The sequence below is a fragment of the Aulostomus chinensis genome, chromosome 12 (assembly GCF_037954235.1).
Source record: "Aulostomus chinensis isolate RoL2024-O1b breed Wild chromosome 12, RoL_Achi_v1.0, whole genome shotgun sequence".
NCBI lineage: Eukaryota > Metazoa > Chordata > Actinopteri > Syngnathiformes > Aulostomidae > Aulostomus > Aulostomus chinensis.
Window position 1 is genome coordinate 16,948,968 of NC_141331.1, and position 102,718 is coordinate 17,051,685.

At 42.0% G+C, this 102,718-nt stretch overlaps 8 protein-coding genes across 11 annotated transcripts in view; 2 read left to right on the forward strand and 6 right to left on the reverse strand.

Annotated features, from left to right (window-relative positions):
• The first annotated feature begins 15,231 nt into the window (after positions 1–15,231).
• Positions 15,232–51,481, forward strand: gpm6bb (glycoprotein M6Bb). 2 transcript variants are annotated; one of them, XM_086220552.1, is made up of 7 exons: positions 15,232–15,385; positions 43,073–43,259; positions 44,001–44,157; positions 44,264–44,432; positions 45,392–45,465; positions 45,548–45,613; positions 48,837–51,481. In XM_086220552.1, exons 1-7 carry the CDS (start codon positions 15,382–15,384, stop codon positions 48,984–48,986), a joined length of 807 nt encoding a protein of 268 aa, XP_086076678.1. In that variant the 5' UTR covers positions 15,232–15,381; the 3' UTR covers positions 48,987–51,481. The 2 variants fall into 2 exon arrangements, with proteins under 2 accessions (XP_086076678.1, XP_086076679.1); XM_086220553.1 differs by lacking the exon at positions 48,837–51,481 and adding an exon at positions 46,654–48,715 and having other exon boundaries at positions 15,233–15,385.
• Positions 51,482–51,699: 218 nt separating this feature from the next.
• ofd1 (OFD1 centriole and centriolar satellite protein) lies at positions 51,700–61,654 on the reverse strand. The gene is made up of 23 exons (XM_086220534.1): positions 61,456–61,654; positions 61,188–61,296; positions 60,906–61,100; positions 60,761–60,829; positions 60,656–60,680; positions 60,375–60,482; positions 60,156–60,292; positions 59,829–60,002; positions 59,632–59,738; positions 59,436–59,555; positions 58,879–58,952; positions 58,695–58,786; positions 57,928–58,117; positions 56,779–56,909; positions 56,492–56,603; positions 54,960–55,649; positions 54,584–54,731; positions 54,387–54,478; positions 53,009–53,146; positions 52,711–52,874; positions 52,404–52,631; positions 52,241–52,311; positions 51,700–51,940 (listed from the first exon to the last, which is right to left on the reverse strand). Exons 2-23 carry the CDS (start codon positions 61,281–61,283, stop codon positions 51,895–51,897), a joined length of 3,207 nt encoding a protein of 1,068 aa, XP_086076660.1. The 5' UTR covers positions 61,284–61,296; positions 61,456–61,654; the 3' UTR covers positions 51,700–51,894.
• A 37-nt stretch (positions 61,655–61,691) lies between these two features.
• Positions 61,692–63,078, forward strand: trappc2 (trafficking protein particle complex subunit 2). The gene is made up of 5 exons (XM_086220555.1): positions 61,692–61,767; positions 62,018–62,150; positions 62,325–62,468; positions 62,574–62,660; positions 62,748–63,078. The coding sequence occupies exons 2-5, from the start codon at positions 62,058–62,060 to the stop codon at positions 62,844–62,846; spliced, it is 423 nt and encodes a 140-aa protein (XP_086076681.1). The 5' UTR covers positions 61,692–61,767; positions 62,018–62,057; the 3' UTR covers positions 62,847–63,078.
• rab9a (RAB9A, member RAS oncogene family) lies at positions 62,347–64,939 on the reverse strand. Its single transcript, XM_086220554.1, has 2 exons — positions 64,825–64,939; positions 62,347–64,687 (listed from the first exon to the last, which is right to left on the reverse strand). Exon 2 carries the CDS (start codon positions 64,646–64,648, stop codon positions 64,040–64,042), a length of 609 nt encoding a protein of 202 aa, XP_086076680.1. The 5' UTR covers positions 64,649–64,687; positions 64,825–64,939; the 3' UTR covers positions 62,347–64,039.
• A 1,564-nt stretch (positions 64,940–66,503) lies between these two features.
• Positions 66,504–74,810, reverse strand: egfl6 (EGF-like-domain, multiple 6). The gene is made up of 13 exons (XM_086221138.1): positions 74,737–74,810; positions 73,299–73,405; positions 72,979–73,071; positions 72,746–72,865; positions 72,469–72,588; positions 71,017–71,151; positions 70,811–70,933; positions 70,350–70,412; positions 69,656–69,901; positions 67,612–67,686; positions 67,436–67,531; positions 67,081–67,343; positions 66,504–66,954 (listed from the first exon to the last, which is right to left on the reverse strand). The coding sequence occupies exons 1-13, from the start codon at positions 74,808–74,810 to the stop codon at positions 66,847–66,849; spliced, it is 1,623 nt and encodes a 540-aa protein (XP_086077264.1). The 3' UTR covers positions 66,504–66,846.
• A 19,013-nt stretch (positions 74,811–93,823) lies between these two features.
• tmsb4x (thymosin beta 4 X-linked) lies at positions 93,824–95,027 on the reverse strand. Its single transcript, XM_086220556.1, has 3 exons — positions 94,881–95,027; positions 94,247–94,359; positions 93,824–94,178 (listed from the first exon to the last, which is right to left on the reverse strand). The coding sequence occupies exons 2-3, from the start codon at positions 94,344–94,346 to the stop codon at positions 94,153–94,155; spliced, it is 126 nt and encodes a 41-aa protein (XP_086076682.1). The 5' UTR covers positions 94,347–94,359; positions 94,881–95,027; the 3' UTR covers positions 93,824–94,152.
• Positions 95,028–95,742: 715 nt separating this feature from the next.
• tlr8a (toll-like receptor 8a) lies at positions 95,743–100,524 on the reverse strand. 2 transcript variants are annotated; one of them, XM_086220538.1, is made up of 3 exons: positions 100,318–100,524; positions 97,454–99,084; positions 95,743–96,457 (listed from the first exon to the last, which is right to left on the reverse strand). In XM_086220538.1, the coding sequence occupies exons 1-3, from the start codon at positions 100,318–100,320 to the stop codon at positions 95,998–96,000; spliced, it is 2,094 nt and encodes a 697-aa protein (XP_086076664.1). In that variant the 5' UTR covers positions 100,321–100,524; the 3' UTR covers positions 95,743–95,997. The 2 variants fall into 2 exon arrangements, with proteins under 2 accessions (XP_086076664.1, XP_086076663.1); XM_086220537.1 differs by having other exon boundaries at positions 95,743–99,084.
• Positions 100,525–100,912: 388 nt separating this feature from the next.
• Positions 100,913–102,718, reverse strand: part of LOC147252296 (toll-like receptor 7) — a 3,518-nt gene continuing 1,712 nt past the window's right edge. The window contains exon 2 of one of the 2 annotated variants that reach the window (XM_086220536.1): positions 100,913–102,063. In XM_086220536.1, coding sequence (XP_086076662.1) covers positions 100,913–102,063 — 1,151 coding nt within the window. The other variant, XM_086220535.1, reaches the window with a different exon arrangement.

Here is a 102,718-nt window from a genome sequence, read left to right on the forward strand (position 1 = left end):
AAAAATACTGGCGACGTAAAAGCAAGAGTTTATTGAATATCCTGCATATCCACACGATTTGGAACTCGCGATGGAGCGCAAACAGAACTAGTGCAGTGGAATTCAGACGGAGGTTTACCAGCCGGTCAAATGGGAGATGAAACCACCTAGAGAGAGTGTAGACGCCTTGGTGGGTCTCCTGCTCTCGATGGAGCCTTTCCCTCTCAACCAAAATCATTTGAAACATCAACATGGATTTCCAACCCTCAATTGATTTTCACTTCATCCTCATTAAGTCCAGTTAAAACACATCCGTTTGGCGGTGAAGTTTCAGACATCCTGGGCATCAAGACCTGTGTGATATGAGAAGGATTTCAAACCAATCACTGAATGAAATGATAAATCCAGATATAAAAGCTCTGACAAAACCTATAAAATACAACTGTAATCACTGTGAAAATATTTCTAGCTTGGTAACACAAATGGTTTGCAGACGTTCTCCTGTCCTGTTGCTCCTGAAGCAATCAGAACAGTTCTAAAGTAATAACCCTAGAACTAAATGTAGACCCCGGTCCCTGCAAATGATGAAGTTCCCTCTCAGTTCTTGCAGAAAGGTCCTGTGGTTGAAAAGGGAATTTTGACTCTTTTCTAAAGAAATTTTATAGCGTGCATCCCCAGTGCAAGAGGGAAAAACCTCCTGAGATGATTTTTTTACGCCGCCCCCCCCCCACACACACGTACACACAATTTTCTCCTCCGTTGCCGTCCCGTTCGTAGCTCCACCCCCTTTGTCTGTGGTACACCATGATTCCCTCATCATGGGGAGTAAGGAGCCTCACCAGAAGGACCCAGCACATGGGAGAATCTCTTCACTTCCTGGGTGGCTTCGTATGGAATAATTGATGAGACTCAAAGGATAACACTGACATTTACATTGATACATTTTGTATTTTATTTTCTTTTTATGACGATCCAAACCTGATTGAAAATCACAAACACGCACTTAGTCTTCAAATGACAGCAGCTGGTGAAACAAACCTAATCACGCTCACAACGCGTCCTCGCCGGGGATTAAAAGGACATCAATCTACAAGTGTCCAGGATTGTGTGAAGTGCCAACAAAAACACACAATATTAGAAGATGAGAGCGATATAATGACATTAGTTAGCCTTTTTAATTCCATTGCCATTCACACTGAGCAAAGATTGCCACAAGGTCAACTTCAATTTCTCCTTCGCCTCTATCTAAAATTGTATTCATCAGCTAACATATTCAGCACTTCTCCAGAGCTGCTGGCAAGACTCATGAATCGTGGCTGGAGGAAGGAGAGACAGAGGGAGGGATGCCTGTTTTAATTCACCATCGCTCCCTTTTGCTTTAAATAATCCCTGCCATAAAAATGGCTGAACAAATTGGCATAGCAGAATCTGTTTTATGTATTTGTTTTGATTTCACATCATTTATGTCTTGCGGCTATAAAGACCATACATGAGCACATTTGAGCTTCACCTGTTAAAGTGTCAATCATTGTCACTGCTTGTCACATCATTGCGCTGCTTTCTGGCGCCGTTATCACTATGGAACCATTTTTAGCACACTGTGGGGCAGTAAACACAGTTTCCATGGAAACATCGCAGAGACACACATTGATAAGCGGATTGGAGCAGCTGTATTTCTCCGATGACGAATGAAACCTCAAAAGCTGTGAGGGTTTCAGCTGGCGAACACAATTAAACTCCGCCAATGTGGTGGAGAGACGAGGGTTCCACACGAGCAGAGGAATCTGTTTGATTTCTTAATGTGGAGCAGATAACAAATGACTGTTATCTTGTTTCACCAAAGCATCCTCCGGCTCTGCCTCCTGCCCACCCGGTGGCTCTGCCTTTGAGTCTGAGAGCAAACGGGCAACAATTTCCAATTAGATTGTACTTTATAAATGGATATATAGATCTGGTGCAGCTGCTCCTCATCAAGCTGGAGAGAAACAATCAGCCACAGTTTAATTTGGCATCAGTCAATAATCTTAAGCAGATAAAAAAAAAAAACTAACAGAGAGCGAAAAATAAATCTAAGTCGAGATTCTCTGTAAGTGTTACAGAAGACAATCCATAAAATGATCATTGACGGTGTGTCTAATTAATGCTCATCTGTGAATGTTTCAATCCTTGTCTTTTGACTGTGTCCGAGGTCTTCCAGGGTTACGAGCCGAGACTCAGCTGTTAGGAGGAAACGTCCCATTGCAACTGATGGTGTCGTGAGAAAAGCTTTGCCAGACAGCAGCACATCTCCCCTCTGTGGTGCCCAGGGTCCAGAAGGGGCTGCACAGAGGGCGCTGACCTAAAAAAAACCCTGAAGTTTCGCTTTGAAAGCACAGCTTCATCGACGGCTCGTATCCCGGTGGAGTGTAAAGAAGAAACACCACACCTACGATCACAGACGTCGGTTGATGTAAAGTTAAGTGGTGCTCATAGATATCGGCTTTACAGGGAGTGGATCAATGAAGGTGAGTCTCAGTGATGAACTGGTTTCTCGCTGCCAGTCTGATGGGTCTAATGAAGCAGAACCTCTAGAGACAATAATGACACACCACTGGACATCAGCCAGTAGAGCCACATCCCTCTTTATATGTATTAGGTGCAAAGAGTAGAAATGTAAAAAACGGAATATTTTATTTAAGGTCGTTTACAGAACCCATCCCTCAGGGAATTATTCAGACACATTAAAACCAAACACCATTATTGTACAACAGGAGTGTTTCTCCTTGCCCAGACTGGAGGTGGGCTTGAGGGATCACCTCCATGCCAATAAGTGAGCTCTAATTTTTATGGCTTTACATCCTCTGGCACTTTACCACAGACAAAGAACATGTCTTGAAGTAATACTAAACCCCAAAAATGATAATTTGCCATTCAGTGACTCAAAGCTAGGGGTCCTGAAAGCACGGATACACTTTTTACCTTCGTGCATGGCTTCTTGGCAACCCCAGACTGCAGAAAGTCACATATATTTAGCTTGAAGCTAACCGAGTCCAACAGCTAACAGCAAAATGGTCCAAAACATCCATTTACAAACTCTCAAAATGCATCATCCAATAAAATCCATGTCTTCTTAATCCAGCCGTACACACAGGTCCACAAAAAGCTTAAGAAAACAACAAAGAGAGCACTTGAGGTTCGGCAATTGTGTACGATTTCAGCTGAACGCACAAGCTGGTCACAAAGTGTTTTATTTGGTAGTTTTTTTTAATCCAAGTATATATTTTTTTAGTATTGAGCATCCAGTTGGATGACAAAGGCAAGGACTGTATTGGATGATGTGTTTGAGAGATTGTTAAAGGATATTTTTTGTAGAGTTTTGCTGCTGTTGTTCGTCGTCGGTCTCCATCAGCTTCATGCCAATTATACTGTATGTGTCTGTGGTGTTTTCTGCATTCTGGATTCTCCAAAAAGTCATGCATGATGGGAAAAACATCTTTGAGAGTTCACGACACTGTGAGTCACTGAAAAATAAATTAATACTTTTATGGAGAAATACCGCTTTAACTGTGGACCAAGTGATTTCTGACTCTTTCTCCCATTTGCAGGCTTTTCTCAGTTTTGTTTTTTGATGGATTTCTTCCGCCCATAATTGAGCACATTTACTCCAGAGTCCACATTCACAGTTTGAAAAATATTATGGCTCGCTTCCACAATTATCTAACAACCAATTCTTTCACACACACCCATTTTTATTACGCTATTTAATGATGCGCAGGTAAGAACGTCCTGAATCCTCTTGTTGCATTACGAAACAATCAAAGAAAGTTGGTCCGATGAGGCAGATTCTAAAATCAGCGCAGCATATTAGAAGCTCCACTGAGCCAGTAGTAAAATGATGGAAAGTAGTGATGAATGCCTGCTATTACCAGGTCAGCAGAAGACAATCTACCATTATGTTCACAATATAAAAGCTCAATTTCCCCTGAGACTGAGGAGCTGCAGGCAAGAATGCATAAATAGTAACACAAACAGCATAATAGAGTGAAATTGCAGCGCGCGTAGATCATGTTAAGGTATGTGCTGGCAAATTGATTTGATGTGATCATAAAGAAGAAAAAGAGAGGCGCTCTCTAATATAATGGACTCCTCTACATTATGCTTACATAACTGTGGCGACCCCAGCGGGTCCCCCCTTTGGCATTCACATCATTTGCCAAGAAAAGAACCAGGGCGACCGTGTAGAAAAAAAAAATCCATCTTGCAAATAAGTAATCAGTTGACACAATTCAAGGAGCTCCCAATCTGCAGTGAATTAACGCGTGACGGGACTAATGGCTTCTCTGTGATTCTGCTGCTGGATGTTAGATAGAAGTGGAATGAAACACCCCCAGTTGGAGGTCACCAAACCTGTAAATGAATAAAATATGAGAGGATGCGTTTGTCTCTAATTAGTATTGACATTGTATTGGTGAAAGAAGAAGAAGGGAAATTATGTTGAGGGCAGGGAACGAGAGAGAGAGAGAGAGAGAGAGAGAGAGAGAGAGAGAGGGAGAGAGAGAGAGAGTAATCAGCCTGAAACGCACGCTATGATGCATCGCTTCAATGTAAAAACCTGAATGATTGAATTTGATTTAATTGCCTTGATATATTAAAGAACCGGGAACCATTCATGACTATAATTGGAGCACTTGCTAATAAAGGTAACACAGAGATGAAACCAGTGCTGGATGACACAACGGTCCTGACACACACGTTTCATGAATGTGTTTGAGGGAGGTGATTCTTTTATTGGAATGGTCATTTCGGAGGCTGTGGTGCTGTTGAACTGCACCGAGAGGGGAGGTGACTGCACTGTGTACAAATATGAATGTAACGCTGAAGAGCTGTAGTTTTATGGACTGATGGTACAAAAAAAAAAATGTAATGCAGGAACCTGAAACAGACCATAAACAACACGCAGATACTTTATAGTAGCAACAGTAAATAAGAGACAGAGGGGGTCAGTGTTTCCCTCTGAATATCATCAGCGCGTCTCCATCACCTTCAGTAAATGAGGTTGTTGACTGAGACTTGCGTGACGTGTCACTGATCCACGAGAGCTGAGCGGAGAAATTCCACAGAACTGTGTGCACGACCTCGCGATACGTGTCACATGATGTTGACAGACGGAGGACTAAACAGTGACACGCGTGTCCAACAGGCTGGGGCCCTGACCTCTTCAAATTACTCATTAATACTCTGATTAACTGAATGTTATCTGTCTTTAGGTGTCTCAGAGGTGATAAGAGCACATGCTGACAAAGAAATCAACGTACGAACTATAGTTTGTTGATCTACCCTCTGAAAAATGAAACACACCCAGAAATCTTTTTCAGTGAAAAGTAATTATTTCTTACTTTTATTCCAGATGGGGAAGAAAAAGACAGTAAAAATGTTGAATGCCCTTTTTCTTCAAAAACTACGTCGTGACTTTCCCCTTTTTCCTGAATGCAAATGAAATAAATCGCTTGCATGCATTTGCAAAATAACAAAAATGAAAAATGGTAGCAGGCCTGATCTGGTGCTTGTGATTGTCTTGGACCCAAAGCTTAGTGTTCGCTTCACTACTCACTGACTGCCTTGACTGAGCTGCAAAACTAACAATTACATAGTAATAACAACAAAAAAGTCATTTGAATACTCTAACACTGCCAGTGATTGGCCGGTTAGCCGAGCTAGAAACTTGAGCTCTCAGTAGCACGGTAACGACACCAAATTTAGTTGTGTTCATCTTTCTTTTCTTCTTGGAACATGTGGCAAAATTTCACAGAGCGTCTCTGTCGCCATGATTGCTCCTCCTCTGAGGAATGTATATTTACGGCTGCAGCAGTTTGCAGAATTGACTTGTAACTTTGCATCGCGTCAGTTTCCCGGTTGACTTGTGACATCTGTGGCATCTGAAGTGACAAATACAGAAGATTTGTGACCTTTTATCAACCCCCCCTCATAAGAGAACCCGTGTAGTGATGATGAATTTAAATTAGCATCTTGATATTCCACACCTGTTCAAGCGATGAAGTGTCTTGGCAATGAAGAAGTACTCGCAAACGGTGTTATTCAAACAGATCGGAGAGAAAAATTCTCCTTAAAACTCAAAGTTATTTCTACGATGCAATTTAAATGAATTGCATTAATTGAATTTGATGTCTGTCATCGTGCTAATTTGTAACAACAACAAAAAGTCAACATTTTGGAAACTTTTGGAAACTTTGTCATTTGTTTCTTAACGATTTTCGTGTCCGCATTTTTCTTTGAATTTATTCTCCTAACGAGCATCATTCCATTCACGCTTTTCTTCCGGTGCAACATCACGATGCAGCACAAATGTGTTTGTGCGTGTCTGGGAAAATACACTTGGTTAATTCAGCTGATTGTGTAACACCTCTGCAACAGAAGGATATCTCTCTCATTTGTGACTTTGCTGTGTGGAGCGTGTGTCTCGAAATTCACACCATAAGCAATTGTGTTAATATTTCAAATACTCAATATGCTCACCTGCCAGTGTTTCATTTGTTTGTAAAACACACAAGATCAATTATTTTTTCCTTTCCACTGGAAACAACCCAAATATCCATCCGAGAATTATGTTGAAATTATTAATCGAGCCCTTGTAGAGTGGACTTATTTATCTTTAAAAAAGGGCAGAGATGTAGAGCATGCACGCACGCACACACACACACGCACGCACGCACGCACACACACACGCACGCACGCACACACACGCACGCACGCACACGCACACACACACAAACATATTCCAGAGAGTCAACAGGAGCACAGCTGCATGGAGGTGATACCATTCAAATAACTTAAGTCGCCTGTCATCCAATGAGCTGTTAATTTCCCTCAGGTAAACTCAAGAACACCACTTTCTTAATCTATCAAGTACCACAACAGGGCTCATCAGGAGACATGTAATTTCAATGACTGTGATATGTGTGTGTGTGTGTGGGGGGGGGGCATATCAGCGCCACATTTTTATTGAAAACTCTGATTTATCTGCTATCAAATGGACAGCAGATGTTCACACATGCACCTGTCTCCTTATAATGTGACAAAAGATCGAGCGGCTCTGTGAATGTTAAAGGCGGTACTAAAAGGACACAACATTGCGTTCATTTTACTGTCCGAGGAGATATTTTTACTTTTGAATTGACGCTTGAATTGATGCTTTTTGCTCTTTCCAGCGGATTCAAATGTTATCAGTGATTTCCCTCTGCTGCGTCGCATTATTGGAGAGAAAACAATGAAGTGAGAGGGAACTATTTGTCGTGCAGCGTCATGCGAAAATGATACAGAAGTCATGTGACACAGCAGCTTTTATTTGTCCAGTGGAGAGCCACATAGCCCAAGTAAAGCAATGAATAATGGTCCACATGTGGCTCAGATCTGGTAGCTAGAGGCTTCGTAGGGCCAAAACACATTTCAGTAACACTATCAGTAGAGTAGAGTTAGCGAGTTAAATGGTTTTGGCTACTCGGGCATGAGAGTTACTAGGTGGTTATTAACCCTCTGGCTGCCGGGCCTGGACCTCAACCATTCATTCATCACCGGTCCGTTCACATTTGATGTCAAAATCCATCTTGGGATTGGACCACAAGTGGACAGAAGAGAATCATCTCCGCTGTGTCTATGATGCCTCTGCAGCAACTGATTGACTGTGCTCACATTTCATAATCTCATCGGTTTGTTGCCAGTCGAGCATCAGATTAGCTCATAACCAGATGTAGGAAGAACTCATTTCCATGTATGCACCGCCGCCAGAACTACAGTATTATCTTCACTTGATGACACACTTTCGTGCTTCTGGTCACCTCGAAAACCTCAGTGTTCTTGGTTCATAATGAATCTTGGTGGTGGTTTACACGATTCAGCGCAGTGATGTGATTGCACAAGATGCATCTTACAACCAAGTGTAAACAGTTGTAATCTGATTATCCCGTACAGGAAGCAGAAGCCAAACAGATTCAGATTCATGTAAGTATTAATTTGTTCGTTTCTACAGTTACTCTAAATAGAATAAATAAAACAATATCCACATGCTTGTGACTGCATGTGCACAGATGAATGGGTCTCATATCCAAAACCAGGAAGCCACTCTACTTAAAGAAAAACATTCATCTGATGTAGAGGGGTGGCTTAGGTATCTGCAGGTTGGCTACTATTAGCATTTAGCCGCCCGATCTAGCAGACTGGCCGGGGACATCCTGTCAATCACATATCAGCTATAATTCATTTCTGTTTTTGCACCAATGTTGCTTTCTGGCCATGTATATGACTGTTACATCAGGTTGGTTTTTGTTTTTGTTTTTTAAACGGTCTTTAAAACAACTTCATTGTGGTCATCATCAAGCCAGGGATCTTAATGAGTGTGACACCAAAAACCGGAAATGAAATCCCTTCCTCCTGATACAGAGCACCTCTTGATGCAGCTGTGCTGTAAAATAGTTGGCTGAGATTCTCACAGCTGCATTTCTGTCTATGTTTGCTTCCATTTCAATAACTGGTATCCGTCTACGTGCGATTCATTCTGGAGTCAAGTTTAAAAAGGGTTAGCAGGTTGGATTTCTCTTCTTCTAGAGGAATACTGCGAGCAGTAAAGAATATTCCCTTAGTATCTGCATGAGTTTTATGTGACAGTTGTGAAGGATTGGCTGGAAATAAGGAAAAGTCAGTACATGTGGACGATTGAGGGAAAAGTCCATGTCTAATGTTGTTCTTTGCATATCAGGGCAATAACTAAATGAGCCACAAGATGGCAGCAGAGTACAGTCTGCTGTCAGCATGGCTGTTGTTAAACGTTGCCATCATCCATCCTGTTTAAAGTAATTTATCAAGGACCTTATCCTATCAACACATGCCCTGTGAAACAACGTAAATCAACATATTTATCATCCAGGTCAAAATTACTGAAGGGATGATGCATGGTCCCACCAGTCAACTTCGTGCTGGAGGAATGCAACACTAGTCCGAGTGATATTCTCCTGAGCGAGAGTTTTCTGTCACATTCTCATGTTTGACGGGAATCTAATGTTTTACATTCAGCACACAGCTGATGATGCATCCTTTCTACTGCGGTGAGTAACAGAGCTGCAGTGACCCAATTATCTGTGGAGTCACGAGGGCGTGCATAGTTGCTCTTTGTTTTTCCATTCCCAGAGTTCAGTCTGTCTGATGAGTCCTACGAATTTTTGGTCACTCCCAGCGTTTTTCACTCTTCACACCAGCACAGAAATGAAGGGCAGCAGATGCAGTATGGTTTACAGTGCAGCTGGAATGTGTTTCCTGACTCTGACAATACACACACACACACACACACACACACACACACACACACACACACACACACACACACACAAGGATCCTATGGATAACACGCTTCTTTATGGAGGGGTTCGAGAAGATAACTAGTCTGGATGTTACTTCCTGTCAGGCCCCCCAGCTGCGCCCTCTGCCCAGGGCCTTGGAGATAGTAAATTCTAGAATATGTTACATGCCCGCCACCACTGTGTTGTGTTGTGGCTCCAAGTGCTTCTTTGTAGAAAATTAAACTCCGAGGAGAACTGTGCTATTTTAGGCCGGTGTGAACTTCGATAAAACTCACTCACAGTCAGTAGAGTCAATTATGGAAGCTGTTTTTTTAAATGCTGGATTTAGTTTTATGGTCAAGTTCAACAGATTTAAGCGATATATTTTATGTTGGAAGTAATAAACAATATGTTTCTTCTTTATTTTCCGTCAGATGCCAGTGAAACATACTTTTCCATTTCATCTCAAATACGAAACCAGATGTTGATCCAGCATGAAGCCTCGCGTGTTGTTCCGTATTTCATTTTACGTGTAAACACATTCAGCTCTCAATTTTCTGCTCACTTGTTATGAAATGAAAAAATGCATCAACACGTTTTTGACATCGCCCACTGTGACTGTTTCAAATGAGGTTCACGCGTCGTGACTCCGCGTCTTGATTTGATTTTGAATTCAACAATCAGTATTTCAAACTCTCTTTTTTTTAATAAAAAAAGTATAACATTTTAAAGGTGAAAGAAAGAGAACAAACAAAACCCCCCAAAAAAACAACCAGTCTGCGTGGAGGGGGCGGGGCCTCTTCAATTCCTGGCACCTGGTTCATCTCTTCACCTGCTGCCAATCAGCTCATCCACTCCAGAAGTTCCTATACTCTGGTTGCTTCAGATTGCTTTCACTTCCTTCCAGCTGCTCTGTTCAAGTGTTTTGTCTGATACTTTTCATGTGTTGTTTACGTGCTTCGAGACTAATCAAGTGTTTCCTTGCGTGCTTCACCGCTCACGCCTCTGGACTCAATCAGCCACCTCTACACACTTTTACAATGAAACAAAGCGCTTGCTGCTCATTCTGATGCTGCTTTTCCAGGTAATAAAGCTTTGGAGCTTTTTTCTTGCATTGTGTACCTTTTACAAGTTGTATGTGCCACAACACTACGTAATAAGACACAATAAGACTCAGTATACTCAGCTTCATTTAGCGTGATGTTCCTTCATTTACGTAACATCACTAAGATCAGGGACGTCCTGTCTCAAAAAGATGCAGAAAAACTCGTCCATGCCTTTGTCACTTCCAGCCTGGATTACTGCAATTCCCTCCTATCAGGCTGTACTACTAAGTCCCTAAAGACTCTCCAGCTGGTCCAGAACGCTGCTGCCCGCGTGTTGACAAGAACTGGTAGAAGAGACCCTGTCTCTCCTGTACTGTCCTCTCTGCATTGGCTCCCTATCAAATTCAGAATAGAATTCAAAATTCTCCTTCTAACAAACAAACCCCTCAACAATCAGGCACCTTCATATTTGACAGAGCTCATAGTCCTCTATTATCCTGCTAGAACCCTTGACTCCCAGGATGCAGGGTTACTGGTGGTTCCTAGAGTCTCTAAAGTTACATTTACTTAAACGATCTCAACAGAAAATGCAAAAGTGGCGTTGCGTTAGACAAGCGTTCTCAGGAGGAAGTCTGCATGCATAAAGAGACACGTGTGTGGTTTTGTATGCACACCAGGCGGCTAGGTGGTGGTGTGATGCACTGCCACACAACCTTTCTTCTACTTTTCCTCTCTCCCTAATAGCGCGAAATGCAAAACCAAAACATGGCTGATCCATCATCAGTCACCTCATGTGATGCTCATGAGGTTCTCTGTTGCTGTTAGAACGTGTTGTGATATGTCATCAGCAGGTTCTAGGCTGGAGGCGGACCCAGAGGAACCCAACATTTAAAACAGGATGAGTTGTGTGTGACGTAAACGTGTGCACGACGTGAGCAGGTCTGAGCAGACTTCTGCGTCTTTGGCAGTCCAGACGGGAACACGACGTGGATCGTTGGTAAGTTTTCCCACTCTGTTGGGTGGTTCCAGTTTAGCGTTTTCAAGCCCCCCAAATGCCGTTGCTGTCTATAACGCAAGGCACATCTGATAAAATATACTGTCGTTCTCAGCCATGGGCGTTGTTGTGTAAACAAGGCCTAAAGGTAGAATAGGAGCCAGAGCCATCAGCTATCAGCCTCTCCTCCTTTGGAACCGTCTCCCAATTTCAGGGCGGGATCTAGACACCCTCTCCATTTAAGAGCAGACTTCAGACCTTCCTTTTTGATAAAGCTTTATGTTAGGTCTCTCTTAGGCTAGTCTTTAGGTATGCTGCTATAGGCTCAGACTGCTGGGGGATCTCCCATGGTGCACTGGGCTTCTCTCTCCTCCTCTCTGTCCTCCTGTGTGTTATACATATATAAATCATACTCATATGTGTTCCTAACCCCTCTTCTTCTCTGGAGCCTCTGTGCTTCTCCACATCCCAGATCCTGGGTGCTGCTGGAGGAGGCTACAGACCTGAAGAGGCTCAAGCTGCCACCCGTAGCTCCACCTGCTCACGTCCCCGTCTGTCCATCAGTCTCTTCCCTTTCCTTCTTTATCTCTCTTTGTCTCTGCCCTGCTCTTCAGCTCTCTTTTCCCCCAACCAGTCAAAGCAGATGTCCATCCCCATCGAGCCTGGGTCTGCTCGACGTTCCTGCCCGTTAAAGGAAGGTTTTCGCCGCCGCTGTTGCAGGATGGGCTTGCTGATGGAGAATTGTTGGGTGTAAATTCATTGAAGGAGTGTGGTACTGGACCTGCAAGTGTCATTCGACAATGTGTTATGATTTGGTGCTATACAAATAAAACTGACTTGACTAAACCTCCATTTTTGATAGCACTCACTCTAAACCAGTTGATGAACATCAAAGCTCGGGGTCCACGATACGCGTCCACCTCTATCATTAGAAACAAGGTAACAGTAACCTGATAACCTGTGTAATTGTGAAGGGTTAAATGTTGGAAGTTTGAAGTCGTTTTTCTGGTGACTAAACCCAGTCTACAGACCTGCTGCACCAGCAAGTCTAAGACCCTAGTTTAGGGCCACCTAGCTAAATTCGATGAGGCTCCAGCAGATTCAGGAAGGGTTAGGAAATTCTGGTTACGTTTAGCGATGAAAACTGGGATGAGCAAGGGTAAGAAATCAGGGTAGGCTGGAACCGTCTGGAGAGCTGAGAGTTGCAGTCCCAACCCTGGGGGTAAGGGTTAATGATGCTAAAGCTTGAATTTAAATGTGTTGAAATGTAAAACAAAAAAGTCACGAGGACATTCAGTAGCAACAACTGATGAAAGCCATAAATCAAAATCCATCAAGGTGGTTGTTTTTTTTAAATTTGGGTGAGTCAGATGTGACCAACCGTGGTTGCAGAAACACCCTCATTCTGATGCCAGCTTCGCTTTAACAACTTGGAGTCCATTTTTAAAAGGTGGTTTTGTAAAGACTGGCTGTATTTGGCTGAATGCTTCAACATATTTTCTTTATTTGCAATTAGTTGACAGTATTACCTCAGTTTGTCTCCATATATGGGCTGTCTCCATCTGTTGCACTGTTCTCATTCCTTATCAGAAACACATGAAAACCGTTTCAAAAGTCTTCAACCTGCTGCTGCCGCTAGCTCTTACATAAATTACAGGCTGGAAGACCCAAACAGAGTCATCAAGATCCGAAGAGAACATAAATTATTCTGTTTTTTTTTTTTTTTACAAGGTTTTTCCACAGTGTAATTTCAAATTGTTTTGACTGTACTTGACTCTATAATTCTGATGGACAAACAGCATCTGCTAGTCAGTAAAAGTCATGTATGGCTCTATATGTGACATGACCATCTGTAGTGTAAAAAGGCTTTGTCCGACGTTTTGTGTTTTGCCGTGGTCCGCCCCGTTAACAGTTGCATGCCTGCTGCCTGCCAGCTGCTACACTGGCTGTAACAGCCAACACAGTGCTGGAATGTTCCCATGCAGATCCTTTATTCACACCCAGCAGACAATCTCAGCCTGGTACACCACTCAAACGCTTTTATTTTGTACTTTCACCCATCCTATACTGCTTTTTAAAAAAAATGTCGGGGTCTCAATTTCAGTTTTGACATTGTGTTGGAAGAAAAAAATCAAAAGTTCACCTTTTCTACACTGACAGATTTAGATGTTTACAAGCCGCAAGTGTTCTGCCAACTTCCTGCATAAGGAGATTTATGGAAGGAAGCATCGTTGCAGTTTTGAAGTATTTTTTTTGTCGTCGTCGTTCACTATCACAACCAGAAACATGAAATCGTGAGGGGGAAAAAAAAGAAATGTGCAAGTTAAGTTTATAATTTCAGAAAGAAAAAAAAAAATACAGTGTAATGAAAAAAATAAAGATTTCCTTTGTGCCTCAAAAGTTGACCAATTAAATATTTGCCTTTCCAGAGCTTTTGTGCCTGCCATGTTGGGATGATGCCCTGTTTGACCATGAAACAACCCATTGAGAGTTGCCCACTTGGCCAACAGTGAAAAGACTGGATTGGATTAGGGGGGGGCGGGGCGGTGGGGGGGGGGGTGCTCAGACCTCCTTGGTTACCGGATACCAGCACACTGGATTGATGGTGATTGGCTTTGTTTCAGTAAAGGCCCCACGGAGGGATAGACTGCAGACTTTCACGGTCGGATATTAGATATAGATTTAAAATTGCAGACTCCTTTAGTGCGCATGTAGAAAATGTCTGTGGATATTGTAAAGTCCATATGTACACCTAACCTAGGATGTCATATGGTGATGTCAGTATTATTTCAGGACACATTAATACTGGATACGTCTGATGTCAAACATACGCTCAGCGCTGTCCTTTTGAAAACACCGTCTCAAGTCTTGCATGTTTCTGCCCTCTGAAACTAGTTTCAAGGAGGAAGCATGGCGCAACTTCCTGAGTGGGCTACCTCCACTAATTTAGAGCAGTGCAGAAGAATCGATATCCTGTTTGTAATATCAGAGACGATCGCCTTAACCGGAGTAATGCTGTCCAATTCCAGTTACGGTAGATGGTAAGGAATAGTACACAACCTCGCGTCTTCAGTCAGTCGCCACGTCAGCTGTAATACTGGTATCAGAATCTGCACAACTCTGAGGAACTTGTCTTTTTCAGTTTATTATTTCTTAAAGGGGGGGGGGGGGGGAGCTGAATCTGATCCAAGTCTAAATGAAGATGCATTACAGTCCCATTTAAAACTGATTTAGAGTTTTATCTGTCATTTAGAGCCAGTGCTGGAGATAACGTCGCAATCTGGAGGTGCAAACAGATCATGTGGTACAGAAATGTCAAAACCATTGAAGCCTTGGTTTGATAAGTAATGGAGACATTTCTGATCAGAGCAATCGTCATACGTGAGTTTGTTTACTGATAATCAGAACGATTAGAATTTTTTTTTTTAATTTCTTACAGTATTAGCAAATCAACTCCCTCAGTTTACTTGATGTGTGTCTGTGCTTCCAGCTGTGAATAAGTGAATATTTTTGGGGGGAAAGAAGACAACAGAAAGCTGCAAGTTTCTCCTCCTTTCTCATCTCGAGTAAAAGTGTAACATATCAAATACCTGACCCTGCTTATCTGCTGACCTCTGACCTGTGATATTTTCAGTCTCACAAACCTAAACACAGTTTATGTGATGATTAAAAGGCATCCCAAACAATCTCTTGCTTAATCTTCTGTCAGCTCACAGTACAGAGAGCACTTTCATGCAACAGATCAACAAGTCATCAACCGTATCTCATTTATCTCTTGGGGACTTTGGGATGGCTTCATGATAGTAGTAAGACTTCTTGATCAGGCGGTAAGAGGTTGGAGGGCGGGGAGGGGGGGGGGCACTCCTCTCAGTAATCCCCTCTGTGATGACGTCACCCAGGCTGCCTGCAAAGGGACGCAGCGCTTGAGTGTCGGAGCAGCCAGGCGGCCAGTGCGCATCCCGGGACGGAACATCAGTCTAGCTGCTGGGGCTCAACTTTCAGCTGATCGCTCAAATTCGCCGGGAAAACTACAAACATGGGTGAGTTGTTTATGTCGCGCTTCAGCCGAGCTGATATACATCTGACTCTGTGGAGATGACACGATGCTTTACACCTCTTTTTTGTCGCGCAAACTTCGGTGCGGGTTGTTTTGAAGTGAACTATGAAGAAGCGCTGGTACAGCGGGAGCAGCGGCTGCTTACTGACCGGGTTTCACGCGAATCGGCCGCCTGCTGCATTCAATTTGAGGAAAGCGATTAGAGAGATTACAGGGATTCCTGCGGGGCAGTGTAGGTGTTAAATCCAGATCAACTTGCTGTCTCTGTCTTACTACGACCTCCAATATGCATTTATTATTAGGGCCTGAGCCAGAAGGTGCTTCAGGCGAAGACACTATTATGCTTTTATTATTATTATTATTATTATTATTATTGTGCTCAAAACTTATTCTAGCTGGCCACGCCTTCTTTCTATCAGTCATTGATCAGCGTTGATCAGCAGAGTGAGTTCTTACCTTGAGGAATCACACCCAATTAGTCAGTTGTTCCATAGTTGCACGCTGTGTGTCGTGACGGAGCTGGTAATTGCTCGCTGATGGGCCGTCAACTTCAAATCAGCCCCAAGTGGTGGCCATCTGTGCTCCCAACCTGAGGGGATTCGAGAGGGTGGTGGTGGTGGTGGTGGGGGCTCATCATACCACAGAGGAACGTCTTTCCCTCTGTTACAAACTGTATGCCAGATGGGTTCTTTCCCTCCCATCCTGCATGGATTCAACAGTAAAACCCCACAGAATTGATCCCATGATCTTTCTTTTTTTGAAGCTCTGAGGTTTGTGGTGGTGTTGTTGCCGTGGTGCAGCTGAGGCCAGCGGGAGAAGAGTTTGTGTGTTAGAATATGTATCAATGCTCATTAATTCTCTGTGGAGCCCTCACAGTGGCGTCTTTGTGCTCCTAATTTGGAGCTTTGTGCAACTTCAGTCGAGAGAAGTTCACTCAGAGCCTGTGAACTGATTCCCCACAGACCCTGTTCCTTCATGATAGTCGACCTTTGTGTATTGTCCACTCAGATATTCTTGATCATTTTAAGATGTCGTGGTTTTGGAACTGTTCTATTGTGACATATGGATGTCCTTACAGCCCAAAATAAACAGGATGTCTTGAGGTTGACCGTGTTTGCAGCTGAAGAAGGACAAGTGAAGATGTCCCTCGGAGGTTATATAACTCATGTTGGATTTGATTTTACGGTGGCTTTCAGCTCACACAGGGGCCACATGTTTTTTTCAGAAGGACTCTCTTGTGTCCTGAACGGTTTACCAGTGTGTTGGCCTGCATGTCTAAGACTGCGGGGATAAGTTTGGCTCGCCTTCGCTGAGGCTCAATATGTTAGTCGATTCAGAGGGAGGCAGGAAGTCATTTTGAACAAATGCCTTGTTAGGTTGTTGGTGTCAGTCCTGTGACAATGAGCCATCCTCTGCTGCCTGGAGCCTCTATTGTGATGAGATTTAGTGGGTTAAATGTTTCACTTTGTTTGTCCAGTCCACAATCGGGGGAAATATTTGGAAAATGATCCGAATGTGAAGTTTTTTTTTTTCTTTCTATACAAAAATATATTTTTTTGAGTTTTCCCAAAACTTGGTGTCAGGGTTTGGATCCATTTTAGGTTGTCAAGTTAAACAACTCAATGATGCATGATGTTTAAAGCTCTCACTCAGCCCTTTTGTCTCCATCTTCTGGCAGGGATGGATATTACAACCGTCAACAAGCTTATGCCTTTGTGTTTCTGTAGAACGGTTTGGAGAGGTTGTTGTTACTTACACTTTTAGATTGTTCCTGTATCATTTCTTCCTGTTTCTTTAGACCATTCACAGACTCAACTATTTGTTGACATCGTAGCAGACATGAGGAGAAACTGCAATGCATTGTGGTTAATACAGGCCTCGGGATGACCGCTGTCGTTGACTAGTGGCAGTGGATATTTTCCCAAATGAATGAGGGCTTGTTGAAAGACTAATAAAGGGGTAGCTTGGGTGTGTGTGGTCAACAGGTTCTGAGCATGTGCAGTAAGCATCCTCCCAGCAGCACCACAATCAGAAACTTAGTGACGAAGAGAAAGATTTACTTGCTGGATTTGAGGGATCTTCATCTCCATGACTCGATATACACTGTACCTTTAAGGCTATCTTATTACAGAATGTCCAGATAATAAAACACAAACTATGGATGTGAAAACGTTTGTTCAGCCAGATCCTGATCATGCTGAACAAAGTTTTTCCTTTATGGAAACACTTGCGAAACTTCAAGTCAGAGGAACTCTTTTTGGTAACACTCATCTGGGCTGGATGTTAACCAGATCCAAATGTTACCTCATTGTTTTTGAGGAATTAAATTAAAAAGTGAGTTCATCACAGTTTGTTAAATCTCTTGCCTGACTGACTCATGGTTTGTTGGAGGAGGCCTGAACATGGGGTCGGCTGTTAGAGGCACCCTGGTTAAAGTGCCTGGTAAACTCCTACTTCCTCACAGCTGGGTGTGATAGCGTCCTTCACAATGACTTTTCCTTCAGTGTCTGGGATGTATCTCCGAGGTGTCCGCTGCCTTGTGCCTCTTGGAGCATTCCTGGTCCATCAGAACCAGGAAGTCTGGAATGTGTCAGCAAAGGTCACTGTCTCTCTCTCTCTCACACAAACAGACACACACACACACACACACACACACAATACACATGTGGTGGCCTGTATGTGATGTGATCCTACATCCTGAGTCTGAGGAAAGACCCACAAATGCTAAACTGGCAGAGATTTTTGTTGTTGTTGTTTTTTCCTTTCCATATCAACAATTTGTCAACTGATGCTGAGCAATAGCAGATTATGGGACTCAAATTGTAGGTCATGTGCACATGCTTCTGTTCCTCAGAGACTCGGGGCTAAACAGACTGAAAGAATGATTAACTGCAGAAACAGCCCGAAGATGCAGAGCGAAGCACCGCTGTTAACTCCTTCCTTGGATTTCTTGAGAATCCAACATAAATTATGCGCTAACCTTTTAAGGCTGATCCCACATTTTTTTATGTCGCCATCAATAACCCCTAAATTGCTTAGGATCTTCATTTCGCAATCATTAATTACACAGAATAATGAGGCAGTTGCCGTCATAGCTGGACCATTTCTGGGCTTCTTTCCATTTGGCATTGGCCCCAACATCTTTGGTAATTATGCAGTAGATGAGGTCCATACAGTTCATTTGCAGCCCCTCTACTTCAATCAAGACTGCGTTTATCTCCAGCTTCCCGACTCCTCATTCGTTGCTTCCCTCAGCCTCCAAAGTTTCATCCTTGCAGGTCTGTCGCGTTCATTGGCTGTGACTTAATAACTGCTTTGTCAACAAAGAGGCCCATTGTGATATGGAATGATAGAAATAGAAGTTCCTGGTTGTCTGCTCAAGCGTATGAACAAAACATCACTTTTACTAAAAGGCTATTCATAGTTGAAAGTGTGTGTGTGTGTGTGTGTGTGTGTGGGGGGGTTCACCTTGTTAAAGATGACATGCTGGTGGAAACAGGATGGGATTTAAATATCTCAAAAAGAAATGCAAATGATGGCAGCCTTTCAGATAGGCAGCTGCTGTTGGTTTAAAATATTCCAAAGATACAATCTGGTGTTCTAAAAACCCCTGTTATCAAGGTTAAACTGCTAAATAGATGCATAATAAGGTCATCTAATGAGTTTTTCTTTGGTCCAATAAAACCTTGCTTTTGAAATGTACACAAAATGAAATTTTTGAAATCAGACAGGGCGGCATGGTGGTGCAGTGGTCAGCGCAGTCGCCTCACAGCGAGAAGGTTCCGGGTTCGAGTCCTGGCTCCAGCACAGGATCTTTCTGTGTGAGTCTCCATGTTCTCCCTTTTCCTGTGTGAGTCTCCATGTTCTCCCTGTTCCTGTGTGGGTTCTCTCTGGTACTCCAGCTTCCTCCCACAGTCCAAAGACATCAAGAGGGGACGAGGCTGATTGATACTCTAAATTGACCGTAGCTGTGACTGTGAGTGTGAATGGTTGTCTGTCTCTATGTGTTGGTCCTGTGATGGACTGGTGACCTGTCCAGGGTGAACCCCGCTTCTCGCCTGAAAGCTGCTGGGATAGGATCCACCCCCCCCCCCCCTTGACCCTAAACATGATGAGCGGAAGAAAGTGGATGGATGGAATTAGACAAAGTCAGTCTTTTAGAAGTTGGACTAACATACAAAGCTCCTGAACAAATACCGTGGCTAAAATGCTGCACGCAACTGCTCACTGTAGGTGAGGGGTTAAATGTAGATGACAAATTTGGTTTTATCTTGGCACAGTGACAATAAAGAGGTTTTGGTTTCATGTATACTGGGGCAATGACAGTAGTCCAGTTAAATCAGTCCCTTCTGCAATTTGCTGAGAAGTTGTTTTTTTTTTTTTGGTGATTGTTGAAGTCAAAAATCCTTTTTTTGCAGCAACTTTTCTTAAAAATTGGGACACAATTCACAGGGTTTTTTTTGTTTGTGATTTGCTGTTGAAGATGCAAACTTCCTCCTTTGCATGAATGTCATGTCACAAAGCGTCGCACAATTCACACAGCGCTGAATGCACATTGCTTTTAGAAAACACCTTCTCCCACATCAATGAAAAGTGCAATACATTCCACCTTTTTCAACAAAATAGAGACTTTTTGCAACCAAGGTGTGAGAACTTTGAAAGACGCAAGCCCCCTCAAATGCGTGAAGTTCTGATATAACTAGAATCACGATTTTCTGGTGAGACTGTTAAACGGTTGAACTGAGCTTTAACGAACTGTAACTGTGCATTTAAACCCCATCCCACTGACTTGTACAATGTGTGCGTGTATGCGCGGGGGGGGGGGTGTTAGTGGTTCCTTTTTTTTTTGTTCAGTCAGATGATTGTTCTAGAAGGCCTGTGGAAAATAATGGGACCCTGCAGCTGATCAACGTTCATTCACACATTCGACAAGCATTCAGCAGCCAGCGGTGTTTTCTGCTATCAACAGTAAACCACACCGCATCACTCTGGGTGGGCACCAAAAACACTGATGCCTGAGCAGGGAATATAGATTTAATAGACAATAATGTTTTCCCAGAATGACCTATTTTCTCCTGTCATGCTAATGGATTCTAAATGTTGAGATGTGGAGTAGTGTTGCTTTACACAAACAGGATGCATCTGTAGCAGAGCGACCGCTGCACCTGATGCTTCTATGGAGCTGGTCGGGACCTGGACCGGGGGATTAGAGCCACGGGAAGATCACCACGGTTCAATCCTGAGTCTAGCACACTTCAACAGTTCTAGTAAAGAGGGCCACTCTCAAGATTTTACTAAATATCAGCCAATGAGAGAAACTCAACAGTTTGGCCGGTGTGTGGAGCTGATAAAGAATGTAGGAGTTGAGCTCAACTCCTCCTCCCAATACAAACTACAACTGTAACAAAATTCAACTTGAAACATTCGGATTTCTGACCTGCCAACGCCACGATTACTCATAGGTCAGATTACAACACTTGGTTAACAAAACAACGGGGTTTACAGCTCCTGGCTGATAAAGCATCTGGGCAGTTATATTCAGAGTTTCTGTAACTTAACTGTAGCATCCATAGGTGAACAGTGGCCCAGGACAACCACCCGTCACAGGGAACTTCATTTCAGCCGCTTTTGTCTGCAATCTAATACTGACCAAAGCTCATGACTGTCGGTGAGAATGAAAATCCACCTATCAATGAGCGTCACCCTCAGCTCATGCTAAGAAATGTAGTGCTTCCAGCCAAACTTTGTGGTTATATTCCCTCCTGATTTGGAATGAAGTGCTAGATGACTCTGAAACAAATTGTCCACATCTTTTCTGTTTGTACATAATGAACATTCAACCCTTCTGCACCTGGAGCTGAGGGGGATTTTTACCATACACCACCTGCTTTTTAACATGTGTTCATAGCACATCTCAATATGAATCAAATTTGGCATGTAAGAGGGAGAAGAGACAGGAACTGAATCGATGGAAAAGTGCTGAAATCTTTTCATTTTAATTTTTAAATTTGGTTAAAATCTGCGGCATATGTGGATGGAAACGTGACAGTATCATCTAAAATCCTGGGATACTTTGGACTCATTGCTACACATTCCAGAAGGATTGTTCCCAAGTTTAAGAAAACATCTGATTGATTTATTAAATAGTTATTTTTTTTAAACCAATTATTATTCTAGAGTTTAGTTTTAGATGTGAAACTTTGTGTGTGAAATGAAAAGAACTACTAGAGCCTCCGGCTAATTTCCCTGTAAGATCATGAGTGAGAGGCAAGAGCAGAATTCATTAGTCTGCTTTTCAACTGTGGGAGCCTGTAGGATTGAGCTGTTGGCTGTGTGCCCGCTAAGTGTATTCAACCCTCCACAGATAGGTCTTTGTCCTCGCCGCTTTAACGCAGCTGCTAAACAACCGTAAGACAAAAGCATCTGGGGTACCCCAGCACACACCAATGAGAAGTGTTCACCATATGAAGAGAGTTTCCAGACAGCCTGAGACCACTTAGATTCTGCCAAATGCTACGCTTGGGAGGAATGAAGCAGGAATTCTTTTGACCTTTGCTGTTCCTCCACATTCAGGATTATGAGTATAATCTTGGATCCAAAATATTGTATCATGTCGCAATACTGGCATCCACATAAAACAAATCTGTACAAGAGAAATGCTCATGATTCATCTTTGCTGGTGTCGTGGCTGCCGGACACACCCACTTTCTCACTCCAGGAATGATTTTTCTACCTCAGAAAAAGACTTCCAAGTGAGAATTTTATCGTCTGTTTATTATGCTCCAGAGAAAGACTCCACGGACAGGAAGAGGAACTTCTGCCAAGCAGTTGAATATCTGCAATAGCAGTGAGATGCAGGAATAGCAGAGTAGAGTGTGTGGAGACAAGAGGATGTTTAGATTTCAGTTCGATTAAACTGCTGAGCTGAAAAACTCCAAATGAATGCTCATGTTGCTCTTCGCGAGCCGTTTGCCATATCAACTTTAAAGGTAATTTGTCTGAGTTTGTTTCTGCTGCCTCGAGAGGCCAAAAAGAAATCAGCTAATTCAGGTTTCAGGCTTTCATGTGGAGGTTCACGACGGAAGAAAAATCCTAACGGCAGCTTCAGGGGAGAGGAAATCCCAGATGTTTCTGTCTGCAGAACAGCTTGACCCCGTAACCACACGCAGACCAGAGACGGGATCAGTTAGCGGTATGAATATTATAGCCGCACCGCCGAGACGTCTCGTAAGTCATTTTAGCTTTTGACCTCTTCTCGATGGGAAAACAATACTGCAGCAACTGAGCTGCCACAGCCGAAAACATGAAATGTTGTGAAGCATCTGCCATGAACAGAGCCAGCCAGTACAATATTTGCATGTGATGCATGTGTGGGATTACAGGTTATGCAGATTGTTAGTAGAAAAAAAATATAAATTTCAATTTAATTTTCCTTGACAAAAAAGGAATATAAAGTAATTTGGAGGATCTGTCTGCAGCTCTGCATTTCCTGTCACATTAAAAGTTCTTATATCTGCAAAAAAGAAAGTTAGAAATGTGTCAGCTATGTCATATTTATCACTGACTAGCAGGGAAATTGATATTTTTGAACAAAAAGGAGTGAAAATAGAAGCAATGGGACTATGTGCTATCTGACCCCTGGTGTTGTACGTGTGTGTTTGTGGTGACGGAATATTTCCGTTCAAATGTTGAGATAATGATGTGGAGAGTGCATCACATCAGTTGGGGCCATAAATGGGTTACACTTTGCACAGTAGATGGCTTTGGAGAGCTGCTGTTCAGTGCTTAAAGCAATAAAGTAATTGACTGACCCACTCTCACGGAGGTCACTCAGAGTGTACAGGAATCAGGGAAGGGATGAGCATCCTTCTGTCTCCCTTTCCTGAGTATGTTGGCCACCAGTGTCAGGTTCAGGTTAGTCATTCCAGGATCCAGCCCCAGCAGAATGAGGGACTTTGAGACACAGGCCGCACCCCCGTACGGAACAAATGCGTTAAAGAGGCCTGCGTGTCGTCTGTTGTCATAGAGCCGGCGATGAATCCCTGACGCTGAGGCTCTGAGTGGCTCGTCTGTTGGCTGCAGCTGAATGGATGAGGTGTCTCCTCCTTCTAATGAGGCTGGAGGAACCGTCCTGTAGGGTCTCGGGTCAGGGGTGAGAGGTTGGCAGCGTGAGGCTGAGGACAATAGTGCTGGCGGGAGCAATGCAGAGAAAGAGATCCCAGCAGCTGGGGGAGACAGAGGGGAGGGCTGTTCATGGGAACCCCACCCCCCCACCAACCCTGTCTCCATGGCTTTGTGCCTCATTATGTCTCTATTGTGTGTGTGTGTGTGTGTGTGTTTTATTTGCTATGAAGGCTGGAGTGGGAGAATCTTTGAGATCCTCATCAGTTTTAGATGGACGTGGAGTGTGCGATGTCAAATTAGAAATCACTTATTCTCCCACATTGAATGAAAAGCAGCATTTTCAATGGGAACACCACTTCTCTTAAATAACTACAATTCTTCTGAAATGCATTTGTTACGTTTTTTTTGGGTGTTTCCCTAAATGAAAACACAGTTTTGTTAGGACTTTTGTAACTTTTTGTTTTTGAAATTGGGAGATTAAAGCAGTGATGTTGCCATTTCCATTCACAACATTATAGAAATGTTTAAGGAGTTAAGATTCCAAGTGATTAAATGCCTTAGTTGTAATGTTGTACTTGTATTTCAGCAGTAAATTTGTACCGCAGAACACAAGTATCATTATTCTCATTGCACAGTCAGCACGCAAGCGCCTGCGCGAGAGGCAATAACTCTCAGTTACAGCAGGTGGCAGTAGATTGTGTTCGTCATACAAAAAGAGAAGCCGGACGAATTAATACCCAGTTTGTACGATAGCTACATTTATTCCAAGAATATGTCTGATAAAAAGAAGTGTCATCAAACCTCTGGAAAAATAAGGATGTCTTTGACCAAAAAATATCTTTCCACTGTTTCTAGAGAAGTCGACTGTGCTTCAGGACACGGTTAGCATAAGGTTTCCTTATAGCCCAGTAAAGTTGTAACTGGTGTTCGTGAATGTAAATTTAATGCGTATCAAAGGTTTTGCCCAAGTAAACCTGAGCCCATGTGGTTCTCTTGTGGTTCTCTCGGGTCTTCTGAGTGATCAGATCAAGTTGTGCGCGGATTCTTCCAGAATTCTTGGAACGTATTAATTATTTTTTTACATCGTTGAGGGTGGAAAGGACCTTTCAGTGATGATCTTGCACATTTGTGGGCAATATTGGCCATCCTCTGTCCTTGTTTGCTCTTAAATGACTAAGCCTTTCCTGGAAGCGGGTTTTGTTGTTTTTTCTGTTTTTTTTTTTTACCAAATCGTGATTCTCAGTTGCTGGCTCACATCAGATGTTTCGAATCACATCATTATCCATTTCTACCGTATTACTCTTCCTAAATTACCCTCTTTCCCTGGGATTGCAGGAATGGATATACTGTACATAATTGCTGCTCTCTGTTCATCCTGCGGTTTTGTATATTATTCACACATCTGTAATTATCAGCGACAGCAGCATCCTCATGTTGCTCCATTTGCCTGCAGGATATTCATGATTCATTTCACAATTACTTTTGTTATGCGAGTATAAGACAAATTTCCATGATGCTAACGGCAGCGTAAAAGGTCACTGACTGCAGATCCTTGTACCGAGCTAAATATAAAAATGTTTATGACGATAGGTGTTGTGTTTAAAGGATTAACAACACCGAGAGAAGCGCTGTGGGATTTAGTCTCAGTGCAGGTAACTGAAGTGTCATCAAGGCTTTGAGAGGTGTCAAAGTGACTGTAGGACAGGTGCAGCTTAGCAATGGTGTGTGTGTGTGTGTGTGTGTGTGTGTGTGTGTGTGTGTGTGTGTGAGAGAGAGAGAGAGAGAGAGAGAGTTACTCAGAGTCCTCAGATTATAACTCAAGGTTTGTTTTGGGTTTTCTCTGTGAGAAGTGTTGCAACTGGTGTCACATGAGGAAAAGTAGACTGTAGTCTTAGTGTCTAGGTTTTCATATGTTTTATGTGAGTGTTTTATGTGCCATTGATTCATAATCCATACAAGATTTGTTAATATGCACCAGGTTATGCAGTCCGAGGCCAACTAAATGTATGATACCAAACAACATAAAGTTTTAATTCTACCATTAAATCAAGGCGAGTCGGATTTATTGATGGATGCGGTTGCTGTAAATTCAATTTACTTCACAGCAACTTCAGAGAAAAAACTCACAACACATGGAAATGACACAATTACCAGGATGCTAATAGGTTAGACAAACCTAAATCTCCTGGTCTCCAACCGTCTCGTCATGCTGGAGTCATGAGGCCGTCGCAGACGTCTACGTGACGCAGTGTTTCCGTTCAGACCAGTCACACTATTGCCTCTAGTTAAACCACAAAAACCTGATTTAGTGAAATAAAAGAGCAACTAAGAGATTAAATTAATATTCCATTTGTGTCAATAAGTGACTCATGAATAGATACTTTACATAATGGTCTCATGGTCCCGCTCCAGAGAAACTGCTGAGTGGTGTGTGTTATCCTCTAATGTCGGCTTGGGTACTGTTCACATTTAGATGGTTATCAGAACCTGAAATTTTGGTTCTGATAACCAACGGCACTTAACTCTGACAAAACTGTAACATTAGCTGCAGCTGCTGCAGTGGACGTTTAGGTGAACAAATGCCATCTGACCGGCTGTTACCTCAGGTGAGATGTGTTGCTGTTTCCAACTTTGCATTCCACTCAACAGATACTGCAGAGTGATGTGTTAAGTTCAGACGAAACTTCAGGTCCCTAAATCAGCTTTCATTGGTTTAACCTGAATCCGTACTCTGCAGTACTGACATAATTCTCTTGCTACACTTAAAAATACAGCGATCAGAGCCTCAAAAACCTTCAAAACTACTCTGACATGAAGAAACCAGTGTTTTATACCCCCAAATGTTTCATATTTAACCCGATTCACAAACTGGTGGGCATTTGCTCTTCTCTTCTTCTTGGCAGTAGGCTTGCTCTAATAATTGGGAGGACAAAGGGTTATTATCATTATCCTAACTAGATAATGAGAGGTATTTTCTTACAGAAACGTCATAATTTAAGCCTGGCTGACCACCAGTGCAGCCAAGGGTCTTCCAGACCGGAGACATCATTGAAATATTTCTGATCTGCTCAAACAAATAATTACGCAAAGACCCTTTTACTTTTCTCTAAAACCCATGAAGTTCACTGCCTGAGGGTCACCACCAATATTTTACTCCCTATAAGGTTTATGTTTGTATTTCCTGGCAAAGAATAGCTCATTTGACTCCAGAATTAATTTATGAAATTCTTTTGGTTTCTGGTATTATTGGTTTTCTGTGCTATGGTGGCAGTTTCCAATGAACATCATGCCTAAGAAGGCTGGATAATACGAAGCATCTGTGTTCGCTCGCTCTTCCTGCAACACGCTTGAGCCAAAACCACAGTGGCTGTGGATCCGCCAGAAAGTCAGGGCTGTGAAGTCCTTTTTAGAGGAAAAACATGGCTGCCAGGCAACCCTGAGTGTTGCTCCATTTCCAGACCTAATACGATAGTAACACAAACATGCAATTAAAATAGTGCTGAGTCAGTTACCCTGGGCATCGTTTTGGTCAAACTCACATTACAGTGGGCTAGAAATTCAATTTGGATCTTGTAAAAGTATGTCTCTGCTAGTAATTGTTGGAATGGCAGCGTTGGTTTTTTTCTGCTATTGTTGCTACTGCGAGATGTCATGTGTTCTCGGCTTTCCTCTTGTGGTGAAATTAATCAGCAGAATGACGTGTCAGATGTTGGGATAATATTTAATGCCACAAACAGATGCAAGTTTTGTTTTTGAGGTTTTGTGTGCAGGCAGGTCACATGGTCCAGTATACATCAACCCTCTGTATCAACGATAGGGGAGCATGTCACTGAATGATCAACTCAAAGGAGATGCCATCTTAGCTTGGATTTTGATCAAAAAGATGGGCAGTATTACAGGGATCTTACAAGGCGATCTGGATCAAGCTGTAGATCCTCAAGACTACTAAAGGCCACTGGCAGGACATAGCTGTTTGTGGTATTTTCTTCCTAGGTGGAGGTATGTGTACTTGACTACTTTCTTATGGGATAGTGCACCGCAAATCTTTGGTAAGACAAGCTGGTAGAGTGGCTCGATTACTGCGATACTGTCTTAAAATGCAGGATTGGTGTCTGTGTGTATAATCGATAATCTATCAGCCCTGAAAGAGACTCTACTGTTTCCCACTTAGCTCAAGTTATTTCGGAGTAATTTTGCAGACAGGAAACCAATTCTTTGTCATTCTTAAATAGCAGCCTTATTTGTGCTTCACACGGTTTATGCCAAAAGACGAAACAAAACAAAAAGTAAATTGTACTACTACTACTACTACTACTTCTACTACTTGGACAGCTGTCCTCACAGGCCTTCTGCATACACTCCCAACTCTGAAATTTCTTTGAACCTTCTTGAACCTTTCTGTAGTCACAGACACTCAACCTACAGGAAGTTGTGCCACTTTTCCACCTCCCACCAATAAACTGCATCCTGTATCAGAGCTTCAGTTTAGTGGGTAAGTTTGTTAGAGTAGATGATAAAACTTAGAAACTTTGGATGTTTTACTTTCATGTGTACTAAGAATTTAACCTGAGCCAGGTCATCATATCACATCCATACAGAATTAATACAAATATGTTTATACGATTAATATATTGTTTTCACAGACTCAGCTCTTAAGTTCAGGTCTCAGAAAGTTTTTTGAAGTTTATAGAATAGGATTGTATAAAATACAATTTAGCAGATAGTGCATATTTTCATCTGATTATTATTATTGTTCATCACGTTAATTTGATCAATAATGCAGCACACACCTTAGGAACAACTTTGGACTATATTGCCCCATAAGAAAACCATGAAACAAAGGAAACGAGCACTGTGGTACAGTGCTGAAATCCGGCAGCTGAAAAAACCCTCAAAAACTGTAGAGAATATGGCGCTCCTCCAAACTGGAAGAGTCACACGCAATTGGCAAGACAGCCTTAAAACTTATAGGAAAGCCCTTCGTAAAAATAGAGCTGCCTACTCCTCGGCATTAATTGAGGAACACAAGAACAACCTCAGGTTTCCCTTCAGTACTGTAGCCAGACTGACAGAGAGCCACAACTCTACTTGGCCAAGTATTCCTGTTTCTTGAGTTGCAATGACCTCATGGACTTCTTCAATGACAAAATTCTACTTAATAGAGAGAAAATTCTTCTCCTCCTGCCGTATCCTCTGCAGTTGTACTAAGTTCATGAAGGTCAACGAGAGAAAAGCTGGAGGCCCAGACATACACCTGGACAGCTTTTCTCTCATTGACCTTCATGAACTTAGTTCAATAATTTCCTTCTCTAAACCATCTATCGAGTCATCCCAACTAAGCTGCTTAAAGACTCTCTACCCCTCGTTAGCACCTCTCTCTTAGGTTTGATCAATGTGTCGCTGTTATCTGGTTACGTCCCACAGTCCTTTAAAGTAGCAGTAATTAAACCCCTTCACAAAAAAAACCCCAACCCTGGATCCAGAGGTTTTGGCCAACTCCTGACCGATATCAAATCTTCCTTTTCTCTCCTCTCTGGAGAAAGCAGTTGCTAAAGAGCTCAGTGACTTCTCCACAGCAACAGCCTATTAGAGGATTTCCAGGCAGGTTTCAGGGTTCATCATAGCACAGAAACAGCACTAGTCAAAGTTACCAATGACCTCCTACTGGCATCAGATGAGGGACTGGTCTCTGTGCTGGTCTTACTAGATCTTAGTGCAACTTTTGATACCATTGACCACCATATCCTTCTACAGAGACTGGAACATGTCCTTAGCATTGAAGGAACCACACTAAATTGGTTTGGGTCATATTTACTTGGTCGATCTAAATTTGTACTTGCTAATGATAATCCCTGTGAAACCACTACAGTCAGTTAAGGTGTTCCACAAGGGTCTGTACTTGGACCAGTCCGCTTCACTCTGTATCTGCTTCCACTAGGTCATATGATCAGGAAACACTCGATAAACTTTCACTGCTATGCAGACAATACACAGCTGTACTTATCAATGCATCCACATGAAACAAATCAGCTGACTAAACTGGAGGCCTGTCTAAAGGAAATGAAAACATGGATGACCCATAATTTGTCTTTTATTAAACTCTGACAAAACTGAAGTTGTTGTGCTGTACCCAAAACACCTTAGAGACACCCTATCTAATGAGATAGGTACCGTGGATGGCATCACCCTGGCCCCCAGCACTACCCTAGGGAACCTAGGAGTTCTCTTTGATCAGGATCTGTCCTTTAACTCCCACATTAAACAAATCCCCAGGTCTGCCTTCTTTTATTTACGTAACATCGCTAAGATCAGGCACATCTTTTCTCAAAATAATGTAGAAAAAAACTAGTCCATGCCTTTGTCACTTCCAGGTTGGATTACTGCAATTCCCTCCAATCAGGCTTCACTAATAAGTCCCTAAAGACTCTCCAGCTGGTCCAGAACGCTGCTGCCCGCGTGTTGACTAGAACTGGTAGAAGAGACCCTGTCTCTCCTGTACTGGCTTCTCTATATTGGCTCTCTGTCAAATTCAGAATAGAATTCAAAATTCTGCTTCTAACAAACAAACCCCTCAACAATCAGGCACCTTCACATTTGACAGAGCTCATAGTCCTCTATTATCCAGCTAGAACCCTTGGCTCCAGGATGCAGGGTTACTTGTGGTTCCTAGAGTGTCTAAAAGTAGAACGGGAGCCAGAGGCTTCAGCTATCAGGCTCCCTTCCACCTCCCAGGTTCAGTCCGGGATCCAGACTCTATGTTTAAGAGCAGACTGAAGACTTTTCTTTTTGATACACCTTATAGTTAGGGCTGACTTAGGCTGGCCCTTAAATATGCTGCAATAGGCTCAGACTGCCATGGGATCTCCCATGGTGCACTGGGCTTCGCTCTCCTCCTCTCTTTCCTCCTGTACTCATCTGTGTTCCTGACCCGTCTTCTTCTCTGGAGCCTTTGTGCTTCTCCACTTCCCAGGTCGCTTTCCCCCCCAACCGGTCAAAGCAGATGGCCGTTCTCATCGAGCCTGGATTTGCTCGAAGTTCCTGCCTGTTAAAGGAAGGTTTTCGTCACCACTGTTGCAGGATGTGCTTGCTGATGGAGAATTGTTGGGTGTAAATTCATTGAAGGAGCGTGGTACTGGACCTGCTCTAGCTGTAAAGTGTCATGAGATAACTTTTGTTGTGATTTGGCGCTAAACCATTAAAAAATTGACTTGACTTTAGTTGCAAAAAACAATATAAATCCATCATGCATCTGCAGTGAAAGCGAAATATACCAAACGCATGGCAGATCTACAGTGAAAACAAAACCTCATTAAGCTGAAGACAAGCTGGTGGAACAGGGCCCTCTCTGAATTAATAGCTTTTTGACAGACACTTTAAAGAAGCACGAGAATCATTATAAATCAGCACATTTGGGTTTTTCCTCTCACGTCCACACGTCGCGCTGTAATGAACGAGGACAGTTGGTTTTTACTGTCATATTTGTTCCATAGAAAATAAGGACGATGTTTGTCTTTGAAATAATAAGTCAGGTTGGATTGTTTTTTTCCCCCCATTATTACAGTAATAATAGCTATGCTTTTTGGGGTTTTACTTTGAAGCTGCGATGCCATATATGGGTTGTTTTTTTTTGGACATTCTTATGCTGGAAGTCATAAAAAAAAAATCCTCAATGCTTTTGTTCTGAAGTCTCACTGTGGAAAATAGGTCAGCAAACAAGTGAATGGATCTTTTAATGAGTCAATGAATGCGGTGCTTTTGCAAACCGATCAATGACTTCGATTCATCTCGTTAGAAACATGAAGGCAGACAGCAGGTTGACCTATGAAGCTGGCCTGCCTGTAAATCTAGGTCAGTAATGTCACTTCAGTATGCGACATTCACTGACAGCAATAAAACAGGACTTGCAAGAATCTTGCCAAATACAAGGAAGAGGAGCTTTGTCCACGAGAGCAGCAAAATATTTGAATCATTTCTCTTTTTTAGCAGGTTTTAGCCCCTCATTCCTCCTCAGCTCATTCCTCCTCGGCTCTGGCTGTTGCAGTTATATCTACGTATAGGTTTCTGGCTGGAGTGCAGACATGTCTCCCTGAGAACTCCTCCTTCAGCAGGGAGCCAAGCAGGGTGCAAGTCTTCACGGGTGACTGAATACTGAGGAGCATTCAGGCCCTTGCTCTCACAGCGTGAAAGCTCCAGTCACAATGAAGCTCTCCTGCATTTGTATGAGCTTCATCATCATTCAGATAATGTCCTCAAGTAGGGGAGGGGTGTTGTCTCAACAGTGGGACTGAGCATGCGGCACTCTGTACATTCACATGACTGTTCCCACAGCCACTTCTGGTATTTCTGGGAAGCCTAATCAATGTGTCTTTATGTGTCTAAAAATGCTGCATTCATCAAAGACACCAAATCCTGTCCCAGTTAGAATATTTTATAATTAAATTGCCATTAAAGCTCACATAATCAGCATTTATTGACAGTAAAGAAGAAACATGACAGTAAAGAAGTAGAAATTTTGCATTGCGGTTGTATGACTCCATACAGCACGGCTGTCGCCGTGACATTTGACCACCAAAATCGTTTCCGTTCTTCCTTGAGCCCCAGTGAATGTTTGTGCCATATGTGAAGGGATTTATTTCAAGGTATTGAAGAGTTAATGTGTTCTCAAGAATAGATGAAATGCTGCGTTTGATTGACGGAACTCAGAACTGGAAATAAAGTTGAAATTTCCAGCTGGGAACCTGGAAATTCCAACTGTTCAACTAAAATGCATCATAACTCTTTGGAAGAAATCTAAGGTTGGACTAGACTCGGTATTTACAGTCGACTCAAGTCAGTGTGGGAGTTCAACAGACCACCACCACCACCACTAACAACAACAACAACAACCACAGTTCATGTTGACAGAAAACGCTGCTTAATGAAGCAGTAAACTGATTCAAGGATTTGGTAGCGAGAAAGAGCTGAAATGTGATGACTCGACATTTGTCAAGGGGATTAGTCGTTCTTAAAAGATGCTCCGACTGAGGTTAAAACTTGTACGACTGGCCGACTGTCTCAGGTGAGAAACAGACGTGGATGCATCTGATCTAACCTGCTCTGAAACGTGAGAGGTGGATGCAGCAAGTTCAGTCAGAACAGAGATCAAAATGTCATCTTTTCCCCTCCTTGACTTCAATTTCCTACTCATCATGCACCATAAATTCTGCTTCTGGTAAATCTTGTTTTTTTTTCTAAATGGAAAAAAAGCTTATTTTTGTCTTTTTTCTTGCCATCTTGTTTTTATAGGAGTTGCTGCATCTGATCGCTCATGGTGGTGTCTGTCATTTGCTTGGTGATAGAACCAAAAAACCCCCAAAAGAACCTCTTTCTATCCAGAAAAAGACGCATGTTGACCTGGTTGGCCCGGTTACTCAAGATAATCCTTGTTGTCGGAACTATTTCCTGTAGGAACTGTTTTCCTTTGACTGAACTACCCATCAGCTGTCTATAAAACTGCTCGCAACAATGTCCCTGGATTATCTTGAGTATCCGAGTCATAATTTCTGGAAATGCACTTTTGCTCTTGAGTTTTTCAAATGTTTCTTTCCACTATTCCACTGTTCCACTCTGTTTGAGAGAGGGAAGAGCTCTCTATGGACAGTTACTTCCAAATTTGGCAATTTACACCAAAACAAATCAGATAGATTGATGATATTCAGGTGAGCTGTACCTGCAAGACTAACGGAGCTTCACGGGATTGTCCCGCCTTTACAGTGATGTCATACTTACAGATAATTTGATCCTCAGGGTAAAAAAACAATGGGAATGTAATTTAGATTGTGTATTTGTCAGCATTCCAATCAAAAGCAGGTGCTTTTGTATATAAGGATTTATTTTCTTTCAACATGTGTGTCATAAACTTAGAAATGTTGTTGTCTGAACACTTCTAAAGGGTTGCAGATGGATCAGGGGATAGTTCTGATTTAGCTGGTGGTGTGGTTAAGTGCTCACCAAAGCTCTTAGTACATTTAAATTTGGATATTCCACGACAACCACGTCTGAAGTCTCCAACTTCACAAGGATGCCGTCAGTCCTCCTGGTGTTTTACTGGACTCACAGTGACAATGTTTGAAGATTAGAGCAGCATTTGTTGTTGTGGGATCCCTGCTAAGTTCACTTCCCTGACCCCTGAGGCTCCCCTCCCCCCCCTTCCCTGAGCTCTGGTATCCGTGAGAAGACCCCACTCCAGCTCTGCTCCCCACCACCACTGAAAGGCCTCTCTCTCCCTCATTAGCATGCCCCTGGGGCTCCTCCGTGTGCTCCTGCCAAGATCCTCTTCTCTCTCTCCCCCTCTCTGGTCATCTTTCGCCATCGGTCTTCCCTCTGTCTCTCTTTTTTTTCAAAAAGTTGTTTTCATCCTGCATTACCTCATTTATCCTTCCTCATCATCCCCCCCCCCCCCCCCCCCCCCCGATTTTCAAATGCTGTTTCCTCTGTTATTTTGCATCAGCCTCAGAGGGGTCCTCCATGTCCGGCTCAGGAAACGTAGATCTGTCTTTTACTTTCCCGTGTCATGTCTTTTTTCTTTTTTTTTTAAAATGTATTGGAAGACACCAGATGGACGGAAAAAGAAGTCAGAGGTTGTTAATGAATGCAGCAGGAGAAAAGGGCATATGGTGCAAATCAGAGGATGAAGCGCTAAAAACACCCGCAACTTCACAGCGTGGACATAAGCCCCCAACCCTGGATGAGAACGTTTATTCATGTGCCCCCAACAATACTGAAATAAGTTGGTTTTTCTCAACCACCACCCCCCACCCCCGCTTCCCATGGTGTCCGTTTATCAGGCGGATCACTTGGATTGCTTTCTAAGATGATTTTGTAGGAGGATTTATGTCATTAAGTTGACTTAAACTGAATCACAAAACAGGTGGAACTGGATGTCAAGTGATGTACAAGGCGGCTGGTATACAGTGGAATACCTTTTGAGTCAGGAAAGGAGAGAGAGAGAGAGTTCAGGGTGGGATCGGAAGCAAGAAAGAAGCATTTTTGTTGGACTGGAGAGAAACAGCCATGGAAACTCCATCAGAAGAAAACCAAGAGCAGAGGCAGGACAAAGGGGGTACCAATGAGCACTTACAAAGAGCCAGTTCAGCCCTTTTCACTTCTGTGTTTGCCAGAGCTTAAAACTACTCCAGCCCGCTTGCTTTCTCTCCAGACTGCTGCTTGGGCAGGGAGGGAACCCTTTAAATGTCACCAATGTTGCAGCGCTTGTATGTGCTTACTAATTTTTCTGCGTAGCTTCCTTTATGATCTTATTATATCGAGGGGGGGGGGGGTTCATGTTGTGCAGCTCATCTTGCTGTTGTGTCAATTCTAAGGACAATGAGCCTGTTGCAGAGTCAACAGCAGATCGATCAAACCTGCAGGGTGTGTTAGAGTTCTTCTGTCGGGGGGGTGGGTGGGTGATTAATGAGGTGTATGAGGGGGGCCACCAAGGACAAAGATAAATGAAGCAGACAGTCTGACAAACAGACTGCTGTGAGGACTGCACACCTAAAAGAGACAGTATCATTAACTTGCTCAGCCTCCGTCTTGTAGGAATCAGCAGGAATAATTGATTTTAGCGCTGCTCTCTGTGCTCTGCTCCTAATCCAGGTTCAGGTTTACGGACTAAACTCGAAGCAGCTGATAATAGAATACTAAACTCTGAAGTTTATCGATAATTTTAGTAGTTTAGACTTGTTTGAACAACTTTAAGTTGCTCAATCTGAAAAGCTACAACTTAGAAGATGACAATTACAGTTCTAAAAAGCATGAACCCTCCATTTTTATTCATTCATAACATTTGAAAATATTGATGGTCATTTATTTTATCTGACAAAATAGCAACATGTGGGTAAGGTTAAAGTGTCTTTTTTTTTAAGTATTAATTTGTGTAAGACAAACATGTCAAACAATATGAAAAATACGACCAGCAGCTTCCCCAAATTTACATTATTGATTTAGTTTAATCGTAACAACAGAAAAAAAGATGTTGAAATGCCATATAAAACTATAAATATAAAACTGAAAAAAGAAGAAGTCAATTCTCCCATTTGAAATTTTGGAACCAGATATTAGATGAAGTTATTTAAGAAATAGATTGATTGTATTTTTTTTTTGGCATTATTGCAGAAATGAGTGGGATCTAGCATCTGAAGGTTGATCTGCACAAATTTTAGAGGTCAAAGGTCACTTTGGTCTTAACGAACCTCCTATTTTTGTGAACATGACAAATCGGAATGCCTGGAGGACATTTTGCTCCATTGAAAGTCCACTATGCATTTATTCAATGGCAGGTGCAGGTTTTATTGTAAATTGTGTACTTTTGACATGCTTGGTTTAATCTAGATTATAATCTGATTAGGTGAAACAGGACACATTTTGAAATTACAGCAAGCCTGAAAACGTGAAGGCACACAACCTCTAACATATTTCTATTGATTTTACTTATCTGTATTTTTCAGGCTGTCATTTACAACTCATGTATTTACCCCTCTATTGTCCCGAAATGAACATGAAATAATCCAATGAAATAATTACAAGCAATTACAGTCATCATAGCTGCTCTTACTGTCATTAAACACACACACACACACACACACACACACACACACACAGGAACGCACTTTGAGCACTCCGTTTCCTTCACACACAACTGCGGGGAGTGTGTGCTGCAGTCACTGGCTATTATCAGGCGGATTACACTTGCCCTCTTCGATAAATAAACACAGAGACCACTTTTGATGAATTTGCAGGCTCTAGATTGCCCCTCGTCCCTCTAGGACGGCCATTATAGCCATTATGGCGTTTTTAAGAATCGCTCCCCTCTAAGTGTGGAAAATGAGAGGGTTTCTCATAAATGGTGTTTTTGGCAACTCTCCCTGATGGAGCAACAAACAACAACACTTAGCTGTAAACAGACACATGTGTTAGCAATGAGGCTCCAAAGGGTGAGATCAGAATTGGATGGCGTTGGAAGCCTGCAGGACGAGTCGCCATGTCGTCATCATAAATTATGTCCCAGTGTGTGTAGCAGTGGGATCTGTTTGTATATGACACACACTTATTGTATGATCACGCACTGCTTATGTGTGTTTGTGTGTGTGATGACAAAAAATTTAAACAAGGAGATCACATCCATCTGGCATTTCCAGGAGAACTTACACACACTTTCCACTGAGGTTCCCAGCTGTTGGCAGATTTCAGCTCCGTGGTGATGACAGGCCGAGTTATAGTTGTTATTGATGGATGGAGGGGCGATGATGAAGCCGGCCCAGCTGCAGGGGTTGGTGTGTGGCTGTGGTGATGGGACACCTCCTCACTCTTCTGCAATGCCAACATCAGATGACTAGGGATGCTCTGACAAACAGGATCCTCCCGGCGTGTGAAGTGGCTGCTATGGGCCTTTGTGGACACATCTGAGCTGTTTGCAGTGCTGGATGTGCACACAGGATGGAACTCAGCGGTGGGCTTGTCCTGGGCCGGAAGAGCGGGGCCCTTCTGAATGAGCCCTGAGAGCCCAGTGTGATGGACAGTCTCGGGCTGTACACAGTGGCTCTTTGTATCTGGGATTCTTGGCCTCTCTTTCTCTCTCACAATGTCACACATGCAGACACACACTCACACACACTCTTTCCTTGTGATGTTGATGTGGCCTCACATTGTCACCACAGCCACAAACTTGTCTGCCTTTTTTTCCCCTCCATCACGTTCTGTAGCCGGGCACAGAGTCTTGAAGTGGTTGGAGGTCTAACCAGGAGTATTAGTCAGGGACTGAGACCATGTGAAAGTCATCAAAGGGAAAATTTGCCAACGTGATTTTCATTTATGGTGTTCCACTTAGAACAAGCCAGCAGGTTCTACTTAGCAGACGCTTGTTGTTCAGACTCGTCAGCGCTTACTGTTATTCCCTGTTGTTGAGGAGGAGGATTTCAGCTCAACACCGCAGTGTAATATCCTGTCGGCTCTTGGCTGCGTCGCAGGTCCACCGATACTGGTCATCCATCTCAGAACTCTCAAACACACATGACAGTGACGTTATCCATCATCTGATCACATCTAATCTTAAATAAATGCGTTTATTTTGCAGCAGGGATTTTCCGAGGGTGCCCCGGAAAGTATGTGTCCACGATTTCATATTTGTTTTGTTTTTTTTCATCATACAAACATATAATTAATTTATTAATTTTTTATTTTCTTCCCCAAGCTAAAGGTGTGTTTTGATATTCTGGTAAGCAGAGATGTGGACCGGGAACTGTCGGTCAGACACTTGGACTGGAGAGACGCTAAAGTCACACATGGGACTTGACTCTTGACTTGTACTTTTCCTCCAGAGACTTGACTCAGACTTGGAACTCGCGAGCAATCTTTATTTGGTGTATTAACACTGAGGGACTCTGTGACCAGCGCCCTGCCGTCACGCATGTGCTTGTGCATCACCTGCTGCGTGGAGCCACAGAGTTGCCCAAGTAACACAACCGTGGTGAGCAGCAGCAGCACACCTGTGGTGTTTGTCATCAATTTTACTACACAAACTTTAGTGCGAAGTGCAAACTAAAGAACCACTAGAACCAACATTTGTGATACCAAAATAAGGTTCCTGGGTCGATGAGTTACAACTTTTTCCTGCGCCTAAAAAAGCATCAGAGTAGCTCAGTCCCTTGATTATTTATTTAATCATTCAAAAGGAAAAGAAGACATCGTCGAACATTTCAGCTGTTCGCCAGAATTTTAATTTTCATCTGTGGTCCCTGGTAGCTCATCCATTGTATACAATACATAATGACATAATCACGCTTAAAACCTTAACCCAGAAAATACCACAGGGTGTGTGTACCTGTGTGTGGTCAGCTGCTCCCCAGCCCCTGCTGTTTGAGGCAGTTCAAGACCCTGGATGGCATCTTTGCATGACAAGTTTCACACATTGTACAACATACAAAAATATAAAACAATTACATGAAACACGGTAAGAGTGTGATTGCTACATGTGGGCTTGCTGCTAGCTTTGTTAGACGTCAACTTAATGAGATTAGCGTTCTGTTTTAAAAGATAAGCGTTTTCCTGGGCTGGATTCACCATAAACAATGTAATTCATCCACGTTCCCATCTCACCAACAGCTGCCTAACATTAAACCAGGACAAAGACTTAATTGAGGGAATTAGTCTAACTTCTAAATTTGAAATTTGGAGAAATGTTTGCGTGTGTGTAAGTGTGTGTGTGTGTGTGTGGGGCGGGGGGAGGGAGGGAGGGCTTGTGACTTGATGAAAGAGTATACTTGTGGGCATCTATGTCCTCCCCTGACACGCTAACAAGAATCAGTCATAGTGTTTGTGTCTGTCTGTTGTAGATGTTATTACCTCTGTTGACCACCAGCCTGTGTTTGTCGCTAAATTTCTCCTCTTGGTTTCAAGCTGCAAAAATGTTCAAACCTCTGAATTAAAATATTCTTTAGCGATCAAAATAGCGACGCTGCGGGGTTGATATTATCTCAGACAGATCGGCCATAGCCTCGGGCCACTAAGAAGCAGTCAAATCTTTACCCAACAGAAAAGATGGTGAGTGAATAAGCTGGCTCATGGCAAGAAAGTAAATAAGTAGATTTATAAAATGTTAAATTATTCAAACGGTGGAGCCACTCAGTTTCCCAAAAAAGTGAAACACAGAAACAAATCTGGTGGGGAGAAGGGATTCTAAAACATGCAGCCTTCTAGATTCATTTTCAGGATAATGTTTGCAGTTGCATAAAATCTTTGCTTTCAGACCATCTGCTGAATGATTTTACACAATCTGTGTGTGTGTGTGTGTGTGTGTGTGTGTGAGAGAGAGAGAGAGAGAGAGAGAGCAGGGGGGGGGGGGACTGCCGAAGAGTGAGGGGAGCTTTGATGTTGTTTCTCAGACGTGTAATACCAAGAGTAAAGCTTCGCCAGGAGCCCTTTGTGAACAGAGTAGCCCAGTATTTCTAACAGTTTAACCACGTCAGCAGCTCCACTAACCAGCCAACACGTCTAGTCCAGCTGTGAAAATACCAGCTCAGATTTATTGTGTTACACAGGTTTCTCCAGTGAATATCTGTGCTACCAGCAGTCTCAGGCTAGATGGACAGATGGCGTCTAAAGCAAACCACGGCTGTGAAATGGACACTAATCAAACAGATGGCTTATTGATCAGATTAGTGGCTTTCAAAAAGAATGTACTTTTCTCTCAAAGTAAGTTGGCTTGACCTTTCTGTGACTGGCTCAAGGGGATGTTATCAAAGTGTTTTTGAAGTTACAAGGCCAGAGTCAGATTTTCATTCATTGCATGTCAAATTAATTCCTGTTAAAGTTTTGCTCCTTATCCGAGCCCATGTGATGCATTAAACCTCACTTTTCATGTAGAATTCTCTTGGGTGATCTTCATGGCAGGGAACTACGTTTTGTATCTGGGGAAACAGTGTTCAGTTTATTAATTTATAGCTAAGATGCTCCACAGCGTATCTACCTGACAGCCACTCCATGAGCTTCTTAAAAGAGACTTTATTTGCTTTGCAGCTGGGCTCAATATCCTCTGGAGCCCCCTCATCCCCTCTCGCCGTCCCTGACATGCTCATCATGTGATGTGTGTGTGGTCAAGGTTAGCGTTTCAGCTCTGTCGCTGAGCTGTACTTAACAGGCTGCCATGGCAATGGCTTTTCTTCTTTGCTGTTATGGATGATAACTGAGTGTAAATATTTTGTTGCTGGTTCTGTAAGTTGAACGTTTTGCCTCTTTTGCAGTGTTCTGCATCTGTAATGTGGAAGCGTCCATGGCATTTAAGAAAAGTCTGTTTAGAATGACATAGAAGTCCATCCATCCATATCCCAGCTGCTTTTGTGCAAGAGGCAGGGTTCACCCTGGACAGGTCTCCCGTCCATCGCAGGACCAACACATAGAGACAGACAACCATTCACACTCACAGTCACACCTACAGTCAATTTAGAGTATCAATCAGCCTCGTCCTCTCTTGATGTCTTTGGACTGTGGGAGGAAGCTGGAGTACCAGAGAGAACCCACACAGGAACAGGGAGAACATGGAGACTCCACACAGAAAGATCCTGTGATGGAGCCGGGACTTGAACCTGGAACCTTCTTGCTGTGAGGCTACAGTGCTGACCACTGCACCACTGTGCCACCTAATGTCAAGTTTGGTAAAAAATTAAAATTAAATTATTTACAGCCCAAAATAACAACTCTGACTTTGCCTCTACTCGTATCTCCAGTCATCCAAAACAATAAAGCAAGCTGGACTCTCTTTGCTCCTTTCAAACCTTTGAATTGCCTCTGATTCTCACCCCTTGAGCAAATATTTCCTCGTCTCCCTGTACTACACAAATACTCAGGATAGCTTTACTTGCAAAAGTTCTGTCCCAGCAGTGGTATATCTGCTTTGATTGTCTTTGTCACAGCACAAACACGGATGAACTTTCAGAGGCAAGCAGACAGAGGATTGTTTAACACAGGATGAGCTCATAATTTATGTGTGTGTGTGTATGTATGTGTATATATATTTATATACAAACAACCTAGCTCCACAGCAGCTGATAGCTAATGACTGAGAGACTAAACTTTAACAGTGACATTGAGAGCAGCAAAACCAAAACAATGAGCTGAAAGATGCCAAAAAGCTACAGAGAGCTGAGAGGAATCCACATTAGAGCCAATACTACACTCTCCTTCTTCTGGCCATACAGAGTAATTACAAAAACACTCTCAGTGCTGTTGACATGTCCGTAACAGCTGAGCCCTCCTTGTTCCCCTCCAAATTCTCCATTTAGGAATAATCAAACCCTTTATTTGTGTTTGTCATTAATCACTATTTCTGGGGTTGTAATCTTCCCTCTTAACCCTGACAAGCTTTTTAATCAAAACCACTCCCTCCATAAACTTCTCTTGGATGCTTTTTTTAGGTTGTCCTGCCACACTCTTTTTCCCTTTCGTCGTAAGATTCTTTTCTATGTAAATGTACTTTAGCTTTAATATCCATTTTAGCAAGTCTTTTTTTGGACAGTGTGATGTAAAACGGGTTTAAAAACACAAACAGACACTGACCAGGAGGATGCCCTATGACTGCGACTTCCTGTCAGACACATGTGGATCTGATTAAAAGCCCACTGTGGTTTGTTTGCATGCGTCCACAGAGGGAGCATTGTTGACTGGCTCCATCTCACAAGAACACATGGGATGAGACAGACCCATGTGGGTCACTTCATTCCCTCAGCGTGAATCGCCATTGATTTCCGTTACAGATTGCCAGTGCTCTGATCTGCTGGATGGACATTAGAGGCCTTTAAGCGTTGTGACAAATTTTCAGTTTGGAGCTACGTGGCACGCTCTCGTGTTTCTTATTGACAGCCCGACCACAGACGAACATCATCAAACTGTTCTGCTTCAAGTTGCTTCGCTGCACTTCAGATCTGCAAATGATCAACCGATAATCTGTAGGTTCATCACTTCGAGCGATCGCTCTTTATATATAATTACTATATTTTTATAGAGATAATCAGTTCTAGCTGCTTGCATGACTATGATTGACTATGGCAGTCTCTCCTGGTTGTTCCATGTGGTTCATCTCATATTTCATTTCCCTGAGATTCTCTTTTTGGCGCGCTTCTATAGATGCTGACATAGAATGGACTACATGGCCTTTCATATAAAAAATATTGCATTACCGGAGTTATCGGTGGTATATTGTGATGTATTTCTAAGGATTTCAATATGGGAAATAATGTTGGAAGTAATTTGATTGGTAGACTGAAAAGTAGGTGTATCCAGAGCCAAACATAACGTCAAGTGAAGCCAACGGAATAGCCGGATCAATCAGAGAGAGAGAGAGAGAGAAAGACAAAGCTCATCTTGTGGTCCATGTAGCTGTCCTCCGTAAAATGTCTTGTTCATAACATGGAGCTGCGAAAACTCTCGCTTTAATCAGGGTGAAGAAATTCTTGCCATCAGGCTGTAACGATGGCGCTTCAAGGGAAGAAAACAGGATGTGGGGTGGAGAGACACACCTACATACCATTGCTGCCTGCCAGCTAACGAATGTATCTTAGCTCGTAGACGTATACACGTGTAACTTGAAGTCGGGCATGGATTAATTGTTGGATGAGATGGTATTATTAGTTGAAATTTCTTTGTAAATGTTTTATTTGTTTTTTTAGGGTACAAGAAGAAAAACTAATTGCAATCTGGCATTTATGAACATTAGTTTGAGATGCATTTTGAGTCGGAGAAAAATAGCCCTCATCAATGAGATGTCCTTCCCTACATGTTATTGTTCTTAAACCTTTTATTATGTTTTTCCTGTAAAAATATAACTATCACAAAGGCTTGAGAAGACTTCCACAATAGCTGTAGTTTCAAGGAGTTACAATTAGCCAGCAGGCTTTGCTTCCTGCCTGTAAAACAAAACTGAGGGCTGAAAAAGTCCTGGAGCGTTTCTATTGAAGACTCATCGTGATGTCAGAATGACGCTTCTCACTTCTCTTGTTTGCTTCTCGCTCCTCAGGTTGCTTTGAGTGCTGCATCAAATGTTTAGGTGGGGTTCCGTACGCGTCGCTGGTGGCTACCATCCTGTGCTTCTCTGGTGTTGCCCTGTTTTGCGGTTGTGGTCATGTGGCCCTCACTGGTACTGTGACCATCCTGGAAACCCACTTCTCCAAGGTCGCCAGCGATCACGCCATGCTGACTGATGTGTAAGTGACCTCATTCTACAGTACGCAAGTGATACGACTATAGAGTGGAAAGAAATCAATCGTTGAAACAACAAAAAAAATATCAAATACTTTTCATGTAGACTGTAAGTTGTTGTTTTTTAAAAAAAAAATGTTTTAACGTTTCCATTATGTCACAGGAGGATCGTGTTCATCCATCACAATAAAAATCAAGAGAGATCCTAAAGGACAATAACCCTTTTAATGATTTAATGTCAGCTATTTTTAGCTGATGATGTTCTCTTATCCTGACAACAGTCCTAATATGGACCTCAGTTGTTTAACCAAAGCGTCCATTAGTTCGTGTAATAAAAAGAGAAGAGGCCGGACTGCACATGTGTTTTATGTTGATGTGGATTTAGAGCACACTGTTGAATATAAGACGTCCACAGAGGCAGCGTGTCTCTCGGCAGATGGTTTCCAGAGACATACATCACCTGTTACCTCCACATTTAGATTAGTGACTCTTCACTTCTAAAGGGAGGGAGGCCTTTCTCTCTCTCTCTCTCTCTCTCTCTCTCTCGCTCGCTCTCTCAGTCGTCTGCTTACAATTAATCAACCCAGGTGACTCATGTTTAAAGATTTCACGTTTAAAAAAAGTTATTTTCCACACCATATATCGTGTTATTGCTTCGCCTGACATTTTAAGTAGGTCTTTCCAGGTGTTAAGTTGGACGGTTGATTTGTGCTCTTGACTTGTGTTGTTGTTTTGTTTAAAATCAGAATACAGCTGATGCAGTATGTCATCTATGGAATTGCATCGTTTTTCTTCCTGTATGGGATCATTCTCCTTGCCGAGGGTTTCTACACCACCAGTGCAGTCAAGGAGCTGCACAGCGAGTTCAAGACCACCATCTGTGGCCGTTGCATCAGTGGAATGGTATGTTAAAACAACCATCCTGCCATGCTGACACGGATATATTCGAAGTTTAAGACAGAAAAGTGACAAACTAGCGAGAGTCATGATGGCGTTGTGTGTTTTTCAGTTTGTGTTCCTCACGTACATTCTGGGCGTGGCCTGGCTCGGCGTGTTCGGCTTCTCTGCTGTACCAGTCTTCCTCTTCTACAACATGTGGTCTACCTGTGCCACCATGAGGTCCCCCATGGCTAACCTCACCAACATTGACTCCATCTGTGTGGATGTGCGTCAGTACGGTAAGAGGCTACAGCGGTATCCCTCGTTAGCTTCGACAGCAGACTCTTTTCACTTCCTTCACTCAGAGGCCTTTTCCACCTCCATCTCACGTGTCACAGACTAAGATTTACCGGCCACACGGGAGAGGTTTGCCTTGTTCTGCCAGAGAGACTGTCTAACAGAAATCATGCCAAAAAAGTCAGTGGAATATGGGGCCATCATTATGAAATATTCTACTTTCAGCCTGAACGGGACTTTTTCAAAAATGTAACCAAGGACTGACTGCTTAAATCTAGCTGAGAGGGTTTGTTGCTTAAATTTGATCAAATTTTTTTGAAGGAATCTGGAAATAAGGAAGCTAAAAGTTGCACAAGATCCAAACTCGTGTCAGGCTTTCTATCAGAAAACTGTATTGATCATGAAAGAAGGTAATGGAGAAGTACTATTAGTATGCAAATCAGCACTTTTAGTAAAGTATTACTACTATTAAGATCCGTATTAGCATCTTCAGTGTAGTGCTAGTACTATTAGAATCCATAGTAGCATTGTTGGTGCAGTATTACGACAATAAGTATCTGTATCAGTGTCCATAGTGCAGTATCAGTACTATGAGTATCCATATCAGCCTTTTTAGTGCAGTATTACTACTATTATTACCCGTATCAGCATCTTTAGTGTAGTACTAGTATTATTAGTATCCATATGCTTGCTATTATTCTTGCCACTAATGTCATTATTGTGTGTCCGAGTCTCCGCGTCCCTCTATCATTCTATCTTTCTGTCTCTTTCTTGATCACATCTTTTTCAGTCTCTCTCACTTCTTGTTTCCCTCTTTCTCTCTGTTGCCCCCCCCCCCCCCCCCGAACTGGAGGGTGTAACTTAAAGGGTTTGGTTCTAGACCTCCACTACTTGGAAGATGTAAGGAGATAACTTGTATTTTTGGTGCTCTACAAATAAAACTACCTCTTCTTGACTCCAGGAATCATCCCGTGGAACGCTACACCAGGAAAGGCCTGCGGATCCACGCTAGACGACATCTGCAACACGAGTGAGGTAAGAGCCTGTCTCCCATCCACACACACTCATAAAACATTATATTTTTATGTAAAAATGACCGTTGCGTGTGTGTTTCCAGTTCTACCTGTCTTATCACCTGTATATCGTGGCATGCGCCGGGGCAGGAGCCACTGTGATCGCTCTGGTAAGCGCCCCTCCAGTTTTTCCATTCTCTCCCTTAAGCCTATCTTTATCAACGTGACCAGGAATATTACATATACGCTTTTTTTCTCGGCTCCAATTCCATTTGCTCTCTACCATCTGCTAATAGTAGATACTCATGCATGGCCCCATTGTGAATTTTGGATGGATTTGTATGGAAGCACATTGCATTCACCTGAAGTAGGAAAAAAATCCTCAAGTAATGAGATATGTTTTCATATAAGAAATGACTGTATTTCAGAAATGTGATACATTTTACATGGGCGGTGGGTTCGAGTTCTGCTCTGTGTATAGAGAGAAGCTGCTCATTCCTACTTATGCACCGGCAGATATTCAAGCAAACGTCCCACCTTTTTACTTTATCCACTTTTGGTATGAAACACTTGGAGATACTCCTGCCTTAGTATCAGTAAGTCGACCTCACGCAGAAACCTCAGGACTTTGTGTTTTTTCAGATGGAAAATCCAGTCTGATTTGTTAAATATTGCAGGATCTGTTTTTCACCCCCCCCCCCTTTCTTTTATTGTAACATGAAAACATATTCATCCAAAAGAAAAACGCGATCCTTTGTCCTACAAATTGAACATTATCATATAACAACAGGGTCCAAATTAATATTATTTTTTCTCATGAAAACATGTCATAATTTCATTAAAAAAGGGACTATTTTTAATTTTTATTTTCCTGAAAACGTATCTCATTCATTCAGAAAAACGGGGCCAAAATTGTATTTATGTTTCGTGAAAATATATTAATAAAGGAAAAGGTGGATTTTTGTTTTCATCAGGTGGATGCAATATACCTCCATAGGATTGGGCTTAAAACATCGTCTATCATTTATGAAACTTTTAATCAGGAGGATGTTATTCGTATCATAATTTGTGATCTTTAACATTTTTTTCCTTTTCTGTGACTTTTGTACTGCTGGGAAATGAGAGGTCACTTTACTAACTTGTCACCATACTAGTGACGAGGAGGTCGCCGGCATGTTCTCTTACCACCTTCTCTGTTCTCTTCCACCAGCTGATCTACATGATGGCTACCACTTATAACTTTGCTGTTTTGAAGTTTAAGAGTCGAGAAGACTGCTGCACTAAGTTTTAAACTGTTTTAAGAGCACAGTACTGCATTCGAGGCTGTACTGAGTAGAGACAGTTGCCACTCACAAGAAACGAACTAAAAAAAATATCTGAGAATAGAGAAGTCTCTCCATTAGTATGAAGTGTAAATAGCTGCTCTCTTTAGCGTTTTGGTATCCAGGGATTTCGCTTGACTGAGGACGCCTGATGAAAGTTGTCTTCAGAATGGGATGGTGTTTAGTTGACTAGTTTGTTCCGCTTTCCTTGGCACTCACCATCAGGTTTTATAGAAATGTGCACGCCTAGATGACCGCACCAGTGTTATTTATATTCGTAATGCATACAAATGTTTTTGACCTCCGCAATTGCATTCATTGCAATTCAGATAAAAACAGACAGTATTAGTTGGCAGTTTGACCTGATATAATTGCATCGAAATGGGAATTTGTGTGCAAATAAATCACATAGAGATGGAAAGCTGAAACTTGTTGACACAGACTTATGATGACATGTAATGAAGGTGTTCTCAGGCTCTATGTTTTAAAGGAACATGTCGACGTTTTAGGGAGATTTACTTATTTGTCATCTTCCTCAGAGCCAGTCCAAAAGACAGATACCCTTCCACCCTCTGTGAGAGCATCAGGGAGTTGAGACCCACAGAGACCAGCTGACTGCTGGTTATTTTAGCACAATGAATCCATGATGGATGGGAAGTGTTAGCATACTTCCATTAAAAAGATAAAGTTCAGGATTACGGTTTGACCAGAGGTAATCCTCCTCGTCCTCTCTTACAAAGTTGGCCGTGGTTAATAGGAGTAGTTGCTCTTATAGTTAGCAATAAATACATTATCAGCTGAAGTTTTTTGGGGCTTTTGAGGTGCTGCATGAAATCACTGCACCCGGTCAGTAAAGTAGTCCTAAGTCATTCTAAAATTATGCCTATTTCATAGTTAATGTTCTGCAAAATATTAGTTTTGGAGAAAGATGGATGACTTTTGACAGAGAGATGCTAACACTTCCCATTCATCGTCATGCAGTGCGCTAAGCTAACTCGCAGTCAGCGGGTTTCTTGGGGTCTAAGCTCCCAAATGCACACACACACACACAAGAGAGAAGGGTATGTTTGTTCTCGCCTGACTCTTGAGAAGACAGACACTAAATGGATTCCCCAATAAGTTGCCATGTCCTTTTTTTTAGTTGTTATATTAGCAGAATTGGTGAATTCTAGTGAGATTAACTTGTAAAAGGTCAACACACCAACTGCCTTAACGTTGCCTTTAAATTCTTCTGCCAACCCATGAAACACAAGGACCTTAGACTCCAAAGCGAACTCAACCCCCGTCATCAACTGCATTACGCTGATGCGTATGAGGATTTGTGTATTGTCCAACTCATTAGGAAGGTCAGGCCAGTACCACTTCTCCATGAGGCCGTAAGCTTCATCTGAATCTTATGTATTTTATGAAAAGAAATCCTCCTATTTTAGAGTAAATGTATTTTTTCTATGAGAGCTGATGCAGGTTATTGCCTCAGCTTTTTCATGTTTTATGCATTTTCCTTTATTCTCTCTCAAAAGTGCTGTTTGTTTTTTATCTTAACACTGAGCCTGCATGCTTACATTTTTTTTCAGATCCCTGTTTATAGTCACTTACACTCCATATTTCATATATTTAATTTTCTCTTTTGAAGACTGTAGCTTTTACTTTCTATATAAAATAAACAATCTTTGTTTACAAAAAAACAATTATCTGGTCTATTTCTTATAACTGAAAAGGTTCAGATGGACTAAAATGCAGAATCACTTGCTTGGCACTAACCTCCAGAAATGCACAGCTGCGTCAAGCTTGCATGTACGACCTCTCGCTTTCTCTCCACTCATCCTCATGCTCTAAAAGTGTTTTTTTTTTCTCTAGCATTGTGCGAAGCAAGACTCCAGTTTTTGTAATAATTGTAACAGTAATGTTACAATAAGTTTGTCTTTTATCACCCGTGTACGTAAAAAAAAACAACAAATCCTTAAAAAACAAGCCTTAACTTCATGTTTGTGTATGTCTAGCTCTGACTCCTGTAGCTTGCTTTGCATCTTTGACATGCTCACCGGCCATCCACCTCACCCTTCTCTTCCAGATCCACTTCCTCATGATTCTCTCAGCAAACTGGGCCTACCTTAAGGATGCCAGTCAAATGCATGCCTACCAAGACATCAAAATGAAGGAAGAGCGGGAGCTGCAGGACATCACCTCACGCTCAAAGGAATGCCTTAATTCCTACACATAAGGACATTACGCACTCAACACACACACACACACACACACACAAATACACATGAGGTCAGCCACTGTGGCCCCGTTGGACCGAGACAATGCCCAGCTAACATAACCTGCCAACTGCCCTGACACTGTGCAGTTACTAACCAGGCTCCTCCTAACCAACTAATGCATCAGTGTTGCTTTCTGCACTAACTCGCCAAGAAGAAACAGCTTCTTTAGGTTGCTTCTTTTTTTTTTTTTTTTTTGCTTTTAAGGAGGACAAAAGGCTGTTTTCATCTTCATGGACTATTTGATATTCTCTGGCCCATTTTTTTTTTTTTTTTTCCAGCCAGTCTGTGCTGGTGAAGCTTGAGATATTGCACTATTCTTCCACACAACACGTAACAACCACATCTGTTTTTACAGTCTTGCTTTGTCTTTCTACTGGCCTGTTGGTTGCCAGGTTTCAACAACTGAATGTGTAACAGTTTGTCAATCAAAAACGCAGACTAATTCTACTCAAAATCAAAAAGCCTTAGTAATCCATTACACTGCAAAAACCTGCGGGTATATTTGCCTAATTTCCGGTTGTCTGAAAAATGTGAATGTAATTGCACTAAGAACGACGGAATCACTGAACAAGTAGCGTCTCAGTTGATAAAGAGGTTGGTTTTAAGGATAAATTCGCCAGAATGGCTGTGCTTGCAGTTACTTTTTAATGCCAATAAAAAGAAACAGCCTCTTTCTCTCAAAATAACATAAATTAAAAAAAAATTAGTTATCTCGACATAGATCGATCATTCGTGTTTTGAGGTGACTGCATTTAAAAAGTTGTTGCGAGCGCAGCTGCCGTCAACCCCAATCAAATGTTGCTTGCAGTACTTTTTCGACTCATTACAACCAAAATAATCAACATGTCTGCTTGTAACCAGTGTCGTAAGCAAAACGTTCTCGTTAAAGTGGCTCGTTTTCAAGGAATTTTGAACTGACAGGCTCCTTGTTGAGTTACTCTGTTTGATGTTAAGTGCAACTAGAATTTTGTATTTTCTTAACGGAAATTGGACAAATATACTTAGCAAGACATTGGTTTATGCACGATACTGACAAAAGACTTGGTTCTATGTCAGTTTATGATATTTTCTAACATGTAATTACAACTGTTATAACCTCTTATTACAACAACAACAACAACAACAACAGGTAAAATGCACCACATTATGTTCTGGCTGTACCTGCTTTTAAGCCAATATATTCCAGTGTTTTACCTACATGATTTTCTCAAGTTGATCTCAGTTTTAAGAGTTGGTTTTAGAGTTTAATTGTCATTGTACATTCACTTAAGAGTCATGGCCTACATTAACACTACCTCAGGTGTGCATTATGGAACACTGGAGCAGACAAACAACTACGGTTAGGAAATGTCCTTTTAATGCTAAAAAAGATGCATCATGCAGATATAGTAGATTTATGTTAGCTGCAAAATCATCGAAACACATTCATCAGGAGGAACTCTGCATCGTTAGCTTTCCATTTCACGATGACGCCATAAGAATAACGTGCTTGCTAAACGTGGACCGCTGCCAATAATCAAGTAGCACAGTTAATCTGAAAATGTCGGTCCATTTGTTTTCCTTCAGGCACATAATAAAAGTCCACTTGCCAAGGAAGAGAGATGTCTCATCCCTCGTTTATGCTTTTAGCTCACCATTGTAATGACTGCAGTGTTATCAAAATTGACTTGTTGAAATAATAAACCTAAAGTATTGTTCCATGCGCTTTGGTACCATGGAAACAACTATAGATCAACTGATCTAAAGAACTTGAAGGTACAGACAATGTACATTTATGATCATTCTTTTTAGTACTTTTTAATTTTTTTAAGCTAAAACAACTTGTTTCTTTTTCATAATTTTCTATAAGTGCATCCATTCTTGATGTGCAATTGTCAAAATTATATTCATGTAATCTTTTATTTCTGTTAGTGGAGTTACAGGGATAACTTGTCGTTTCTTGCATGTAGTCGTCTTCTGCAGCGACATAAATGATATACAGTCATGTATACTGACTTTAGTAGTAGGCAGTGTTTGCCTGTTTCCCTTTTTTTTTCTAACAGAATACAAATGTAGACTGTAGCTCAGTAGATCATAGATACTTTTTACGTTCTTTTATCCGAGTTAAAAGTATATGAATCTTGTTGCCTGATAGTATACTGTACCTGTATGTTCTATGAATGTCAAGGGCTTCCTCACAAATTGCAGAAGAACACCAGTCATTTATATGATTGTACAGCAATCTAAAACCATATGTAGCCAAAGTTATGAATGCCGCTGTTGTTTACCAACCAACACTCTGTGATATTGTAGCACAGAGGCTTTTATGTGCTGCTGCAGCAGCCAAGCAGAGAAAATGGGTGATATACAGGGAAGTATAGTACATCACTTCATTGATGAAATAGTCTTAAGCACAAATTTACACACTATAGTACTTTTTTAACATTCAATTTAGTCTTACAGACCCCCCCCCCCCCCAAAAAAAATAAAAAATGTGTGCTTCCTGTAAGATTAAAATGAATGTTTAATAAATCCTACAGTGTCCAAGAACAAATGTGAACGTAAGAATATTTCATGAATCTGGTCCATCTTTATTGGCTGAGTTTCCTTCTGAATGAACCAAAAACATAGATGCTAATTATCAATCACCAGGAGGACAAAAATCCTACGTGCTGTCTGACTGGAAACCCGCTTGACAACTGGCCTGTTCATTGTTTATATGAAAATAAAATATAGAAAAAAAAAACTCTGTTTCAATGTGGGTTGTTTTTTTTTTGCACTCTGATTTATTCATATAAAAGATGAAACAAAAATGTACACTCAATATAAACGCTTCTTTGCTTAAAATAGTGCAAGTCTGGAGAAGCTGTATAATTTAGTGGCTCATTACCAGAAATCGTCATCGTCATCCTTGTGTGAATACGCTGCAAAGCTGGGGAAACAAAAACAAGTTCATTAGTGAACGCCTCCAGGGAACAAAAAGAAAAAAGAGCCAAAAATAACATTCTTAATGAACTCATCCTTAGACGACATATCCAGAACAAATAAGGGAGCAGGAGATGAGAAACAATGACATAAATGTTTCCTCAGGGAGGGGGAGGGGATTATTTGGGTTTATGGATTTATTAAACTCTCCTGAAAAACCGGCAAAGCTTTTAAATCAGAAAACGAACGGTTTGATTAGAAAGCCAATATTAAATCCAGTTTGCCGTTGGCTGAGTTGGTGAGTTACCTTTCACCTTTCTCCTCAGACAGACTCTTGGATTTGGGGCTCTCTTGTCCTGTCCTCTCTTCTCCAGGACTCTGAAAGAAACACACTCGTTAAATACACACACACACAAACACACACACACAACTGATATTAAAACCTTCAGACCAGTGTGGCAGCCATTCACCTGTGCATGCTGCTTCTCTCTTGCCTCCAAAACCATCTTCATGTATTTCTCCAAGGCATTGTCACCAGGCTCTTTAGACTCCTCCCTCTCCTCCTCAACTCCTCCCTCTATTCCTTCCTTAGTCCCCATTTCCTCCTCCTCCTCCACCGCCACCTCCTCCTCCTCCTCTCCATCAGTCTTTGCAGCGCCTGCTCCTTCTTCCACTTGTCTGGCCAGCTCCACCTGTTGCTGTTCAGGCACAAGTCCTGTCAATGTACGGTGAAGCTGGCGAAGTCAGAGAAAGATGCGAGTGCAGCAGAACAACTACCATTTCGGTCTCCAGTCTCTCCAGCTCTCGCAGCTCCCTCTCTCTGGCTTCCTCTTGCTCTCGTTGCCTTTGCTCTTCTTTTTCTTTTCTCTCTCTCTCCCATCTCTGCTCCTCATCCTCCTTGTCTCCTTCACGGGAAAGTTCACCTGAGATTTGTGGATCGTCTGTAAACACCGGAGCTGATATGCGTTAGATCATCAGTCATTCACCGGCTGCATTCTTAACTTTATTTTGAACTGAGCAGCGATATATTCCCAACTGCAGTTAGATATGACATCACGAGGGACTGTCGACTCACCCGGATGAACTTGTGCATCTATTTGGGCTTCTGGGAGGTCCCGTGGAGCCTGTGGGCGGGGGACAGAGGGGCCATCAGGGGCCTCCTCCGAGAGAGGGACGGCAGTGTCCAGGAGAAGCTCTGGAATGTGGCCGGGTTCTGGAGGGAGATATGCACAAAGAGATCTTTTATGCTCCACCATAATGCACCAGGGCCAGAGGACCAGCAAAGAATACATAATCAGCTGCCCTTCATCTTCACCATTGTGCAGGGCCACTGAGAGGACACTTTGGAGGCTGGTCACACACTCATTAAAAAACAGCCTGTTCTAAATCCAAAACCGCCATTCCAGACGTGCTCCATTTGGTTACTACAATTTTATTTAGACTGAATTAACTGAAAGGTAAAATATAACCCGGCGAGAGAGAGAAAATCAAGAAATGTAACTTATTCCCTCAATCAAATGAATTCGTTACCACGGGATACTCTTCATAAATCCCCCCCCCCCCCCCAAATTCAGGGAACAAACAATACCTCATCGCAAAAAAATAAGATAAAATGAGATAGAAAAAAAATTTTTTTGGGTGACAAATTTAGTTGAGGGAACAAGTTATATCTCAAAGCCACAAATAAGTTACAACAAGGGAATGGTTTATATGTCATGGACTCAGTGACAAAATTGAGGGAATACATCTTATATCTTGTGGCCTCAAAATAACTACAATGAGTGGAAAATGTATATTTTGTCTCAACATAATTAAAATAAGGAAATAGATTATACTTCATGCTTTAAAATAACTAATTTAAGGGGCGTCACAGTGGTCAGCACTGTCGCGTCACAGCAAGAAGGTTCCAGGTTCCAGTCCCGGCTCCATCACAGGATCTTTCTGTGTGAGTCTGCATGTTCTCCCTGTTCCTGTGTGAGTCTCCATGTTCTCCCTGTTCCTGTGTGGGTTCTCTCTGGTACTCCAGCTTCCTCCAACAGTCCAAAGACATCAAGAGGGGACGAGGCTGACTGATACTCTAAATTGACCGTAGGTGTGACTGTGAGTGTGAATGGTCGTCTGTCTCTATGTGTTGGTCCTGTGATGGACTGGTGACCTGTCCAGGGTGAACTCTCCCTCTCACCCAAAAGCTGCTGTGATAGGCTCCAGCCCCCCCACGACCCTTAACAGGATAAGCGGATGGATGGGTGGACGGATGAATGGATGGATGAATGGATGGAAGTTATATGTAGTAGCCTCAAAGTATATATTTTGTTCTCTCATGAATAAGCTCAGTAACAGCAAGCTGTGATAAGACAGGGGTCCATCAATGATGCTGCAGTTGACTGAGGGATTCAAATACACAGCTGAGGTCTATCATAGTTTAAACAGTGAAGCGAAACAACTAACACTACCTGGAGAAATCCCTGTGAGATCCTCAAAGGTGACCTTCTCAGGTTGTGGCGAAGACTCTGAGCTGGAGGAGACAGGATACAGCTTTGGAGAACTAAAACAAAGAGAGGCAAAGATCAGGCCATTAGTATTCAAGGTCATTCTGTAAAAATTCATAAGTACGCTGCACTATTCTTGCCTAAGCAATGCCAGATGGTACCTGGGCGGGTCTCGCGCTGTGCTCTTGAGCTGAGGACTGCGAGGTGGACTGAGCTCAGAAGACAAGTCACCTGAGGTTGACATCTTGTCATGAGGTGCTGGAGGGAGCCGTCTGTTAGAGGACAGGTCCGGAAATGACGGAGACACAACTGGATCGAGCAAGGACAAAGACTTTTGTGTGAGACAATACCATCAAGGGAGAAAGGTTGATATGTACGTTGCTCTGGAGTGTTCTAACTGTGTATATATGTTCTGGAGCGTTAATAGACTGTGTGCAGTGAAACATATTTAACTGTTTACATCTCTGCTGTCAAAAGAGGTCAGTCTATCCGCTACTTTGAACTGTTTTGACAAGATAAAGCTTTCTTTGTTGGTACCTTCTGCACTCTTTCTTTGACGACTTGTCTTGGAGGGAGACTGTGGAGTGGAGGCTGGATGTCTGAATGGAGGCCACTGTTCATCCTGAGGGTGCCCGTCTCTTACAAACAGAGGTTCAGCAAAAGAATGGGGACTACGGTTGGTGAAAAGGTCCGGGGACTTGGGCCGGTCATCTGAGAGCGCCACTCTCGGCTGAGCAGGTGGTGAGGTGTTTCTGGTGTCATAGGGTGCTGAGGAGGGGGTTCGGATAGTTTGAGGGGAGATTGGTCTTTGTGACTTCTTTGACTGGTATGTAACTTTTTTCCTCAGAGGGGAAGCAGGAAAATGTGGAGGGTGTTGAGGGGACAGAGGTCTTGGAGGAAGCATGTGTGAGATGGTGGAGTGTACTGCCCTCTGCTGGTAATTCCTGTAGGCTTCCTCTATGCTCTCAGCCTCCTTCTGCAGCTCCAGGAACCGAGCCTTGGCATCGGCCACCAGCTCCATGTCGAAATTTGGAGGGTCACTCCAAGGGGACTTGTGTCCTCCTAAGGGTCCACCTGCTTCACAAACATCATCATAACCCCTCCTGGCCCTCAGCAAACCTCTGTCCACATATATGCTGGGAGGAACCAGCTTGTCAGCGCTAAACTCCAAGACTGAGCGGTCGACGAGTGACGGCTTGGGGTTACGCAGCACTTCGTTTTCAAGAGCTGTTGTCATGCAAAAGAAAGGGTAGGAGGAAAAAAGAGGCAGAGAGGAGGAGAGTTGACATCTAATACAAAAGACCAACCACCAGGAAGAGAGCACAGATCTGGAAATAAAAAGGTTTTCTAGACTAATTTTACACACATGCGTTGAGTCTAAAGCTACTGTACTACTGCTATCACAGCCCCCCCCCCCCTTTTTTTTCTTGTTTTTGGTAAACATCTAGCTTTCAAAAGATTTAAAGGAATACCTGTTTTTTTTTTGGCAAGATTAACTAATTGCAAAAACCATAATTTAAAGCTGCAAGTTTTTTTTCCTTTAATGAGGTTGTATAAGTTAGGAGCTTTTATAGCAGGTTTATGTGCTGGAGCAATGACTTGCTGAGTCACTGAGCAGCTGACCAGACAAGAAGTAGCTCCAGCTCACTACCGCCACTAAAAAAAAAAACTAACCTTTTTTTTCCCACTTTGGGTTTTGAACATGTTAAAAATATATATTGTGTTATTTTCTCTCAGCTTTAGAAGTACTGGTATTCAAAGTATGCCACATTTAACCACAGTCAGGCTAGTTCTGCCTAGTAAGCTACATTAGCAGGCTGCTGCCTTCACATTTACTAAACTACACATTAGCGCAGTCAGGTAATTCTAATCAAGGCAGAACAAGCATCCATCCAATGTCTATGTCACGTATCCTGTTCAGGTTTGCAGGGAAAAATACGCACATTTTTTCCAATGTTGACCTATTCCTTTAACTGCCACTTTTGAAAGACTCCATGCAGTTAAAACAAAACAAAACAAAAAAAACTATTTGCTAAAAAATACTATTTGCTAGGCGTGTTGAGTCGCACCTTGCTGAGTTTGGTGGAGCTGCATCTTGAGGTCCTCCACGTGACCAATCATCCACTGCGACTTCTCCTCACATTCCATCAGCTGGGCCTTGAGCTGGGCACATCGCTCAACCTGCAGAAAACACCACAACACAACACAACACAACACACACACTTTAATAAGGGTAACTCAAAATACATATCTGAAGGGGAAAAAAATATACTAATCCACAATCTCCAAGGTAAGCCATAAAATATGCTGACTGCATATTTTCCCACACTCAGCGAGAGGCTGGAATGTCACTGACCTCATTCTGGAGCTGTGCCTGCAGCACCTGCTTGTGGTTGTCAAACTCTTCCTCGTCCAGCCTGCGAGCGCTCTGCAGCTTCCGTAGCTCCATCTGCAGGGCCAGCTGCTCCTGGGAGGGTTTGCCCAAGTCTGAGAGGGCATTAGGGGAGTCAAAACATACTCAAGTTGGAAGTCAGCTAATATATGGAGGATGTTTTGATTGAAGGTGTCATTTTTAAATGCTTCTGCCAAATTAAGAGAACAGCATGACAGTGATGAGGAGGGTTGTGTCATATGATACCAAGCCATATTGTTACAGATCCCCACAATTTCCATCAGAACCATTATGCTTTATTTGCAGTTTTTATTAAAAAAGTACGCTTGTTTATCCTGAAGTTTGATCCTTGTCCTTGCAACAATTGGTGGTTGCATTTTAAACCTCTAACTTGTATTTTGTATTTTTTACCTACTGAGAAGCATAGTGATTGAATGACGTCCGTGGTGATGACGACAGTTAGACAACAAAACACCAGTGAATCTGATCGAGTGCCTCGGCCTTCACTTGACTAGTTCTATGTCGATGTTTGCGGAGTTCTGATGTGGCTTAAAAGATAGTGTTTTATCATTATCTTAAATCACCATTTATATCATTATAAATCTATAAAATATTGTGATACAGATTTTTATCTATACTATCACTTCCATCTGTCAGAGAGGTACATTTCTGCTTCTCTGCCAGTGGAAAAGACCTCTCTATCCCATCCCTCCCTGGTTAATCCTAAAGGAATTTTTAAAAACAGCCCAGAGGTCCAGGCCGGCTGGTAAGAGACTCAGCAGAGCCTGAAGCAGTGGGAAAGACTAGCATGAAGGCGTCACGCGACACTTCATCTCCCTCAGTTCTGCAGTCCAGAGTCGAGCAACATGGGAATGGATTTATCTCACTTATAAAAATAACGCTGGAGGTACTGATTTTCTAGGCTTACTTATAATGACTCTCCGATATCACAGCAATTTTTCAGCCCCAAAAGGAATCGCTAGCACAATATAGGGGAAAGGAACAAAACAAAACACAGATGTTACTGTAGGAATTTCTCATGGTAAAGAAAGGAGAAACACGCAGTGTTTGAAGACTCCCAGGAGACACACGGGAAGAACAGCTGTTCCTCACCTGCATGGAGTAGCTGGTTCTCCTCCTTGGCTTCCTCCAGCTGTTTCTTTAACAGCTGCACTTGTCCCTGCAGCTGCGTTTTCTCCTTCTTTAAACTGGGATAGTCAGTCATGGTCTCCAGTCTTTCCTTCAGCAGCTCCTTCTGTTGACTCAGCAGAGACGTCTGCTGCTGGGCTGCGTCCAACTCAGCCTGGGAACCAACGGCAAGATACGTGAGGGGGGGGGGCTGGAAAAATCACTTACACTGTGGACTTACTCGCACAACTGATGGTCACATGACACTAAACAATGTAGTTGGAGTGTTTACCATGAAGGACTTTATACTTTATATAACCGGTGGGAGGCTGCACGGTGGTGCAGTGGTCAGCACTGTGGCCTCACAGCAAGAAGGTTCCGGGTTCAAGTCCCGGCTCAGGCACGGGATCTTTCTGTGTGGAGTTTGCATGTTCTCCCCGTGTCTGCATGGGTTTTCTCCGGGTACTACGGCTTCTTCCCACCATCCAAAAACATGCAATTGGGGACGAGGCTGATTGATACCCTAAATTAACCATAGGTATGAATGTGAGTGTGAATGGTTGTTCGTCTCTCTATGTTGGCCCTGCGATGGACTGGCGACCTGTCCAGGGTGAACCCTGCCTCTCGCCCGTTGACGCTGGGATAGGCTCCCCCCCCCCCCCCCCCCCCCGCGACCCTTAATGTGTAGGAATAAGCGGAAGATGACGATGGACGATGGATAACCGGTGGGTGGGAGACAGCCCTCCATTTACCTGCAGCCGCCTCTGCTCTGAACAGGCTCTACCGTACTCCTCCAGCTTGGAATCAATACCAGCCGACTCCTTTCGGATACGTTCAGTTTCCACTGAGGAAAGAGGGAAAGAAAAATGGATGTAAACATGATCTAAGGGCGTCAAGAAAGTTAGACACAAACATTGCTTTCATTGAAATACTCACACTTGTTTCTGTTCTCACTCTCTGTTAGTTTTTCTGTTCTCTTGATATATTCCTCCTTCAACTCAAGCTGGTACCTGATGATGGAGAAATAAAAATCCACACTTAAAGAGGCTACGATCAATTCTAATAATACAAAGAGAAACAGAAACCCTCAAAAGGTAAATATAAGATGTATCTTTATAACAATTGCTATTCTTCTCATTGCTGATTAATCTACTGATCTAAATCTTGATTCATTAATTGCACACGTTTTTGGAATCATGAAACAAATATTGCACCTTCCTGAGATTTGAAAAATGCAGTAGAATATATTGCGGTTAAATTCGATGAATTGTGCAGCCCAGTGGTTCACCTTATCAAAAGATACTCTGGTCACATGATGAATGTCCACATATAAGAAGCAACCCCCCAGACTAGGAAGAAAGTCAGCAAAACACCAACAGACTTTGGTCTCATTCATTAAATTGTCCTTCAAAACTTGAGCTGAATTTAGTGTTGAAGACAGGAAGCAAAGCCTGACGAAAAGGTAAAAAATACCAAATTAAGTATTAAAATACCTGGAAAGTTCGTTCTTTAACCTCTGGTCGTGTGTGTCCTCCATCGTCTTCACGGCCAGTTCTCTCCTACGCAGCAGCTCCTCGGTCGTCTTCGCCTTCTCCTCATGGATTTGACAAGTCCTGTGTTCATGCTTTGATTAATATTATTTATAGACATATTTGTCATTCTAATTAAAGATGTGAAAGCGAGCATTACTTCTCAAATGCCTCCATTCGCAACCTCAGCTCATTTTCTCGGTTCCGTATGGTTTCTATTTCTTTCAGCGTGGTTTGTCTCTGCATGTAGATATTCTTTTCTTCAATCTAAAGTAAAGAGGAATGAAAATGGCATACATGAATTATGTTTTACGTTAGAGTCAATCTTTACACATCAGCACATTTACTGTGATTTACCTCTTGTTGTTTTTGTAAGCGATCAATGGCATTTTTCTCCCTGTCGCTCAGTGCCTTCGCCTTCATTTCATAGGTCCTCACCAGTTCTTGTTTCAGCTGATCAAATTCCTTCTGAAACTGGGCCTTGTCTTCCATCCTCACTTTGGCGATTTCGACGTTTTTAAAATGCTGCATCTGAAGAGAACAGAGCCAACACAAGCACATAAGTAGGGAAAAAAAAAAGGATATTCCAGTTGCTTAGCTAACCTTTTCCCAATGGCTGCTGTTCTTCGTACCTGCTTGTACAGTTTTTCGACGACAAACTTTGAATTAAATCTCTTTGAGTACCTTTGTGTTGATTTCCGTTTGCATCTGTGTCTCAAGATCTTTTCTGTAAGCAGCCAGTTTGGATTGTAATGGGAACCACCTGTCCTCACTGGGACTGACGCTCTCATATTCCTTATCAATCATTTTCATCTTCTCAACTGTAAATTTAAAGATAGAAAGAAAACAAATCAGAGCGCACAGGTTGAATAAAAAGTGTCCTTTACAGATGTCAGTTCATACCAAGAGACTCCCTATAACTTGCTGTGCTGGCTGTCTGGGTAACAGCATCATGGTTCAATCCAGGAGAGTTATGATGCATCAGCTGTGTCAGGAGGTTTATAAGGAACCCTGCAAAAAAAAAAGGGAAATATATTATTCCAAGTGACATTAAACAAATAAGAATTCAACTGAGAGAACAAAAGAAACCAAATGTTATGAAATATATTTTAAAAATGCAGCAGAAATACATCAAGGACATGACGCGATACCTCACATGACTAAAATGATCATACTGCACATACCTTTATCATCCTTCTCTATGTTAGACTAAAAAAAAAGACAAGGAGAGAGTTATAATTCAGACCGTTTTCAAGAGTGTTATTCTGTATGATAATATTGCGAATTACCAGAGATCTGTGCAGTGCTGATTGAGGACTAACTCTAAGCAGCTGAAGAAGGTCTCCAGTCGTGAAAACCTGCCATAATGAACAAAGCACAAATTCTTCACTAAACATTCCTCACAGTTTCATCATATTTGGATGTCCTGCCTACCTTGTCTTTGGACAGGCCGCTCTCAGGGCCGAATACTGAGAGGGTATACTCGTATCCTGATTTGCGAAGATAGTCGCCTACGATGAAGTTACTAGCTGACACCCAAAGAGAGTCTGATTTCACAGGGACCGGCCTGAGAACAGGTTCTCTTCTGGTCAACGTTAACTCCTGGATGAGTTGGTTACGCAGCTGGGTCTGGATCAGACAGGGGGACAGTCAGAGGGAGCAGGGAGGATAAAGACACGTACAAAAGCGAACTGCAACTCCATTTACATGACTTACTTTAAGTGTATCCAGCACTCCTTTATCTTTAAAGGTTTGATAGAGCCTTTTCCTCAGCTCATCTGGGGATAACGTGTCCTCCTTGGCCGAGGACATTACCGCCGAGTGTCTACGGAAAGACGCGAAAAGAAAGTAACGTCCAACACTGAAGTTGACGCGGCGAGCTGGAGTAGAACAATGTTAGACTGATGTCTCTCTTTCTGCTCGTCGCCTGGTTTCATTTACATTTCAAGGGGATAATAATTAATAATTAATTTCACATAGTTACCAGCCTAGAGACCAGCAAGCGTCTCGTCCTCGGACGTGAGCCTGCCTGTAGGATTTAAATTCATCAACGGATATTTTGGTTGTTGGTCGGCCATTTGTTATGACGTAAAGATAAAAAAATAAACTATTATTTGAATAATGTAATGGCAATCTAATAGATAATTGGCTCTATATTTGATCAAATCGTTTAGAAAAAATTGTAAAGGTTCGGATCAATACAAAACAGATAAATGATGGGTTTTGTATGCAAAGGACTCTGACGTCGTCTTCTTGCGACTGCACTCGTTGTTGTTCCCGGAAGCGAACATATCAGGTAAACAAAAGTCTGTTGTATTGAATTAATAGGTTGTTTAGATTACCATAAACGGCGCCCTAATTATTTTTGTCAATTAACACGCATATTGTGTTTGCGTTAGGTTCGCAATAGTCACTACGCGACGCCAAGCGTCTGCAGGGTGCTGCGGCTAACGTTAGCTTGCTAAATGCTAACTTCACCATCATTAGAGTTAAATATTGTCAAGAATATTTTCGGATATATAATCGCTCGTATCTGTTTGGTTTAGTTTGAACTGACTGCGGGGCACTGAGAACAAGGGCGACATAATGTCTGGAAGCTTTTACTTTGTCATGGTGGGTCATCATGACAACCCTGTGTTTGAGGTGGAGTTCCTGCCACCTGGGAAACCGGAATCAAAGGTAAGACGTTTCTATTAATCGGATCTGCTTTCAGTCCTGTGTGTAGTAAAGTGGCATGTCTCTAGACTGCAGAATAACTGTCAGGATAACCACTCTATGCTATAATTGATACATCACCTCAACAGTTACTTGTGGTAAATCGTGCTGTTTATTGAATTGTTTCGTTCTCCACAGGATGACCACCGTCACCTCAACCAGTTCATAGCACATGCAGCCCTCGACCTGGTGGATGAAAACATGTGGCTGTCCAATAATATGTACTTAAAAACAGTGGACAAGTTCAATGAGTGGTTTGTGTCTGCTTTTGTCACAGCAGGGCATATCCTTTTCACGTGAACACAAAAACCAATGAATCTATCTATGCAATTTTCCCGATTAATGATGTGGCACCATTGCTGATATTTTCTTTAATTATCTGTGACACATATAAGATTCATCATGCTTCATGATGTGCGACAAGAAGATGGAATCAAGAACTTTTTTAATGATGTATACGACTTATACATTAAGGTAAGTGGTCAAAAGAACTTCACAAGAATAAACCTGTGATCTTTTAATGCTTCAGTGTTTTAATTCAACATTCCTCCTGTTTTCCAGTTTGCAATGAATCCATTCTATGAAATCAACGCACCAATTCGCTCCACAGCTTTTGAGAGGAAAGTCCAGTTTCTTGGAAAGAAGCATCTGCTGAGTTAATCAGGACATCTTTTCTGTACATTCTTTGTTGTTTGTCATCTTTTCCTGTTCATGTTTTCAAAACAAACATTTCCATCGTTGTTCATTTGGTAATCTTGCCTTGATTTCTTTCACCGAATGGTTGTATGACAGGTATCAACATTACACATTTAGGGGTTAAAAAAAACAAAAGCTTCCAACATTGGGGAAAAAAGGATTCAGTGTTTGTAGCTTGGTATACCACTAATAATTTGAATAAAAGATGGTCATGAAAATGAATGGTTCAAACACTAAAAGGTGGGGGGAAGAAAAAACTTCAACTATAGGTATAAAAGCATTAGAGTATTTTAAAAAGTCTATTTTAAATCACTAAACTTGAGTGGGAAAAAAAATTTTGCTCAGTGACCAACAGATCATCAAATTTCACCTGGAAATTTTTCTATCATCAGAGATAAAGTAAAAACATTTTTACAAAATACAAAAGTTGACAGAGACTTAAATACACAAAATGCCATGCATGTTAACTTTGCCTTAATATTCATTAGGAAGTTCTGTGCTTTAAGCACATCGGCATCTATTTACTATGCAGGGATGTCCCCAAACGAGACCTAAAGGTGCAAAAATCACAACAAGCCTTAGTTTGTTAGTTACACAAAGAAGCGCCATGGCTCCTTCAAGACTCAAGAAATAAGGTTATTGGCCTTTATAAATTAATTATGCAGTTATCATCTTGATATAAATATATAGGTATAATTTGTATTCTCCCATTTGGAAGTGAGGTGATAATTGCACTCCAAGGAGCACGGGTTGAAGACATATTAAAACTGCCTTAGAGACAAAATGGAACATTTCACCATTTTAGAGGTGAAGCCTCATAACAATATGGCTGATGTTCCTCATGTGATTTTTAGGGTAAACTGACGCCAACACAAAAAAATGTTCTGCTACCTCACCAAAGCCTGACCTTTGAACTGGCGCAGAGTTGAGTGGATGATTCAGTGCTTTGATATTTATTCGTAACACTAGGACACATTTTGTGTTTTTTTTCCTCAGATCCCAAATATTAGCATTACCCAACCCTTCAATATTATAACAAATCATGTAGCCATTCGCATAATTTGTTTAAATAAGATGTTAATACAGCATTGTACACCTACAGCCTCATCACATAACAGGCATAACAGCAAATTAATGTTAGTGTGAACCACTGGGTGTTATGAGCAGCATGTGGCAGCAGAGCGAGGCTTTCTGTGCAGCTTGACTGTGTCCGTGGGGATGAGGTGGTCTGTTCTCTCATCCATTGCCAAAACGCGACGCACAGCCTCCTCAAAGGCCACCGCTACGTTAGTGGCATCCTTGGCACTGGTCTCATAGTAGGGATAGTTGCCGTTCTCCAGGCACCACTGCTGAGCCTCCTCAGAAGATACCTGCCTGTCTGTCACGTCCACTTTGTTGCCCAGCACCACAAATGGGAACTTCTCCGGCTCCTTCACATCTGCATAGTAGATGAATTCTTTCTTCCAGTTGCCCAAGTTGAGGAAACTTTGGTTGTCATCTACACTGAAGGTGAGCAAGCAGCAGTCAGAGCCTCGATAGAAAGGAGTCCTCAGGCTCCTAAAGCGCTCCTGGCCGGCTGTATCCCAGATCTGTAAGGTAACCTGGCGGCCATCTACCTCCAGGTCCTTGTTGAGGAACTCGACACCGATAGTGTGAAAAAGGTGTGCATCAAACTTGTTAGTGACGTAACGATTCATGATGGAGCTCTTTCCTACCCCTCCATCGCCCAGCAGGATGACTTTGAGCAGGGATGTTTTTGTTGTCATAGCTGCTCACAGCTGCTCTACCACAGTATGATCAATAATCTGTACAAGAGAAGCCATGGGTCAGTTATTATCCATCACAATAAGTCTTTTTTTGTAAACATATGGCAACCAATCATTTAATCAGGAATAATGACGAGGTTTAATGTATACTCAGTTCCTGTGCCTTTTTGACTCACCCCTGATTGATTTTGGCTTCTACTACTTTTCCAAATCATGTGCTGTAGACCTTGGTCCGCGATCACATGCTCGTTTATTAAATGTTGGAATGAAGTGGCTCTCGATCAACTAGCTGTAACACAATAACAAGCAATCAGCTTCCTGATAAACAAATGACAAACGACAACAACAAAAAAAAAGCTTTTCTAGCGCAGTCTGCTCGCAAATACACTACACATTTCTGTGCCGTCTTCGATCACACTATTGGTTTAGCCGTGGGCTTGAAAAATAAAATTCCACACAGTAAAACGAATAGCACAATAATAGAGACAATCTTAATTAACGGAAGGGTCTACCAGTTAGCTAAACTGGCTAACATGGAGGAGTAAAACAGAGCAACACAGCTGGAGTTGCTGCTAAATTAGCTTCAAGGTTCACTTTATTCTAACAGTGCTAGCATTACCTTGCAGTTTGTGCCTGGAAGCTGACGAGGCAATAATAAATCCCGGAAACTTATAGTATTCCTTGCATACGTTATGTTTGACAGATCCTTGTCTCTGCGTGACTTGAAATAAACAACGCCAGGACTGTTCCCAGACACTCCGAAGCCTCGCTGCTAACAGTGCTAGCTGCTAACAAGCGCTAGCTAACCGAACTGTCAGCGTCTGGTCGTGTGATTCTGTCTGACAGACACAACCAATGAGTGCCTCCGCAGTGTTACCGCCAGAGAGCGACATTTAGCTAGTATGAGCTAGCAGATGCCAATACTCTGCTAGCTCATTTGATACAAATGACCCACTAAAGATGTATAAATAACTCAGGTAATGTTACTAAAATACCGAATAACACTCGTAAAATCCTCAAAAATCATCATTTGTGTTCTGGCTTTGAGACTTGAGGAAGAACATTTTATTTTAGCAACGGAGCATTGACGTGCTAGCAGTGATGTCACAGTTGTCCAGCCATGTAAAACAAGCAAATTAACTTGTAAGAATATTAAAGAAAAAAAAACATTAAGCTTTAAGCAAATCAAAACAATTTGAGTAAGTTAAACCTACTCATACGTGTTACTTACAAAAGTTAAAAAAGACAATATACAGTAAAAATAATTAATTTCTTCACTACTGTGACAATGGCAGTGCACCATCGACCGTCATTCCTGAGGTTAATGAAATTATTTTCCTCTTGTTTTTCTTGGCTTTGTATATTCAAATGCAACCATATTTTTAGTAAAACATCAAATTTATTTGATGAAACGTCAACGCTGGCTGCCATCCTAAGTGTATTATTTATTTGCATGACATTTCTTCAGTATTGACTTTCCTTAAACTGCCCTATTTGATACCTGTTTTTTTTTCAACTTTGAATCCAGTTGGTAATACATTTCAATTGAGTTTGCAGAAATCACCTGCATTGTCATTGTTTCGCAATCAACCAGAAAAAGCCGCTGGCCGTGAACTGATAATAGGATAGAGCTTGGAGGTGTGGAATGTGAATCTCTGATCCTGATTCTGTATTGATTCTGGTCCTTGATTCCCATCCCTACTGCATGTGATTTAAAAACATGCAGGAATACATTTGCTTAGTAAATAAAACAATAATAGACAGAGTTAGAAAAAAAATGTAATTGTACAGTTTAATATGAAAGCAAAATTTACAGCAGTTATGCACTGATGGTTTTTATCTTAATAGACTAACCAGCCTTCAAAAAAGCTATTAAAAGCAGATTAATTCACACAAGAATTCACATTATGTGTCAAAGATCCGTTAACTTCAGAAATGCAGTATCACATACATTACAAAGTCCTAAACACAATACAGTTGAACATAGCTAACAAGGGTTAGCTTTCTAATCCTGAGTTGTCTGTATTGAGAGACTGTAGCATCGACGTAACAGCATGGTGGTAAACATGCCTGCGCTGATAATCTGCCCTTGTGATCATGTATCATGGATGTCTTGGGGCAATGCCATGAGAGAATGAAACTCTCCACAGGGAAAAGCCAGGAAACAGTTTGAGAGCAGATTTTGAAATGGTTGATTCTTAAAAGATCGAGCTGTCATCTTCTTGACAGGCGCCTGAGGTCAGCACAACATTGTCCAACCCGATCTCTCCTCCGACACCTCTCCCACGCTGAGCTTCAAAGATAATCTGCAAGACAACCAGCGTCGTTATCTTTATGTTTAATGCGATGGATGTTTTCTGAATAAACAACATTTCTGCACATACTAGAAGCGACTGTATTAAAGTGTTAGACGAACGAAGCAAACGACTTACAGATTCTGGGGCCTTCTCTTTCCAGGCCACAGTGAGGAGTTCTGTTTGCCAACCCTGATCTCTACTGCGGCTTTGCTCCCATACAGGATAAGCATTGTTATCCAGCAGCACCCGGAGAGTTCCCACATCATGACCAACCACACGGTAGTCAAAGGTGAGACAGAAACTGCCCTGCTGGGTGCGGTCGCTAAGCAGCAGCTTCAGCTTGGTCACATCGTCAGGCTCACCCAGGAGCCCGCTCATGGACATGTAATACTCAGCACCTGCAAAAATCGGCAACACTCGTATGTATTCAAATCTTAACTGTAAAAAAAAATAAATAGAAGGTTTATTTCAGGCTAAATGTCATCATTACCACTGTCATGGTAAGCTACACTCCAGTCCATGTCATCAGCCTTGTCTTGAACCCATTCACATGCTCCCTGGTCAAAGTTACAATCCAGAATAAACTCTAGGAGATAAAAGAACAGGAGTGACGTACTACATTTGTTATTTAAACAGTCTTCATTTAACTCTGACACATAAACTTACCCTCCTGAACTGGTGCTATGGGGATTTCTTTGACTTCAGTGGCTGGCCCAAATACTGATTCAAAGTCCTCTGAAACTGGAGGATTAAAGGATGAAAAGTGAGAAAACTCACATGTACAGCAAAATATTGGTTAAATGTGATAATCCATAGATAATAAAAGCAAATACAACTTTATCAGTATTGTAGTTTTAATGTTGCCCCTAAAAATGAGCTATTCTTTTCTATGGATTCCTGTGAAAATATGTAGTCTGAAAAATCCCCCCAAAACTCCAAAATAATGTTGCAAAGAGATTTTCCCCTATGAAACAAAAGCCAGAAAGGGGCTTTTAACTAACAGGTGCAGACCTGCCCTGCTGTCACTCATGTCTGGAGATGGAACGACAACTTTAGGATCCAGCCCCCGAGCATTTTAAAACTCTAGCAGCAAACCACCCCGACGTGGAGCAGCTTTAGACAGTCAGACGAGTGACAGCTGGGGTTATTGAACCTGTAGAGCCAAAGCGGGCTAGTGTTAGAGGGGGCGCAAGTGTTGATGACAGGCTGTCCAACTAGGAGTCAAGTCTGTTTGCACAACAGCTGTTTTGGGGAAAACATAATAAAAGGCTTGGTAACCTTCCTCGCCCTCCTCCCAGGAGATAGGAAGCAGGGCCAGGGGGAGTTGTATCCCTCGGCTCTCACATGCCGACGGAGTGAAATTCCTCCCTGGAGGTGATGGATGTCTCGGGGCCTGTCTTCTCTTGCTACTTGAGTTCTAACACAGACTCGGGTGTTTCCGTAATGATTACTGGTGAAAGGCAACCTCATTCATGGGGATTCTAGGCGAGAGGCATACCACTGCAGGGCCACACTGCCCACCCTTCTCTTTCATGATCACAGGGTCTGAATTTGTTGCTCGAATGTGGAGACACACAAACCACATCGGTGTGCTAGAAGCGCTTGGTAAACAGATTCATCAGATTATTTCTTTTTTCTTCCCTGTGTACTTTTTCTATGTGTTATTGTGGTTTTATCCTGGAGAAATAGTTAAAGGATAAGAGACGATCATGATAATGTTGATGTTTGTTGCTCTTAGACCTCCTGGTACAACTCTGACTTAGAGTTTTGTAGTTAGTCTGGAAAATATAATTTCAAATCGATATCATGATTATATCACTCAGTCTTTTTACACTTTCTTTTTCCTTCTCTGACAAGGCCTTTAGAGCTTCAACAATTAATCCAAATCCAAAAATGGGGGGTGGGTAGGCCTATTTGTGTTTGTGTAAGTGCGCATACGTGTGTGTGTGTGTGTGTTTGTGTGTGTGTGTGTGTGTGTGTGTGTGTGTGTGCACGCGCACTTCAACCACTTCTGGGTATAACACGAGTATCTGGCACATTTTATTTGGTTCGCAAAAATATTGGATATTGGCATGTCAGATTGTTTTTTTATGACTGAAAAGTTGAGAGTGACAGAAGCAGTTTGAAGATAGTTTGTTGAACTCGTGAATATTTGTAATCTTGAAAATGATCATCAGATGAATTAAAGTTTAGAATTATCTTTAGATGCAGCCCTAAATTTTTGTACTGCCAATATAACAAAGATTAAAGGGAAAGTATTTACTGAAGTAACTGTCCTGAGCAAGTGTTGGTGAGAAGTTCCAAATGTTGTTACATAAAATCTCGGTAACGATTCATCTTGATCTCAATTAATGAATGATAATTTTCTAGCCCTACTGCTCATTTGTTATTAACTTTTAAGAATTATATATTGAAGCATGACAAACGGTGAGAGTGTGTGTTTCTGTTGTAACATGAAACTGTCTAAGAAGTGTCACACAAGTCTTGGAGGAGCTTGAGGTCAACTACAGGGGACATGAAGCAACTCGTCCTCTTCGGGTCAAAGAGTCGGAACTGAGTTGGTATTTTATACTTCTTTTAGCTGCTTCCTAAAAACTACTCCTAATTGCCTTGCTGTATCGATCTTGAACAAATCTTGTTGAAAAGCACTGACTTTGTTAATTCTGTGGCCCAGAATTTCTGCAGCAGCAGGAAACAAAAGGACACTCACGGAAAACATCTCCCCTTGGATTGAGCTGGTTATCTTCCTCCTCTTCCTCCTCATTTTCCTCAGGAACTTCCTCCCCCTGTCTCCCCCCTGTTGGCACTCCAATGTAGACTTCTCCATCATAGTCAAAAGGCTGCTGGCGGATCCTAGGAGGCGGCGTCACGACCGGTTCAGGGATAATGTTTTTGATGTCCTCGTTGGTTGCCTTACCTCCCGGAATCTCGGGTCTTGTTTGGGAGTCTGGGATGACTATAGGCAGGGAGAGGAGTCCGGTTAGACATGTGGAACTGCAATCATGAGTGAGGGGTACAGTGTTTTACCAGAACACTTCTGTTGTCATCTCTTTTACAGCTGTTAAGTTAAAATATGTCCAACTCTTATTAGTTCATCAAGAGAGTGCTTTACGTTTTCACTACAGCAGTATTTCCGACATGACCAAAGATGCAAGACAGCAGACAGGAATATTCTGCTACATGCAGATGAAGCATCACAGGATTTATTTGACATGATACACATTTGTTTCTCAATCGCACAAAGGCTCATGCTGGGCATTCCAGGCCTATGTCAAGCTGTGTGTGTTGTGAATTTCCAGGCATGAGCGAGTGAGAGTTGGGTGAGGGCTTTGTCAGATTGAGGAGGGGTTTCAGGGCAGCGAGCGAACAGCCGAAGCAGAGACTTGAATACCACACTCTCTCACCATTGAGGACGTCATCTGCACTGCCTTTGTCTCCATCCCGCGACTTCTGATAAAACGGCTTGACTACAAAAGAATAAAGGCACCTTCATTCATTCCCTGGACTGTATGTCATTGGCTACATACTAAGGCCTCTCCTAGGCCAGGTTCACTGAGTGTAACACAACCTGGCTTCTCCTTCTGCAGATAGCTGGCTAACATCCACAGGAGTGTTTCATATCTGTGTCTCTGTTTTACCAACATCTGTAAAGAGCAGCAGCGTCTAACTGCAGGAAACCGGCCTTGGCAGGACAGATTACGGATGTTTTATAAGTCAATATGAAATACATGACTGTAAAACTGCTGCTGGCCCACCGGAGTAACTGTTGGAGACATTATGAGCTGGTGTAACTCCAGTGTTAAGTTTCAGAAGGCGTCCTTGAAGAGATTAATTCATTATTCTTTGTAGCCAATCGCAAACTCACCAGAGCATTCAAAGCCATTGCCTCTAAAGCCGGACTTGCACCTGCACTTGTAGGAACCGGGAGTGTTCAGGCAGATGGCGTGATGGCTACACTTGTGTGTACCGGCTGCGCACTCATCAAGATCTGGAATAGGAAGAGATGTATTTCTACCTTTAGGACCACAATTTAATGCGTATATTTCTTCTTAATGTACCTGTATACCTTACCTACACAGTCATATTTTGTGTTAACGTATTTCAGATCGTAGCCATCCTGGCACTTGCAGTAGTAGCTGCCAAAGGTGTTGACACATTGTCTGTTGTAAGGACAGAGGTTCTTTCCAGTGACACATTCGTCGATATCTGTGGGGAATCATAACAAGAAGATGCTACATGTAGCGAGTCAGTACACCTTTGGACCTTTTGCCCCTTTAAAACATGAAAACAGGCTGAAAGTAACACATGATGCTTTTGGACTTGATACAGCACCAAGTACTCAAATCACTCCTGCTGTTGTGAAAGGAGTGATGATTTACCATAGTGTATTTATTCAGTCATACATTATTATCATAAATGTTACATTTCATCCTGGGTATGCAATTTTCTTAAATGATTTTAAATGTTTTGTCTGCATCTTAAAAGTCTGTCAAATCTGCTAAATTGGGGTGAGGATGACGGCATGGTACTTTGCACACAACGATGAAAGAATCACGATTCTTTGGCCATGATAATGATGGTATCATGATACTTTGCCCGTGATTAGTGTCAGTAGTAGTAGGATTCTTTCCCGTGATAATGATAGTATCATGATACTTTGCCTATGATGATAGTATCGCAGTACCATTCTGCAATCATAGATATATTGCAAGACAGTTCATCAGAGAAATACCCACAAATGGGGGGAAAAAAAACGGGATTTAAAAAAAAATTTATTCACTGCATTATCAATGTCACTTTAACAGAATTTGACAGTTGAGATGAAACTATGTAAAAGAAAAAAAACTGCAGTAGTCTTAGTTTAGCGCCGTTAAACACACATAAGCATGTTTAAGAAAAACTGCTGATGGAAGAAATCCATTTAATACGTCACATGCAATAAGAAGTGCAGGAATCATGATGTAGTGCAGAGGGCTACTGATATCTTGTCCCACTCGGACTCCTAAAGACAGAGAGATTGCTTCTCTGCAAGGCCTGATCATCACCTTCATGTTGGAGATGATGTATCTTTTAAGGCTTAATACTTTTGTGTGAAAAAATAGACTTTTTCAGACTGGAATTATTCTTCTACTCAGTTTCTATTTAGAATTTGTCAGATCTGTGGAAATTCTGTAATGGCACTCCGGCAGAACTTTTATCTTATTTCCTCCGTGTTATCAGTTATGTCAGATTGGCTCTGCTGCAGCTCAGGCAGGTTTGTGGCTAGGACTGGAACCTAATTGCATCCATCCGATTTACCAGCCAGCCAGGCATGCAAAAAAACCACATAATAGAATCTTTATAGAGTTTTCCACTCTGCATAAACTCCTAATCCATGGGTTTGGAGCCAAAGTCCATTCCTTTCCCCTCTGTATCCCTTATGTAGAAGAAAACCATTTTCTTCCCCTCATACATCTTGTGGGTCTGTGTCTAATTGTGCATCATGTTTGACATTCTTTATATATAAATGTGGTTTTTGCTCACCGACACAAGTCCTCTCATCTTGTGCCAGTTGCAGCCCTGCGGAGGGGCAGAGGCAGCGAATCTCCCCCTGTACTTCCTCACAACCATACTGACAGTGAGCCAGAGAGCAGGTTCTGGAATCTATATACATTAACACACACACACACACACACACACACACACACACACACACACACACACACACACACACACACACACACACACACAAAACTACATTGAAGCATATTTTTTTAAACTTTTCTCATGTTTCCTTTGACAGTAGTTGGATAAGACTCACTGGCACAAGCTCCATCAGGCATTAAGGTGTATCCGTTGAGACAGTAGCACTTGTAACTGCCATAGGTGTTCATGCAGCGGTGTTCACATGGACGAGGTGTCAGGCCACACTCATTAAGGTCTAGGAAGGTAGAATCTCCAATTTATTCACCTACTTCACCAAAAGTGGTGAGAGATTTTATTGTAATACAGAGAAAAAGATACCTAATGACCAGTTTCCAAGTTTAGACCCACCTTGACTACATGTCTTTCCAGAATATCCCAGGAAACACTTGCATTTGTTGGGGCCAACACACTCGCCGTGCTTGCAGCCGTGCTCACATTGGGCTGGTAAAAACATTAAAACACATGAAGAAAATACCAGCAGAGGTACCGGCGGTTGGTGGATTATAATCAAACCAAACGTTTTTGTTATGAAGGGAAGGTTTTTCAATCTAGACATGCCATTTCCTCTACATTTAGGAAAATATCTTTCATGAAAAGGATATCAATTATTAGGTCTTTCCTGCGGCAGTATGGTTTCATTTCGATGTAAATTGATATTCTTTTCTTACCTTCACACTGTCCTTTACTGTTTTTCTTCCAGCCATAGCAACACTCCAGTCTCCTGCCATAGCGACACACACCTGGTTGGTTTCCAGTGAGGACTTGTCGGTATTGCCTTTGTAGAAGAGCAGAGCAGAAGGTAAGATGTATAATTTCACTGTCCGGGCAAAATTTATAGCAAACATCCGATGTAACATCTGACTTTTAAGGAAAATCCTGTTTCGAGACTGACAGTGAAATTCACTTATTTTGAGGTTCAAAAAAAAGAAAAAAGAATTCCGCCTCCACAGTGTTTGTCAAATGGAGGTTTTCAAGCTCATTACGGTCCTAATGGCAGTGGTGTGAAAACCAAACATCCTAAATAAACAGTCCTCCTGAGAGGCTGTTTTCGTGATAAAAGTAGGGTTCCCTGTGGAGTAACAACCTGCTGACAGGATGTCGGACACATATGGAGAAACACACACGGATCAGACTTTTCCTGGTGCACACTGATACCTCGCACCATTGTACCCCTTTCACCACCATAATCTAATCACCAGAACCTATTGTAGAGCACACTCAGCGTCAGTCACTATGTCAGAATTGCATTTGAAATAACATTCAGCACCCAGAGATACACTACATGAATATATTTCAGTCTCATCATTTAATTTACTCCACTTTATGTCCAAATTGGACTCTGTCTTTTGCTTTTGACATCCAGCTCAGTGAAAATTAGTGCTGGATGATTTTGAAAAAAAAAAGAAAGAAGTAAAATCGTCGTTTTTACAGACATGATAATTGCAACATGGCTGTCAATATTAGACAGAATTATCTAATTTCATACTAATGCACAATTCGCATTTTCATTGAAAAAACATTTTGGAAACTGTTTTTTTGCAGGGATCTACCAAACAAAGTCTGTAGAGCACCACTTGCAGGCTGGGATGTCCCTGCAGCATCACTGTGCTGCATTTATGATGATATTTTGACACACATTTGGGCTAAAGCAAATATTGCACCTCCTGCGATCCACTATCATATTGCGATTTCGATACAATTTCAATATGTCCTAGTGCTATAGGGACAGCATCCAAAAAGCAGCCTCGGCTCCAATGGGACCAGAGGAATCTGAAGAATCAACCAGAATAGCTCACAGGAGAGGAGCTCTGAAGTGTGACAGGTGCTCGTCAGTTATTAACAGTCCTGTGCTGCATTTAGCTGACACACTGTCTCAGATCCCACAGTGCTCTGTCTGGCAGTGGGAGTATTCACATACCGTCAAAACAACTCCTGTAAAGATTTAAAGCATACACACTTAAGTACAAAATTGCTTAACCATATGTGGTTATTGACCCCAGCACATTTCACTGTAATTGCGACTTCCATCTCACGTGGCGTTTGCCACATTATCTGATTCTCAGCTGAGAAAATATCCAGGACATATCAGATGCTCTATTGACTTACCTGTTGGCGTCTGCACTGTCAGAGGAGATGTAGAGGAAGAGGAAAAGCGCGCTGACATAGATGAATGGCTTCATGGCTGCAGTGGTGAGCAGCCCGGGAAGCGATTTGTTTTCTGTTGGTCTGACGTTTGCAGCTATTGCTCCTGGCCGCCTCTTCTCATTAAAATGCTTAGACAGCAACAGGTCTCAGAGTTGAGCCTTTAGAGCAGGCAGGCTATATTTCATGTATTTCCAGAAGTCCACTCCAACTGGGGAGGAAAAAAAATCTCTCTCTCTCTTCAATGAAGCAGTGATACTCAATGTCCCATAATTTGCTCCCTCGTCTTCCTCTCTGAAATTGCCGAGGTGGGCTGACACTGTGAAATGACACTGCACTGTGAGGGATAGGTTGTGACTTCTGGAAGTAGGAGTGGGTTTGTAAGTGGGGTGGGGATTAGGTTTGGGGGTGCTTCTTTCTCCACTGAAACCCTATACACAGACCGCATGAAATTCTTCCTGTGAGTTAGGGGAAAATCTCTTTTAAAGAATGTTGGAAGACCATCTTATTGATGATATTTTCTGCATGAACTTCTACATGCATTTATACATTGATGTTCCAGCTATCCCTTTTTTGGGGGGGCTGGATAATTAGCTGTATCAGCTAATTGTGGAACTCAGACATGCATAGGCCTGTCATTAGCGGCAGCAACCCCCTTTGATGTCTTGTTCACAGGTTGCACCCAAAGCTTTGCTCTCCCACACACACTAATTCCAAGTTCAGCTATAAAATTGTTTAGTGAGTTTTCACGCTTGCAAAGTCCGCTTCAACATCTGGTCCTGCTCCTCTGTGCCCTTCGAGATGGACAGGTAGATGTTTTGGTCACAGCTTCAGCTTCGTGGAATAAGCAGATAGTTGTTGTATTGTATTATATTCAAAATGAACGTTCAATGCCACGTCTGCTAAAATCAGCTCAGCACACTGATTTGAAAATTGCCCTCAGATGAGGAGGAAGTCTGCAGTTTAACATTATAGTCGAGCCCAACAATACAAGTCTGTGATTATTTTGCCAGACATTTGGTACGCATGTCAGGAGGAATGTTTCAGCTCACTGTTGGTTTATAAAAAGCTCAACACAAATCCAGTGTGTGCCATTGGTGCAACTATTTATTGAGAAATAAACACACATTTGAATCAGATGTGACTTGTAGGATCATGTAACTTTCAGCAGGCTTGTGTACCTTAGTCAGTACTTTTCAGGGCACCTAAAAAATAAGTTCGGAACTGCAGACGACAGAGTCAGAGAGAGAGAGAGAGCCAAAGAAAGCAAGTGAGACCTATCAGTACATGCACAACTAAGTTGAGTTGTTATAGTTCCACTAGGCCATTTAGTTGTCCTTGTACCAGTATACAAGCAATCATTGACAGACGTATGTCCCACCTACTGGAGTGGAGTGGGACATACGTCTGTCATATGCATGTTTCATTCAACAAGTTTCTATCCCACCTTCTTCTTCTTGAAATATTATGTCTCTTACAAAATAAGAAGACTAGCGGCTAATGAGTTGCATGTCGAGCAGTGAAAACATGGAGAACATTCGGCTGTAACACTCGCCGTGTTGATACCACCTCCATCTTGTTTTCTTCAACTTCTTATTTTGTTTTCAATCCTGGTTTTCCACCTAGTAATGGAGAGCATTTGCAGAAAGCTGAGGCCAGTCCAGGTCTGACTCAGGTGTATACAGTATGTGGAAGAATGGCTCGATTCCCAGCCCCATTATCTGGTTGTGTTCGTCCGACTTTCGGTTTGACTTTAACATGTATTTTAAAAGATCAGTTTCAGTGTGAATAAACCCAAAAAAGTCAAACTTTTTACCAGAAGTCAATTAACGTACTGCACGCCATAAAGCCCTCAGGGCAACCATGAGACAAAAGCGGTCCTAAGTGTGGTTACACTTTTCAAAAACTTAGGTTGACGAAGCTCTCTGCAATATTTGTAATGTGGAATGCACAGTTGGCCATAGCTGGATTTGGACAAAGCATTTCCCAGCATAATCAATCAAACACACCACCCATCTTCAGAGATGGACCAGCCATCAGAAAAATGTGTGTGTGTTTTTCCTAAGGATCTTGGCCATCCAGGCCACAGAGCAGATAAAGACCACCTCAACCTTCCCCGCCTGCTCATATGTGCATTACTAGTGTGGACGTGTGAGAGAGACGGCAATCAGGTGGCACATGAATGAACAATTGAGAGAGAGATAAAAAAGAAGGCATACAGAGGTCAGATGAAGATGATCTGGTCGAACAGCTGAAGATTTGTAAATTCTGTAAGTCCCTCAAAGCAGTTGTAGCTAATGGTCGCAAAAGTTAGAACTTTTTGCAACTCATGTCTCATTTTTATTACAGCATAACTGAAGTACTGTGAAAGAGTTAGGCATCACAAATTAATTCCTGGCACTGGTTCTGATGTCACTTGGCGTGTGAAAGGTAGCCATCCCTAGAGCTTTAGAACACCCATGACCCCAGACACGGGGACTGATATTAATAAATTTGATTTTATTCTGTAATTGCAATTTTGCCTTTCAATGATTATGAAAACAATATACAATTGACACTTGAGTCAACAGCTATGACAAAAACTAATTAATCTGGTTTCAGTGAGTCAAGAAACACCAAGCTAGCAGACATGTTACATGATTCCAAAGTAGTCGTGATCTCAATATTGACCAGAACGATTACATTTATGATGTTTTTTTAGGAGCCCTAATTATTACACAATGGATACGGTGAACCTGAATAAGCTAGCAGCTAGATAAGAGGAGGCGGGGGGAAGCTGTGAATTAGCATCCCTCAGCAGCGTAGGCGCAATATTTGATCATGTACTACCATAGTTGTTGAATCATCACACTTGCTTATTTATTAGCCATGCTACTAATCTTTGTGTTTTCAAGCTGAATCACCTTCTAGTGAACTTAGCTGATCACATGTTTCTCCGTGGTTTGCCAGTGTGGACCACCTAGTTGTTTGAGTTACACTGTAGCAGTGTAATTCAAATATAAATGGACCCCATTTGGCTACATAATTTGATGTTGTCAAAGTTCAATCCAAGGGTGGTAAATAAGGCTTGATGAAGGTTTAGGAATGATGAATATGAATTGCTTTTGTGCTTTGAGAGGAAAACCTAGACTGTATGACCGGGAAAAAGCTCAGGGAAGAAAAACAACTTTAATTGGCCCAATGGTTAGTTGGATTGACTCAAATAGGAAAAGCATATGGCTCAGTTCTCTCCAAGTGTCCCAAGTATCCTGAAACTGAAGGAGCTAATAAAAATCAGCCATCATTCATTTTGTCGTTTACATTCGTGCCTCTTCTGAAGTGAGTCATCACAGCAATGTCCAGTTAACCAGCAATGTAAATCACTTGAATCATTGGCAGACAGATAGACTAACTTTGATAAGATCACATGACGTCATGTTTTTAAGTTATATTACTTTAAAGGATTGCACAAGAAATGTCTGTCCCCAGTGAACTATATCGTTACATAACATGTAAACCAGTAAGTTGAGTTTTCAGGTGTTTGTACTTTACTTTAGTAGTAATTTTTCTAACAACTTTTAAGTTGATGCCTTCAGGAGGTATTTTGGCCCTGTTACTTTTTCAAACAAAGTAGTCACATTAGTTTTCATGCTTTTGAGCATCAACACGAACTGCTAAATTTTTTTTTTTTATTCTCCATCATTTTGTGTCTTTCCAACATTAAAATAGAGGGAATCCCTACATGTCACCATGTCACGGCAGTTATGTGTATGTAAACCCCTCTGTGTATTTCATTACATTATATCATATTGTACTATATTCTACATTTATATGTATGTATGTATGTATGTGCATACATATACACATACATACATACATACATGGTATATATATACATATACATATATGCATACACACACACACACACACACACACATATATATATATACATATATATATATATATATATATATATATATATATATATATATATATATATATATATATATATATATATATATATATATATGGGGGGCTACTTATAACTTTCATATTTTGATTTCAGAGCGTGATCTTTTTTAACTTTTGGGTAAGTAGACAAAAACACAAGTACCTTCTACGCCACTAAAGAATGTGCGTACCTTATTCACCTCTGATGTAAACACAGACGTTCTTACTTTATGACTAACATCTGAAGCATGTGACCTATGTGAGCAGCGTACTGTAATTTACCACTGCTGTTATGTGGGCTTGGTGGGTGCTGGATCCTCATTGGTGTCCCTGCAGACCCTCATGTGGTCCTGGTGAAGCAATAGCTCCCTCATCTGTCTGGGCACTCAGTCCACAACTTCATAACTTGGGTTTCTGCACAACCTGATGCCATTTGGGCTTCTGGTTAGCAACTATGAACATCCAGCAAGTTTATATACTGGCTGCGAATATGTTTTCAGTGACTGGGTTATATGATTTCTAAAAGTTCCACCCTCATGTGCGAGTCATAAAGGGCTGTGCTTTTTATAGAATGAAACAAATGTTCTTTATCAGAAGTATGTATCTAGAATTGTCTTGGCACCTGGAGCAAATTAATTCTCCCTTTTGAATTTCAAATATGATAGCCTGCCTCTATTGTTCCTGGTTCATTTTGCTTCAAATCACATTTCTTCCAGGAGGGGGAGACGTGACACAGTTTCTCTTGCCAGCACCTCCTAACAGCCTGAGACAGAAGACCATGTGTATGTAATTGGCTGACTTTGAGTTGTGGCTTCTTAATGTAGAACTCCAGCTGTTCTGTCAACTGGATTGCAGGTGTGTTTAAATTGTAAAGTAGAATAAGGGATTCATTGAACCGACTATTTATGTGATTGTTTAATCCTTGCTTGTTACTGAAAATGCTTTCATGGATCTGATACCTCAGTCAAATGAAAATTTAACAGGAGCTCAAATTAACCATGTGCTCAGTCTTGTGTCTGTCACCAGAGGTCTCTCTCTGTCTGCAATTATTTTAAGGGTTTTCTGCAGAGAACCACATCATATCCTGAGTCAGATAAAAGGTTAAGACCTATTATAAAGAAAGGCATCTATCGATTGACCTCTGCTTGACTTTGTTTGTTTCCTGTGGCTGTTAACAGCCCTACTTTAATGCATCTATTTCAATCAAGACTTCATGAAGTCACATTTCATGGACTCTCGTTGCATCTGTGTTTGATACTCTGTAGGAACACTGTGTTGAAGCTTCACAGAGTGCACTTCCTTGAATTCAGGCTATGTTCTGTTCTCACTTCAATCCCCTCCAAGCTTTTTGATGATGTCATAATGTGATCATGTAGCTGGTAGAGGATTATCAGACTCCACTAAAGTCAGTTGAACATGACCTCATCTCCTTCCCCGTGCAAGTTTATTTTTGAAGAAACCTGTTTCCTTAGTAAAGCGACATGGCTGAGACTCCATCATCATGATCCATGGTGGCTTTACTATAAAAGGAGAGACAATGCTGTTGAAGAGTAATTGTGAATGCATGTGGACGACCACATCCTGCCCTTTGTGGGGATGATGAGCAATGAACGCATTAAAGCTGCTCTGCTCATCGATGACATCCTGCACTCTTAAAGATATGAAGCACACGTGAAAATGTGGAAGAATCAGATTCCCCATATTTTTCACCAAAATAAATCTGATGACTTTGTATAAGAGGGCAGCACGGTGGTGCAGTGGTCAGCACTGTCGCCTCACAGCAAGAAGGTTCCAGGTTTGAGTTCCGGCTCCAGCACAGGATCTTTCTGTGTGAGTCTCCATGTTCTCCCTGTTCCTGTGTGGGTTCTCTCTGGTACTCCAGCTTCCTCCCACAGTCCAAAGACATCAAGAGGGGACGAGGCTGATTGATACTCTAAATTGACCGTGGGTGTGACTGTGAGTGTGGATGGTTGTCTGTCTCTATGTTGGTCCTGTGATGGACTGGTGACCTGTCCAGGGTGAACCCTGCCTCTCACCTGAAGGCTGGATAGGCCCCATGACCCTCAACAGGATAAGCGGAAGAAAATGGATGGATGGACTTGCTATAATGGACTATGGACTTTACTACTACAGCATATTAATAAGTAAAAATAGCCATCTAATGTATAAAAGATGAGAAATTAAATATAAATGGTTAAAAACAACATAATTTAAAATACACACATACAACTCCTGTGCATTCATTCTTGGATGCAGATGAGAAACATACACCATGAATGGATGCAAACATAAAATACATTTTAATGACCAAAGGCATATAAAATCAGAATATAAACTAGATAATGTTTTAGGGCAGATTCAGGGACATGTAGAATATCTATGTGGAGTACTTTGAATAGCTGCAGGAACAGCAAAAGCTGAGTGATTAGCAAAAGCTAAGAAGATGTGAGGAAAACCCCACACCCAGTGTAAAAACAGAGGAGAGCCACGCAGACATATTAAATATCAAGGATGTCTCCATAAGATATGAATGGACCTCTGGCATATTGATATATTTATGGGGTCCAATGTTCAAATGGGTCATAAGTGAGTTTGATGCAAATGGATGAGTTTACTTTTGAATGAGCTCGGATTTGGATTGGAGGGACTTCAAGAGCCCCGCCTCCTACGGATGTTTTATTCATGTGGGCAGTTAGCATCAGAAGAGGGAGGGATGTGACCTGCAGCAACAGGTCTTGAGAATTCCTTTGACTTGGCGTGTCCCCCAAATCTCAAGGAAATCCAAAACATGCTGATGTCTGAGACTCTACCCTTCTACAACACCCTGAATTCTGCTGTTGTTCATTTGTCCTTTATCCAGTGTCAGAATGAGGCCTCTATTGATGGCTCTGTCCTCTAAGTGACCCTACAGAAGCCTCTTGTAATCCAGGTTGAGTCCAGGTGCTCCTCCTGCAACATCTGCTGCCCACAGATTACCCAGTGACACTGCTGCTAAGTGGGTCTAAAACCAGTGGGCCCAGCGAGACGCACCTCAGGGGATTCAGGCTGTCTGCGAGATCACACTCTTACTGCTAAATTGGACGGGTGTGACATTGTACAGTAAATCCACGGGTGGCTTTGGCCTCATCCGGACACCTCCCACTCTCCTGTCATTAATAATGCAGCAGCAGACACACTTGTGCCACGCTGTGAGGGCGGCTTGATGGGGAAGGACTAGACATCTCACGAGGGCTGATGTGTGACTCACAATTACTTATTAATGGGCTTGCCCACTCACCCAACATTACAGTGGCCTATTAAGTCTTTCATCATCTCAAACAAATTTTTCATATCAACCTCTCTGCTGCAGAGCTGATTCAAAGATAACTGCACTGACTGGCGGAGTTGCACCACCGTCTTCCTGTATGAGAGGAGAGATGGTATCTTCTGCATAATGCTGACTCGGCCCTTTGGGGAAGTGATAAATACTGTGAAGTTTTCTAGTGAGTCATCGTGCTCATCCTGACCTGATCCCACACGCTACCAAGCGTCTAAGCGTTTTAAAATTCCTTTTCTACCAATCCGTGGTTAAAATTGAAGTGAAACCTCCCCTGTGCACTTCCTGCCGCATCTAAATCGATTTCCCCGTCAATCTGTGTCTTTCAGCCCTTGTTCAGATGAGGTTTAGCTTCAGTTGCAAAATTATGGTTGCCATGTTACGTCTGACAGCACAAGTGTCATGGCTAGTTTTCAGCTGTCATTCTCCCACCAAGCACTCACGTTGTGTTACTGGCAGATGTGCTGTGCACCCACAGGTGTGTTGTTTTCAAAAAGAGGTGTAGTCAGGAGCAACGTTTGCAGCACGAAACGTCTGCGTGATTTATTTAAAAGATTAGAATCTGCCTTCAGTTCATGTGCGCAGTAACATCCTATGGCAAATTTGACCAGCAAATCTGAATGCTATTGTTATCGACCTGAGGGACCAGAGGAAACTGTCTAGGGAACTAAAGAGTACAACTATGACGTTGTAAATAATTTTATGGGGAAAAGTGAGAAGCAATTTGTGTCCCAAGCAGAAAACTGTTTGTTCTGTAAACTCGCTGACACACCATTTGAATGAATATGCAGAGGAGCAGATACACATGGCATCTTGTGAGAATGGAGGAAGACATTAGGATTGGTTTTATTGGTATTAAACTCAAAGTACACCCGTGACAAATGTGGAGGGTAAGGACAACCTCTTGACACGCCCGAGGGACACTTGTGCTGTATGTCTTAGATCTTTCGCATCAGGTCGCTTAACTAGAACTTCGTGTAGATTACAAAAAAAAATAAAAATCACATCAGCTGTCTGATCATCTCTACAGTCCCAACATGTTTTTAGCAATATATATAAAATGGAGGGAAAGTGCATTTTCTGTGATCTTGAAAGTGACGCAGGTGAATGCTGCAGCTGCAGCGCTCTTTGATGAGTGTCAGGCTTCAAATGGCCATTTAACCGTCTGATGTGTCACGACCCCAGAGGTCACGGCTGACTTTATTCTTCGTAACCGCGAGGTTCACGCTGGATATAATTGCAAAAAAAAAAAAAAGGAACCCAAAATGGAGAAGTGCATGCCTAACAGGATAAGACATGCTGCAGTATCACCTTGTCAGAGATTTATTGTGCCTCCACTCTAGTCGGGATTATAGGCCTCAGACGAAAGCTTTCTGAACAGCTACCTTGTTTTTACAGACTATATCAACAAAGCTGTATGAAAAATGAAAACAAGCAGTTTTAATTTCCTGTTTCTGCTAAGGAGGTGTGTGTGTAGTTATTGCAGGAATACACAAATAGATAAGGTATAAAGAATATTGTATAATATGCTGCAAGGTATTACTGGACTACGTGTATGTTTGTATACGAGGAATGCAGGCTTCATTTAATCATTTTTTTTTGCTTTGCCCAAGCAAGTTATGTTTGCATTCTTGTTCAGTTCATGTTTGCATAAAGAGAAACAAAGCTTCTGCATTTACACCTACAGGTTCCTTTGTAGCGACACACAACACGAGGTGGAAACCGCCTGCGACAAGAGGAAGAGAGAAAATGCCATTAATAGCAGAAGTCGGAGGCCACAGTTGAAAAGCTTTAGACCCGACTTCGTCTGGATGACTTAAACACAAAAAAATGTACATCTAGTTGAGACATGCTATATCCTGCCAGGACTGCGGAACCACTGGTAGTTAAGCACATTCATTTTCACGTCAAGCTGTCTGAATCTGCCTCTGCTTCAGTTTCTCTTCAGCTCACACACAGAAAAAAACTCAACTTATGTGCAGCTTTTGGTGTGATTTATTGAGACACACCTTTATGGTTATATAACACTGTTCTTCAAGCTGCACACAGTGTTCTGCAGTACTGGCTGACAAATAATACTGGTGATCACATGACAAACAAAACAAAATTATATCTCATCATTGTAAAAGTCTTTACATTTTTTACATATGCACCCATGCCATAGCTTACCAGAAAAACACGAGATTCTCATACCGACATGTCACGGTACTTGACTTCCTTGATTATCAACTACAAATGATAAGGAGATCCTTCAGCTTTACTTTAAGAAAAAGTGTATAAGATTGCACAGTTCATTTCACAGCGCTACAGAGCTGCATTATGGTGCCGCAGCTCTGTAGCCACATCCTGTTACAGAACTTGACTGTGCAACTACTCAGCTCTGACACTCTTTAAGACTGACATTACTGCACAAGGTGATATGTGAGACAACTTTTCTTTAAAGAAAGATAACACTGACTATTATCGGAAAGGGGAACACTTCAAAAAGTTATTACAATTTCAAAGAAATGGACATCTGAAGTCGGAGGATGAAAGTCAACAAATGATAGAGCTCTAAGTGGATTATCCTTTTCTGCGATGGTTCGTTCAAATCAGAAGCAAGAGAGCAGCATCATCATGAAGTTTTTGTTCTATATATGAAACAACAGAAATGACAAAAGAAACGTTTCAACACCCAACTGGGTAGTTGGTGCTGAGTTTGTGTTCTTCTAATTGTATCAAAATGTCACATGTATTCACATCCTCCCTCTCTCAAAGAGAGGCCAATCTGTCTGTTGCATACGACCCTTAATGTCTCTCAGACACAAATATGATGAGACGCACATAGAAGAATGTGATGGAAATCAAAAAAAGTTGCTTGAAAACAGACACACAAGACAGTGGGGCATCCCTTCTCTTAATTCATGTTCTAAAAGAGTAGCACAGGGATGGCATTTTTTAAGCCATGCTATAGCTAATGCGGTTCTTGCATTGGATTATTGCAGAAAAATAGCTTGTGGGAAACAAACATTTTTAAAGTGAAACAATGCTACCATATTTCTGGGTTTTGCATTTTTTTTCCTTTGCCACTCTGTTAGGCTGTGGTGGTCATGTTCATTTGTTTATTTGGGGCAGTGCTGCCCATTTTGCTAAGTTAAATCACAGAATAAGCATCTGGGCCAGAAGGACAAACCCTGTGATACTCACCACACATTTATATCTGGTACTTTTCAAGGTGTTTTAAAAGAAGTTACTTTTCTCTCAATGTGAAGACCATCCATCCATCCATCCACCCATCCATCCATCCTTCCATCCATCCATTTTCTACTGCTTATCCTGTTAAGGGTCATAGGGGGGCTGGAGCCTATCCCAGCAGCCTTCAGGTGAGAGGCGGGGTTCACCCTGGACAGGTCACCAGTCCATCTCAGCGCCAACACATAGAGACAGACAACCATTCACACTCACAGTCACACCTACGGTCAATTTAGAGTATCAATCAGCCTCGTCCTCTCTTGATGTCTTTGGACTGTGGGAGGAAGCTGGAGTACCAGAGAGAACCCACACAGGAACAGGGAGAACATGGAGACTCACACAGAAAGATACCGTGCTGGAGCCGGGGCTGGAGCTTGGAACCTTCTTGCTGTGAGGCGAAAGTGCTGAGCACTGCACTGTAAAATAATAACTAAAAATAGCATACCAGATGAATGATTTAGTGCAAAAATATACCAAAATTCAAATGAGTTCCTTTATTGATAAATAAATCACTGGTGTCATGTTTCTATGTCTGTATAAATCTGTTGCTCTTGGATACACAGAGATCATATTTCTTTGAACCAGCCTGAGATCTTCAGTTACTCCCACAAAAACTCACCTCCAGCACTTGGGTCACATGATAACCGCCACTCTATCTCTGTCTCTATCTCCCCTTTATACACATTTACTCTGGCATTTCACTTCACACCCTCACTTCCTGTCTGCCTGTCACACATGATACATTTACAGTGCTTGTTCCAGCCCTTTCACAATGTTGTGCTTTAGCGGTGTTATAATCGTGCTCGAACATGTAACACTGGATTCCTCCTGATCATGCAAACCAGTGGTGCTGAGGGGAGGGTCGCCAGACTGCTGCTCAGCCACTCTGCACACACCAGGGTGACTCTCCTTGAAGCTGAGAGGTTGCATGCACACGTCGCATCAAATCACGCTGCGCTGCATCTCTGCCAGCTCACTGAAGACACATCTGCTTAGTTCATTACATTGCGAGAATCTAGTCCTGTAAGCCAAAGCGGTAGTAAGCCATCTCTTCTCGTAATTAGGCTGCAGACTGACAGTATTGGCTATTTCTGAAATTAAAACTGAACAAGGGGAAGCTGCCTCATCGCTTTTTTTTCCCCTTGTGAACGTCTGTTTTTTGCTTGTATTTTTAACTATATTTCCTGTGTGTATTTGAATGTATTGACTGGGTTGGTTGCTTTTAATTTCTCTAATAGAAAAGTGGAAACCAAACACTCAGATGTTTCTTTGGAATGAACTGTATCGGAACTAGTACACCCTGCTCACAACATGTCAAACCTTGGTGGCAGAACATGCTAATGCTCTGAATCAAGAAATCAGTGTATATGTACATCAGCAGCTTAGATTTTTTCAGTTTTTTTATAGAAGAGTACATGAATGGAATAATCAGACGGAACATATACAGATTTTGTTTTTTTGTTTTTGTTTTTTTAAACATGTTGGTAGATTTTTGCAAAAAAAAATTGTGTAACCTGTGGGCGCAATAATCTGATGGTGACTCTTATTTGGAATATAATGACGAGAGGAAACATTAACACAAAGAAGGGTTTTTGTTCATGGTATATTTTTGGTTTGTTTTTTTGATTCTGCAAAAAATAATTCTCAGGCAGATGGCATTGTGTGTGAGGATTTTGGGCTGGAACATCCTGCTATTGTTCGGCTTGTGAGTTTTCTGACCCCTCAACTTGTTCTCCTTTTCCTGCAATTAGTTTTAAACACATTTCGTTGAACGAATGAAGATCATCAACCATATATCTGTTATTGTAACGGGAACACATACCTCTAGGTTTGAATGGGACCTCTTGTTTTTCTCAAATATATAATCTTACAATATCTCATGTTCATATTTTGCAGACTAAAAAAATAATTGGGTAGATGCATGTAAATGTGTGTTGCAGCTGCGTGGAGACTTTATTGGGGGGTGATATGATTTACGTTGTTGGTCCATCCAGTCTCTCCTCAGCCTGCTCTCCTGCTGTGCTTAGAGAGTTCTTATGTTTCACAAAACAACCCACAAACCTCTTTGGCTGCCATTCTTGCTATGTAACTCTGTAGGACTAAACCCATAAATGCATAGTGCAAACTCTAACAAGCAGGAGTTGGATTAGTGGCCTGTTGAGAATAAGAAACAGGTCAGGCAACTCTTTTTCTCTGTTTGCTCTCTTGTTCCATTTGCTCAGTTCAAGAGGTTTTGAATGATTACTTACTTCTTTTTATCTTATCAGATTCTGCACTATTTATATGTCTCTTCTTAGGGTCTACTTTTTGTTTAATAGATGGATAAATGCACCACAAATCTGAAATACAGCACAAGGGACATGTTGGTCACACACAGCAGCAGCCATTGTGGTGTAGTCCTGGATTGGCCGGTTCACACCCTCAGCTTTTGTGTCTACCTATTACACAATAGATGCTGCGTTTTCCCACCAAGGGTATGATAATGAAGACAAAGATGAATTGTGCTTTCCTCGGTTCACTCTGAAAGAGGAGCAAAAAGACGCTGAGCAGCCCTACGGATGAATGCGCACGTTTGTCTCAGCTTCATCTTTTAATCATACGGCACCTATGGCTGAGAAAATGCTTTTTATTACTTTGCATAGAAATCATATATCTTAAATAATATAATACTAGTGTGATTCATGCACTATTTCACTATTTCAATATAAAAATCTAGGATTTGCTGAACTGTGTCAAACAAGTTGATGGCAGAATACTACAGTCCCGATCTGCTGAGTACAGAGGTGTAGGGGAAGTAGAAGTACTGATTCACCCTGTAAGGGCATAGACGTACTGGCTTTTAAATGTACTCAAAAGTAGAAAGTAAAAAGTATTTCTTGCATACTTTCCAGATTTCAAAAACACAAATAAAAACAGACAAAAAACAACAACAAAAATTGAATATCATGAAATAAATTGTCCAATAAGCAGTACATTTTGGAGGCATCAGTCACTGAGAGTAGATGGGGAATGACTTGCAGTGGCTCTGAATCTGCCTGCAGTGTTGGCTTGTTCGCCCTCATCAGTGTTGTCACTCATGTCGATGCTGCTACTTTTCTCCTGACGTGGCATTCCTTCGCTACACGGGATGACGTTCTTCCATGTTATCTGCCCCCTTGGATAAAACTCTCATGTTTCTCCTTTTGTTTGTCTGTCATGCGTCACAGCCGAAGAAACAAGCCTGCTTTTAGTCCTCTTCTACTTCATTACTTCCCCTTTCTGACTGAATGTATTTATGGCCCCCCCAAAGCCGATGACACATAGACACACATTTGGTGCCATTAGGATTTTGTTTAAATTGACTCGTGAATAGATTTTTTTTTAATTATTCATTTCAACTCTCTGTGTTATATCCACTTAAAGTTATGCGTGAAGTGTTTAACCCACAAGGCATCTGCTAAGACAAAAACATGTGTGAAGAGGCCAAGCCAGACATCCAAAGCTGTGCCTACACGTGAAGAACATGTTCTAACAGGTAGACACAATTATTCTCCTGGAGGGTAAAGTTTCTGACATACGGTCCTGTACGCTGAGAAGCAATCCAGTGAACCACAGTTGTAAACAAGAGTTTGATACACTTATCGAGCCAGTTATTCTGGTTTATACCTCTGCAAAAGAGGTTGGCTTTTTATTGTTTGTTTATCTGTCTGGAAAAAAAACTACCCGGTCAGATTTCAAAGACTTCCGAGGAGGGGCAGAGAGTTAAAAGGCCAGGGAAGAATACTTTTGGTGCAGATCTGAAACACAGGTCTCATGCCCAAGTTATTTTTATTCTCACGTTGTTGCAGTGGTTCAGCAGGCTCACAGTTTGGTTTGTATTGCTGTATTCAGTTTGTTCTGTGCATTGAGGAGACAGCAAAAATGTTGGTGCTGCTCTTTTTTGCTGTCGTTTCGGGGCTGCCGTTGTGTTGGTGCCTGCCCTTTTTCATCCTGGATGGAGCTGGTGAGCCAGGCTTGTGTTGTCATGTGTTGTACGTGCGGACGGCAGATACCCACCACCTCATAAAGCTTTTGTTTCCAATAAATTGATGTTCACATGAGCAAACTGAATTTTGGGTTTGCTTGTTTGATTTTGCATCCCAACTTCCCTGCTATTTTTTTCCCCCTTTTTTTTAAACAGGACAAATTTGGCTTCTTTCCCTCAATTGGACTTATTTTAAGCAAAGACAGTGTCATCGGGTAACCTCCCGCAATACACTTTATTGTAACGTGTGACCAGGATTTTCACACTCACAATATACATTTGAGTGGAACGGTTACGTTTTTTGGTTATTAAACCAGAGTTCGAACTGACTGTATGTGAGACCACTAACTTATTCACTCTTCCTTTCTATCCAAGATGTGAAAATACCTTCAGGCACTACACGGGTCCTCTCCATACCGCTAAAATATTGTTCTCTTCAGCTCGCTCTCCTCTTGCCGATTTCCTGTCCTCCAGTGCAGTTCATGTCATGTCTGATTAGTGACCATCAGTTGCACGCTACTTTTCCCAATGCATTGTTGGATCCTTTGACTCAACTTTAAAGGGTTTACTAATTTTCACCGAAAATTCAGACAGAGGTCTACTTCAGTGTCATCAAATCATTTGGCATCGCCACGGCAACCTCTGACTGCAGGTGCAGCTCACTGTCTTGATTCAGATCAGCTGATTCAACATTTATTCAATGTCATTTAAAAACACATCGTCTTACTTTGAGCAACGAGCTGGAGTCAATGCTGGGACCAGTATGGACACACTGCTGCTGCTCTCACTGGTATGATAGCATGTTCCAACATAGATAGGATAATCAAACAACAGCTCATGGTATGTTTGTGCGCATAAAACCCATGTTGTGACTCTTGTCGCTGATATATGACATCTATTGTTCAAGTACAAATGCAATTGATCGCACACCCCTGTAAAATCATCAGGAGCGTTTGTAGATGTAGACAGAGAGAAGTACTGACACGAGAACATTTCTGACTTGACAAAAATTACACCGATTTACTGATTCTAGCCAACATTCGTACACTCTCCGATCATGTGAAAATAAAATTCTCCGCTCTGCTACCATGGAAACAGGCAGAATGATTGATCCAGTGTTCAGTGTTTTCAGCTGAACGTGAGGACTAATCAGAGACACAGAGATGAGTTTCACCACGCCGCTGCTATAACGGGATTCCCTGTCACTCCCTCTTGCATGCAACAGTAATAACCTGAACAATCCTTGCTTAGTCCCTCAAGTGTTTCCAGAAGAGATGACAGGCGATGATGCTACGTGATTGCTCTGCTCAGACACAGTGCCGCAATGTCAGAGGGACAGACACAGGTGATATCAGCCACTTCACCTTTGAAAACACAGCTACTTAAATGTCTTTACAAAAAGCAAGCTGAAATAGATACTCATTTTCTATGAAGTGCACTACTCCAAGCAGGCCTGCAGGATGTCGGTATAAACAAGGTAACCTCAAATTCAAGACCAAACTTTTAATGGAAATACACACCAGAAGTACAAATATGCTCTTTCCAAGTTAACGCACTGTTAACATTATGTGCTGCCAGCCATGGGTGGGACCCTTTTTGTACCAAGTGCGAAATACTTTCGACACTCAGGAAGTAGAAAATCCATGTCCTCCGGTTTCTCAGATAAAGAACCCTGTGTTCTACCTAAAATGTGAAGGAGATATTGATGTCCATCTTTGGCCATATCATAAATTCGTTGAAATATTTCTTGAGGTACAGTGTAGACATGAGAAGCGCTGTGAGTTGCAGAGGCAAAAACCTAGTATCGCAATTGCAATGAAGCCACTACTATCGGGGTTTACAATACAAAGTATTACCAATGTTTGGGCGTCAGTCACATCGTGGCACATTACTTCATGGCCACTGGCCACCTCAGAGGCATGTGTGTTCTTCATTGTGGGCAGCAGCGCGTCAGTCCGGAGGGCACCCACCCGTCACAACACTGGCAGATGGCCTTTCAGTACCTCGGGCCACGCTCACCACAAACAGTCCTTTAGTGTCCGTATTGCATCATTTGCATCCCTTCTCATGGACAATCACCAGTTCATAGTAGAGGCAGAAATGAGGCCACACAATTCAGTAAATGTTTACATGCTTGGCTCCTCCCCTTTTACACTGAAATTGGAGTCACTTCTCAAAGCGGTTTAGAAATAAAAGAAACTGTGCTTTTCAGAGTTGTAAGAATATAGTATCTAATAAGCAGTGACTCGTGTGTGTGTGTGTGTGTGTGTGTGTGTGTGTGTGTGTGTGTGTGTGTGTCTATATACAAGATTGTTGTGAGGTTTTGCTGTGCCTCCATACTAATGACATTCGTGGGCTGGAGGCATCATTCTTGTTGGTGCGATATCTCAGAAATGTCTTGAAGGAATTGCTTCTTATGTGGCACAAATTTTCACTTGAGAATGAAGGGATTTGATTGTTTGTAGTCAGAGTTCACCGGAGCCTGACTCAAGAACACAGCACCTCTGGAACGCCTTGAGGGACTTCCTTCAGATATGACACAATTATACACTTGGACTCAAGCATGAACTGAGTAGATATCTGGCCATAAGTCTAGATTTCACATATGAATATATTTCACACAAATGTCTGCTAACATAAAATGATGAGATTTTATACCCAAAAGGTCAACTTCAATATGTCATCATAATAATGAATGCGAATGTTAACTGCAACTTGACGGGCTGACAGAGGAAAGCAATTGTAGTAGTCATTGCTGTTTGTGCAGTAATTTTATGATCCCATCTGTCAAACAACATTGTCATGTCAACATGTTCTTTTTAACAATGTTGTTACTGTTGTAGCGCTCTGACTTATTAAAGATGCCTCGCACGGCACCCAAACCCTGTCAGGTTTGGGCTGTAGCAACTGCGAAGTGCCCTTAAGTACCGTGCCAAGCTCTTGAGACGCTTCCACGTTGTCTTCATGCAAAACATGTGATGTAACAGTTGAATGAAGTTTGAGTGTAAGAGGGATCATAGCATGTTGTAATACTGACTAATGTGCTCCCCAAAGCACACATTGTTGCAGGGCACTAAGGAGTTCTTGTGTGACTAGAAGGACAGTAGAGGACCAGGGTGGGGGGGGGGGGGGGGGTCACAGCTGTGTCTTATCGTGGTTCAACTCTGTGGGCTTTTGGTGCTTTCTAAGTATACCAATGAAAATACATGGCCTTTTTTTCTCATACTAAAAATGACTGCAGATTAAATGCTGCCTCATGGGAAAGAGGATGAATGTGAACTTGTGCCAATCCCTCAGCGCAGCCCATTGTTGTTGTTAGAGCACAGCTGTTACGGCCTGTAGAAGTACTGCAGTTACGTAATCACTCCCCCACCTCTGTCTCATACGATCTGCCGTCCTGGTGCAGCAGGGTTTCTTTTTAGTGCTCTTTGATTTTTCTGTGACTGCCTCCCTCACTGTTGTCATGTCCCAGTTACCTGAGGCCACTGCAGCTTTCATTAACTTGAAGCATTTATTCTCTATCACTACAGTTTAGAATCATGAACTCTGTGTTAATGTCCTCCTGACGATCACTGCACCCGCTTAGTAGAACCTGTTAGAATTAAAAGCCTCAGAAGTTCAATCTGTTGTTTTATCAAACAGCTGACATGCTTTCGATGAGAGCACATAGCCTCAAGGAAGCTTATGTTCTAATACTTTGATTATAAGGTGCCAAACCTCGCTCGTCTTGTTCTTTGTAATGTAACCTATACAGAGCGCTGCTGCCGACTCAGACCCAACATTACTGCTCCGCCCTCTGTAGAAATACCTTTATCGGGCCTGCAAGATTGTCTTGAGTTGCCTTCACGCACCCTCACAAGTGTTGCTTCGTGGTGGCATCAAGAAATATTGGTACTATCCTATACTGCAAGGCTGGTCCGACTTTAGTAGTCAGGGCTTGGTTGTCAACACGGGACAAGGTTCATTTCTCAGTCAGGACATTTTGGTAGTTTCCACGACTATTGGGTTGCGTTCAGGATGGTGATTTACATACCTGAGTGGCTGACAGCTCATGTCAGAGCATGTCTGCACTAAACCATACAGGAATGCGTCTTTTCCAGTATTCAACACCCCCTCAGCAAACAGTACTGTGATGAGCTGAATTACATGAAATTTAGTACTGCCTAATAATGACAGCCAATGAAAAACATTTGAAGCAGATCTTCACAAATGTACTGCCATTTTAAGGAAGCCTTAATTAAACCAAGTATTACTTATGTCTGACTGCACTAGAGGCATAAAAAAACAAAACAAAACCCTTGAAATAAACATGCCTGGGAAAAAAAAGTGAACTCTTTTGATCATTTGTGTGGAACCCTTCACTTGAGAATTGCCACACAGCTCTTTAATGATTACACTGCAGTTTCATCATGAATACTGATGCTTGTTTTCATGTGGAAACTGTTATTTAGCAGTTAAGCTTTTAGGGCACTTGGCAACCATTGTGCCAGAACTGCACCTCGTGTTCCATGCTGCTGAGATTAGTTTGCGTGGAGGTGACTCAGGAGTAGCAAATCACATCAAGGACACAATTGGAGGTTTAGATTTTTATTTTGCATATTTAACAAACTTGTGCATTCCAGATTTACAAAAACAGGTTGCTGAGGGAACATTTACAAGTGGCCAAAGTAAAGCTACAAGTCTGTAAGTATGGTTCCCTAGTCATGACACGCCCCACTCTTCACACTGGAATGCAGAAGGATGACCAGGAACTCATAGTGACATAAAGCCATTTACTGTGCAGAAGTGAACACAAATGGGCGGCAATGAGACTCCCAGTTCCATCAACAAGCTGGAATTCATGTTGGGGAAGGCAGGTAGAGGGGAGTTCTGTACACCACACTTGGACTGGTCCTCTTCATTATGCCGATTTCTCCTGCTCGATGGCTGCAAGACAAATGAGCATTTTAGCACTTCCTTGTAAATGTTGCAGTCGTCATTAGTAGGACACCTACTTTCTTTGGTAGGGAGGGTGTTTTTCTCCTGAGTCTCAGTCTTCTTCAGCTTGGACTTGTCAAAGGTGCTGACTTCTGAGATGTCAGGTTTGTCAGACATGCTTGCAGAGTTTCTGCAAACCAGAACACAGGTTAGCACCATAGTTGAAACACCCAAGTAATCTCCACAACGTGTTGCAATAATTACAAGCATTATAATAAGCAGTACTATTTACATTCCAAAACAAGGACCAGGGCTGAAGCGAGTGACAAAAACATGCAGGGATCACCAACATGTGTCGGTCGGGAGAAAGGCTTTGTGTGAGTTGGTGAACATGTGCTACTGAGGAACCACCGCCCTTCCAGCCATGTAGCGGAAGGGCAGACCGCCTTCAGCTACGGCAGATCTCCCTCTCAACAATGAGCCCGCGACTCCAGCAATGCGAAGCACATCCACCACGTCTTTGAGGACTCGTGTATCGAACCTAATGTCATTTACCACGTAGACAACACGCAGTAGGCTTCAAATAGGTACGACAAATCCACAGTTCTGCAAATTAGGTCAGACACGCGGCGTTTTCTGACCAGCAGCAGTGGAACCGTGACGTAAAGGCTAAAAAAACAAAGGCAACGAAAGCACATATGACAAACTCACCAGGCTCTTTTCAGGCAGGCAACCGTTGTCACGTAGGTATCGCTGGGGCAGAGTGACGTCTGAAGCGGCTGTCGGCTGATATATACTGCGCAGTATGCAAATATCTCGTGACGTCACGGGCAGCGGTTTTAATTCAACTTTTTCTTAAAAAACGTAATTTTACTATAGCGTGCATAAAACAAACAAACAATCAGTAAAAACTTCATTTAGCTGTATTAAATCAATAAAAGTGCGTGTTTCGTTCGAGCAAAGCAATGTATTTCACCTGGCCGCTTCAGATTTGGTGACTAATTTATTTTCCCCTCGAGCTCAACGGAAGTCACGTTTATGCTTCTTGCTAATGTTTGACCACAGCTTTGCTTGCGTTTAAAAACAAGGAGAAAAGAATGTCGCTGTAAGTGAATAATGGGTGACTTCCGGGTTTAGATTTACAAGACACACACACACACTCAAACAGAGACCTATGAAAACTGTAACACTGACGACACCATATGGACAAACGAAACAACGACCGCATTTTAATATAAGAGTACATCACGTGAAGTCAATCAGGATTAGACTAATATAACAGCTTTCATGATAAGAATGTTCTCTTTTATGGAATGTGTCAGGGAGGTTTGTTTTAAAGGTCATTATGGAGCCAGTAGGTTGTGTTAAATCTCACTGGGTGATACTTAGGTGTGTGCATGGATGGAAGAATATGAGGAATGCTCCTATGTGTGTGTGAATGTCATACTGAATTGTCTTTTGCATGCCTACCAATTACATAGAAATAAGCTTTTATTTTATTTTTTTATTCTCTTATAATCAAGACTTGACAACAAGTAGCAAACACCTCAGAGACAAAAGATGTGTAGGGTTTTATTCATTTGAACATGTGGCCTGAACAGTGTTTTCTATATTAAATGCAGGTCAGACAATGGATATTTACCTCCACAAAATGGTACAGATTTGAAACAGATTAATTCCTCTGTCAGCACAAAAATGGCAAACATTCCATCTTCATGTGGCAACAAAATTTATGAAATTACGTCTTTAGTAGTCTTGTTGAAACGGCAGAGTATCAGAACAATTATAATAGCTGTCCAGGGGTTATCCCATCCTGATCCCTGATGCTTCACCTGCTGGTGAAGTATTCAGAATAAGTCTTCCTGTACATCATCTGATTGTCCACCCTGATGACATTCCTTAAGTTTTGCCAAAACCACGGCTCCGCGGCCGCTGTTTTCGGCCACTCTACGATACTTTCTCCACACAGTCTCCTCCGAAGTCGCAGGAAGTGAGAGTGCTGCAGCACTGGCTCCAACATCACCAGCACAATCACATCCACATTTTCATCTAGCAGCCTCTGATGAGCCAGACACATGGCCAGCTTGAAAACGCCGGTCTTAACATAGCCCTGTGTTAAGACAAACAAGGTCTTGCGACTGTATTGGATGCTCTGAATGAGGTTGTCCAGAAGTGGTACTCCGGGGGTCCAATCCCTGTCCTCCAGACACAGGGGATGATTTTTCTCGCCTTCCTCTTCCAGTTTCAACCGAAGATTCTTCATCACCCACTCAGACACCTGTGGGTCTCTGGTGTCATAAGTCACAAAGATATCATAAAAACAGTCTGATGAGTTCAAAGAGCTATACCCCTTTAGTTTCGCTTTCAAATAATGTAGCACATAGGAAGCATCCCAGTAAAACAGGTGAGCAACTGTTGTCACAAACATAAAAACAACAATGAAGGAACTTGTGAAAAAGTAGATCAGGAATGCCTGACTGTCATTTACACACTGGTTTATGTCAAAGTCTATTAGAGCTTGAGGCTTTTGGTTCGGCCGCGCCTCACAGGTCACATCGGTGGTCAGTCGAGGGATATTTACATCACTGTTTTCAATCCACAGAATAAAATCGAAGGAATCGCAGGTACACTGAAAGGGGTTGCTCCACAAAAACAAGGTTTGAATGTGGTTCTCAGGCTTGAACTGGAAGGTGGATTGATTGATGATCGTCAGTCTGTTGTAGCTGAGGCTGAGGGTCTTGAGACTTTGCATACCCTTTAAAAACCCATCATCTAAGTGGAAAATGTAATTATGACTGAGATCAAGGAAAGTCAGCATGTGGGTGGCATTTGTTTTTATTCCTGTCACATCTGATAAAGAATTGAAGCTCAGGTCTAGAATTTGAAGTTGATCGAAAACACTCAGTGCGTCCCATTTAAAACCAGTTAGCGAGTTGTGCGTTACACGTAATGTAATGAGGTTCCGCGGTAAAGATTCATAAACTTTGCCTGGAATGCTAATAATGTTGTTATAGGATATATCTAAAATTGTCAGATTTCTAAGATTTGTGAAAATATTTATATATGAGTCAAATTCATCCCTCCAAAGAGTTCCAAGATTGTTGTTTTCAAACTTTAGTTCTTTTAATGACTGGCTTTCCATCTTCTTTGTGGTTAAGGTAGAGATGGAGTTGTGGCTCATATTTAGCACTCTAAGAACAGGAAGGTTTTGTAAAAAAATTAAATTGTGTGTTACCCCATAGGCTTGAAAGTAGTGAGCATTATAACTAAGATCCAGTACTTGCAGTTTCTGTAGTTCATTGAAGGCGTTGTCGTAGGCCAGATCAATCTTGTTAAACGACAGGTCCAGGTATGTCAGATTGGAGAGGGAGCTGAATTCTGTTCCATTAAGTGCTGCTGAAAATCCATTTCGTGAGAGGTTGAGACATGCGATATCCCCATAGTCTTCAAACTGGTTCGGAGAAATGAAGAACAGATTGTTTGAGCTGAGGATTAGCACTTGTCCGGAGTCGAAGCACTCTTGCTTGACAAAGCTGTGTGATATCTCAAAGGGAAAGTCTTGTGGATGGGGTTTTAGAAATGTCGGCCCAGAAGAATCCAACCTCTGATTGGCTCCGTCTCTTGAAGGCAACTGACCTGTCACTGACACGGGATATAGCCGGTTTTCCGCGAGGTATATCATTTTCAAGTGGGGGAAGTTTTTGAATATGCCAGAATCTGAATGAATAATAAAGTTAGTCCCCAAGTTCAGTGCGGACAGATTTTTGAGTTCGTATAGAGGTTTGAGTGTTTCTGGTCCAATCTGCTTGAAGACCAAAGCCTCCAAATGCAAAGTTTTAAGAGAAGTTAGATTTGAAAAATATCCAGAAAGTTTTAAGGTCTGAGGGTAGGCTTTCAGAGCAAAGTTGAAAGAAAGATCCAGTTTTTCAAGCCTGGTTAGGTATGTCAGAAATTTTGCATCACCAGTGATTGCGCTTTGTAAGAGGTTGAAGGAGAGATGCAGGTTTTTAAGCTTGCCCAGCTTCTCAAACCAGGAGGGCATCAGGAAGGTTAGCGAGTTTCCTCCTATGTTCAGTGTCTCCAGGTGCAGTAGATTATGAAACGCGTTCGGGTGGATCTGAAGAGCGCCATTGAGGCAAGGAACACAGGGAAATGGAGCATTATTACATCTTGGACAGTTGCCTTGTATTTTAAGGGTGCTCAAGTTCTTTAACTCAAGAAAATCATTTTCTGATAGGTACTGTATTTGGTTAGATTCCAGTTTTAAAATGGATAATGATGGGGGTAATCCTTTGGGAACTTGGGTTAAGTTATTATAGGACAAGTCCAAAGTGTGTAGTTGGGCCAGCGCTGAAAAACTGTCCTCCTTGATTTTAACAGATGTCCCACAGGGATTCGAGAAGTAGCAGTTTTTGCTTAACTCCAGTTCCGTCATATTCTTGAAGCCAGCAAAGCTCTTGTTATCCAATAACAAGAGCTTGTTTTGGCTTAAGTGCAGTCTTTCCAAACTGAGAGGGAGGTTGGCAGGTATTTCAGTAAGACAGTTGCCATTCAGCATCAGATCACGTAGTTTTGTCAGATTTTTGAATGCATTCTCATCAATGGTCAGTAGGTTTTTATTGTTTGACTCTATCAGTTTGAGTCGAGTGAGATTCATTAGATTAGAAAATGAAGTCACTGGAATGTTGCCAATGTAATTGTCCGATAAGTCAAGCACTGTAACATTGCTTGTTATCCCATATGGTATGCGAGACAGATGACGCCCTCTACAGTCAAATATGACATTTGTCATATTGGGGGCTGTGACTTGACAAGGGAACTTTGGTGACATCCATTCAGGTTTACATGCAGCAGGCTGAATTTCATGATGGCAACAGACACAGAGCAGCAGGACGTGCATCCAGGAAGTGACAGTCTGTAGAAGAATAAATAGAGGAGTCAAATAAATGAAAAAAAAAGTCTTTAAAAAATTTTTTGATTTTTAACCAGGATAGTACCAAATATTTCCAGCAGGTGGCAGTAGTCTTCAAATGTAATGACTGTTCTTTGCATTTAGTTTTTGGACATGAATCAGCTGAAGTTTATCTCCACACCAAGTGACTGTATCTCATTCTTCTTGGAGCTTTTCATTAACACTTCATGATGTTTCCAGTTTGGAAATAGTTTTAAAAAGTAAAGTATTTGATATATATTATGTGGACCTGCAAATACCGATTCCACATAACTGATGTATCAACTAATAAAAACAATAAGAATTTCCGATTACCCAGATCATTTTAATTAATGGCGGCATGGTGGTGCAGTGGTCAGTGCTGTCGCTTCACAGGAAAAAGTTTCCGGGTTTGAGTCCCGGCTCGGGCATGGGATCTTTCTGTGTGAGTCTGCATGTTCTCCCTGTTCCTGTGTGGGTTCTCTCTGGTACTCCAGCTTCCTCCAACAGTCCAAAGACATCAAGAGGGGACAAGGCTGATTGATACTCTAAATTGACTGTAGGTGTGACTGTGAGTGTGAATGATTGTCTGTCTCTATGTGTTGGTCCTGTGATGGACTGGTGACCTGTCCAGGGTGAACCCTGCCTCTCACCCGTTGATGCTGGGATAGGCTCCAGCCCCTCCCTATCCTCAATGGGAACAAGTGGAAGCCGATGGATGTTTTTTAATTAATATTTTACCCAATAAGCACCTTTGTAAAGCATCATCATGCTAGGTCAGAGCTAATAATGTGACACATTGAACAATTGCACTCCCTGGAGCAATGACGTTCTTAGCATAAGACACAATTCTGGAAGCAAATTTAAGATTTAGATCGAAAAAAAAGCATACATCCATCAAACCATTTTCTACTGCTTATCCCGTGAGGGGTTTCGGGAGGTCAATTTAGAGTATCAGTCAGCCAGAGAGAACCCACACAGGTACAGGGAGAACATGCAGACTCAGAAAGATCCTGTGCTGGAGCCGGGACTGGAACCTGGAACCTTCTTGCTGTGAGGCTACAGTGCTGACCACTGCACCACTGAAAAAAAACCCCCAAACCAATTTCCTTTAAAGCTCTTGTGAATAAAATTAATCACAATATTTTCACAAATATTAGGAGAAATATATATGCTATACATTAAGATAAGATGAAATCATGCATCATTAAAACTCACCATTGTGCATATCAGATTGGTTCCAAATGATTGCTTTTAAAAAAAACAAAAAAACAGCTTTCTTCCTTGTCAGCTCACAAGTTTGCCAGCGCTAAAGTCATCGCAGTTAAAAAAACAGCTCTCCTAAACTTTGCGTTCTTCATTTTTAATGTCCGCGACTGTAGTCAAACGTGAAAAAGTAACTGTCTGGTTCTCTTGTGAAGTTCTGGCTCCAGAGGCAGAGTGAGAATTGCAGAAGTACATCTGTTTCACTTCCTTGTTTCTCATGGCAAAAAAAGATAGCTGAAGATCCCTTATGGAGATGAGGTAACAAAGTCCGCCAGTGTGCTCTCTGATGGGTGAACTGGAGATGAATATTTTCCCTCATGTACACAGTTAATCAATATTACAAAACCGCATTGGCGACACATTGCATTCAAACATTCATTTATAATAGAATAATTAGAAAAATTATTAACACACACATACATATATATATCTATATATCTATTTATACACATATATATCTATATATATATTTATACACACACACACACATATATATATATATATATATATATTACATATGACAGTGTGAAAAACAAACTGTATTCTTTTACAGTGTCTCTTTGAAGAGATTGTTGTATTGTTTGTGACTGTCAGTTCCTAAGACACCTCTCAGACTGAACCAGAAGTATGGCTGAGCCCGACGGTTTGTTGGCCACTTCAGGACAGAGCGTTTATACAACCGCTTTCTTAATCTGAGGTACTTTGAATTGCAAGGTACTTTCTCTAAGAAGATTAGAATGATGACATCATTTTTTTCATCCATTAGCCTTTGGTGGGCCATGTAGAAAGCTGTCTTGAAGTTGCCGCTTTTGATGTATTTGTTGGTGAGAATGAACACTGTCCTCTTGCTCTTATGGATGCTCTGTGAGAGGTTGTCGATCAGCGGACACCCAGGGATCCAGTCTCGCTCCTCCAGACATAGAGTAAGATGGCGGTCCCCGCATTGCTCCAGATGGAAGCACATTTCTTTCATCACCCACTCCAACACCGCAGGATCTCTTTTGTCGTATATCACAAAAGCATCGTAGACATCACTGTGTGAGTGCAGGCGGCCGTAGCCCTTGAGTTTGGCCCGGCAGAAGTGGTAGATGTACCAGACATCCCACAGGAAGAGATGGCTGGAGATGGATAGGATGAGGAAGCTGAGGACGAGTGAAGTCATGAGGATGTAGAGGATGATTGACAAGTAGCTGTGCTGACAGGCCTGCAGGTCAACTGAGATTATGGGATGACCTTTTTGAACCCCTGGAGCAGCGCAGGTGACCCCAGTGGCCAGTTGTGGAATGGTTACTGTGGTCCTATTGAGCCATGTAACAAATGAAGTGACATTGCATGTGCACAGAAAGTTGTTGTTGTGCAAAAGCAGCATGTCCATCTGGTTAACAACATCGTCTGGAAAGCTAGATTCTTCAATGGACTGTATTTGATTATAACTCAGATCCAGATATTTTAAACTGTAGGCATCCTTGAGGAAATCTGGGGTGAGTTTTAGGATATTATTTTTATGCAAAATAAGCTTTGTGAGAGATTTGGCACAGGATGACAGCATGGATGGAACAGTAGTTAAGCTGTTTCCACTGAGATCTAAGACCTGCAAAGATTGTAGAAGTTGTAGTTTTTCCCAAGCAAACGATTTCAGTTTGTTGTTCCTGATGTAGAGCTCCGACAGCTTGTCTGGCAGCCCGCTGAATACTTCATCTGGAATAAAATTGAGGTTGTTACGAGAGATATCGAGGACATTCAATTTAAGCAGCCTTTTGAAATAATTGACATATCTGGTGTCGCCATCTCTCCACAGCATGTCTAAGCGGTTATCTCTGAACTCCAGCCTCTCCAAAGATTGACTCTCCAGCTCTGTGTTAGTGGAAGTCGAGATCTTGTTGTGGTTCATCCGCAGCGTCTTGAGATATTTTAAATTTCTCGTGAAATTAAGCATGTGAGTCACGCCCTCAGATTCAAAATAATGGTTGTTGTTACTTATGTCTAAAACAACTAGATTCTTCAGTTCTTGGAATGCAGTGGTGTAGAGCAGGTCCAGACGATTGAACGAGAAGTCTAAATATTTTAGCTTCGTCAGATGGGTAAATTCAGAGCCGTTCAGACTTTGGCTCATTGCATTTCCAGACAGATTAAGGCATTTCAGCTCTCTAAGATTTAAAAAACTTGGATGCAAGAAGAAAATATTGTTTCGGCTTACATCCAGGGTTTTGCCAAACTGACTGCATTCCCTTTTCACAAAAGATTGAACAACTCCCAGTTCTTTATCTTTGTGCTTGCAGCTGCGTGCATATTCATCATATCGGAAGTAATGAATCTCTCTCACTTCCTTGTTTTGGTACTGAATTGCAGGGGA

What these genes read in the sequence shown, in the direction of transcription:
- gpm6bb (XM_086220552.1), top strand. An exon ending in CACGCCATGCTGACTGATGT is followed by an intron (nt 43,260 to 44,000) that starts GTAAGTGACCTC and finishes GTTTAAAATCAG; the next exon opens with AATACAGCTGATGCAGTATG. An exon ending in ACATCTGCAACACGAGTGAG is followed by an intron (nt 45,466 to 45,547) that starts GTAAGAGCCTGT and finishes GTGTGTTTCCAG; the next exon opens with TTCTACCTGTCTTATCACCT.
- rab9a (XM_086220554.1), bottom strand. Translation starts at nt 64,648, where the DNA reads ATGACAACAAAAACATCCCTGCTCAAAGTCATCCTGCTGGGCGATGGA.
- tmsb4x (XM_086220556.1), bottom strand. Translation starts at nt 94,346, where the DNA reads ATGTCTGACAAACCTGACATCTCAGAAGTCAGCACCTTTGACAAGTCC. An exon ending in CACCCTCCCTACCAAAGAAA is followed by an intron (nt 94,179 to 94,246) that starts GTAGGTGTCCTA and finishes TTTGTCTTGCAG; the next exon opens with CCATCGAGCAGGAGAAATCG.
- ofd1 (XM_086220534.1), bottom strand. Translation starts at nt 61,283, where the DNA reads ATGTCCTCGGCCAAGGAGGACACGTTATCCCCAGATGAGCTGAGGAAA. An exon ending in CGAATGGAGGCATTTGAGAA is followed by an intron (nt 59,556 to 59,631) that starts GTAATGCTCGCT and finishes GCATGAACACAG; the next exon opens with GACTTGTCAAATCCATGAGG. An exon ending in GCTCCACCAAACTCAGCAAG is followed by an intron (nt 55,650 to 56,491) that starts GTGCGACTCAAC and finishes GCATGACAACAG; the next exon opens with CTCTTGAAAACGAAGTGCTG.
- egfl6 (XM_086221138.1), bottom strand. Translation starts at nt 74,810, where the DNA reads ATGAAGCCATTCATCTATGTCAGCGCGCTTTTCCTCTTCCTCTACATC. An exon ending in AGATGAGAGGACTTGTGTCG is followed by an intron (nt 71,152 to 72,468) that starts GTGAGCAAAAAC and finishes GATTCCCCACAG; the next exon opens with ATATCGACGAATGTGTCACT. An exon ending in CAATGGCTTTGAATGCTCTG is followed by an intron (nt 70,413 to 70,810) that starts GTGAGTTTGCGA and finishes ATTCTTTTGTAG; the next exon opens with TCAAGCCGTTTTATCAGAAG.
- trappc2 (XM_086220555.1), top strand. Translation starts at nt 62,058, where the DNA reads ATGTCTGGAAGCTTTTACTTTGTCATGGTGGGTCATCATGACAACCCT. An exon ending in CTGGGAAACCGGAATCAAAG is followed by an intron (nt 62,151 to 62,324) that starts GTAAGACGTTTC and finishes CGTTCTCCACAG; the next exon opens with GATGACCACCGTCACCTCAA. An exon ending in CTGCTTTTGTCACAGCAGGG is followed by an intron (nt 62,469 to 62,573) that starts CATATCCTTTTC and finishes TTATCTGTGACA; the next exon opens with CATATAAGATTCATCATGCT.